The sequence below is a fragment of the Labeo rohita genome, chromosome 12 (assembly GCF_022985175.1).
Source record: "Labeo rohita strain BAU-BD-2019 chromosome 12, IGBB_LRoh.1.0, whole genome shotgun sequence".
NCBI classification, from domain to species: Eukaryota; Metazoa; Chordata; class Actinopteri; order Cypriniformes; family Cyprinidae; genus Labeo; species Labeo rohita.
Genome location: NC_066880.1, coordinates 18,818,943 through 18,963,121, shown reverse-complemented (window position 1 = coordinate 18,963,121; position 144,179 = coordinate 18,818,943). Strand labels below are relative to the sequence as shown.

Below are 144,179 nucleotides of genomic sequence, written 5' to 3'. Positions count from 1 at the left end.
CATGTATGTACTGAAATGATTCATTTAAATGTAAGTACATAGTAGTTATATAGTAGTATTGAAATAATACATGAAAATAAAATCTAAACATTTTAGATCAAAAAGCTTGGCTGACAGAAAAGTTTAGGATTGCCTGGTTTAAACAACCATGATATTTTGTTCTCTTCTGAAATGTTTGAAAATCTGATATCATTATGTGTATATATTATTTGTGAATATTCCCAAACACTCATTGCCTGCACTCTTAGAGAAAAAGCTGTAATTAAGGCTGTACTTTTGGTACTAATGTGTACACCTTAATTACAAATATGCAACTTTAAGGGTACTAATATGCACTCTTCAGGTACAAATGTGACAGCTGACAATATGTTATTGTTGGCATATTTCTAAAAAAAATCTAAATCACATGTCTAAATCACTTCAATGGTGCCCTTGAGTTTAAAGGTCCAAAATCCAGTTTAAATGCAGCTTCTAAGGGGTCTAAATGATCCCAGCTGAGAAATAAGAGTCTTATCTAGCAAAATGATCGGCCATTTTCTAAAAAAAAAAAAACAATTGTATAATACAAGAAAGTATACTTTCTTAACCTCAAATGCTTATCTTGTCTAGCTCTGTGATGCACATGCGTACTCTGTGTAATCCGGGTCAATACAGTTAGGGTATGTCGAAAAACCCCCATCTCATTTTCTCCTCCAACATCAAAATCGCTACATCACTGCAGAAGTACCGACCCAGTGTTTACAAAGGGAAAATGCAAAGAAGGTCAAATGCCTTTTACAAAAAAGTTAAAATAGCTATGTAGGATGATTTTGAAGTTGGAGGAGAAAATGAGATGGGAGTTTTTCGATCTACCCTAACTGTATTGACCCGGATTACACAGAGTACACATGCACATCGCAGAGCTAGACAAGACAAGCATTTGAGATTAAGAAGTATATACCCCTCTTCCTTGGCTGAGATCATTTAGAGCCCTTTGAAGCTGCATTTAAATTGCATTTTGGACATTCAAACTTGCAGGCACTATTGAAGTCCACCATATAGAGTTAATTCCTAAAAATGTTTTCCTCAAAAACCATAATTTCCTTATGACTGAAGAAAAAAGACATGAACATCTTAGATGACAACAGGGTGAGTACATTATCTGTTAATTTTTGTTCTGGAAGTAAACAACTCCTTTAAATTAAATTAAATTAAACAAACAGGTGCCTCCACCATCATATGTATTTTCATATAAAAGCCACAAAATTTTAATTATGTCCAAGGGTAAATCATGCAGAATTTTCCTTTGTTCTTGTAGGTACAGTAGCTACTTCACTATTAGAAGTGAACTGTCTATCTTGACTGTGTTTTTTCATTCCTCCACTGAATACAGCCGTCTACCCTTGTCAATTTTCAGAAGAGACGCTCAGCATCTCAAATGAGCCTTCTCTCTAGTTTTATACAAGGCAATTGGCACCATCACAGTTATTGATTGTATTGACAACGACCTGTCGACGACGATATGACCCGTCTAACTGAATCCCATTCTTATAACTTTAAGTTCTAAAGTTATCCTCACATTTTAATTAAGCAAAATCTAAATAATTATCTAATATCTACAAATTTAATCATTTTAAAGGAGTCATTGGATACAAAGTTCACTTTTACATGTTCTTTGAACATTGATGTGTGTTGGCAGTGTATGTTAGAGGGCTGCATTGGGTTTGGGCTCCCGTGGGACCTGCAAGACCCAACGCAAATCTCGCGGGAGCGGGCGGTTTTACCTTTGCTGTGGGTGGTGAGAAGTTTCGTGGGAGACCCATGGGGAACAGTGGGATTTGGTGTGTAAAGTCTGGGACACACCAAGCCAACTTTAAATAACTAACGACTATGAAAGCCGTCGGTGTTGTCGCCTCGCTTTAGCAGCGTCTGAACAAAAAGCTGTGCTTGAACACAGCACATAGACTACATCTGACTGCAAACTAATGTCATGAAAAGATTTAACTGTCTATATCAGCAGCTCTTAATAGTAGATAATCGTTATTCCAAATGAAAAACCAAAACAAAGATATACGAGATAAACGCAGATATATGAAACGTAAACAAAGCATCCCTTGCTTACCATTTTGAAAATCAGTTATGTTGATCACTTTCTTCATTTTAAGCGCTCATGTTGTTATGATAATATTGACATACTGGAATGCTTGAGTAAGATCGCGTAACATCAAAGTCCTTTTAAGGTTTTAAAGGTATTCTATAGTCTTTGGTAACATTAGAGTAGTCTTCTGTTTGTGTCGCCTTCATTTTCATCACTTTTGCTTTAATTCTCCAGCACTGACTTTTTCGCGAAACTAGGCATCCAATCAGAGTTCTCACTTTCTTTGACTGACTCGACATCGATGCTCTGAAAGAATGTCCACGGGACGGGTGGGAGTGGAGACACACATTGCGGGCGCGGGCGGGAGTGGAACACGCAGGTTGCGGGATTAATCTGTAAAAATAATATCCCCTTTTTCAAATTGAGCCATTCTCAGATGCCTGTCGGTGTGGCGTCACACCAGCAGAGGCCACTCCCACGATAGTTGATTAACATGAGCGTTTTACCTCAGACCCGCCTTACAACAGTCCGACCTCCATTGTTTCGATGCTGGAGCAAAGATGTAAATTAGACAAGAATATCTCAGATTGAGCGATTGAAGTGTTGTGTTGCTGGATGTGATAATAATGAACATAGTAGTCGTCATTTACTCCCGACATCTGAACCACTGAAGATGCAGTGGATTACGTTTGTTTGTGAATGGAATGCGCCTCCCGATCTACATATATCCGTGTTCGTGCGAATCATTCGTGATCCAGCTGCACTTACAGCAGAAGTGAGTATAAGCGTTTTATGAATCTTTGCAATCACCTTTCCTAATAACGAGCTAGTTAGCAAGTTTAACGGCTAAATGCGGCTAAAGTAAACAGGCTCGTCACTCTACAGAGAGAAGAGAGGGGCGGGGCGAGCAGAGCTCATTAACATTTAAAGCAACCTTGACCAGAACAGGATGAATTTCGCAGAGCTGATTTTGGCAAGGTAAAAAAGGTGCTGTTTTACACTACCATTGAGAATTTTTAACCAAAGTATATTGTAGACTTTTCATTAAGACCCTAAAGAATCATATCATGTGGAAAATGGGCATCCGATGACCCCTTTAAATCTTATTAAAGATGCAGTAATTCAACTTTTTTGGCTGGACTATATGTGACCATGGACCACAAAACCAGTCATAAGGGTCAATTTTTCGAAATTGAGATTTATACCTCATCTGAAAGCTGAATATACAAGCTTTCCGTTGATGTGTGGTTTGTTAGGATAGAACAATATTTGGCAGAGATACGACTATTTGTGTATATGGAATCTGAGGGTACAAAAATATTAAAGTATTGAGAAAATCACCTTTAAAGTTGTCCAAATGAATCCTTTATTAATGCATATTACTAATCAAAAATTAAGTTTTGATATATTTACAGTAGAATTTTTACAAAATATCTTCATGAAACATGATCTTTACTTAATTTCCTAGTGATTTGAGGCATAAAAAAAAAATCTATTTAAACCAACTATTTAAAAATCAGGAATCTGAGGGTGCAAAAAAATCTAAATATTGAGAAAATCACGTTTAAAGTTCTTCAAATAATGTTCTTAACAATGTATATGACTAATCAAAAATTAAGTTTTCATACATTTACAGTAGCAATTTTACAAAATATCTTTATGGAACATGATCTTAATTTCCTGTTTTAATTTTTGCCATAAAAAAAATCAATAATTTTGACCCATACAATGTATTTTTGGCTATTGCTACAAATACACCCCAGTGACTTAAGACTGGTTTTGTGGTCCAGGGTCACATATTAGACTCTATTACTGTCTTGGATGTAAACAATGATTTATTATATTTTCCTTCTGATTGCATGTAATAGTTGTAGAAGAGAAAAACATGTTTTCTTGCGTGATCACCTTTGCAATGCTTTGGACTGCTCAGTTGACATGCATTCGTGTGACACATGAGTCACGATTAGCATGAAAGAAGAGTGACTTGTCACTCATGAAGTCGTGATACACTTGAGTGGCTGTTAGAGAAAAGTGACATTTTTTTCTGATGCTATGAGAGCAATAGACAGCAAATTACAAATATCCAGCATACTAATTTCATGCAACACCCACATACTCATATCGATCTTGCCTTTGCGCTGAATCCTCATGACAGACAAGTTATAATAAACATATTTACCGTCAAATGATTATCTCTCTGCTTGAACACACAAACACGCAATTGGATAGATCCAGCAATATATCAAAGAGGGGTCTGGTGATGAAATTTCAGCGTGATGATGAATCTCTCATGGTCGTATATCTGGGGAAATAATACAACCGAATTTAATCTGATGAAGAAGCTTGATACACTCCACAATCTAATGATTTAATAACAAAGGAATTATAATGTGCAAACGCAAGGTGTTTTAAATCTCAGATTCATTTCCTTTCTTTAAAATGCTGGAGGATGCACCATTAAAACAAAGCCACAGCAGGTGACTAATTAATCATGAAGCTTCATTACAACGAATGATAAATTCCACCAAGTGATGTGTTTCTCATGCGAAACATAAAAAGCAAAACACATGAAAGCCTGATCAATGTATGTGTATCAATTTTGTTGAAGCAAAGCAAAATTTAAAGGAGAGTATACCATGTTTCATGTATCATTAAAAACATATGGCTCAGTCCAGTATGTTGCAATTTTCAGTTTATGGAGCTGTAAGATAGATGTGTCACAGCTTTTCAAGTATTGCAGGGTCTGCTCGTCAATACCAATCCAACGTGCCAAAAATGGCTGGATTAGAGAATCTTTCTCTGGTTCTTCAAAGGTATTCAAACAATTTTCAAGACCAGCAACTTTAAAGTCTATAACAATTGATTTGTTTGCCATGGGAGCAGACCCATTTAGACTCTTTGGGGCGTGAAATCTTTGTGAGGAATGGGTGTATCAATCAGAAACATGAAGAGATAGAAAGAAATAGAGTGTGGTTTGAGTTTAATATAGACATTGTTTGATGTACCGAATCTCTGCGGGTATAAAACAAAGAAAAGAAATACTGCAACTCCACAGAGGTAGAAGACTGTCCTTCACCACACTTATAAAGAGGTTTCCTCAGCAGGGCTAATTATCAGAAGCCATTCTGGCACAGAATGCACTTTTACTGCATCTAAAATAAGATTTGGAAATGGTTTCATTAAAGTATGACTTTTTTTAAAATAATAATTTAAAAAAGACATCCCCAGGACACATGTTTTCTATTGTCTAACAAGGTGAAAAAAAATGACACATCAGGTTCAGCCATCCCCATGACCCGAAGCTCTGAATTCTCATTCCATCCATCATGTTAAAGAAGAAACAGAGAGAACAGAGAGCAAACAACTGAAGCTGAAAATATAATTATATTTTATTGTCTTGCTATTTATTACTGCTTTCAATTGTGAAGGTAAAAAACAAAACAATATTTTCATCAACCTTTCCTATAGGGTGTTGTTGATGTGGCACATACAGTATTAGAGATTGCAATGTGAATATGGTCGCTGAGTGAATATATTTTTGCAATATGCTGTCACTCTAATATTTATCAGTGACGGTATCAAATTACCAAATTTAAACAAGTACGTTTATACTTAATACAACAAAAACAGTATTCATTTTTTTCATGTTTTGTTATGTTGCTGCCTTATGTTAAACTGCTTTAAATTACTTTTTTTCCCACATCAATCTACACTCTATACACCATAATGGCAAAGCAAAAACAGAATTGTCACAACTTCGTAAATTTATTATAAATAAAAAACCTGAAATAAGTAAATTGCATAAGTATTCATACCCTTAACTCTGTACTTAGCTGAAGCACCTTTGCAGCCTCAAGTCTTTTTGGGTATGATGAGACAAGCTTTGCACATTAGCATTTGGCAATTATTTGCCATTTTTCTTCTCACCTCTTCACCCCTCAAAGTCTGTCAGCTTGGATAGGGGCATAAGCACATTTTCAGGTTTCTCCAGAAATATTTGATTGGGTACAAGCTCAGGCAGTGGCTGGGCCACTCAAGGACATTCACAGAGTTGTCTATAAGCCACTCTTGAGGTATGAGGCGACAAGCTTTGCACATCAGCATTTGGCAATTATCTGCCATTATCTGTCAGTTTTTAACATCTTTGCAAATTTATATATAAAAAAACTTAAATAATTTCATTGCATAAGTATTCATACTTATGGGACATTTGAAATTTAGCTCAGAAGCATTCATATCGCTTGTAGATGTTACTATACTTCGAGTGAAGTTAACCTGTAACAAATTCAATTAAATGGGTATGGTTTGGAAAGGCCGTCTTAATAAAATGCATATCAGAGCAAAAACCAAACCCTGAGGTCAAAAAACTGCCTGTAGATCTCAGAAACAGCCACAGATCTGGGGAAGAGTTCAGAAAAAACTCTTCTTCACAGAAGCTTGCATTCTCCGTTACCCTTAATGGAAGAGGTTAATGGAACTGAACAATTAATGAAGAAGGGCTTTGGTTAGAGTGGTGAATCAGAGGCTGATGGTCACTCTAGTTGAGCTCCATGATTATACATGGAGACTTACAGAAGGACAAATATCACTGCAACACTCCACTGATATGGCTTTATGGCGGTGTGGCCAGACTCAGTCCTCTCCTCGGTGATGACAGATGAAAACACAATTGAAATTGCAAAAAAAGCACCTAAAGGACCCTCAGACTGAGAGAAACATGATTCTCTGGCCTGATGAACCTCAATTCCAAGCATCATGTTTGAAGAAAACCAGGCACTGCCCATCACCTGCAGAGTACCATACCAAACGTAAAGTGTGCTGGTAGCAGCCTTATGCTGTGGGGCTGTTTTTCTGTGGCAGGGACTGAGAGACTCGTCAGAGTAGAAGAAAAGCTCAGTGCACCAAAATGTTAAAATAGCCTTAATGAAAACCCAGTCCAGAGCATTCAGAACCTCAGACTGGGCAGAAAGTTCACCTTCCAACAGGACAGTGACCCTAAGCACACAGCAAGAGTGGCTTATAGACAACTCTGTGCATGTCCTTGAGTGGCCCAGCCACTGCCTGGGCTTGAACCCAATCAAATATTCCTGGAGAAACCTGAAAATGTGCGTCTGCCCCCATCCAAGCTGACAGAGCTTGAGGGGTGAAGAGCTGAGGAGAAAAATGGCAGATAATTGCCAAATGCTGATGATGCTTGTCGCATCATACCCAAAAAGACTTGAGGCTGTAAAGGTGCTTCAGCTAAGTACGGAGTTAAGGGTATGAATACTTATGCAATGTACTTATTTCAGGTTTTTTATTATAGCTGTGACAATTCTGCTTTTGGTTTGACATTATAGTGTATGGAGTGTAGAGTGATGTGGAAAAAAAGTAATTTAAAGCAGTTTAACATAAGACCACAACGTAAAACATGAAAAATAAATGAAGGGGTATGAATACTTTCACAGTACTTTTCACAACCAAGTCAAATTAAAATCTTGTTGTGAATCTGAGTTTGAACAAACCACGCAGTCTCATGAGCAAAAGTAAATATTATTTTTCAGCAAATTGGTGGGAAATTCACATAAATTTGTATGATTTATTTAAACGTCAGTCTCTAAATCTAAGCTTCAGTGAGGCATAATACAGATTGTTCAAAAACATATGAGGGTGGTTTGCCACGAGAGTCTGTTGGAAAGCATCAATTTATTAGAATTAGACTTTCCAATGAAATCAGATCTTCCAATGCAATAAGAGACAGAGGAAGGACCATTTAGAGTTCAATAAAAACATAATTTGGCATTTGGTCATGATATTGCTAATCGCTCAATGAAGTAGCTTGTTACTGGAAAGGTTGAACTAGCTGAACTGCTCTCATGTTACCAAAAAATGCCAGAGTTATCTGTTTCACAATATAAACCATTAATACAAATAACAATCATCATGCAAGTTAATCAACTACTACATGAACATAGGAATAGAACGGTTGAACAGTATCAGCGCTCGGTGGGTTCTCAGACAAGCCAAATCTCTGAACACTGTAAAATGAGTGTGTGCGGTGGAGGTGGGGGTTGCTAAAGCGATTTGATGAATCACATGTCATCATTTTCCGTCTTGAATTTCAACCCATAAATCTTCTGATCTCTGTCGCCAGTAATTGTTGCTTCATACCAGTGTCCCAAACCTCAGCCCCTGAACTAAAAACCCAATTACTCTTGCATGAAAGCCAGAGTAATTAGCCTTGACTGATAGGTTACCATACCATTATGCTTCTAATTAGGTCCCTATCAGAGCCAATAATATATAATATTGTACTTCAGACTCTACATAATCAACCCGGATGACATAACTCAGTGCATAATCATCTGTCTGCAGGAGAGATAAAGCTGTTAACTGATGCTAATGTACTTTTTAAGCAGCTTGGTGTTGACAGGGATTTCCTGTACTGTAAAAAGGCAACAATTTCCGGATAAATTTGACGTGTGACTGACACGCCAAACCAGCAAATATGAGGAAGATGGTTACACCTGTATTAAAGGGCAAAGAGGACAATGGTGCTAGCAACCAGTTCTGCGCTTGCGAACAGCATTGTGTGCTTTGGGGGCACTTAGCAAAATGAGCCAAGGCTAATGTATCTCAAATGTACCCGTCTGGGACACACAAAGTCACTGTCAGACAGATAGCTTTATTAGCGCAGAATTGCAGAAAGGAGAAAATTGATTTAAATTAGGGTTAATAGAACTTGCAGAGAAATCTAAAGCAGCATCCATTAAGTGTCTTTAATTCTCCTTTCATTTTCTCTCTAATCCACCTCCTGGCCTCCAGCCTCTACCCACTGACATGGAGGATAATGAGTACTGGCAGGCGTTAATTGCTCCGTCCATTTTACAAAAACCTCATCCTCCAGCCTTGACCATTAGCTCCTCTCTATGAGAGTGAGATAAGGCCTGACTGACTGCGTTTGGGGCTGACGACGTGTTGGCCACGGAGAACACAGGATTCTGTCTTTCATGTATCCCTCAGGGTTTCTTTACATGGCAGATTTCAGGCTAATTAATATAATTACTGAGCCACTGACCATAAGTTAGACACAAGACTCCCCTCTGTTAATGAAATGCACACGCTGTGCAAAAGCTGAGGAGTCGGACCCGGGAACCGCGCTGCAGGAAGATGCTGCTGATGTGATTTTCTTTTTCTTTTTTTCCCTACATGGCATAACATTCTGTTTGCCTTGTTCTTAAACGTCACCACCATCTGTTTTCAAAGAAGAAAAACAGTTGAGTTGCAGTTTGTATGCTACTGTTCAAACGTCTGCGGTCAGACAGTGGACGATGTCCACAAAATATTAGGCAGAACTGTTTTCAACATTGATAATAATAAGAAATGTTTCTTGAGCACCAAATCAGGATATTTCTTTGATTTCTGAAGGATCATGTGACACTGAAGACTGCAGTAATGGCTGCTAAAAATAAGATTGGCTTTCACAGGAATAAATTACATTTTATAATATATAAAAATAGAAAACAGTTGTACTAATATTTCACAATCTTAAGTTGATTTTACGTTTTTGGTAAAAAACATATATAACACTTCAATAACACTACAATAATAGTGTCAATAAACAAATAAACAAGCTTTTTTAAAAAATATATGTCTGTCACATTCTTGTAGACAAGAAATTGATGTAGATGACAATAGTTCAATGTAACGTTTAATAATAATCCAAGAAGATAACAATCAATTCAGACACATGGAAACACAAGCAGCTTGTGACAAATATAATAGCCGACAAAGACCAGAACAGAGAGGGAAACTTAAGTAGGGTGACTAATGATGGAAAAACAGGTGAACTGAATGAAGCAATCAAGGGGAGAACGAGAAACTAGGTCATAGACACATGAGGGAGAAACACAACAAACAGCCTAGGGGTGTGACAGTTCACCACCTTCAGGAAGGCGCGACCTCGCGCAGCAGAGACAAAGGGTGGGACCATGGTGGAGCCGACAGACGGAGGAGCCATAGTGGATGAAGGGGTGAGCAAGTGGTGATGGATGCAGAGGCGGTGACGGAGAGCTGACAAGCCAGGGTGACGCTGAGGATCCGGAGGGCCAAGGTGGAGCAGATGGCTCTGGTGACTGAGGCGGAGACAGGGATCCAGAAGGCTGCAGTGGAGCTGGAGTGACAGAGGACCAAGGTGGAGCCAGAGGGAAGGAGGAGTCTGACAGAGCCAGAGGGATGGAGGGACGAGACGCAGCCGGAGGTGTGGAGTCCAGAGGTTGACAACTGACCGAGGTGGGGCCAGAGGGATGAGGGAGCCCGGTGGAGCTGGTGGACTGATGGGCCTCATTGGAGATGAGGGAGCTAGGAGCCATGGTGGAGCTGCTGGGTCATTGGGCCGAGGCAGAGCCCGGGACTCAGAGGCTGGAGGCAGAGACAAAGGATGCCAATGGAGACTGGAAGATCCGCGGCGATCCCACCGCTCAGATGGTGGGCTGAGGGTGAGCTAAGGGGCTGCCAGGAGACAGCGGTGGTGATGGTAAGGACTGGTGCAGAGGTAGTGGGAAAGGGAGGTTGGGTGGGATTTCTTGCCAGTTCAGTAGTTCAGGTGATGACAGAAGAAGGATTGGTAACTTACAATCTAAGTTAATTAAATCTCCAGAGTCCAACATTTGCTCACCCTCAGTGGTGGTGCAGTGGACGGGGTCTTCCTTAGCACCCTCTCTCTCCACTGTACACTCCGGTGGGCTCAAGCAGATGGTCCGTGCAGCTGGGTGGTCGTTGACTTGGCTCTGTGCTGGTGGCCATGACAGGTGATGACTCTGGACTGGACTCCACTTTACCCATGGTGATTGCTGAGCCGACTATCCAGAGAGCGAAGTTGATGTACTTCTCCAGTGTCCAGTCGGGATCAGTTCTCGCATGACAAAACCCACACCAGAATCCCTCCTAAAAAGTCAAGCAGAAGTGCAACACTCAATACAATACTCAATACAACACTCCCCTAGTGTTTTCTGTGGCTAGATAGTTTCTAGATGTGAACAAGGTCAAGTGCTTGGTGGATGGTCAGAGCAAACCACATTATGTGAGTTGTTTGGAGTGGTTTTACAATACACAAATGGACACTTATGCTGGTCAGCTAAACAAATGTATTTAAACACACAAAATGCATCAACGCATTATCCCAAGATTCCTTTGATTCACTATACATTCGTGCTGTATACATTAAATGCACTTATGTGCTGATAGTCAACAAAAGACAGAATTTGATGCAGTTTTACTTACCGCCTGCGGTTCCGACTCACGACTCACTGGGACCGCTCCATCTTTTAATAGCAAATGATGTGCAAATCCAGCGTCAACCTGGGCCTTGTTTATAAAACATTCATCACTGAAATGACAGGAACAAACTTTCCCTCACATCCAAAAACAAACTTCTTTGGAGACATTCTCGAACAAATCCTTTCCGACGACTTCCAGATGAAGCGCGTTGATGGGCGCATTCTTGCTCTCACTCTGGTCGATGTGTGTGTGTGCACGCTTTTCCAGGAGAAATGCCCATATAAGGAGTTCCACCCTCGTCTACGTCATGACAATCAAAAAAACCTACTCAAAAAAATACTCCGTCATACGTCCAAATCGTTTCTTGAAACTTTGTCCATGCTTAGCTTGAGAATCCAACAGTACACTTTTAACAGTGTAAACATCTCTGAATATATAAAACAGCATTGTGCCCCACCTTTAAGGTGAAGTCATTGCAGGTGGCTTAGTAGCAGCCCTGAAGGGCTGTGAAAATTATGCATAGGGGCCACGTTGATCAAGGTGATCTCGATCTTCATCTTGTCTTTGTTTGGTCTGGTATTCGGTCACAGATGTGCAGCGTACAAGGAATGCACGAAGAAGAAGATGAATTCAAACAGTCTTTAATAAATCCACAAGAGAGTAAATCCACAACAGAAGGCAGGAGCACACACACAACAGAACATTACACATTCACAATACCAGACAAAGAAACAGTGAACTGACTACAACTTAAATATGTGGGCAAATGAGGATAACTGACACGACACACCTAAACATAATGTTACAGGTCACAGGCACATGAGAGAGAAAACATAACTAACAGTTCTGGGGTGTGACACTAACCGTATAGTAAGTACGTGTAGAAAATAAATATTACTTAGTACCTAAATGTATAATAACACTGTAACAAGGACACCTTAAAATAAAGTCTAACAGAGATCGCTTTATTTTTCCAGTATGTTTCAAGCAAAAAAATGTTTGCCTGAATCCAATGTGCGGTTCTCTGAGAGCAGATATGATTGTGAAGAGTAATGCGTGGGAACAATAACATGATTCTCTCAAAGGTCTTGAGAAAGCTTTCCACCATCTGCTCCAACCATATGGCTGTACTATATCAAATGAGATGTTGCTTTTGAAACATAAATATCTATACTGTTTCTAAACTAATTCTATTTAGCTTTGCAGCTCAATACCATTACCACAGACTATTCCACAGTGCAAGGCCAGAGCGGCTAATTCCCAGTGGCCTGTGCCTCGCTTGTGCCAATCGAAAGCGAAGGTGATGTAATGTGATAATCACCTATGACAATACAATAAAAACTACTGTCTACAGTATACAATATGTACAATATAAGAAAAGAAAACATTTTTATTTTATAACTATGAGTATTGCCCAAATTCTTATAGAAGACTGTTCAGTTTCACTGAAGAATCCCTTACTTAAATATTTATTGTGATTTACAGAATCGAAACAGGCCAACATTGCTTAGGAATTTGCTTCATGCATTAGAAGGCACATTTATGAAATGCAACTAATATCCCATGCACGTATCAATTTTTTTTGGTCTTTTTATTATGATAGGACAGATCATAGCTGACAGGAAGCAAAGTGGAAGAGAGAGAAGAGGGTGGGATCAGAAAAGGACCTCGAGCTAGGATTCGAACTCGGGACACCCCTAGCTCAACGGTGCTGTATGTTGGCGCTCTGCCCACAAGGCTATCAGCGCCATGTATGTACCAAATTTAAACACTATGTAAAACTATGCTCTAATGCTGGACAGGGCAACTCTCTGGTCACTGGGATCCAACCTTGATCAAACTCATCAGACTGTAGCTTTCTAGTAATTTTAAAGACCCTGATAAGCTTGTTCAGATGAGTTTGATCAGGGTTGAAGCTATATAAACTCTGCAGGAAAGTGCATGGATCTTGGGGGCCGGAGTTATTGAGCCCTGCTTTATTGTTTGAGCTACATGAAAACTGGTGGGGTGTTAAGCCCTGATAGCCCCTGCTGGTAGACACTGTAACTACACTATTAAAATAGCAAAAACATAAATAAATATGTAAATAAAATTACGACCAATGTATAAATTAACATACAAATTGCAAGTGTTTTTATTTTGTTTATTTTTGTCTATATCTATATTTTGGAGGGCTTGTAGAAGTGTAAAATAGGCTAACGTATTTCCCTGTCTACTGCCATTTGTCATGTGATCAGTCACATGACAAATATTCCTGTATTGCAGTACCCATAAGGAAAGATGGCCGCCTCTAGTTTAAGAGAACCCTGTGCCAACCAACTGCCATTGAGATGAATGACAAAGCTTACAGATACGATTACGTTTTCTCCAGATATTATACACCTCCTTGGTAATATTTCACCAGGAATTCATACAATTTCGCATGTCAAAATGACTTAACTTCAAGTGTGATTGGGTACTTGGTAGGTCTAACTTTTTAATACATTTATTGTCTGTGCAATACAATACAATTTAGTAAAAAAAAAAATCCTTTTATGTTTTGGAAATAAAATCACCCTTGGATTTATATAATATCTATATAGTGGACATATAGTCCACTTTAGACATCCTACTAACTACATGTCAACTAACTTTTATTAAAGACTAGACTGTTAGGTTAGGGTTGACATGTAGAACAAGTTAAGATGTTTTGCAAAGTAACATAGTAGAAAAACACCCAAAGTGTATTATCAACATAAAGTGTCATCCTCGGAGGTGTAAACAGGCTTATCAACAGTGATTACTGTTGGCTGGTACATTATGAAAACTCCTAGTACAACACTGCAGCCATGTCACAGATTTAGGGGAACATGAAGTTTGAAAGGAGTCGTTGTGAAATATGTCAGATAAGAATATTTAGCACCTATCAGCAGTGTTGGACATCCTTCAAATGAGGCTTCTTATCACGATGAGCTTTCCACTCAACTTTCTGTCCTCTGCTCAGTCTGTTAGATTGAAATTCAGTTGCTGATGTGGCTCCTTTTGAAGCTCATCTCAATTTGAATTTCATGTCTAAATCTTGCAGTCTTAATCAAAGCTGTGCTTTATGAGACACATCAGTGGTTTGAGAGAGCAGGAATCGGTTGCCGGCAGTTAATGTTCAAGTCTCTTCTGATCCGCTCAAAGGTCAGTCAAAATAACACACCCCAGGCTTTCCAATCTCATAAAAGCAACCTGTTGTATAAGAGATGAGAATATTAAGATGAGAATGAACACTGACATGACTGACAGTGATTTTTAATAACCTCTCAGGGTAAGTGATGGATATTTTGGTTGCAATAATTGGTTGCTTTGTGATTTTTCTCTCCTTTCTTGATCAAGAACTCGTGGATTACTTCTTTATGTTTTCTGGTGTATATCTAATCTCAATCATGGGGTTTTTATGACTAAACTAAGCATAGAAATGACTTCATTAGTCATTTAGGGACCCGAAAGATGATATCAAAACAAACGAGGGACATTTCCTATTACGAGCGCATCAACTTTGACAGTAATCTATCCCCTTTTCCTTGGCTACTAAGAAACCAAGGCCCGCTGTGGCCTCATTGACAGTAGTCTAAATGAGTTATAGATCCATTTCCTCTCTCTACACAAGATCACTGGCAGGTAATTGGGAGGCCAGATCATAAAGAAAGAAAGAAAGAAAAATCATTGGCTCTCGCAAACCGGACAGCTCTGTCCCTTCCCCCCTTGTCTCTGAAAGTAATATAGATATTATTTCAGCCTCTGCCCCATTTTCCTTTCAATGAAATTATGATGTCCTCCACCCAGTGGTACAGTGTAACGGGGAGAATTGGATGCAATATGAAAGCTTTATTGATGTAGACAATTACTGTTTGGGAGCTACTCTAGGTCAGGTGGAGAAAGGCTAGGGAACATCTTCGTGACTCAAAGCAACCTGGGACCAGGAAGGGAAAGATAAATAATGTGCATAATATCTGATGCATACACAACAGGGATATCTTCAAGGCCTTTCTTCAATTATTGGCATTTGTCATGTGTAAACTCTCTCAAAAAACTTACTCTCACTAGTTTATTTTGACAGAATTCTGTCGTTTTTATTCTTTTAAGTAATAAAATTCTCTCCAAAGTATCGTTTCCATCACATCTTATGTGATTAAGACTATATTGAATGATTTGAAATTACATTTCTAACATTTTTGTAATAAAATGGCCAGTGTCTTTTGTCTTGCAACGAATAAATGGATTTTTTTTATGGATCTTAAATATATAATAACATTATTTCCCCACATTTATTTATTTATTTATTTTAGTGCTGTCAAACGATTAATTGCGATTTCGCATCCAAAATAAAAGTTTTTGTTTACATAATATATGTGTGTACTGTTTATATTTATTATGTATATATGAATACACACATGCATGTATATATTTAAGAAATATATCTTATGTTTATATATTTGTCAGGATTCTGGACTTTGTGTTCCGTGTTTTTTCCCCAGCCTTCGTTCCTGTTTCCTTATTTGGTAATTTTCCTTTTCTTGATTAGTTAATTGATTACTCCTCCACCTTTTCCTAATTATCAAGTCTATTTAAGTTCCTGTTTTCTATGAGCTCATCGTTCTGTCTACTTTGTTACTAGGTTGTTCTTGTGTTTGCCTGCTCCTTAGTTTGTTCCCCCGTCGTTTATTTTATTAAAGTCTGTTAAAGTTTATTTTCCTTTGTCTCCCGCGTCCTCCCTACAACACTCCACAATATTAAAAAAATATTTATATACACTGACCAAAATTATAAACGCCTTTGGAGACGGCTTATGGTAGTGAAATGAACATTCAATTCACAGGCAACAGCTCTGGTGGACATTCCTACAGTCAGGATGCCAGTTGCAGGCTCCCTCAAAACTTGACATCTGTGGCATTGTGCAGTGTGATAAAACACATTTTAGAGTGGCCTTTTATTGTGACCAGCCTAAGGCACACCTGTGCAATAATCATGCTGTCTAATCAGCATCTTGATATGCCACACCTGTGAGGTGGATGGATTATCTCGGCAAAGGAGAAGTGCTCACTAACACAGATTTAGACAGATTTGTGAATAATTTTTGAGAGAAACAGGCCTTTTGTGTACATAGAAAAAGTCTTAGATCTTTGAGTTCAGCTCAATATTGCGTTTATAATTTTGTTCAGTGTATAATAATATATGAGTTATATGAGTATAAATATATACATGTAAATTCTAGGGCTGTCAGTCGATTAAAATTGTTAATCTAATTTTTAATCTAATTAATTACATGATGTTTCGATTAATTAATCACACATCAAATATTTTTTTTTTTATGTTCCACAAAAGAAAGGTTTGAAATGACATGAGGGTGAGTAAATTATGACAGAACTGTTTTTTTTTTTTTTTTTTTTTTTTTTTTTGGTGAACTATCCATATTATTATTATTCATTATTTTATTTATTTTTGAATGAAATCATGAATGAAATGATACTCTAAATAAAAAAAACTAAATTTGCCAGCATGTGGCGGTAAATGTCTTCGATTCGTTCGGCTGATTCGTTCAGGAATGGAGTAAATGGCTCTCTTAATAACTGATTCACACAGTTCCTTCAAAACGCGGATTCATTCAGAAACGAAACAGCGCTGTGTTGCTCTGAGATGCGCAACAATTCTGCTATGGCTTCAAAGGTAAAATGTTCTCTGCAAAATTGAGCAAAATCACATAATATTGTGTTTAAAATATAGCACAATACAAACTTCTTAATTACGGAACTGTTGTATAAAATCACATTTAAGTTTGTGATAAACTGGGACAAAATCAGCACTGGTGTCATGGCTTGCTGTCAGTGTGATATCCTGTGATATTTGATATATATAAATATGAGACAAAACACATACAGGGGCATTTTTGCACCAATATCTTTCATTTTAGGGCATAACTGCATTTGTGGAGTTCTTGCCCTGCATCATATTTGTCAGCTGTATGAAATATAAGATGACCTACAGGTCTGAGGGCGGGGCCAGTGCGTTAACTGCATTCAAATATTTGAATCGCGTTAATTTTTCATAATTAATTAATTAAGTTAACGCCCTAAACTGACATATAAATATTTTCAATATACTGTATGTGTGTGTATTTATATATACATAATAAATATACACAGTATAAATAAAAACTTTGATTAATCATGATTAATCATTTGACAGCACTAATTTATTTACATTTTTGACAAACGTTATTGGAAATTATACATATTTTCATTTCATAATATGTCAGTTTAATAACTCATCTCAAGCTCTTCACTGACACTGTTGTGTCCTTGGTAAATCAGTATGAAAAAAACCTTATGAAGAAAAATTATTTGATGTGGTAGAAATGATGCCACAACTGAGTGAAAACTGAATATAAAGCATTTTTATTTAATAAATACTGGAATGGTATGTTTGATTAACTCCTAAGATCATTTTATAATTTAAACGAATTAATTAATATTTTTTTTATTATAGATGTATATATTTTTAAGATTATCTGATTAGATCTATGCATAAAAGGCACTTGAGCAGTAGCAAAAATAAGTCTATTTTAATGTGATTTTCAAAGAACAAAAATAAAAAATAATTTTCTGTTAGATTTAATAAAAATCAATCCTTTGGACACTATTTCAGTGGACATCTTGCGTCTAACTGTAGCAGTTTCATTAGTAAGTTGAAACAAACAGAACATTTAATGATGTCATAACTCAAAACTAGCCCTAAAGTGCACACTAACCTTGAATATGTTTATTAGCTTTTACAAGTGCATTCACATTTCAGGCATTTTATGGAGGTGTGGAAAACGAAAATGTATGCTGGAAGCCATTATTCTGTGTTTTCATCTTACATATATTTCTCTGAAATGAGCTCCATGGCATTTGCCTGTGAACGTGTTGAAGGACCCATGCTGCATTCTCCTGATGGCTGATCTAATATTGTAGAGGGAAAGTGAGCCTGCAGGGCCAGAACTAACAGACAGAGGTTCAGCTCCCACATGTAATGAGAAGAGACCAATGTGTGTATGTGTGTGTGGGTATCTGTTACAACGCTCTAATTGGATGTTTGATATACCCTGACCCCCTGACAAAGCACACCTTTGCAGGTGAAGAGCACAGGAGGTGCTGCAGCAACATGCCTGACTAAAGTTAAAGGTCTTGTTGAACAAAGGTGGAGATGTTGGGACGTTTTTTTCCGGCTGCCACATGAGGTAATGTCCTAATTGGATTTCTCCTGGAAAATTCCGCTCTCAGATTGCTGCCGCAGACGGCGTGACCTTTTTGCTCTTAACAATTTGCATCGTCCTTTCATTGACGAGGAAAGGTGCTCAATTCGCATACACAGGCATGAGGTAAATTGCTCCTTTCCTTTGTTCCATGTTCTCTACAGAAACAGAAGAGTATTGGGTTTCATTAGATGTATAACTTGAAATAAAGAATAGAGGGGTTAACTTCAACACAAAAGGCTGGTTCTTGGTAGCACGTAGTGTGCAATGTTTTTCGGGTTCGCTGTTTAAAGGAGAACTCCACTTACAGAACAACAATTTACAAATAATTTACTCACCCCTTGTCATCCACGATATTCATGTCTTTTCTTTCTTCAGTCGTAAAGAAATTATGTTTTTTGAGGAAAACATTTCACTTTGCAAAGACTGGGTTGGAACTTCTGCAATGATGATTTTGAAATGAGGGAGAAAATGAGGAAGTTTTTCAACTGTCTTGAGCCAGATTACACAGAGTTCATTATATGGGGAAAAATGCTGAATTGTTTTCCTCCAAAAACATGTTTTCTTTACGACTGAAGAAAGAAAGACATGAACATCGTGGATGACAAGGGGGTGAGACAATGCCTGAAAAAAATAATATAAATAAAAAAATAACATACTTCCATTTGGGTTTCGGACTTTGTACTGCGGGACTTTTTTGTAGGTACTGGTGTGTTACATGTGTCTACCGAATTTTGTACATGTATGTGAAACAGTTCAAGGGGCACTTGTTTGAAATTTTATAGGTGCTGCTATCAAGCTGTTTTGCCACACCCACTTCTGAAACCCATATCAGATATACATTTTCACCACTTTCAAAGTTGAATTTTCGAGCATGTTTAGGCCCTCAAAAAAGCAATTCATTTAGAAGAAGAAGAAGAATCTGAGCAATTCAAATAGGGTCATCACACCACCGGTGCTCAGGCCCTAATAAAAAAGGTAATTGTGACTTTTTATCTCACACTTCTTTTCCTTGCAATTGTGAGTTCATGACATCATGTAATTCTAAAAAAAGTCAGAATTGTGAGATAAAAAGTCACAATTATTTTTTATTTGGTGGTGGAAACGGGCTTCAATAGATATCTGTTTGGTTGCTATAGTCAACTGTGTTCTCCTAAGTGGCCAAGGCAAATTTCTCCTCAGGGAGTCAACGAAGGTAGGTCAGTAAGTAAGTAAGTAAATAAATGAATAAGTAAGTAGTCATGCTGTTTTCACTCTTTTGCTCTTGTGATATTGTTGTTGCACAATTTTGTACATGCATGTCAGCTTCAGTCTTTTTTCTGTATAGAGGACATCATTCATCATGTTGTATGCAAACAGTTCAGAACTGAAGGTCAAGATCTCATATTTTAGATGATTAAATAATTACTAAGTCTCCTTAACTAAATAAATATATGAATCATCTTCTGTGTTGACAAGTGTTAATATAAAATCAATACTTAAAAAAATTGAGTATACAGTAGTCAACATTTGAAGTGGATCAAAACCTTTCATCAAAGTTATTCTAAAACCAAAACAATACCCGTTCTTGCCTTAGGACAACTTTGATAAACGTTTTTTGATCCACTTCAAATGTTGACTACTGTGCATTTTGTTCTGACAAATCCTGATCATGTGGTCATTAAAAATCTGGACTGAAAAATCTTCCAAACAGCAGGTCTCTAAAAAATGTTCATGCTTTGTTCTCGAGAAGCCTCTCAATTTTTAAAGGAATTGATTACACGTATGACTTTCTTTCTTCTGTGAAACACAAAAGGACACATTTTTAGGATGGATTCAGTCGTTTTTTGTCTATATTTTATATAATATTAGATGTCACATTTATGTAATATTCTATTCAATATTTACAATAGATCTTTTTTTCTAATACAAATGTGTTTTAATCCTTAAGTCAGCAGCGGCAAAGCAAAAGGACACAAGATGACATTGGGTTCTCGTGACACTTGATAAGGCAACGTGAGGACACAGAATCACAATCGCTCTTCAATAAAGCTTTTGTTCTGTTGGAGACTAGCAATGCTCCTGTTTGCCCTCAGGGAAAGTCCCTCACACTTCAACAGAGAGGTCAGTCTATGTTACACCGAAGGAAAGCTCAACCTTCATGAAATCTAGCTCTGTCTCATCTGTCATGACAGGACCTGCCCATTACAGTAAAGCATATATGTAACATTAATGCATTTATGTACTACTTTCATTGCGCTCTGAATGATTTTCAGACCCTTCACACACTGCCTCTTTGTGAGACTGATAACAGATACGGCACTCACGTTAGACTTCCAGCCCACTCTCAGACCTCACAGGGCCAGAATTAGCTTTTTGTCTTCAGACTTCTACAAGAAACTATTTTTAAGCTGGTAATTGGCAAAGGCACAAAACCACTTAAATATGTGCAAGACTATTAGGATCCCGTTTAGTTCCTCAAAACGTCTACTGTAGCTTCTCTGAAGCAAGATATTTCACACCCATTTAAACAACGCTAATAACAGACTCACTGTGTATAGAGAGCTAAATAAATATACACACAGTCTTTTTTATGAAATGATGAAGTACGTGCTGTGAAATATGTTAAAAATAATGCTAAAGCAAGGAAAAAGGTAATCAAGATCTGCCGAGCACAGCCGTTTTAGCGACGGCAGCTGCACGCTGAGGGTGTGAGAGTTTCAGTGGTTTTCTGTTGCTGGGTCTGCCATACGGTGATGCACTTCATGTAGTGATGTACTAAATAACTCAACTATGAGTTAAGTCACCATGACCCGACAGCTTCCTTGGCCTAACTCAGGCTGAACAGCTCTGCCAGTGCTCTGTAACCTCATGTTTATGCAGGTGTTTGAATCTAGCCTCCTAACAATACACCATGGTGACATTTTGCAGGGAGACAGCCCTGGTAATAAAGGTCTTAGCAAGCACTGCTACCTGCCACAGCCAAGTGTCTAGTAACTTATAACTGCTAGAAGATAACCTGCCGAGTCAGCACTCACATAATTGCCATGTAGGGGAGCTGTGAGTGGTACGATTGTGGAGAGAAGGAAACAGTCAAGACAGCAGAGAGAAAGTTTCTTTTGGAAAGTTTGGGAAAAACTTTGAGTTCATACAGTTAATTATAATGGCTATACATCAATACAGCTGTACATTCAAAGCCTGACAAAATATTAATGAGGGGAGTCAGAAATGAAAGTCAAGTTGTGATTAATATTATACACCACACATTTTAAATGAATTATTTCTCAATAAGTTCGACTTCTAGGAGTTTGGAGATGACAGAAGAATAGACAGACTGACATTAATCCATATGAATTATATGGTATGAATAGAGTACACATTGGTGTCTAATTATATTCTGTGTGTGTATCCGTGTATATATATATATATATACACGGATTTGTATATGTACAAGCATTTTACAATTATTACAAAACAATAACTCAAGGCAATAACAATTCAAACTATATATTTGATATAAGCAATTATATATTGTATTCATGAAATGATGTTCAGCTGTTCTTTTTCATAATAAACATAATAAACCAATTTTCAGATCTTCAGTCATCAAATCCATAAATATTGGTCACAGACACCAAAATGTAGCCTAATTTCAACTAGCTGATTGCTCACTACTTTTTACTTTTTTCATTACTTTTTTATTAGTCTTTCCATTAATGCTGTTATATTGTTCATTCAGACTGATTTGCAAACGTGGATCGTGCACAAAATAAAAGTTTTCACATGATTTATCACAAACGTGATTACGTCATAATCAGTCATATCCAATCATATCGTGACATGACTCACTTGACTTTTCTCCATTTCCCCTAAATTCATCCACAATGTCCTTGGTGATTAATTTAAGCCTTCCTGTATTGTATTCTCAATGAAAATAATAGCTACTTACGATAGTCTTTAGATAAAAGCGAAAAAACTAAAAAATGAAAGAAAGAGGATTAAAACAGTGCAGGTGTCGCTGAAGCTAGTTGTGATCATTGTGATAAAGTTATTTCAACTAGCTAGTTACCAACCTCACAGTTTAAAAAAAAAAAAAAACAAAAAACATTCAAATAGCTGTGGTGCATCTCAAGGACATTTTCGAAAAACTGAATCATATTCAAATAATAAATCGCAATAAGCGCTTTGTTACTTTTAATATAACACAAATCTTGTGTATCTTGTGTAAATATTGTGTAAATCACTGTATTCGCCTCAGTTCAAGCAGCATGTGAATCAATAATCTTTTTCCTCTTTTCGACTAGTTACAGCATGAAATAAACATGAATGAATATTAGAAGACATTTTGAAAAAAATCAAACAACTTAATAAAACGAATGTCTCATGTAATCGATTAATCAGTGTTTTGAAAATCTTCAAGAAAACAGCTTATGAATAATCATAACAGCCATAACATAACATTTACCTCAGAAAGGTCAACAATATAACTTTGCCAAAATTGTTTCATTATTTTTATAAATTTTTTGGAGTAGGTGGAGTAATTGATTAACTTTATTCATGCAATATGGACTTTATTCTAAAAATATTATGGCTAAAACGCTGCCATATTTATTATACTTACAGAAATTGTTAATTTTATTCTTTGTTTAGATCATAATTTTAAACATTCTATAGTTAATTGAAAGTTTGAAGAACAAAGAGTAAAATAATAAAAACTACAGTATGAATAAATGGCATTCGAGAAAACATGAAAGAAAAAAAAATTTAATGTGACACAAATAAATGTCTAAAAATGGGAATAAAATTAAACTCCTGAGAACCCACCATATATATTTTTATATGTGTGCAAGTGTTCTTGGTATTTATGGCCTGATATGAAGTCCATTAAATTGCAGACATTACGTATTTATTTAAAAACAAACAAACAAACAAAAAAAAAAACTGCCTACTTAGACGACTTAATATGATGCCATAAAGAGCCTTTAAAGCAATCTGGAAAGAGTTCTAAATAGAATCTTGGTAAGTTCAAAGCTGAGGTTCAGCAGATGATGTACCTGTTCCGCAGCTTCACATGCAGACCCCCTGTGGTATGTAAAAGCATGTGAAGTTGGTAAAGTGGCCCCCCCTGCCAGGCTATGGCGGGTTGTAGGTGTGCAGGGGGGGCCGTGTAGAGTCGTAAATGACTAGTGTGGTGTAGTGTGTTGTGTGTGGTGGTGGGGGGGTGTGACACAGTGATTGACAACAGAAGGGTGTGGTGGTTATTCTCTATAATCAAATGAGCTTTTAATGGTTTATAGCAACCTCACCCGACCCCACCCTTCAGTAGTAATAGTTGTTAATCACTGATAACACCTGCTATAAACCATATTTATCAGTAGACAGAAATGAAATACATATTCAAAGTAATGAGAAAAATAAATGACCAAAAAGTTCATTAAATGATATTCAATCAAATGCAATAAACTGAGTTGAAACTGAATGATTCTTGTGTTGTCTTGATTTAAACAATTCAAACTCATGGCTCAAATCTAGCAAGATGCGTGCTCAGTAGCCACCTCTTGCACCTGGTCAGACGGGTTAGGCTCTAGCTCTGGGGCAATCCTCAGCTCTGTCGCTCTCTCTGGTGATGGTTGTGGTGGGCTTTGGCTCTCCGTCTGATGGTGGGCTAGACTCTTGGTCGAGCTGTGTCGAGCTATGAATCGGGGCTGGATGCTCTCCGGGCGCTGGATGATCCAATTCAGTCCCGTGGTGTCTGGGAGGTCAACGGGGTGATGGGAATTAGCCCTGATTCGTCGAAGGTGCTGGTGCCCGTGAGACAGCTAAAGTCCCTTGCGAAATCCTCCAGATCCTGACTCCTCTGAGACGGAGTGGTGAATCCCACGGTGCGCTCCATAATAGAAAAAGAAAAACTTTCAAAACAGAAAATAAATCACAGGGAAAACACGTCGTATTACTTTCACTTTTTGGGTCAAGTATTATATGTCAATGTACTACGTGTGTCACTTATCTGCCTGTGGATTTGCCTGTATGCGGATTATTAAAGACTATTTGCCTTCATTATCTTCTTTGTGCGTGATTGCTCTACACCGTAGCATGACAAACACAACTCTATTTTGGTAATGATGACTTTATTAAAAAATATTACGCTGGCACTAAAACGCTACCATATTTACTAAATTACGGCAACACTTTATAATAACTGCACACTATGAATGATTAGTTAAGCATTAGCAAATAGTCAGTTCATCCTTCATAAAGCATTGTCCCAACATTAATAGTCATTAGTAAGTAGTTTATAAATACAGCTATAAATGACTTGTTCTTGATTTATAAGCATATCTCTTACAAAGGAGATTTAAAGGCTCAGTTATCTTCCTAACAGAAAAAAAATAAACAAACACAACAAATATTTATTTCAAGGTTTATTTTTCATTTTTTATCAAGTGTTTGTTTAACTTTTCTCTTTGGGAGATAAATGAGCCTTTAAATCTCCTTTGTAAATACTTAAATAAGTCCTCACTTTAGATGAGCTCACAAAAATAGATGATTGGCAACTATTACATTTTTATAACTACCTGACTTAATCATGAATTACAGCAGGAATATCTGTTTTCTTCACTTTCTAAATGATCTTATGAACCACTGACAACTCCTAAATAACTGGTTTGTAAATAACGTAATAATTTAGAAATGATTAATTGATCATTAATAAAGTATGAAAATACAAGTATTAAACATTATAGGTATGTTCAAGAACAAAACATTCATAGCTGTATTAATGCCTATTAATCTAGCTTGCGCTAACTGCTTTAACAAGGGGCGCAGCAGTACTGAAACACCGTCTACGCTGTTGGCCAATCGCAACGCACTGAATAGCTAACCAATCATAACACATTTCCTTTTTTCGGAAGGCTGGCCTTCATTAAACCTGGAACTAATCAAGCTATTTGTGCCAGCCTGGGAGAAAGGTATTGTAATAATGTAAATTATGTAAAAAAAAAAAAAAAAAAGCGTTTTTCGAAGACTTTGAAAAAGAGCATAATTGGACCCCTCTAATTTAAATATATTTTATAGACAGATTGATTGATTGATAGTCACAAATTAAAAATACCTTCCCTCGTTTAAATTTAAAGGTCCCCCTTGGTGGGCCTCCAGTCAGACCGGGCCCATACGCACATGCATACCCTTCATACCCAGAACCTACGCCCCTATTTATAACTACAGACCAACATTTGGTCCCAAACTAGCAATTGCCCATTGAGTGACAGTTTAATTAAGGCTATAAATTTGCAACCCTGTTACTGTTACTGTAATTACGTCATTTTTCCTTCAGTTTCAGGCCCTCTTTTGTACTCTATTCGTGGAAAGTGCTGGCTGTAGACTCAAGGGAGCAACCTTCTGACCATTGGTGATTACTGACTCATCACAAGGTTAAAATAGCAGGTGGTGGCGGATAAGAAGGTGAGTGGCCCACACGCTGCGGCCACATTCAGACAGGAAATTCTGCACTCTAATCATCTGCACTGGCACATCAAATAATTCCACTGAATAATATGAATCTTTAACAGAATGATTAGCTGAAGGTGAGGCAGATCTTACCAGTCCAACCTAAGCAGACGTGTGCGATCATGTTCGCACAAGTAGGATTTGTTAATTTATGTGCTAATGACAACAACCCCCTTCAAATTACCATGAGATATGCAAATGAATTCTCAGACGCAACAGTAATATTCTTAATCTCGACTGTACAGTCGGAATCATGAGCAAATAAGTCCTACGTTTATTCAAATCATCCAGCTGAGTTCCTTCACTTAGTGATTCTAGTCTATGACAACAATCCAAGATTCTTTGGCTGTCATTTGCAGCTTGAATATATATATAGTACTTGAGCAAAATAACAAACAGTGTGGCACAGATGACTGTTATTTGGACAGGGCAAGGGGGTTGTTACTATAATCAGTGCTGACCAGCCATCCTTAGGGACACACATTAAAACCCACACACTGGAATAAACACAAGCCTAACGAAATCATTTGAGCTAGAAATCTTCACTGTCAAACCTCACACTCATTAAAACCGTCCGCGCAGAGCTAATTATAGTGTTATATGGGGCTTGTAGTGTGCAACTTATTTTTCTGGTTCATCCACTCAAGACATAAACATTGCAGGCTTCGGTTATGTGACCTCTCACTTCTCGACGCTCACTTAAACAAACATATAGACCAAAGAGGTGTAGTTGCAAAATGTTGCTATAAATAAAAAAGGTGAAGACAGAAGAGAAGCAGAGTGGGGGGCAATGTGAGAGTGCAGGGACAGGCACATCTTTCATAATGTTACTGCTCTGGCTTATTTTAGTCTTGTGTGTTACCACATATCTGCTGGCACCAGAGTACAATCTCTTCATGAGTACACTGTTTACCTCTTCTGCTATCATGAAAATCACCGTATTCCTAGCTATCATAAGACTCTGTTTGTTTACTGTGCATATGAATGTTAAGCGAAAATGACCTGTATATTTTTTTTCTTCTTTCTAATTTAACTGGAGTGCTCAGTAAATCAGTGTGAAATCTAAACATACTTAGATTTTACGGTTTATGCTTTTCTATATGTATTTAAGTTGTGCTAACATGCTTGCACAGTTTGTAGTAAAATAAATAAATAACAGAACAGAAAAAAAGAATCACAAATCTCTGCACTTTATAAAATAATGTTTTGAAATATAGTTCTTGTAATTTATTTAGATTACTAAAAACACATAATCCACACATTCCAAGGTGTTTAATTTACAGATGCACTGATGCAAGTTTTAATTAACACCTTAAATCTGTCTTATTCATAACTTTGGGCATAACATATATGAATAACTTGTTTCCCCTTCTTTAAAAGATCCTAAACCATTATATATTATTTTACTTTATTAGTTGTTTTAATTTATTGTTAAAAAATGTATTATTTACTTATTTTTTGGGAACATATAGTATTAGACTTTTTAATTAAAACTGACTTTTTTATTTGAATTCTACATCATTCTGAGTCATTACAACATTGATGGCTTTTTGTTTATGTTTATGTCATGTATTTTTTGTATCAGTTCAGTCCTTGCTACCTTAGCTTCATGGGTTTACTCCTCTAAAAACAAAACGTGACAATGTGCATAAATTACGTTAATTCTATGTGTCTCTTCAACAAAATGCAAAAGTGGCAGAATTACTTAAAATGTACAAAGTACTGTGATCCATCTTACAATTCATTATCAAGTTGTGCTTTTATACATTTAAATATGCCTTTTGGATGTATACAACACAACATGCCTCACAACATGAATAACAAATGAATGCATAAGAAGCAATTATGCTGTTGGAAAGTTTTGTAAGGCCATAAAAAAAGTGAGCACTGAGTGAGCACTTACAGTTACATTAATGTTAATGTACAGATGAAATCAATCCTGTTCCACCTTCTCACTATTCTCTTCTGATCACATAGGTGTCATTTAAAGCATATTGACTACTCCAAATTAATTTCAACTTCCATCAAACCCACGCTCTCACTCTCCATCCGAGCAAATTGTAGCATAAATCTCAAGCTAAATAATGAATAGACATGTCAGCCAATGCTTTCATGCCCTCACCCTATCTGTATCTGTATCTCTATCTTCAGCATAATCCCCTATCTCTGTCCACAGAACTGTATCTAATGGTCCACCCTGATACCTCGCAGAGACATACAGGACTGGTCATAAATCTATTCAGGCTTATTTACAGCCTCTGCTGTAGTCAGCGCTTTGAAAAGAACAAATCCTCGGTGTTGCCTTTGCCATCTGTAGAGCTCTCTAGTCAGTGCCATTCTGCTAGCCTGCCCGACAGCGAGAGATGCGCCCAAGACGGACCTAGTGTTGACAGAGCTGTGCATTCTGGTTTAAATGGCTTGTCTTGTAGTCATTTTTGACACCTAGCTTTAGATACGACACACAGGCGAAGGACACGGGTGAGTTATTGTTACGGTGAGAGTTATGGCTATGTTAGGCCAGACCCCACAGGAAGCTAACTGTTATGGTTCCTAGAACGACAAAAGTTAGAGCTCAGGTTCTTATCAGGGAAAATGCAATAATGTGACTAGAGGAAAAAACAGAACCTTGTTTGAAATCAGTGATCATTAAGTAGCTTTTTCCTCAGACAGGAATCCAAACAACAGACAGTGCTTTGTTTTTGGTGTATTGTCACCACATACCGCAGGGAATTTAAGGAAAACTCCTTCCACAGACAATCAGCCTTTCATTGTCATCTCTGACAGTTCTATTGTCTGAAATGTGACATTTGACCTAAAAACTTATAATTAAGTAATTAGCTCTGTCTGCATTTCTCTGTGATATCCTGAACCTGTCCTTTGTATTAAGAGACACATGTTCATTTCAAATCAGATCAAAGTGATTTTTAATGGCATATTTTATGTCATTATCTGGATTGTTCTGTTCTATATTGTTTTGTTATTATGCCTAGGTTTGTGTCTGCCTTACACATTATTTAAATAGCTAATTGTAGAATTCACTCTCTTTTTTTTGGTCATTTGGACTAAAGAGGTCCCCAGTCATATATGTGGCCCTGGACCACAAAACCAGTCTTAAGTCGCTGGGGTATATTTGTAGCAATAGCCAAAAATACATTGTATGGGTCAAAATGATTGATTTTTCTTTTATGACAAAAATCATTAGGAAATTAAATAAAGATCATGTTCCATGAAGATATTTTGTAAAATTCCTACTGTAAATATATGAAAACTTAATTTTTGATTAGTAATATACATTGTTAAGAACTTTATTTGGACAACTTTAAAGGCAATTTTCTCAATATTTTGATTTGTTTGCACCCTCAGATTCCAGGTTTTAAAATAGTTGTATCTTGACCAAATATTGTCCTATCCTAACAATCCATACCTCAATTGAAAGCTTATTTATTCAGCTTTCAGACGATGTATATATCTCAATTTTGAAAAATTGACCCTTATGACTGGTTTTTATTTTTATACATAATTTATACATCAAAGCCAACTAAATAAGTTTTACATTGACATTGACATGTGGTTTGTTAGGACAATATTTGGCAGAGATACAAGTATTAGAAAATCTGGATTTTGAGGGTGCAAAAAAATTTAAATATTGAGAAAATCACCTTTAAACTTGTCCAAATGAAATTCTTAGCAATCCATAATACTAATCAAAAGTTATGTTTTGATATATTTACGATGGAAATTTATGAAATATCTTCATGGAACATGATCTTAACCTAATATACTAATGATTTTTGGCATAAAAGAAAAATAAAAAATTTGTGGTCCAGGGTCACATATATAAAGTCACAAAAGACTAATAGACTAAAAGACTAGAAAAACTGTGTATAAAGTATAAACACCGGAATCATAGAATAATTGAAATAAAAGGATTTTTAATCCTTTTAATAAACTCTAAATAAAATTTGTGTTAAATGCTTTGTTATTACAGCAGAAGTAACAGATATATCTTTGGAGGCCCTTGAATATTATTTCTGTGAGTTTGACTTGGAGTCAAACCAATGTCACCCAGCCAAAAATAATAATAAAAAAAGTGTCATCAGGATGCACAAACACTGTAAAAGTTTCATAACTTCCACACAACTTATGCAATATATTCCAAGTCTTCTAAAGTTACGCAATCGCTTTGGATTGAAAAAAACAACAACAACTTGACATCAATGAATCCTGTGATTCATTTCACAAGTCCATGTCTGAATAATTTGCTCGTAAATTAGTCATCCGCCTCTTTTGTGTTTCACAGCAGTCATGTGAGTTTAGATTGACACAAGAGTAAACAATAAGACAATTTTCATTCTCAGGTGAACAATCACTTCAATGAGTGATTTTTCTTTCTTAACATGCACTTTTAAAAATAAAGGTAAGGTTCTTTATTGGCATTGAACCTTGAACATACTTGGAATCTTTCAAATGCAGAAAAGGTTCTTTATAGTGGAAAAAGGTTATTAGATTTTTAAAATGTTCTTCAAAATGGTTAATTTAAGAACTGTTTACTAAAAGGCTCTTTGGGGAACCAAAAATAGTTCTTCTATGGCATCAGTGCACAAAAGCCCCTTTGGAGTCTTTATTTTTATGAGTGTGTTTTAGTACAGCATACACAAAGATGAACCCGATGACACTATTTAAGCACAGGCTATAATTTTACCTCATCTTATATGATTTACTCTTGCAGTATGTCTTGTCAGCTGCTCCATGCGACATGGAGAAACAGTCCAAAATTTTCCACCAAAATAGGTGGTAGAGTGGTTAGGGCGTGCGTGTTAAGTACATCTTAAAAAGTCATTTCAGACAATAACGGGTAGTAGTGTGTGTTCAGACGCCCTCTTCTTGCACAATTTGACGCTACAGGAAGAAGCGAGCCTGGGCTGTCTGTCCTGCTGTTTTCAAGCTCAGCCAATCCTCAATGTGCGAGGGGCTTGAGCATCATGATATTTAACACACCCACCCTGAACATCCGACAGAGGTATTTCCTCAAGCGCCTGTCAACGGGCAAGCATCACCTTCGCATGAGCTGGATGTTCAGCAAGAAACGTTGAAACTTTTTTCCAAAGATTGCATTTGTCGACGGAAGGAGGTGCGATGCCACACTTTCTCGAAACCTGCCAGGGCTGCCATGCGTCTCATCGCTTTCAACGACTGAACAGCCTCGATTTGTACCGGATAAGAAGAGCGAATGAACTTGTGCAGCTGTGAAAGCGATCTGGTGCGTTGTACGAATAGCGACAGATGTGAGATGGACCGCGGCATCGCGAACACGCACTTTTGTGGATGATTTATCCGACGAGGCTTGACTTAATAATATTTCGCAAATATTTGCAGCTATTAAATGTTAAAACAGACTATGAGTGACTGTGTCGGAGATTGTTGTCGCGTCCGCACGGGAGGAATTTAATCGCAAGCGCACGTAAATAACTGGATTATTGTTTCGCATGGATGTGGATGAGCGCTTTGCTAAATAAATCCTCCTTTCTGCCCTTAAACTGGCAAATGAAAACGAAAACGTTCCATGTGTTCTTCTCATAAAATTGGGAGCCCGTGTTTTATGTACTGTTGGCGATGTAGTGCGCTTGCTCACTTTTATCCCTGCCATTCCAAACAAGTCTTTTCTCGAACAGGAGACCCTGAAGATGATCCTCTTTAGAAAATTCCGCGTCTTGATTCTGATGGTGTTCCTTATAGCCTGCTCGATGCACATTATGATAGACTTGTTACCGAAGCTGGAGAGACGGAGCAGTAGCGCGTGCTCTTGCTCACACACACCCAGCGAAGAGCCGCAGAACTGGGCTAAGCATCGAGCCAAGCCGGGATCAGAGTCCGGCTGGCCTAATAAACACACACTCAGAATACTTCAAGACTTCAGCAACGAGCCCAACTCAAACCTGTCCTCTCACTCGCTGGAAAAGATCTCCGCTGGGGAGAGAGCCGAGGCTTTGAAAAGATTTGAGCAGTTGACAGGTGACGAGAAGAGGCACGCAACACGGGACTCTACCTTGAAGAACGCAGTTCTCAAGGGTTCGAGGCTCTCCGCGCTATTTGAGCATCCTTTATACACCAGGCCGTTGCCTCCTTTAACTGATGAAGACACTTTATTCAATGTCAACACTGATATAAGATTTGACCCTAAAGCTGCAGAAAACCCAGAGTGGTAGGTTGAGAACGTCAGTTTTTTCTTTCTATCACACTCCTAATTAAGCCTACAAATAATCATGTTTTCCCCAAATAATATTGATTGTGTGTGAAAAGTGTGATAATATTTATTATTATAATTATTACAAGCATTATTATCAGTTTTTTATTCATTATGCATTTGTTCTTGAGAATGTAAATAAAACACCTCATGGGGTTCAGAACAGCATATGAGTCATCTCTGTGATTTGCTTATGAAAAATAGCACAACATTCGTTGCATTTGGGACATGTTGTCTTTCCGTAGGAATGGGGAAGGTAAAGACGGGGATTATGCTCCTACGGGCGAGATGTCCTCAGACTCCTACCCAAACTGGCTTCGCTTCCACATTGGGATCAACCGATATGAGCTTTACTCCAGGCACAACCCGGTCATAGATGCAATGCTGAAGGATCTGGTGTCGCAGAGAATTACCAGTGTCGGTAAGACAATATTTCAGATTACACAATTTAATGTTAAACAGGAGGGTGATTTTAGGATTGCTTGCAGTAATACTGTTGCGTTATTTGAGTGCAGCAGCATCATCTTTTAGTGCTGCTCTTCCTAAAGGATTTAAATAGATTTGCTGAATGAAGTTTCTCCAAGATAATGGCTAGACTCTTCCTGCACTCTGGCTGTGGATGCATCAATAAAATTGGACCGAGATTCACTAGTAGTGGATTCCAGCAGGGTAAATGAATGTGAAGAGCGTGCAATTTAGACTTAATCAAACGCCATGCTGTGGAAAAGTATCTCCTGCCAAGCATGCATATCGTCAAGTAGGCTTGGGCTTGATGGGCTGCATTTATGGGAAGCCCCAAGGTCAATATCTCAGCTTATTACATGACTCTCCTGAATACCTGATTCTGATTGGACAATCGCTGTATTCCGCAGTCTTAATATTTTTGTATAATGACGACTGAACTGTAGTTTCGACCAGTGTCCCTGCCGACTAATCAACCTTAGCTCTCAGATGATGAAATAATTCCTCAAATCAGTATTTAATAATAAGTGAGATGATGTACAGCAACCCAGTCATTATCACAAAATAAACCAATTTAGCATGATCCAAGACCCCTCTGGGTTTGATTTATGCTGACCGGTTGACTGTACATTTATTTCTTCTTAATATACTGTTTAGTGTTTCTAAGGACTCTAGAAGGAAGTTGCATGCTAATCTGCAGTGATAGCGATCTTTAAAAAACTGGTACGGCACAGTAAGCCTCTTAAGTGACTCGAGGCGGTGTCTCCTTGTTTTTCTTCATCTGTTTGTGATTGTCTGCATATTCATTACAACACACTTTTTAAAAAAAGGTCTTATCAGCTTCCCTAAATGGACAGTGTGTCTGTCCACAATAGTTTTTCAACTATTAATAATCACTACAAGACTAGAACCATCTGCAATGACAGGAAAACGAATTTTCCTAATTGGATTTTCCCTTTGTTATTGCTACGTGCATAATGAGTCTTATCTTAAATGGTTCAAAAAGGCTCAAGTTATTTTCCTGATATGAAAAGTTTAGCGTCACTCTTATTCTCTCTGTAGCAATGAAATCTGGAGGCACGCAGCTGAAGCTCATCATGACATTCCAGAACTATGGCCAGGCGCTCTTCAAGCCCATGAAGTAAGTGATACAGTAATAGGAAAATGATGATGCAGTTGTTAATTTTCCCTTGGTTAAATATTACGATTGTGTGAATATCTATAATCTCAACATCAGTGATTTTTACACCTTTATTGGTTACTGCTTCTGTGTTTCAGGTTTAGAATATTGTCTGATTGTCTTATGGGAATTTTTCCTCTTCTGTACAGTTGTCTATACCCTGTTATTAAATCTTCTGACGGACACCATTGTGTGGTGCTTTTAGCTCAGCTGCTCAATTCTATTTGGGTACGTCTGTTATTATAATCGTGTGATAATATGCTCGGATCAGAGCTATTGAAAAAGGATTTATAGTCGTCGGCGTAGTGATCCACAATGGACGGATCATATCCCATTTGAAATGTAGGTTACAAAGGGAGGGAGGTTGTTTTTATGGATTTGACAACCCCTCAGCGCAAATAATAGTTGCCTCCCTGTAATTTTCCGGATCTATAAATGGCAGCAAGTAAATCTTTGGTGTCATTGTCAGATTCAGAGCAGCAGCCCCTCCATCTGCATGCGCCTTAACTATTGGTTTCACAGACACTGCTTATGCTTTCCCTGGCAGATTAGTATTTAATGTCTTAGTGGTCTCATTGAGATTCACTCTGTTTCCTCAATGGTTTTTCATAGCACCGGTTAAAGAGTAATGTATACAGGATGTGGGCCTTGGTGACTGAATCATTACTAATGTGCCGGTCGACCGTATGTCCTGCCAGCTGAGTGCCTTTATTGGCCATGAAGCTGGTGTTCAGACTGCAGACATCCTGTATTCATAAAGACACGGTTTAGCATTGACAGACTTTATTATGAGATGCTCTTCCGTGTGTGAGCATGAAATCGAAGAGATGATCAATACCCTTGAATGAATGTATATCGTCCATGCGTTTTTCTGTATTCTAGTAATGTTTTCAGAATTAAGAAAGCTAATGTATGAGGAGCAGAAATGCGTCCCAGAGGCTCAGAGATGCTCTTGGTTTGTTCTTGGGGAGTATTTAAGCAGAGATGAGAACAATGGGTCTTTGGTGACAAGAAGCTGATAAATGTTATTAGAGAGAGGAGGTCTGAGCCCAGCCTGTTCCTGCTATAATTAGCACAGACCAACAAAGACACACTCATTTCTTCCAGCCACAAGCGAAACACTTCACCCCCATCTTGCTTTTGAGATCATCTTTTCTCTTGTGTTCTCCTTTTTCACTGATAGTTTGAAACCCAGGACTTGCTCGACCTTCTTTGAGGACAACATCTCATATGTTTGCCAGCTAGCACATTGCTAACATAATCAAAGTCACAATGAAACTTCAAACGTCTTTACTTATCTCTGCCTTTGCTTGTAATTACATTTTGTAAATATTGTTTTCCCAAACTGATTTGTCTACGTGCTTTCCATGCCTTCTCGGAGGAGTCAGGCAAGGACGTGTTCTTGCAACATGTGTGGTTTAGCAGAACAAGTTTCTTTCGTTTGATTCATGCCTGCGTGCTCAAATATGCCATACGCTCAGACCTTCCTTTATTACTGTACAGCCTGAGGAAGTTGCCAAATCAGCTTTAAGTCTCTTAATCATATTAGCCGAGAAATAAAAGCCAATTCTATCGTCATTCACTTACCTTCATGTCGTTCCAAGCCTGTATGATTTTCTTTCATCCACTGAACACAAAAGCAGATGTTTAGAAGAATGTTCACACTGCTCTTTTCCACACAATGAAGGTAAATGATGATCAGGGCTATTAAAATGGTGTGTTTTTGGGCTTCACGGCCCATAGTTACCATCTCTATTTTTGATCTAAAGAATAAAGAAAACCATACAGATGCAGAACAACATTCAATGTTTCCTTCACTTATTCAGTTGTACCATGTGTTTTTGGCAGAGGCCCTGGAAACTGGCTAGATTTTTGTTAGATAATTCACTACATATATAAGCACTTTGATTGCTCACAGGTAATTTGGTCTGGAATTCTTATGTGGTTTGTCAGATTAAGCATCTGCTTACGCAGGAGTACTTCGGCTATTTAACAGAATTAATGAAACTCTATGATGAATGGCTGCGTGAGTGGATTAGTGGGTGGACAGATCAGAGGGGATGATAGTTTTTAAGAACTTCCACACTAGGGCTCCTCAAGGTTTAATAAAGAAAAGATACAAGAACTCAATGTAGGAGAGGCGAGCTGTTTTAAATGCATCATTGCTCAAGCACTATTTAAAGATAAAGGAGATTTCAATAGCAAACAGACGTGTCTTAAAGGCTGCTCTGTGAGGCATTAAATGCTCCAAAATGGATCTTCCTCTGTCTCGAGACATAGAGGAAAAGGGACAACAACACAATTGTTCTCATCTGCTTCTGTTGTTTGACATCTACTTTTAAATATCACATGATAAGCATATGTCTAATACAGACTTTGAGCAGTGGTTCTTAACTGGTTTTGGTTGAGGACCCAGAATGTCTACTGAAAATCAAGTGTTATTTCAAGTACCAAAACTGCTACTCGAATATTAAATTATATTAATATTACTATGAGAGGCATAGGTCTAACATTGTGTAATATTCTGAAAAAAACAGTCATTTTAGGTAGAATGTTTGATTTGTGTTTTGACGCTTAAATTATGTTCAACACAAATATAAAAATTAAACTATTCAACACAGTTTGAAACATTTTTTTACTTTTCACTGCCTATTTGGTGTATTTATTTTGTTAGCCTAACTGTGTTTAATTACACGCTTATACTGTTTTATTATAGTTTTTTTTTTTTTCCCAGTTGTCCACACCCACCAGTTGAGAACTACTGAAAAAACATCTCTTACAGCTGCATGACTGTGAGTTTCAGAGAGATTGAATGAAATGAATCAGATGAATGAGTGTTTGCCTGTTATCTCTCACTCATGAAGCCTCCATTAGTGATGATCCACCATGAAGCTGACTGCAGGCCCGCTTCCTCAGAAACACTGACATGCTTCATCCATAATTAGCTCCTCCCTGGTCACACTAGACGGGATTTTTGGACAAACATGCTGTCATTGATTAAACTAATCTGATGAGTCATTCCAGTGCTGCTCGCTTAGCTGTTTGACAGATGAGAGATGCTAATGTAAAATTTATACTAGAGGTATGAATTTCACCACAGACAGTATAAGGAGAAAGAGATTGAACCACTCATGAAAAAATGAAATCTCAATGCTGAATGGAAGTCCCATCGTTTAGTTATAAGAGCTAGCTTTTTGATAGTTGTTCACTCTTGAACATCTGTGTGTTTTATAGCTGAAGAAGTTGTTTTATTACAATATGCTGAAATGGTAAGTTTAATATAGTTAATATAAAACAATGTAATACACTACAGGTCAAAAGTTTTTGAACAGTAAGATTTTTAATGTTTTTAAAGAAGTCTCTTATGTTTACCAAGCCTGCATTTATTTGATCCAAAGCACAGCAAAAACAGCACATTTTGAAATATTTCTGATTTTAAAGCTGGATTTTTAGCATCATTACTCCAGGCACATGATCCTTCAGAAATCATTCTAATATTCTGATTTGCTGTTCAACAAATAATAATAATAATAATATGTTGAAAACGGCTGTGTTTTTGAATAGAAATTAATATTAACATGAATTAATGAATGAATGAATAAAAGTTCAGAAGAACAGCATTTAGATGAAATTGAAATCTTTTGTAACATTATCTTTATCATCACATGTGATCAGTTTAAAACATCCTTGCTAAATAAAAGTATTCATTTCTATAATTTCTCTCTTTCTATAATTTCTAAAAAATACTGACTCCAAGCTTTTGAATAGTATAGTTTATAATGTTACAGAAGCTTTTTTTTTTTGATCTGCTGATCTTTGGATCTTTCTGTTCATCAAAGGATCCTGACAAAAATGTACTTAACTGTTTTGAATATTGATAATAATTAATAATATAAAACATGTTTCTTGAACAGCAAATCAGCATATTAAAATGATTTCTGAAGGATCATGTGACAATGAAGACTGGGGTAATGATGATGAAAATGTAGCTTTGATGACAGGAATAAATTACATTTTTAAATATATTCAAATAGAATACAGTTATTTTAGATAGTACAAATATTTCACAATATTATTGCTGTATTTTGGATCAAATAAATGCAGGCTTGGTGAGCAGAAGCGATTTCTTTAAAAAACATTAAAAATTTTACTGTTCAAAAACTTTTAATTGGTAGTGTATGTATAATATAATCATATAATTACTTGTGACTGACAGTTACTTAATTTAGTTCATTAAAAGGATTTTAATGAATATATGGAAGTAAAGAAAAACATAGGAAACAGTAAAAAAATTCCATATGCTGAAAATGTCACATAGAATTCAATTATATATTACATGAATTACATAAATGACCATTTATTTACAATTCAAAAGCAGAAAATTCCAAATATTCCAAAAAAAAGTTACATTCCAAAAAGTTGTTGCCTACATCACTGTCTATCTTTTAACAAACAGTTGGCCTATATTAAATGTTTAATTGTGTGCATCTTACCTCACATTCTGTCACCAAATTTGTCTTCTGTGCACAGTAAAGCTTACCTTTTTCTAATTTTGATTTGATTGGCCATCTCAATCATTTTGACATTGATGAGCACTGTTAGACCGCTGAAGCAGACAAAAAAAAAACTTTTAAAAGTTAAAGTTAAAAGTTTTTGTCATCCTAACAACAAACAGAGTAGTGCATAATGAAATTCATATGTTACTGGAAAGTGATTTTGACAAACACTTTTTGGAGACTTCATTCTTTTCTATTTCAAGTAGACAGCTGTTGATAGCATACATGTATTATATAAAAAACAGTTATGAAAGGATGTTACCGAGATGGCAGCCGACTTGTCTTAAAGGGAATTTGATTCCACTCAGGGAAAAAAAAATGATAAAGGGCCAGTGGGTATCTGAAGTAAACATCAATCTAAAAGCTTTTATTTCATAATGCATTGCTGGAATAAAGCCAAAAAGTATGAAAATAGCTCCCAGCCAACTACCTCAGAAGTCTTATGTTGTGCAAACTTTGGGAACTTTTTTCCCTAAGTTAAGTGTTTGCTGTAACATTAACTAGGGTTGGACTGGTACTGAAAATAGCCTATCAAACCCAAAGCTAATAATCCTCCACTAAATGTATCACTTATGCATATAATACAAACTACTGTCTGCTGTACTTTCTAGTTTGTATTGATTTTGTACTGTGCGTGAAATGTTTACACTGAAAAGGCAGTGCAATTAAATTACACAATAAATGAAAAAATCTATAAAGCTGAAGTGTGTAATTTTTTTATGTTCAAATGCTTTCTTCTATCCCAGATTTATATAAACATGTAAATTGTAAGCTGACTTCTGGCAAATGTTAACACTGCGGTCGTGAACATCCCAAACACAGCCATGGGTTTAATCAGTGAGTTTGGATGAGAATGTTTGGTTGACCAGTAGCAGACTGGATGGAGTGACTCCCAACTGTCAATCTGGTAAAAACCCGGTGCCATTAAACGTGTCTTTATGCATTTTGTTTATGACGTTTAGTAGCCACAGGATCTTACTGAAGGCATCTTAGTTATTCATGTGGTTTATACTGATGCTAGATTCACAGTCACAGAAGCATGTGCTTCAGGGGTGTCTGTCATAATTTATTACTGTCTGAATGCGCCGAGGTTTTGTGTATCCACAAGGTTAATGATATCTTCCCTCACAGTATAGTTTCCACAGATCTGATCCTATCCAAGATATAACTCTCATGACATAGTATTTAATACTACAGACCAGAGCTAATCGATTTGACCAGTATTGACATCTTATGATACTTTTCTACTAAATTGATAATTGATACTTCAAAGTTGGGTTTGAGCAGGGATGTAAATTAGACAAGAATGTCTACGATTGAGGGATTGAGATGTTGTGTTGCTGGATGTAATAATGAACGTAGTGTTTGTCATTTACTCACGACATCTGAGCTGCTGAAGATGCAGTGGATTAAGTTTGTATGTGAGTGGAATGCGCCTCCCGATCTACATAAATGCATCTATGTTCATGCAAATCATTCATGATCCAGCTTCACGTACAGCAGAAGTGTCCTTTCCTAATAATGTGCTAGTTAGCAAGTTTAGCGGCTAAATGCGGCTAAATGTGGCTAAAGTAAACAGGCTCGTCTCTCCTCAGAGAGAAGAGAGGGGCGGGGCGAGCAGAGCTCATTTGCATTTAAAGCAGCCTCGACCAAAATGAGATGATTTTTTGCAGAACTGTATGAGTAAAAATGTATGATTTTTCTTTAATACCAAAAATCAGTAGGATATTAAGTAAAGATCATGTTCCAAGAAGATATTTTGTAAATTTCCCACTATGAATATATCAAAATTTAATTTTTGATTAGTAATATGCATTGCTAAGAACTTAAACTCAACTTTAAAGATGATTTTCTCAATATTTTGATTTTTCTTGCACCCTCAGATTCCAGTATCTCAACCAAATATTGTCCTATCCTAACAAACCATACTTTCATGGAAAGCTTATTTATTCCCAAATTGACCCTTATGACTGGTTTTGTGATAACTTAATTTTTACAGCCATTCTTTGTCAAGTAAGAAACGTGACATTTTAAACTTAGTATTGAGACATAAAATAAATGGCATAAAATTGTTGTTGTTTTGCAGCCTAAGTGGTCGCAAATGTAATTTTTATTATTTTAATGAGTTATGTCTAATGGCTAAGTGTACATTTTAAAATTATAATACTCATATTAATAACATAACAATACTATTTGTAATGCATGTTCTTTATTTTGTTGTTTTGGTCTAAGGAATGTAACATTTATTATTATAATTAACAATTTATTTTTTCAGTTGCCTTTTTTATATCACTTAATCTCTGTTATTTAGTGTCAAGAGCACAACAGCACAAACGGATCTATTTTGTAACCTGTAGTTACTGTCAGTGAGCACCTCAGGGAATAATTAGCTGATAATGAGGCACAAGGTAAAATACTGTGTTCACAGTTGTTAAAATTTTTGATTGTCACTCTTAATTATAACAGCACAGGAGCTACATGCATGATTTTATCTCTTCTCAGTAGGACAAACTCTCTAATTGGCTCTGAATGTCCCAGAGTATCTGGAACATAACGTTGAATTTAAAAGATAATTGGGGGACAACAGAATGCACACAACTGGGTGACAACTGAGTACACAATGCTAACTCTTCGAAGCTGCATAGTTCACTGCAGTGTGCTGCAGCTTATGAACTCAAGCGAAGCTTTGAGGACATCTGTTCTACAGCTTAGCTTTGAATGAGCGCGACTCGGTTTTCTCTTTGCGACTCTGGGATAGCTTTCTGATCTGTGGAGGATGTGGACCTCTCGGCTGAATGGCCTTGACTTTTCTCTTTACTTTCTTCTCAGTTGTGTTGGAGTAACAGTGAGGGTGGGTAGACAAAATAAATGATGTAACTGGCCTTGGATTCAAATGCCCACAACTAATCTGTGTTAGCAGGCGGACTCCCTCCCTCTTACCATGCCTCTCTCGCTTATTCTCTCACATTCTTTATATTTCTCCTTCTGCCTCTTTCAGGATTACCGCAGATACTTGTTTGTGTTGTGATAAGCGCTTCACTATATCCAGGAAAAGCACAGTGCATTGTACCTCTTAAGCCTCTGCATTGGGAGCTCTCTGCTCCTCTTCATAGACTTTCATAGTGAAAGATCAAGAGGAAAGAGAATAGCTTCGCCAGGTCATTCCTACTCTGCAGTATTTTTATGCCCCCATCATATGTCTTAATATAATGGAACTCACAGTTTGGACTGAAGGACTGAATTTATATTAGTTTGTTTATCACAGTATTATGGTTAAGTGAACATAGGCTCACTTCTATGTCTCTTCTTCTCACGACTATGGCTGGGCGTTTTTTCAAATTTTACTGATTAATTCAAATATATGTTTTGCCACGACTGTATTTTTTAGAAATCATGGAATCACGATTTTGAACAGAAATATTACCAAACGTTAGAATTAGACACTTTGACAATATGACAATGATAACAGTAAAGAAAAAAAAACATGCAACCACATGTCAGTGCACGTGATAACCACTCACGTGTGACGCGCTCATATCGCTAGGTGCAATTCACACAGAATGCGCTTTTGTGTTGACAAAGATGCGAAAAACATGCAAGAAGATGGGAGTTGAAATTCTTTTAACTTGAATAAAAAAACCTTTGAAGAACTATTCAAATATGTCTGATATTTCACGTTTGCATCCTGATGACAAGCTGAAAGATGTTGTTCAGTGTTTTTATTTGTAGTTAATAATAGTCTACTGGTGTCAAGTCATTTTGAATTTAAATTACCACTTTTGAGATTTTTGAAAGCATTTTCCTATTATTATTTCTTAACATATAATATATAAAACAAGTTTGCACATGATGTAGTTGTAGTTCATGCATCTTTTCTGCAAAGATATTTAACAAGTGATTTGTTTAACATTTAAATCATGTTAACTTCATTTGTGGTACACTTGGAATAGAATTTTCTTTAACTACACTGTAAAAAGCAATTTGTTGAGTCAACTTAAAATAATTTGTAACCTGGCTGCCTTAAAATTTTACGTTCAGTCAACTCAAAAAAAGTTTATTCAACTTGAAATGTTAAATTATACTAAGTGACAACTTAGATATTTGAGTTGAGTCAACTTCAAATTTTAAGGCAGCTGGGTTACTTACCCATCTGTTAAGTTTAGCAAACACAAATATCTAAGTTGTTACTTAGTACAACTTAACATTTCAAGTTGAATAAACTTATTTTAGTTGACTGAACTTAAAATTTTAAGGCAGCAGGGTAACAAATTATTTTAAGCTGACTCAAATTGTTTTTTTTTAAACAGTGTAGAGGGTTAATAAAGAAGAAGTTACATAAATCACGTTGTAGTTACATTTTCAAGTTGACTACTAGTTAAAAATATGACAAAAACGAGAATCGATCAAATGTTTTGGAAAAAAAAAAGAGATTTAAATTTTTGGCCACATCGCCCAGCCCTACTACTCAAATGAAAAATGTACGGTGTATTACGACATGTTGATTCAGTTTCTAAAATAAAGAATATTCTATGTAGAGTATTAATTTTATAATGAGACATTTTCTTATGATGATGTTTTTGAAAGAAGTCTCTTCTGGTCACCAAGAAGGCTTATTTGTTTGATCAAAATGCAGTAAAATTAGCAATATTATAAAATACTGTTACAAATACTGTTTAAAATAACAGCTTTCTTTTTAAAATAAATTTTTAATTCTGTGATTTTTGTCGAATAATACTTTTTTTCAAAATTTTTGATGAATAGAAAGAAAAGATCAGAAATTATTTAACGAATTTGTAACAATGTACAAGTTTTTATTTGTAAACAATTTGATGTGTTCTCGCTATTAAAGTATTAATTACTATAACTATTATTTTTCCCTCTCATTTTTTGGAATAACCCTTTAACGAACAAAAACCAGGTCTTTAATCAAATGCCAGGAAGTGACATCATTTCCAGTGGGGAAAACAACAGCACAAACATCAGCATTAGCGATGGATTTTTGGTTTCTCATTCAGTCTTGTTTGATTATATCACACATAATATCAAATTGGTATGATAGTAAACTGTTAAAAACATGTCAAAATGAACTTGACACTGGCTATGTTTCCATCCAATGTTGCGAATTTAACTTATGCGCAAAATTTGAATTTTTCATAAAACATTTAAAAAGATAAACTGATAAACTGGCACTAAATATCACTGAGAAAAGCAGGGGAAGCCACTTAATGTAATAATTTTCATATATAATTACTTGTGCCCCCGAGCGAACAGACGAAACACAATAAATGCGTTCATCGCTTTCGGAGGTAGATGCCTGCTGTTAGAGAACATAATTGTGTAAGTCAGTTCTGGGAGTCAATTATACAGAAATACTTTGATGACAGACTTTGGCTTGATCATAACAACAATTTCAAATGGTGTGCAATGAGATCATTTTGCTGGTTAGTCAAGTTAGGCCGTCCATCGTGCAGAGTCACATGACTTTTTTGAATTTATTCGGGAATTCCATCTCCCATCATTTGCATGAACTCTTTTTCGCACAAGTAAAAAAAGCACCTCAACGAGCGTGAAAACTTTTTTACAAATTAGGTTTTTTTTTTTTTTTGATGGAAACGGCGTTTCCATCGCTTGTTATTGATGCGATACTTCAAAAGACGCGTGAAAACAGGGTGATGAAAACATAGCTACTGTCGTGTAAGCTAAGTCTCATTCCCTTACTGAGCAATGGCTAACTTTAGCTTTTAATTTCCATCCTGTTAGGTCCCATTCTGTTAATTTGATTGCCAGGTCAAAATGAATAAGGTGTAACTGGCTGAGTTTTACCAGAGCATATTTTTTGAAAGTCTACATACCCTTTTATAGAAATACTTCCTTAAATTTAACTTAATTAAGAAGTCAAAGAGTTCAAACTGCACTGCATAACAGCAATGACCTAACAATGAATTAAAACTGAAGGAGTGACAACTGTCTGCGTTTTATCCCAAGGCGTAGTTCTAATGGGCTGTTAGACTGGGAGATGTAGGCTAATGACTGAACAGCAGTAGTACAAAACAGCTTGCAGGAACTCATTGATCTGTTTACTCAGGATTGCAGAAATAGGCAATAGACCTGAGAAAACATGTGACCCATTTGTGGTACAGCATATGCAAATATGAGCTTTGGAATCTAATTTTTGGTTGATGCACGTGGTTTTGTGTCTAATCTCAAATCATGCAAAACAGTGCGCACTCATTATATTTGGGCATTAGAATAATGCTGCCGCTCAGTTCAAGGATTCCGAGAAAATGGCTTTGTCATGCGGAGGAGTATTTACGTTTAGACACACCTTCACAATGGCCAACACCCAAAAAACTCTCGTTGAGAATCTGTCTCAAAGTTCTCCATAATCCCTGTCTCCAAGCAAAGTCCCTTCTAAAGAGCAACCAACACACATTATATAAGCCTAATGAATCATTCCCAGAGTATGAAGTTCTTTGCTGGGTTAGAAAGTCAAAACTCACACTACAAGCTTATATCGCAAACATTTTTCTGTATATACAAAGAGAGGGAGATGCAGGATATTGCTCTATTGTCTACTCTTCCTCTATAATCTATATAGCCTGTAATCTACTCGCTCTTCAGAAAGGCAGTATGCCACGTACTGCACTCAACCAGTGGGACTGCTGAGGATTTCAGAGCTTGCAGCCTAGCAAATGTGTTTTCGTGTTTTTTTTTCTTTCTTCCCCCTGTCTTTTGTGTCTATGCTTAGGGAATTATGAAGGGAACTTCTGCATAGCTGGAAAATATGAACTCTTCAAACCAAGCCAGCTTCAAAAGTGTAGTTAATCCAAGCTTTCTCTCACAAACCTGTTTTTTCCCCGCTCTATAAAGCATCTCAGACTGTTCCTATAAATGTTTAACGATTTCGATTCTGGCACTGCTTTCCGCATTGTGGCTGATATGTTTCCCGTTGTGCTACGGCCAGCTACCGGATTCCATGTTCTCACCACATGGTCAATACCATGTGATTTAAATTGAATTTAATGGTATTTTGACCCTTTATCCAAAGCTATATTTCATTGTGTGAGATCTTAGATCAGAAGACTTTGTCTTTTTTAGTCTGTTTTGATTTGATTACAGTCGTCTGTCTTTCTTCAAAGCTATAAAAGAATCAAATAAACCTGGAATTTTCCATGTTCAGTCAAGTTAAGTTCATTTGTCTATATTTGTGGCATAATGTTGATTACCACAAAAAATGTCCCTCCTTGTCCAACTTGTCTCTCCTTTACTTCAAAACAAGCCAGTCTGTAAATGTTAGAATACTCTCTGTTTACATAAGATGTAAACAATGTGTTAACATGATTTCAGTGTGAAAAAATCACTTTCTTACACCTTACCTTAATTTTTTTATGTCAACGTAGCACCTAAAACACTAAAATGACAGTACAAAATGTACTAGCACAACTCAAATAATACAAAATATTTAATATAAGTGCTTATATATATATAAGCTTCCCATTTCCAATCTTTTTTTAAAATTAGCCACATTCATTTACATTTTAAGTGCCTCGCTTTTTTAGAAAATATGGGGTGAGTCGAATAATATCTTATGTTCAATCAACATTATACCACAAATCCTGTTGAATGTTCTTAACTGGTATTGAATCAGAAATATTTTGTGTCTAAGTAAGGAGTGAAAGCAACGACTGTGAACACCAATGTTTGTTTTACGTTAGACTGTTGTAACCAGGGCTGGGTCTTTTCTTGCCCTTTAATTTATGGAGCTCTGCTTATCAACTCTCGCTTTACTTTTCCACCCACTAATTTACCTAATTTCATGGTGGGATGCTTACCACAGACTCAAGGAGATTTTTTTTCATCTGCTCATTGCTTACGGCTGCATTTTACCTGGGCATGATGTTTGTTATGGGGGCTGGAAGGAATACTAAAATATTACTCTGGATAAAAGAACTGCAGTTGTGAAGTGTTCACTTCTCAAACAGACAGTAATCTAATGTGTGTTTATAGAGACAAGGTTTGCAATAGTCCCAATCAGGTAGTCTGCAGCTGTACTGCAGGGGGTCTGCAAATTATAGTTTAATCTAAAAGTAAGCATTGAGTTAAATGCAGTATTACGTTCAACCACTTTTGCCAATTTAGCCTTTTAACAAGTTAAAATTTAGCTAAAAGTTTAATTGTCCTCCGCACTTTGCAATGTGTCTATCATAACAAATGTGAATTCATTAAAGGAGAAGTTCACTTCCAAAGCAACGAGTCACATATAATTTACTCACCCCCTTGTCATCCAAAATGTTCATGTCTTTCTTTCTTCAGTCGTAAAGAAATTTTGTTTTTGGGGAAAACATTTAAGCATTTTTCTCCATATAATGGACTGTTATGGTGCCCCGATTTTGAACTTCCAAAATGCAGTTTAAATGTGGCTTCAAACTATCCCAGCCGAGGAAGAAAAGTCTTATCTAGCAAAACGATTGGTTGTTTTCATAAAAATAATACAATTTCTATACTTTTTAATGTCAAACGCTTTTCTTGTCTTACTCTGCCTGGACTGTTTTTTTATACCCGGTTCATGACAGTTAGGGTATGTCGAAAAACTCCCATCTTATGTTCTCCCTCAACTTCAAAATTGTCTTATATCGCTGTTTTACCTTTTTTGTTAAGGGTCTTTGATCTTCTTTGCATGTTCACTTTGCAAAGACTGGATTGGTACTTCTGCAGTGATGTAGGATGATTTTGAAATGATTTTTGAAGTTGAGGGAGAAAATAGGATCAGAGTTTTTCAACATACCCTAACTGTCTTGAACCAGAATACACAGAGTTCAGGGAGAGCAATGCAAGATGAACGTTTGAGATTAAAAATCTATTTAAGTTGTATTTTATTAATGAAAATAATCGATTGTAAGACCCTTCTTCCTCGGCTGGGATTGTTTACAACCGCATTTGCGATCGTTTGAAGCTGCATTTAAACTGCATTTTGGAAGTTCAAAATTGGGGCACTATATCAGTTCATTATATGGAGAAAAATGCTGAAGTATTTTCCTCAAAAAACATATTTTCTTTACGACTGAAGAAAGAAAGACATGAACATCTTGGATGACAAGGGGGTGAGTACATTTGAATCTTTGTTTTGGAAGTGGACTTCTCCTTTAATATGGTAGTTTAGGCATTTTATTACAGGCCAGGTTTAAAATCTGAACATAAGTTTATGTAACGGGGTCTCTAGCTATCCACCAAAGGGGGCGTTGGTCTCCAGGTTGAAGACCCCTGGTCTACAGTAAATGATTTAAACATATAGAACAAAGTGATGATGCTTTTGTAATTAAATATGAAAATAAGAAAAGAAGAAAACATGTTGGGCACAAGTCAAGCCTTGCCAGCACTGTTGCCACCAACAGCCAGACCAGACTGCAGCAGTATAATTACTCTAATTGTCTCTGCAATAAATCTAAAGCCAGACATGAAAGAATTCAGGGAACATCTTTAATTATACACAGTAGGAACCAAATAAGCACTTAGCAACTGCAAGATGTTTTATATAGAATTTATCTAGGGAATGTTTGATTTTAAAATATTGGGAGGAACTCTTTAAAAATGGTGTCTCTTCAGTTTGTTGAAGTGCCAAAGCTTAAGCCTCAATTTACTTCAGTCCTGTTAAAACAGTGGCAAATGAGGAGACAGAATTCTTAATCAAAAACAAAGCTGATTGGCTTTGCTTTTGAAGCACTTCCTGTACAATATGTTGTTGTCATCAAGAATTTCAGTGCGCAACAGGTCAAACAGTAATTAAGTCGGGCGTCAAGAAACTGATCTTGAGGGGTTTTTCCCCCTCTGGCAGGACAGAGGAGGCTCTCTGATGCAGGTGCAGCGTGCTGCTGGCTATTGTCTGCCTTCTGATTGCTTCCCCTCAGGGTCTGGGGAATAAGGAGGTGGGGTGGGTCTGAGGAGTGGGTGTTGACTGCCTGCCTATGGGAAATGCACACTGTAGCAGAAAAAGGAGACAGCAGGAGGCAGCAGGGGTGGAGACTGTAGATCAGTGTCAAATCATAGTGAGCTGCCTTGCTGTCTACATACAGGAGGCAGCTGAAATGGAACCTCATAAGTGACTAACTTAGACTGCTTTACTTAAGGTAAGCTGTCACGTTAGTGAATTTTCTGTAAAATTTTGCAGGCAAAAAAATTAGTCTATTGCGATATATGAAGCACAGCTCACACAGAAGACACTTTCAAACCAAACAAATTTCTGTTGGTCAATGCCGCAGATTCGCACAACCAACTTGAACCCATTCTGAAATATGCATGAAATCCATGCAATCAAATATAGATTTCGTACATGAAAATTTCGTTGGTGATATTTTTTTATGTTTTTAAAGATGTCTTTTATGTTACCCAAGACTGTATTATCTGATCACAGCAAACCCTGAAATATTGTGGTATATTATTACAATTTAAAATAACTGTTTTCTATTTTAATATCATTTCAAATGTAATTTATTCCAGTGATGGCACAGCTAAAATATCAGCTGTCATTATTCCTGACACTAATATGCTGATTTGGTGCTTAAGAAATGTCTATTATTCTTATCAATGTTAAAAACAGTTGTGCTGCTTAATATTTTTATGGAAACCGTGAAACTTTTTTCAGGATTCTTTGATGAATAGAAAGTTCAAAAGCATTACAGAAATAGAAATCTTTCTGGAGCATTATAATGAATTTATTTTCACTTTTGATCAGTTTGATGCATCTCTGCTAAATAAAAATATGCATTTCTTAGTATTTAATAGTGCTGTCAATTGATTAAAAAAACAACAACTAATTAATCACATTTTTTTCCTGAAATGAATCACAATTGATCGTGATTAATCCCAACTAACATAAAAGGGTTACTCCTCCCCAAAATGAAAATTTGTCATTCCAAACCTGTAATAGCTTTGTTCGTCTTCGGAAAACAATTTAAGATATTTTGGATGAAAACCGGGAGGCTTGTGACTGTCCCATTGACTGCCAGGTAAATACCACTGTCAGGAAACAGAAAAGTATGAAAGACATCGTCAAAATAGTCCATCTGCCATCAATGGTTCAATCTGTATTTTATAAAGTGGAGAAAATACTTTTTTGTACACAAAGAAAAAAAATAACGATTTTATTCAACAATTTGTCTCCTTCGCATCAGCGTAGCACCATTTTCGAGAGTATCCGCTGGACGCAAACTGTGCACACCAGATACGCTGTTTTCGTTCAAATCAAAGCGTAAATATACATAGAAAATGTGGTGCAGCTGACACAGAACGGCATACGCAGTTTGCAGATACTCTACAAAATGGTACTACGGTGACGCAGATGAGACAAACTGTTGAATAAAATCTTATTTTTCTTTGTGTACAAAAAGTATTTACGGCACTTCTTTAAATTCAGACCTACTGAAGCTTCCTTATTACCTGTACTGTTTTCCGCGCTCATTTGACTAGCGCCAGCAGCTGAGGCGAAGTGGAGTGCACGTCTGAAAAATCTCCTGTTGGATGTGGTCGAACAGACATACTGCGTTTAAATAAACACAATTCTTGTCAAGAAAAAAGAGACAGAAGCAGCAGTTATGAGTGGGGTGGCCAACCCTAGCTCCGCCCCTGCGTTAAATGTTTTTAAACTGGTAAAATTAATTGCTTGCATTAACACAGTAATTTTGACAACATAAGAGTATTCTTAAATCTACATTACTTTTCCTTTGTTTACCATGTTGGATCCTGTTGGGAGCACAGCTATGATGCCTTAAAATGCTGCCTCTGTAGGCAGCTCGCTAGGTTTTGGAGCATAACTAAATATGACATGTAATAGTATGATTATGTTATATTGAGAGCAAAGAACTGAGTTTCCTTGTCATAAACACTGCAGCCAAGGCCCCTTGTATGAGTCTTTCACCGCAGTGACAGTTTTACCGCTGCTGCCGGAGCACCAAGGACAGGAAACAACAGAACACCTTCAGCAGGCAGATGTTTCTTCCATTCTCAGCGTGGCCTCAGTAAATCCCTCTGGGCAGAGTAGCCAAGCTGTTTACAAGGAAAATAGGGACCAGCATCCCAGCAAAAGAGGAAGTGCCTTTTACTCACAGTCGCTCTTCTGAATTATCTCTGCACAGCTGAAACTAAGGTCGACATTGTCCTGACCTGAGCTAAACTCTTGAAATGTCGATAAATGTCAAGTGCTTGAACCGAAGCCCGTTGACAGGGTGTTTCAGAAGGAAAAAGCGTTTAAACATTCTGCTGATTCCCTTTTGTTTTATTGCTGCAGTATTTCTGTATCTACATCTGGACGACAGTCTTGCTGTCCTCAGAGCTGCCTTCATGAAATGCTTTGTATGTAAAGCACTGCGTGACTCACAAACACACTTACTTAATTATTATAATAGATGATGTTTTTGTTAATAGTCTTAGAAGTCTTAGTTAGAATAGCATTGTGTTTGCAGAATATGACATTTTCCAGATGAAATGTTTATGAACTTTAAAGTCCCCCTTAGTGAAAATCAAGTTTTTTATGTTGTTTATTTGTCTGTGTGGTGTTTTAATATGCTTTTAGACAAACCATATGCCAGTCCCTTAATCAACACCATTGCTGAGTATTTTCTCCTTAAAACTGGAGTTTCCCAAATGCATTTGAAACAGCTCATTTTTCAGCTCATCAATCACGTCAATGGATAGATTTCTATCATTAGCATGGAAAATATACCAATAGACCAATTCAGTGTTTGCAAACAGTAATGGCGTTTTTTTGTGGAGTTTATCTAGTTGCAGAAAATTACGGTTTTCAAGTAGAAGTCTATGGAGCCATGAAATAAAAGAATAAAAAAGGTACATTTTATAGTTTATATTTAAAAATTCTGAATCTCACAATTCTGAGAAGAAAAACCAACTTGTCATTCTCTCGTTTCCCCTCGGCTCTAGGCTCTAGGTTTAAATATTATATCATACTGTAATTGTAGGGCTAATATAATGTGTCCTCTATGAACAGCATATGTGAATATTATGTAGACCTGTTATTTAAATCAAATGTATGCTTAAGTAGAGTTGTCATAGCAGTTTTCATGCATAGTCTGTCCATTTAAACGGCTGAGTTTAACTTAAAATTTGACAACGGTATTTTATAGAAATTATTTGCATTCCGATACTGGCATCAAAAGGCTCAACATTTTTTTCTCTTATTCCATGGATTGTCTCTTATTCCATGGATTTTAACGATGTTACAGTATCCACTGTAGTTGTCCGCTAGTAAAAACATAGTTTTATCCATTATTTTGACTACAGGGGCACTGTCACAGAAGTGCATTATAGGCATTATTCGCTTGTTAAGTCTGACGTCACGCGTCACCACTTCCATGTCCAAACGCTTTATCAGATGCCACAAGAAAACAACGGTGGTTATATACACTCACAATGTGATATAATACTACTAAAAAAATTATGATCCTCCCCTTTAACTCCATACCAAAATCCCAGATAGCCAGATATTGAAAATCTACATATAAATAAATAAATATAAAAATAATTTGTGTTTGGGACGCTGTGAGCACGGAGACTGTAGTGTACACTGCAAGTTTGAAAATGTTTAGCTTACTCTAATAAAATGGACAGAATTTGAAATCTGAGACTTTGTTTCATATCAAAAGTAACAAAGCACAAAGCTTATTACGATTATTGAATGGAAGGTGTGCTACAATGTTTTGTTCATTACCTGAAAACAGGCTAGACTAATTGATTCTTAGGATTTAGGAAAAAATATTGTTTTGGAAAAATTGAGAATTGATTAAAATCGAGAAATTGATATTTTTTCCCAGTTGTAGTACAGTAGGTACATTAAAGGAGAAGTCCACTTCCAGAACAACAATTTACAAATAATTTACTCACCCCCTTGTCATCCACGATGTTCATGTCTTTCTTTCTTTAGTCGTAAAGAAATTATGTTTTTTGAGGAAACATTTCAGCATTTTTCTCCATATAATGGACTGATATGGTGCCCGATTTTGGACTTCCAAAATGCAGTTTAAATGTGGCTTCAAATGATCCCAGATGCAGTTGTAAACGATCCCAGCCGAGGAAGAAGAGTCTTATCTAGCAAAATGATCGGTTATTTATATTAAAAAAATACAATTTAAATACTTTTTTAATCTCAAACGCTCGTTTTGTCTTGCGCTTTCCTCCCTCAAGACAGTTAGGATATGTCGTAAACCTCTGACCGTATTTTCTCCCTCAATTTCAAAAATCATTTCAAAATCATCCTACATCACTGCAGAAGTTCCGACCCAGTCTTTGCAAAGTGAACATGCAAAAAAGATCAAGCGATATAGGGCGATTTTGAAGTTGAGGGAGAACATGAGATGGGAGTTTTTCTGTCATGAACAGGAACAAAAACAGTCTAGGCAGAGTAAGACAAGACGAGTGTTTGGCATTAAAAAGTATAGAAATTGTATTATTTTTATGAAAATAATCGATCGTTTTGCTAAATAAGACCCTTCTTCCTCCGCTGGGATCATTTACAACCGCATTTGGGATCGTTTAAAGCTGCATATAAACTGCATTTTGGAAGTTCAAAATCGGGGCACCATATCAGTCCATTATATGGAGAAAAATGCTGAAATGTTTTCCTCAAAAAACATAATTTCTTTACAACTGAAGAAAGAAAGACATGAACATCGTGGATGACAAGGGGGTGAGTACATTATTTGTAAATTGTTGTTCTGGAAGTGGAGTTCTCCTTTAACTTTACAGTCATGAAATTTACTTCAAGCAGTCAAGAATAAACAGCTTTCTGTAACCTAACTTCTCTAATTATTTTGAAAATATTATGAAAGATTAATGATTATTCATTAATTTATTCATTCGTTCATTCTTCTATTCTTCGTTCATCTGGCTTAAGCAGTAGTTTAAGATCCTAACAAAGCAAAGCAAAATAAGTGATTAGGATATAAATAATTCAAAAAGAATATTTGTCACTTGATTTCTTGTCATTGATATTATTGATGCTAAAAACTTGTATTTTGAAAATACAGTGGAAAAAGACTTCCAAGATCAAAGTTCAGAGTTTTTTTTTTTTGGTTTTTGGTTGTTTACTTTTCGTGTAAAAGATTTACTTTGAAAAACAATTGTTATAAATGATTGATTTTATTATTAAAATCAGTCTTTTATGAGAATTTGCCACAAGTGTTATAAACCTTCATTCCTGTAATAAAGTAAAATAATAAAATAAATAAAAAAAGTCAAGTAGCCCTTTATGATTAGTCATAATGTCAAGATTCCACTAATAGTACAGTATGAATAAGTTTGTCTTAGATCCTATTAAAATATGTTGCTAAAAAATCTACACATTTTTGTTGTTGAGCCGCACATCCCAGCGAGAGGTCTGCTGTATGTATTTTCATGCAAACCTGGCTCTTAACAGCATCCCTCTATTCTCCACACCCGTTGTCTCTCTTCCCACCCAGAGGGATATCACTGCCTTCAGAATGACCATCCCCTCCGGAGAGGTTTTTTCTTCTCTTTCTCTCCCGCGTCCCACTCGTCCGTGTCTATCTCGCTGTCTTTCTGCCCTCACGCTGCGTTCTGGCCTCGGATCCTGTCCATTAAGCTGTTTCCAGCAGCTCTGTAATATGAAGGAATGGAGTGCCCTCGGCACCCTGACATTCTGACTGTGTCATCATTAACCTGCCCGTCTGTGTATCTGCCCTCCGCGGGGCTTGCGTTTGCTGCATGGCTGAGGCGAGCGCTGGAATGGCACAAATTATGTGCTTTTTATTAGACGTTGGGGTTATCCTATTAAAGGGAAGGTAGAGTGGGGTGGGATACGATATTCAGCGTAAAGCACTGAAAAGCTCTCTGGATGCCGTCTAGAGATAATCCCTACCTTCAACAACGCAGACATGCGCTTTTCAAAGCCATTTTCCCATGCACTTATACACACATTGATCCAAGAGCACCAAACTGCTTTTTGAATGTACTGTAGATAAGGAATATAATTATTGACATTATATCAGCTAAGCATTGTAGATTTTGTCAGCTTGCATATTTTAATAATAATCTAAGACTTGATATACTGGAGACATGGTAAAAGAAAAAAAGATATTGGTCTGCGTAGGTTATTAAAAATTTTACACAATGGTAAACATGGTAAAAACATCATGAAATGGCCAAATTATTTAAAAAATAGATTTAATTATGGATATATATCCTTTTAGAGCTTTGTGAAGTATACCAGGAGAATGCTAACAATTATGGCAAGAGAATGTGAAAGTTATTAATGGTCTTTGTATTGTTGTATTCATTATCTGATCCTTACATTTGTGTTTTATAAAGCTTTTTTTAATTTTAACTGACAGATTAAATACAGCATGTAATTATTATTAATAAATGTCCTTTTTTGTGTTTTGTCCATTTTACTTTATTTTATTTGAATGTTTATTTAAACACATTTAGTTCTGGGTTATAGTAGATAGTAGTAGTAGTAATAATAATAATAAATGTCCATACAAGTGTTTTATTTTACATTTACTTGTATCTAGTCTCACTATATTGTATTTTTAATTTAATTTAATTTACATTAATTTTATTAGATTTATTTTAGTTATTTTAACATTGATTTAGTATAATATTAATAATAGTAATAATAGTAAATGTCCTTACAAATTCTTTTATTTTACTTTAACTTGTATCTAGGCTCACTTTATTTATTTTATTTTATTTTATTTTGTTTTATTTTATTTTATTTTTTTATTTATTTATTTCAATAAATGTTATTTTAACATTGATTTAGTTCTCATTTATGGTGAATAATAATAATAATAATAATAATAGTAACTATATTAATAATAACAATAATAAATGTCCTTACAAGTATTTTATTTTACTTTAACTTGTATCTAGTCTCACTTTATTGTAAATTTAATTTAATTTGTTATTTTAACATTAATTTAGTTCTCATTTATAGTGAATAATAATAATAATAATAATAATAATCATCATCATCATCATCTTAAATGTCCTATGTATCTAGGCTCACTTTATTGTATTTTTATTTTATTATTTTATGTTATTTATTTTAATAAATGTTTTTTTAACATTGATTTAGTATAATAATAACATTGATTTAGTATAATAATAATAGTAATAATAGTAAATGTCCTTACAAATTCTTTTATTTTACTTTAACTTGTATCTAGGCTCACTTTTTTTTTTTTTTCAATAAATGTAATTTTAACATTGAATTAGTTTTCATTTATAGTGAATAATAATAATAATAATAAATGTCCTTTAAAAAGTTTTTTTATTTTACTTTAACTTGTATCTAGTCTCACTTCATTGTATTTTTTATTTTTATTATTTTATTTTCATATTTTATTTATTTCAATAAATGTTATTTTAACATTAATTTAGTTCTCATGTATATTGAATAAGAAGAAATGTCATTACAAAAAGCTCACTTTATTTTATTTTTTATTTCTTTATTTTATTTCAATAAATGTTATTTTAACATTGATTTAGTTCTCGTTTATAGTGAAGAATAATAATAGTAATAATAATAAATTAGTTAATTAAATAAATAAATACATAAATGTCCTAACAGATGTTTTATTTTACTTTAACTTGTATCTAGGCTCACTTTATTATAGTTTATTTTTCTTTATTTTATTTTATTTTATTTGAACTATTTCTAAGTTCTTTTTTTTATTTTACATATGTTTTATAAGCTTTTTTATCTGACATGCTTCTATACGCTTCTTGACTGTCCTCTGTTGTATTTCCTATTGAAACAAGAGAATGAGGTGGAACTAATGAAGTGCTTAACCTTCTAAAAATAGCCACGATATTTAATTAATAAACACAGTGATGAGGATGTATACATTTTTTTTTCTTTTTTTAAATCAATCTGTCTGCAGATTTTTACAGGAACAGATTTGTGTGGGCCTAGTTATAGTAAAATTTTTAGTTGACTGTAAATAATTGACCTTTAAATGCACACATACACACACATACACACACATGTTTGTTGTTGTGAATTGTGGGGACTTTCCATAGACTTCTATAGATTTTATACTGACCAAACGATATTGTCTATCCCCTCACCCAACCCTAACCCTAAACCTAGCCCTCACAGAAACATGTTTGCATAGTTACACTTTAATAAGATAAACATCATTTACTATTTTTAATCATTTTTTAACATTGTGGGGACTGCAGGCCGGTTCCCACAATGTCAAAAATTTCAGGTTTTACTATCCTTGTGGGGACATTTGGTCCCCACAATGTAGCACAAACAAGTACACACACACACACACACAGACACACAACGGCTTATGACCATTAGCCTACTGGAATGCTAGAAATTCCTGGTAATGCCCCTTAAGAGAGGAGGGGGAATATGGGATATAAATTATGTAAAGCCTTCTCCCGAGATCCCGCTGTTTCACTTCTTACTGTGTTACTGTATACTCTGTGTTGTTTCCTGTCAGACAATAACACCTAATGCTGCAGACCGATATTCGCCTCAGTAAAAGGCTTTTCCCAGAGTTCCCTCCTACTCTAAGTCAAAGGCTGATGTGGTAGCTTGTTTGCAACAATAAAGCAAAGTCCCCTTGTAAAGTGAAGAGTTGTCCGTCCCTGTTCCCCGGGTTAGCATTAGCATTGTTTTCCTGCGGTTAAAGAGCTGCCTTTGTGCTGTCGGCTGCAGGCTTTAGTCTGAGGAGAGACAATTAAAGGTGTGATACGTGCACTGAGAGCCAAATCCAAAATGGAGGACTCAGCCTGACTAATTAGTGGTAATTGCTGTATAGGCAAAGCAATTTGCTTGTTTTCTCTTCAACACTGTAAGTCATACATCTAAAGACATGGCTTTCCTTTCAGAGCTTTGTGAATGATAACACACAAGATTCCTTTAGAGGCAACAGTGATTAATGGGCTTTTGTGTACATTGTCTGATCCTCACATTTGTGTTTTAGAAATATAAAATTTTAGATACAGCATGTAATTGCTTTCTGTTTTCTGTCCTGTGTTGCATTTCCTATTGAAACAAGAAGATTATATACTTGCCCTTTTTTCTTTAAAATAGCGAATACAATGTCACAGCCATAAAAGATGATGTACTTATTTTATTTTATTTCATTTTATTTGAAGATAATTTGCTTTTGTTTTGTTTCATTTCATTTAGTTTTGTGTCATTACATTTTGTTTTGTTTTGTTTTGGCAATTTATTTAAATTTCATAAAAAGTCTTAAAAATAAATAACAGCTGACAGCAGATGTTTGATGTATAAACTTTAACAGATATATTAGCAGTGTGATTCAGAAATTTGATTCTCTTGTTGTCACCTGGTTTTATGACCATTTTTATTTTATTTTATCTTTGAATTATGTTATTGTTTTGTGTCAGTATGTTTCATTTCGTTGCATTGTGCTCGGTTTGGTTTCGTCTCATTAGGTTTTGTTTTGTTATGTTTTGCATTTTATTATATATTTCATTTTATTTTATTCAAAGATCATTTGTGTTTTGTTTTGTGTCATATATGTTTTGTTTTGTTTGGTTTTGTTTTGTGTCATTTAGTTTAGTTTCATTACGTTTTGCATTTTATTTTATTCAAAGATCATTTGTGTTTATTTTTTTGGCTTTGTTTTGTGTCATGTTTCGTTTTGTTAGGTTTTGCATTTTACTTTATTTTCTTTTATTCAATTATTTGTGTTTTGTTTTGTGTTTTTTTTGGGTTTGTGTTGTCATTTATTTTATGTTTTATTTTATTTGATTCAAAGATCATTTGTGTTTTGTTGTGTCATTTTGTTTTGCATTTTATTTTATTTTATTCAAAGATCATTTTTGTTTTGATTTGTTGGTTTTGTTTTGTTTGTGTCATTAAGTTTTGTTTTGTTTTGGTGTGTTCGGTTTCGTTTTGTGTCATTGCGTTTTGTTTTGTTATGTTTTGCATTTTATTTTATTTTTTGTTTTATTTTAATCAAAGATCATTTGTGTTTTGTTTTGTGTTTTTGTTTTTTTAATTTTATTATAAAATTTTGTTTTGTTCTGCTTTGCATTTTATTTTATAAATTTTATTTTATTCAAAGATCATTTGTTTTGTTTAATTTAGTTTTGTTGTGTGTCATTACATTTTGTTTTGTTGTGTTCGGTTTCATTTTGTGTCATTTTTTTTGTTATGTTTTGCATTTTATTTTATTCAAATATCATTTGTGTTTAGTTTTTTGGCTTTGTTTTGTGTCATTATGTTTTGTTTTGTTAGGTTTTGCATTTTATTTTATTTTATTCAGTTATCATTTGTGTTTTGTTGTGGGTTTTGTTTTGTTTTGTTGCTTTCGGTTTCATTTTGTGTCATTACTTATTGTTTTTTTAATGGATTTTATTTTATGTTTTATTTTATTTTATTTTTTGGCGGGGACAGTGGAGATGAGACAGGAAGTGAGTGGGAGAGAGGCGGGGTGGGAACGGGAAAGGTCCATGAGGCGGGACTTGAACTCGGGACACACAAGGTGCAACTGCACCGTATGTCGGCGCACTGTCCACAAGGCTGTCAGCGCCGAAGTTTTATTTTATTTGATTCAAAGATCATTTGTGTTTTGTAATGATTTGAGTCATTACATTTTATTTTTTACATTATGGATTTTATTTGATGTTTTACTTTATTTTATTGATAATATTTTCATTTTGGTTACTGTTTAGGGATCGAGCTGCAATGTAATGTCTGTAATGGATGCCACTACTATACTAAGCGCATGGATTTGTACAAGGTTGTACCAGATAATAAAGTCAACCATTAAAGTGCCTTGAAAATGTTAAGAAGAAAAAAAAAAATGTTTTTATTCAGATCTGTTTGATGGGAATCACAATAACCTCATTATACTTTTCAGTGGAAAACTAAATCTCGGGGGGAAGCATTTAACATTGACCCCGTCAGGGCTTTGTTCTATTTATATAACAAATGAAAAGGACATGTTTGCCTAGAAAAGCATAGCTGAGCACCGGAAATCAATGAAAAATAACGTTCCCATGGGTCAGTTGTAATTATAAATGATAATGGCAGCGGCCTTTTCTTGCATCTGGAGATGGAGCAGTCAATTCCAATTACATGGAGGAGCTTAAAACGCCAGTATTTCACAAACTTGAAACTTGAGTCAGAAATTAACAGGGGCATGGGGCAAAATGGCACTTAAATAAACAAAAAAACAGTATTGCATCACTGTAGTTTTATTTAAATTTCATAAATAGTCTTAAAATAAGTAGCACCTGACATTAAACTTCATTGGTCATGCTGACAGATGTGTTAGCAGTGATTCATAGATTTGATTCTCTTGTTGTCACCTGGTTTTATGACCGTTATTCTTGCTTAACGGTCACTGTCACGTTTGATTTTAGGTCATTACAAATCATGTGCCCCATCTCACCATTTCATCATTAACCCACCCTGAGGTTTTTACGTCCAAGCAGAAAGTGATAAAGCTTGGTAATAGAGACTGACAGGGTCACAGCCTTGATCATGGATACATGGCTCTATTTCACAGTGTACGCTACCAGAATTCAGCCCCTCACATCAAAGGCACCTGAGGGCAGCATTCATGGCCAAACGGCTCATAGACCTGCTCTTAAATGATATACGTTTATGTTTAAATGACCAAAATAAATGAATAAAAGAGTGAGGGTTTTGATTCAGTGAGGTTGGGCCAACCAGTGAGAGAGGCGTTCCCGTCAGTGAGAGAGGAAATGAACAAACCTGCAGGGCAGAGATAGGAGCCATTTGTCTCTGGCTGTTAGGCCTGCGTGGATCATGGAATTGCAGTACGCTGCCTCTCAAGGATGATACTAGACCGTGTATGAAATAGGAAATCGTATTTTTAAGCCCATTTTTGGAATCAAAGACTTTAATTAACTTGGACATCTTAAATTTGAGAAAATTAAATAAGAGGAAAATTAGAGTATCTGAGACCACCAGTAAAACATTTAGTGGTTTCAGAGGTTTGTGATCCAGTTAAGGTCAGTTTATTGCCACAGTACTGCCAGTAGAGCCTTGTGATAAAATAAATAATATATATATATATATATATATAAACTAAGAAAAAAAAACTAAATGAACAGTAGTAATGTATTATCATGAATTATAATAATACACTACTGCTGTGCATTTTTTTTATTTTATATTGTGACATGCATTTAATTCTTGGCTATTGTGAAGTATTAATAATAATAAATGTCCTTGTATCTAGGCTCTCTTAATTTTACTTTTCATTTTATATAATAATATATAATAACAATAATAATAATGTCCTGAGAACGTTTTTTTTTTATTTTATTTTATTTTATTTTATTTTATTTTTTATTTTAAGTTTTCTTTGTTAATTATAGTGAATAAGTAGCTTAATATGAACCATAAAATTGCTTTATTTTATTTTAATGTGGATTTAGTTCTCATTAAAAAAAAAAAAAAAAATGAAATAAAAAAGTACTTAACAGTAGTAATACCATGATTCTAACAATACCCTGCTACTTTTCAAGTTTTATTAATAACAAGATTAATAATAGTAATAATCACGAATGTCCTTACGATATTGTTTTATTTTTAACTTGTATCTAGGCTCTCTTTTTATGTTATTTGAGTCTCTTTTTTGCTTTATTTTATTTTAATGTGGATTTAGTTCTCATTTATAGTGAATAATATTGTTTATAATAATAATAATAATGTCCTGACAATGTTTTTATTTTATTTTATTTTATTTTTATATGCTTTTAAGGTTTCTTTGTTAATTATAGTGAATAAGTAACTTGATATGAACCACTAAATTGTTTTATTTTATTTTAATGTTGATTTAGTTCTCATTTATAGTGAATATTATTATTATTGATAATAATAATAATAATAACAATAACAATGATGTCATGACAACGTTTTTATTTTATTTTATTTTACATGCTTTTAAGTTTTTTTGTTAATTATAGTGAATAAGTAACTTAATATGAACCATAAAATTGTTGTATTTTATTTTAATGTGGATTTGTGGATTTAGTTCTCATTTATGGTGAATATTAATATTATTGATAATAATAATAATAATAATAATAACAATGATGTTCTGACAATGTTTATTTTATTTTATTATTTTATTAAGTTTTCTTTGTTCATTATGGTGAATAAATAATTTACTGTGAACCATAAAGTTTTATTTGAATGTGGATTTAGTTCTCATTTATGGTGAATAATAATAATAATAATAATAATAACAATAATGTCTTGTCTATTTTATTTTACATGCTTTTAAGTTTTCTTTGTTAATTATAATTAATAAGTAACTTAATATGAACCATAAAATCACTTGAATGTGAATTTAGTTCTCATTTATGGTGAATAATAAAACTAATACTACTACTTCTACTACTACTACTACTACTAATAATAATAATAATTTGCCACCTTGGAATTATGAGGTTCTATCTGAACATATATATCTAAAACATATATCACAATGCGTTAATCACTAAATGTATATTTTTAGCACAGGGGGTTTGAGCTGCTGCCCTTTTAATCGCTAATGTTAAAGTGCCCTCCATCCCCCCTGCAAAAGAAAGCCGATTTCAGCTGAGGGGACGCCCATGTCCCTGCTGAGGTTTGAGCACACCACTGGTTGTAACGCAGGCTGTTCCCATTTCTTCACTTAGAGATGTGTGACCACGAGTGACTCCACATCTTCACACCCCAGATGTGTGTAATGGCAACATCTCAACATCTGAAAGCCCAGATCAAACCACAACAAAGATGAGAGCGTACCCTCCACACACTGCACACTTGAACCTGATAGCACAGCCATCACCTCCGCTTGTCAGAGAGAAGATGTGCGGTTGGTTATTTGTATGTGTGTGTGCACGTGGGGGGTGTTATCCCAGACGTGCTATCATACAGGGAAGCCTGTCAGCCTGGGCCAGTAAATCTGTCAGAGATTATGTGCAGATGATGGATTCCTCTTTATGGCCTGTTGATCTGGCTGGAATATTTACACGATGCCATTACAGGGATGATGCGCATGAGAGGCTGATGCTGTGGTCTCGCTTATTTAGGCCTGCCTGTCTGTCAGCTTAGTGTGCGCTGTCTTTTATTCTTCTCTTTTTCTCTCTCACTCTCTTCATCTACCCCCAGCTCTCCCTCTCTGACTCCCTCCGTTTATGTGTGTGCGTGCGTTTCCTGTGAGCGCCTGAGTTTTCTTTGCAGTCAAGATCTGTTAGTCCATTGTCATCTCAGAAGTCTCATGTTCAGTGATTGTGAGAGCACTCAATGCTTATCTCAGAAACACAATACATGTGCAAAAGATCTTTCATTATTTTCAGCCTAGCCAAGTTTCTCATAGCAAATTTTTTGCTCTCTACAAAAAGCAGCCTGTTCCTGAAGGGTATTGTGTTTTTTTTTTCTTGCGAGTTGTAGTCTCGTATTCATGTCAAGCCATTTTTCACATTTGTGCTGGACTTAAAGAAAACAGCTGGCTTACAGAGCTCCGTCTCATACCCTTGAGCACAGCTGTGAAAGTGTGAAAAAAGAGAAAGAGGCGAAATACAAATATTACACTTGATATTAAAGGAGATGTGTAATTTTTTTCAATGTACATTTTTGGATGTTGTTTTTCTTTTAAATTTTTGCTATCTTAGATTAACCCTATAAAACTTGACATGAAATAACTGTCATTTAGCTTTTGAAATGGCATCATATATATATATATATATATTTTTTTTGTTGTTTGGAGGAGGAAAAACATCTTATTCAGAGGCCTACATTGAACAAAGATATGCAATTTCATGCTGTTGCTGATATTTACATGGTCAAAAATTTTGATGAAATTCTTAAATTCTCAGTAATTGTTTGTTTTGATATATAGAGTTGAGGTCAAAAGTTTACATACACCTTGCAGAATCTGCAAAAAGTTAATTATTTTACCAAAATAAGAGGGATCATACAAAATGCATGAAGTTTACAGTCCACAAGAGAAGTTTATTATCCACTTATAAAAACATACACTGGATTCTTAACACTGTTTTACCTGAGTGATCCACAGCTGTGTTTTTTTTTTTTCTTAGTGACAGTTGTTCATGAGTCCCTCGTTTGTCCTAAACAGTTAAACTGCCCTCTGTTCCTCAGAAAAGTCCTTGAGGTCCCACAAATGCTTTGTTTTTTTTGCATTTTTGTGCATTTGAACCCTTTCCAACAATGACTGTATGTTTTTGAGATCCATCTTTTCACACTGAGGACAACTGAGGGACTCATATGCAACTATTACAGAAGGTTCAAACGCTCACTGATGCTTCAGAGGGAAACACAATGCATTAAAAGCATTGTGCTTTTAATAAAAAAAACTTTTGGAATTTGAAGATCAGGGTAAATTTAACTTTAAATTTAATTTTGTTTTCTGGGAAAAATGTAAGTGTCTTCTGTAGCTTCTGAAGGGCAGCACTAAAAATGTACACATCTTCACTCTGTTCAAAAGTTTTCACCCCTGGCTCTTAATGCATCGTTTTTCCTTCTGGAGCATCAGTGAGCATTTGAACCTTCTGTGATAGTTGCATATGAGTCCCTCAGTTGTCCTCAGTGTGCAAAAGATGGATCTCAAAATCATTAAGTCATTGTTGGAAAGGGTTCAAATACACAACAATGCAGAAAAACCAAAGAATTTGTGGGACCTAAGGGATTTTTCTGAAGAACAGCAGGCAGTTTAACTGCTCAGGATAAACAAGGAATTTGTGAACAACTATCACTAAACAAGAAAAAACACAGCTGTGGATGACGTTTTTATAAATTCAACTAGTATTTTCTCCTGTGGGCTATCTGTAAATATCTTTTATGTGAAATATCTTATTCAGGTCAGTACAAAAAAAATAATAACTTGCATTTTGTATGATCTCTCTTATTTTTGTAAAAAAAAAATTGCATTTTGCAGATTCTGTAAACTTTTGACCTCAACTGTATCTAACCATACAAAAAGCTATTATTACTTAATACAAATCATCAAAGATTTCACTGCAAAAATACCTGTGTATCACAACCAGGAGGTTGACCTTATAAAAGTGGAATTTTAATAGGCCTATGACAGTCCTAGTTAGAACACAGAAGGCATGTAGTAGATTGTGTATAACAGGTTTATAGTAAGGTTTTGATAATGTTGGTAATTTAGAGACCTTACAATTTAGCATATTAAATATTACACCATAAGCTTTATAGGGTTCATTTATACTTGATAACAGTATGTATTTGTAGGTTGACGTCATGAGGAGTTTAAACACTGTGACTCTGTCACTATTTAAACATTGCTCTATTTGTTTAGGCCATACCAACACATAGACTTCTGGCTCAAACACTGGAGGAAATTTGGGGGCGAGACTGTCTGTTTGTCCATATAGTGAAGGACAGAGAGCAGAGTTGTGTACCATTCAGAACTAATATCAACATAATGAATACATTTTACAAAAACAAAGTCTGCCAAAGGTTTGAATTCAATCTGCATCAGATATGTCCCTCCATATTGTGACGTGCATCTGAGTGTAGCAACATTTAAAGCAGGGACGTGGTTTTATGGAGTGATTGTTGACTGGATTTTGATGTGAGCATTGCACTTAAAAATGGAAGCGGAAGTACATCAGCTTGCACGTTTTCACTAGAAGATCCAGTTATGACATTTTGTTAAAAAATTACAAGGTCAAATTACAAGATCAAACATATACATAGATAAATTATTCACGGTAAGATTTACACGTATTTAGAAAATTTATAGGGTGAATTTTCATCTCATGCCAACTTTAAAAAGCCTTGTGGTCAGAAAGAATTTTTTGCGGACCCGAATGAAAGAACACTTCATTTCCCACAGTGCATCATTTGTGTTGAATTTCTTTGATTTATAGTTCTAAATTCCTCTTTCTTCATTCCAGTTCGAATTCTCATTCAACCTTCTGAAGGCTGTGGCCAATTCAATTCAAATTCACATACGGTGGAGAGTCAGTTCTTTAGTTTTTCTGAAATTTGCCCGGTCTTGCTGGCACTGATGAATAGATTGCAAAATAATGATCAGATTGGTTTCACAAACACTCCCTGAAACCTCACTCATTATTTTTGCAATCCCATTCATGCCAAAACACATGCTTTATGAAAGAAGACAAGTGTTGGAAATGACATGGGAGTGAGTGAATGATTAAAAAAGATATATTTTTGGGTGAACTGGCCCTGCTCAAGCACTTACAGTCTATATTGCAGACTTATATTTGGAATATAAGTCTATATTCCAAAAATACATGCCTGCCGTGTGCGTAAGCAAATATAGGGCTGTACCTGAACAAGCTTGTCACGGCCTTAAAATAAAACAGAGATGCAAAAGCAGCATCCAGAGACAGAGAAAAAGTGTTTCTCTGTGGAATTTTTACAGCAGGTCTGAATATCCCCTCACATAAAGCAGGCTCAAGGCCGACATCAGTCTCCTCTCTCACTCTCACTGCCCATCAACAACTCTACTGCCGCTGTCAGACGCAACACTAAATACCAGACATCCCCGCTGACCTGCCAGCAGCACTTCTAGCCTAGGGAGGAGGAATGGGTTGGCTTTAGTCCTAACTCAGGAGAGGTCGCCCTTCAGAGATGGAAAAGCATTAACCACTTACATTTTCAAACAAAGAAAAATTACACCAGCGTTTGCTTTGACAAGTTTCTAGAAACAAACTTGGCCCTTTTTGTTTCATGTCACTGGTGCAGAACAATTAGAAAAGAGTGGAAGGGAGTAGAAAGTCAATATTTTTTTGCCTAGCTAAATATATACCAGCATTTCTGCCTATTTAAACTCAAATGTTATGCTGTGCTGTGAGAAATAGCAACTGCTGAAGTTTGTAACGTGAGCCGCCGCTTGACATTACCTGTTACCTGTTATCACAAACAAGCCACAAAATGCAGCTTTATTCTCGTTCCAGTGCCTCGTCCTCTAATATTTGCTCCCAGCGCCATGACATTCGCTCCAAAGGTCATTTCTGCAGGCTTCTGCAGTTTAAACAATGCTCCGTTTGATAATCATTCACAGTCAAAAGTCACAGAGTGGCTCTTGTGAAAAACTGCTTTTGAAGTGACCGAATTTAGCACTTGCTCCAGCAGCTTTTCTTTTAAGTAAAAGTTCACCCAGAAATGATAATTCTGTCATCATTTACTCACCCTCATGTTGTTCCAAACCTGTATGACTTCTTGCTTTTGTGAAACCCAAAAGATGATATTTTGAAGAATGTCCAAGCTGTTCCTTTCCATACAGTAAAGGTGAATGGTGACCATTTACTTTCATTGTACGGAAAAGAGCAGCTTGGACACTCAGCAGGGTTGTAAAGATGTAAATAATGACTAATCATTTTTATTTTTGGATGAAATGTCTCTTTAAGGCTCCAGAAGCATGTTTTAAGTGTCTGCTTGAGCATTGCTTTGTCTCCTTTTGTCATCACAGTGTGGCCAGCACACCTCCGAAGAATGCTGGGATAAGCTTTTACAAGTGCTGCAGCCATCAGGCCTGTGAGATGAATTTGCTTTCGCAGCTTTTGTGTAAGCTTTTTTGGTGTTTGTCCAGTATAAAGCCAACAAAGGGATTTGGCAGAATGTAGTGTCCTAGATACCATATCCTGTTTGATTCATTTGTTTGCTCCTGTGTGTTTTCTTAATAGATCAGGTTTTCTGTGGATGTCTGTACCTTCTGCACTTTGTCCATCAGCAATTTTGTCATCTGCTGCTGTTTTATTGTTTGCAGGGCCAGGTTTTACATGTAGCAGTAGTGAGAGATGGAAATATCTCAACCACAGCTATTTGTTGGCTGACATTTGGCTATTTTATGCCTAATTTGGGCCTATTAAGAGAAGTGCCCAGTATCTGGTTTGTTACTTCATACTTTCACACCTTAACACCGTCCTAGATGTATTTGACTTTCATTTTTTTAGATAACACAGAATACATGTAATGCAATTGGATGGAAAAAGTTGACACTTCAAAAACCACACAAAACAAATGTGACCCTGCACCACAAAACCACCCGGAAGTCGCATGGGTAGAGTTATAGCAATACCCAACAATACATTATATGTGTCAAAATTTTATGCCAAAATCATTGGGATGTCAAGTAAAGATCATGTTCCATGAAGATATTTTGTAAATGTCCAACCGTAAAAATATCAAAACCTAATTTAGTAATATGCATTGATAAGAACTTCATTTGGACAACTTTTCTCAATGTTTAGATTTTTTGCACCCTCAGATTCCAGATTTTCAAATAAATACATCTATAAAAAAAGCTGATGAAAAGATGAATAAATCTTTCAAAAAGTTGACCCCTATGACAGGTGTTGTGGTCCCAAGTGGATGAATGAGTTTGTTCTAAAGCTAAACAGTAAGTTTTACCTGTTGTTTTGTTTCAGAAGACATTGATTAATTTCCTGGGTTTGTATGGGTGACTGTAGTGTTGGCTTTGCATGGTTTTTAAAGCGTCAACTTTGAGGGTCCCGTTCACTTGCATTATATGGACTCACAGAGATGGATTATTATTCTAAAAATCTTAATATGTATTCCACAGAAGAAAAAAGTCATATACATCATGGTTGTCATGAGGGTGAGTAAACAACAAGAGAGTATTTTTTGTTTTGGTTGGATTGCCTCTGCAATGCATAGTCCACATTTCTGTAATCAAATGTCGTTTTTGTAAAACGGACAGTTGAGAGTCAAAATGATGATAGAATGAGATCCATTAGAAACTTTTGACTATAAATTCTATATTAAATGTTCTATATCAAAGATCCTACATTGCTAGACAGCAGCAAACAGCCTAAAATTAATTTAACAAACTGTTAATTAGTTTAGTGTATAATAATAATAATAGTTTTAAATGTGGCTGTTTTATGTTTATATTTACGCTATTATTGAATTTTATTATCAGTCATTTATGATTATTGGCCATAACATATAAAAAAAACCACATAAATTTTAAATTTTAGTGCATCCCTAATAAATATTTTTTTTATTTTTTTATTTTAGTGTTGTCATTTATATATCATTCAAGCACTAGCATATACAAGTGTCTTTGCGAGCTTGTTTGCATGCACCAGTCCATCTGTCGGTCTTGTAGGAGTAAACAGTGTGTTTACCTTGAAGTACAGGGTCATGGAGAGCGCCCTCTCAGCGTATTTTGATCACTAGAGACATCCTGCTCTCAGCAGAGTTGGTTTTAAGATGTCTGCACACATCCCAGAGGCCCATCTTGAGGCTCATTTAAGTGTACGTTAAGAGTGGCGACCGTTCACATGGCATCTTTTATGGTGAACCACATCCACTGAACGCCCGTTTGAAGAAAATAGAATGGAAAAAAAAATCACCTTGAGCTTTCAATCTCCCACACACATTTGTTTTCTTCGTTTTTATATTTAGTGCCTCGTAAACTCGTCTTACTAATACAGAGGGAATTTTTTCGTCCCTCTCCGAGGTGTCGTTTGTGTCGAATGTAGGAAACTAAGCTTTACAGAATTCTTCGGAGGGATTGTTTTGACCCTTTGACAGGCTGGCCTGTGTCTGGTTTCCTTTGTTATAATTTTCTGGTCCAACAGCCAGTTGAGTGTTGTTTTCCTCGTGTCTCTCTGGGGTTTTACGGGAATAAATGAGAGCTCTCAAGCTCCAGCTTAACAAGGTTGTCTGGAGTGCCAGCGTTAGAGGAGGGGGTTTAGAGTTCTCCACCCACAGAACACTCCTCTGAGGGTTTTGCCATCAGCTGCTGTCTCAAAGCCTTTTAAAAAGCCTGTGTGTTTTTTTTTTCCTGGTGGGACCATTTGTGTTATGGAGTTGATGTTAAGCACTGAATTTACCTTGATGGAATCCTCTTTGATGAAAAGCAAACTATAGAATAGAGGCAGATGTGTGTAGATGCTAAGTGCTGTCACTGCAGCGGAGGCCTTGTCTGGGTCAAGTGCTTGGGCACAGTGGTGTTCAATAAGTGCTTAGAGACACAATACTACATTGCAGTACATTAGACAGTGAGCTGTCATAATAGCTGTGATAACAGGCTGATGCAATATCCAGAGTACTGAAATTGTGAGCTAAAGCAATGTTAAATTGTGGTACAAATGCACAGCTGTTTCCTTCAGACACTTTTATGCCCGATCATAATTTTTCTATTAAAACTAGCAGATTTTAGTTTTGTTTTTAGGTCTTCAAGCGCATAGCTCTGAAACCCTATTGTAATTGTTAGAATGGTCACCGATCATCAATCTCCACGTAAAACTGATCGTGCGGACCAAACCGTAAGTCATAGAGACTTAAAACTTGGAGGGATGAAACTGTAGTACTCAGACCGCCTACAATGTGACCAAGGCTCGCCCCAATCGACTTGACGGGGCGCTACAGTGAACAAACATACAGAATCGCTCATAACTCCTAAACCGTCAGTCAGAGGCTCAAGAGTCTTATGTCATTTGAATTCTTGGCTTGCATGCCTTAGATTCGATCGGAAGCCTGCAAAATTTTCGGGTATTTCGCTTTTTTTTTTAAAAAGCTTGCAAACTAGTCCTAGGTTTTACTCCCTATCTGAACCAAACCAGTTCAGAAAGATTATCTTTAGAGTAAATATCAATAAGTATCAAAAAAAAGGTTGAATTTTCGACTTACCGTCACCAAAATGTTGGTGGGGTCACTTTTAGTAAAATGCCTATAACTCCTGAACGAAATGAGATATCTCAGCCAAACACTTATGTAAGAGCTCAATCTGAGGTCACAGGAAGAAAATCGTGGAGCTTTGCAACTTTGTGGCGCTATAAGAGGGAAAAACCATAAAAATGGCTATAACTGCGTGACTATTTGTCCTGTCAACAGTAAAATCGTTGTGCACGGCCTTGGTCCGAAGTGCCACAAGTGTCTATAAGGACATTTGCGCATCTTAAATAATATGGCCGCCATTGTCCGACGAAGTTTACCTGTTAGACAGTGTTAACGGAGGCCGATCGGAATGAAACTGGGTGGACCTGTTCGACTCACAGCCCCAAAGGTCTGGGAGAAATTTGAAAGAAATCGGCCACTGGGGGGCGATATGGCATTTTTTAAGCGTGTATCATATGATAGAATTCCTCATTCTAGACAACTTTGCTTCTAGAACCACTGCTGTCAATCAAATTGTCCTAGGTTTTTCGCTCAATCTGGAAAAAAACACTGAAGTACAATTCTCTGGACTCCCTAGGCCAATAATTATAAAAAAAAAAAATGTTGACATTTACCCTTTGGGAAGCTATAACGGGAACATTTAGAAAAGGGGAAAAATTAGAAATTTACCCCAAATCCTATGCAGCTTAAAGGAAAACTCAAAAGTTCACGAAACCTGCTGAGCACATGCGACAGGTGATTCTAAACAAGCATGCAAAGTTTTTAGGGGATTGAACCACAGCTGGCGCTGTAAGGCATAAATGTTAAAAAACATATTTCTATGGCAAATTACCTTGATTTGCCAAAAATGCTTTTTAAGTTAGTGATTTAGGTGGGTACTTTCTTGCTAAATAATATATAGTGTATTTTTCCTATATGCCCGGTAATCGCTGCTTGCAGCTATATTTGTTTTATTTTTGCAGTATAAATATATAGATATGCACAGCTGTTCAAATGTTTGGTGTCGGAAAGATTTTTGAATGTTTTTTAATGCTCACCAGGGCTGCATTTACAGTAGCTACTCCAGTCTGATTCTTCAGAAATCATTCTAATATGCTGATTTGGCACCCAGTGGAAAATGTTCAATGTTCAAAGGAACAGCATTTTATTTGCAGTAGAAATCTTCTGTAAAATTCTAAATGTCTTTACCATTACTTCTGATTAGTTTAATGCATTTTTGCTAAAAAGTATTAATTTTCTTTCAAAAAAGATCATATGGTAGTGTGTGTTTAATCTTAAAATATGACCTTGAAAATATGACTACCTTTTTAAATAATGAAAACTTTAATATAAACCATATTTGTTGATTGAAAATATTATGAAATGTTGTACAAATTACAACCATAGCCCCGTTGATTGACATCATTTTTATTGCAACCAACGATTTTGCACCTATTAAAGTTCTTTGTCATATTGGTGTACTTGTTTACCAAGGAGACAATAGATTCAGTGAAGAGCTTGAGATGAAATATGAGTCATTGTAATGTGTGAAGAAATATCTCTTGTGAACAGGACATTTTTATTGTGCAATCTCCAGTCGGGCTGTAATTTTGTGAAAATATGTCTGTTTGAATTCTTTAAATAAACATTTAAAATGTTTAGTTGTACATACACTGTCTGTTATTGTTAGTGGACAAATGAAATAAACTAGTGAGTAATATGTGTTTTTGGGGAGTTTATTTTCTTAAAGTCCAGAGGGCCAAAAGTGCCTGTAGCTTAAAAAACACCCGTCCACGCTTCTCTGCCAATTAAACATCTGAGCGTCTAGGGGCAAGGGTCCAATGAGTTCATCACAAGGACGCTTCTGGGTTCGCTGCAGAAGTAGGCCTGTTTCTTCCGGCAAAAACACAAATCCATTTTAATTCTCTTCATGCCTGAAAAGAGGTTCACAGTTGGCGAGTGAAGCGATATTATCCGGGGCTCTGAGGAGCGGACTGCAGAAGAATGTGAAGTTGGAGACTCTCGTTTGGCAGGTCCCATGCTGTGTTATTTAACGATCGGTGAGCGTGTCAGCCTCACAGCTGCGCCTTGAACGGCTGCCGCCAGCTGAGGACGATACTGAATGCCTGATTTTGCCAAGATAAGGATCTGTTTCCATTACAGATCTGGCACTCTTCTTCACGCTAGCTACCTTGTCTTCGGTTCAGACTGGTTGCTTTGCCACAAAGATGCTGGGATGTGACACGATTCGCTTTCCAGAAAAGTTCTTGTTTTGAACCGTCTTCTTAAATGATTAAGACTGTCGACAAAGGAGAGATCCCAGCTGGATTTAATTGTTCTGACATTCGGACAGCATTCAGAGAGAGAGAAAGGAAGGGAAGAGAGGAGAGAGAAATCTCAAGTATGTTTGAAATGGAGTCTGCTGAAAGCATTTCAGCGGGACCATATGAAGTCGGGCTGTTGGTTAAAAATAGTTTCTCTGGCTCTCTTGTCTGTGGAGAAATGTTTGCCTGGAATATGATATGTCCTCCATTGACCTACAAGTATTGATTAAACGATATTGTTTTCGTATTGTTTGGTCTGTTATTAACTGCTCATGTACAATATCATCATTTTGGATGTTCTTAAAGACCTCATAAACATTTTGTGGCTTTAAATCCATGCCAGTCAGCTTTAAAGCCATATGTATGCTAGTGTACTACGAAATGTTTTCCCAGTGAAATGCTGTAGGATAAGAATGTCCCTCTGCCGTAAACCAGCTGTGACTGACTAACAATAGCAGCTAGCAGATCATAGTTCATGGCCAATTGATTTTTTTTTTTTTTAAGGACAAGCTATTTGATATGTTCTGTCCAAACAACCTCTTTCCATGGGAAATACAGCAATACAGGAAGGAAAACTGTGTTTTTCAAGCAATTTCATGGTCTTTAATAGGAAAGTCGTTAGCAAAAAACAATAAAAACCATCGCATCACATGATTTGTAGTGGTTTTACTGGTTATAATTGGAAGTGTAGGATACAACTGGGATAAAAGACGCCTTTGATATGATTTTCCTCTAAACCACTAGATGGCAGAAAAACGTGCAGGTCCAAAACATCCGCTTTTCAAGATACACGTGCAAATTTGCCTGATCTTTGATGCGATCGCGGGCAGCAGCGCAAAGTCAATTCTGTGCTTGCTTGATCTAATATTTTATAAATATATTTTGAGACAAAGGTCTTCTTGATTTTCAGTTTTGTTTAAGATAATTAAAGCAGCATTTTTTAAATAACAAAAGAATAGGTAAAAGTATGGTATTTTGGGGTAAAAAGTGCCCGTTATTGGGGCTAAAAGGCACAATAATTAACATAATAATTAATAGACGGCTGACTTTTCCATTTGTTGACATGACATTGTTAAATTCAGATGGTAAATATCATATATTATGTTGGGTGTCCATCTTAGAAATAATCACCATGTTTAGAATGAAACCATCATATTTAAAAACATGAATTAATCACATTGTATAATAAAATTTCATTTTCTGTTACTACTGTATATCTATATTCAATTACTATGGGATCTCCTTCAGTGCTTTCAGAATCTTTACATATTTGTTTCTGTATTTTAAAATATATGTTTTATATTAACATATTTTAATGACAGTATATTTACTGAAGAAAAATTAGTTTTTTTATTTACCGAAATAAGCAGAAAATAGTACAAACTTTGCTAAAGTGATTGTTTTGAACAAGTATTAACTTAGACATTATTTAAAAAATATTATTTTAGCTAAAGTATCTGTATCTATACTGTGTGCCTTTTACCCCACGCTGTTGAGCCTTTTACCCCGTATGTGGGGTAAAAAGATTTTAAAACAAATTTGTATGGTTTATTTTCACACAAAATCTGTTGCTCCATAAATGTTCAATACAAATGTGTATTTTTCTGCAATCATACACTTTGGGTACAGTGAAAAGCACATTTTTTTAAGGGTGTGCCCCGTTGTACTCTACTGGTTTTAATGTAAACTGTAATAGTATTGGTCTCTACTGGTAACTGGTCACCTTCTATTGGTGGCTTGTTAAAAATGACTAAATCCTAATGAAATATGTTTCAAAACACACTACAGGAAACCATTTTAAATGGTTTAAAGTTGATAGTTTGTAATGTTTGTAATAGTATTTGTAGTATTTGTAAACCATTAGAATATCTGTGATTGTTTCTGCTGTTTTCTTTTATTTTTCACCAGGTTCGTATTGCTTTCTGTGTTTTTATGTATTTTTTTTTTCTTGTTTCCTTCTGTTATTTTTAATTAAGTAAGTAATAAAATAAGGTTTTTAATAAAATACGTTAAGACATTTTCTTCCAGGCATCATTCCAGAAATAATGGCGGGGCGTCTCCTAAAGTTTTCTTGACAGGGTGGCTTTAGTTTCAAGGGCTCAGTCTGCGATTATGGCTTTGTTGATGAAAGGGACTTACAGCAGATTAACCTTTGCCTTGCAGGCAGACACGGGAGCAGGAGACACCCCCGGACTTCTTCTACTTCTCCGATTTCGAGAGGCACAATGCTGAGATCGCAGCATATCATCTAGACAGGTAACGGGCCATAAATGTCAGCCTCTGGCATGAATAGAGTGTGTGTGAGATGTTTGTCTTCCCCTGAATATATATGTGTATGTATACATCCACCACATGCTGCTTATAAAAATGTGTGTATGAAACTGCGGGGCTGCATTTATTTGCACAAGAATGTTTTGTGTGCGTGTGAATGTGTAATGCTCTGCATGTTTGAACTTGTGTTTATATGTACATGTGAAAGTACAGTATGTGAGTGTATCTCAGGGCAGTAAGCAGTCAGAAACCTGTAGTTTAATGCTCATAAACAGCAAATCCACAGAGAACATAATGACTCACTCTAAATGAACTCAAACACATCCATCAGTATCTGATCACCGATCGAGCTCCATCTAACAATGTCTGCTTATAGGTGATTACCCTTCTGATGAATGTCAGTGATTGAGAGGCTTTAATTTGTGTCAGCCACAATAACCCATGTACATCTGTCCTTGTCAGCTCATTTCAGCCGAGTTTATTGGTTGTTTGCTATATGAGTCAGATTTTCCCCCGATTGTGATCTGAGACTCTGGGATTTATTGCCGTTATAGTTTATTTCCATTCTCGGCTCGTTTTCTCCTCATCAGTGTGATCGGACGGGGGTGGACAGCCGGAAATATTGTCCCAGGCCCTGTCAAAGACGAGGACCAATGGACAAAAATCCCAAATTACTTGAGAAAAAAGCATAATATAATATAATATAATATATGGTTACTCTATGAATGAACAATACTTCTACAGCATTTATTAACCTTAGTTAATGTGAACATTGGCTAACAATAAAAACTTAAAATTAAAAAAGATGAATAAATAGTGTAATAAATGTATTGCTTATTGTTCATTTATGTTGGCTCATACTAACATTAACTAATGGAACTTTATTGTAAACATAATAATAACATAACAACATAATAATATAATATAATAATATTTGCTTTGGGTACAATAAATAAATGTTAAAAATATTTATATTTAGTCTTATTAATATACACTATTGTTCAGGGTTGGAGTTTAAGATTTTTTACAATAAATAAATACAGCTTTTATTCAGCAAAGATGCAGTAATGTGATCAAATGTGAAAGTAAAAAAAAAAAAAAATCAATTTCAAATAAATGCTGCATAAAGAATCCTGACAAAAATGTATCCCTGTTTTCACTAAAATATTAAGCTATTAAATATTAAAATATTAAGCTTAACTGTTATTAAAAAAAAAAAAAAAAAATGAAGATGTTTCTTTGGCACAAAAACAGCATATTATGATTTCTGAAGGATCTTGTGACACTGAAGACTGGCGTAATGGCTGCTGAAAGCACAGAAATAAATTATTTAAATTATGTTAAATGTAAAATATAATAAAAAAGAAAACCGTTATTTTAAATTGTAATAATATTTGTTATATTATTTTACTGTTTTTTATCAAATACAATCTTTCAAAAACACATTACAAATCTCACAGACTCCAAACTTTTAAACTGATAATAATAGAATAGAATAGAATAGAATAGAATAGAAAAATAGAATAGAATAATACAATAGAATAATATTTGTTTTGGGTATAATAAATAAATGTTAAAAGTAAATATTTATATTTTGTTTTATTATCTCTAACAATTTTGCTTCTCACATACAGTTTTATGCAAAAGTGTGGGAACCCCTTGCAGAATCTGTAAAAATGTAAATAATCTTAACAAAATAAGAGAGATCATACACAATGCATGTTATTTTTTATTTATTTGGTTATTTTTTTGTTATTATACATGTTATTTTTATTACATTACTGTCCTGAGTAAGATATTTTACATAAAAGATGTTTACATGTAGTCCACAAGACAAAAAAAAAAAAAATAGCTGCAATTATTAAAATAACAACCAGCCAAAACTTTTGAACAGGATAAAGATGACTAAATTGTTCTTATTATAGTGAAATATCTTTTTTTTTTTTTTCATTAAGTACTGCCCTTTGGAAGCAACAGAAGATATCTGAATGTTTCCCGGAAGACAAATTAAGTACAATTTACCTTGATCTTCAAATTCAGAAAGTTTTCACCCCCTGGCTTTTAATGCATCGTGTTTCCTTCAGGAGCATCAGTGAATGTTTGATCCTTTTTTAAATAGTTGTGTTTGAGTCCCTCAGTTGTCCTCAGTGTGAAAAGATGGATCTCAAAAACATACAGTCCTTTCTGGAAAGGGTTTAAATATGCAAAAAATGCTGGAAAACTGAAGAATCTGTAGGATCTGGGGGATTTTTTCTGAAGAACAGTGCTCAGTTTAACTGTTCAGAACAAACAAGGGACTCGTGAACAACCATCACTAAACAAAAAAACAGCCGTAGATCATCCAGGTAACAACACAGTATTAAGAACCAAACTTTTGGAGAAGGGTTATTTTAATAATTTAATTGTTTTTGTCTTGTGGACTATATGTAAACATCTTTTATGTAAAATATCTCACTCAGGACAGTAGTAAATAAAAAAAAAACACGCATTTTGTTAAAACTATTCACATTTTTACAGATTCTGCAATGGGGTTCACAAACTTTTGCATAAAACTGTATTTATGTGATTTAAATATTATTTATAATTTTTTATTTGACTATTTTTAATGTTTGTTTTTCCTGAAAAAGCAGATGTCACCTATTCATTGAGCCAAGGGTGAAAGGCCCAGCCATAACAATTTGTGAATTTTAGTAATGGTTCTTGTTCACACTATGAGGGTCCGTCACTTTATTGTCGTGTCGTGTTGTTTTGTGCTGTTCACTGTGCCTCTGCTCTCCAGCAGTGTGAGTCAGAATGAACCCAGCATGAGTCTTGGGCACAATATAATCATTCAGCAGGCCCGGCCCGGCCCAGACCGGCCTGGTCCGCCTGACTTCCATCTGCACATCTGGCCGGGAGTAAAATCTAGTCGGTACACACAGGCATGTGTGTGGGTAGAAAGCGCAAACCAAGAACATGAAAAAACACCAGCTTTGCTAAATAAAGTTCATCTGGGTTAGACAAAAGTGCAGGTTGTTATTTCTATTTTAAAGCAGCATCACCCAGTGGGCCTCTCTTTCCTCGCAAGCCCACCACGGCTATATCTGACAACGTACCATTAATTATCTGATTTTAGTCGATGGGAAACACTCGTTGTAGCGTGGCTTTGGGGAGGAAGTCAGGATTGAGGGAAAAGAGTGGTTTGAAAAGACGACTTTTCATTTGCCCCACAGTTCCTTCAGAGTTATACATTGGACAGTGAGAGCGGAGGAAAACGCTTCTGCACACAAACTCTCTCTGTCATCTCTGTCAGCATGACTGGGCAATTAGTAGCTTCAAGTGCTTTTATCCCTTAGGCTCCGTCCATTAGTTGTTTTCAGGGTGATTTTTTTCTAAGTTGCCCTGTCAGCAGAGGATCTACACTTGCACGCAGGGTGAATAGGTTTTAAAACATGGATGAGCAAACCATGCTCGCTCATAAGCAGTTCAGTCAGAAAGAAACTCTACACATTTGTCACGTTCAGCAATACATTTTGTGTTCAAGGTCAGTTATGTCAAAAGATGCAATAAATTATTAATACAAATGTATTATTTGCCATGTTATGAAATATGTAGTATGCAATAAGTAAAAGGGTTGCGATTAAAAAAAAAAAAAGGTTTCATCTTTTGACAGGGTACTAATTTATTATTCAAAATGTATGTATTTATGTAGAATAGTTTGAGCGCCCTCTATTGGTAAAAATTTTAAACCACTTTTGCCTACCGTAGGACTTTGCTATATGTGACACTGGACCACAAAACCAGTCATAAGGGTCAATTGACAATTATGCATAATCTGAAAGCTGAATGAATAAGCTTTCCATTGATGTTTGGTTGTTTGGATAGGACAATATCTGGCTGAGATACAACTATTTGAAAATCTGTAACCTAATGATTTTTGGCATGAAAGAAAAATCTATAATTTTGACCCATACAATATATCGTTGGTAAATATATTGCTATAAATATATCCGGGCTACTTATGACTGGTTTTGTGGTCCAGGGTCATATATGAATTTGTAATTTGATTGTAAATTAATTTAGTTAATGAACTAATGTTATATTATACATAATGTTATATGAATATGAATATGTATATAATATAGTATAGTAATATATAAGTATAATGTAGTAGAATAGAGAGATATTTTTAAACAGTTACGCTGATTCTCAAAAAAAAAAAAAAAAGATTATAAAAATTAAATAATTTTGTCTCTTCGATTGATCAACAGGATCCTGGATTTCCGTCGAGTGCCGCCAGTGGCTGGGCGAGTGGTGAATATGACCAAAGAGATACGAGATGTGACCCGTGACAAAAAGCTGTGGAGAACCTTTTTTATTTCACCAGGTACTAAACACCCAGTAGTCATTTTTTTCTCTTCTCATTACTTCTGTTCTATTACTTCTATCAGTCGTGATAGGACAATATTTGGTCAAGATTTTTCTTTTTTATTATCATATTTTTGCATTGTATCTCCTCTGTGCTTTAAACATTTTTATGTATAACCTAATTAGAGGGGACTGTGATGTTCTCACATTATTGTAAGCAACCAGTAGATGGCGCAGTTGGCCAGTTCATTTTCAAATGAGACCTCATTTGACACCAAAATCAGATCCTCCCCTTTATAGGCTGAAGTTGAAAACTATACACTAGCTTTCTAACGATTTTTTTATGTTTTGTAACAGGTCTCTTATGCGTTTATTAGATCAAAAATACAGTAAAAACAGTAATGTTGTGAAATGTTATTACTATTTTAATATATTTTAAAATGTAATTTATTGTGATAGAAAATCAATGTTTCCAGCCGTCATTTAAAGTCAGTATGAAATGCTATTCACAACCAATACTGTGTGATGTGTTTCCAGGTGAAATGGGAAATTCAACAAAAATGTTGTTTGATTGATTTGTGGAAAGTACTTAACGTAACTAAAAACCGTTTATTATTCATCCTTTTGATGACGATTTTCTCAGAAATTGTTTAAAAGTGATTTTTTTGCCTTTTTAATTAGAGGAACCAAACAGTAACTAACTACATATGATATATTATTAACTAAATGCTTAATAATATCTGACAAATTGTCATTTATATGAACCAACATAAAAATACAAAGTAAATAAACAGCAATAGTGAGTTACATATATTTTTTACTAAAACATTTAATTTCATGAAACTGTGCACAGTAAGGCCAGGAATATGCCTTAATTAAGTAAATTAGGTTTTTTTTTATTTCATGTTATTTCAGATTTTAAAAGCATCAAATACATTGAATTGTCTGTGCCATCATTTTAAGGGGTTTGTTTTATTACGCTTTATCATCCCTCCAGCCAATAACATCTGTTTCTACGGTGAATGTTCGTACTACTGCTCCACTGAACATGCTCTGTGTGGGAAGCCTGACCAGATTGAGGGCTCTTTAGCAGCATTTCTGCCCGACCTTGCCTTGGCCAAGCGCAGAACCTGGAGAAACCCCTGGAGGCGATCTTATCACAAACGCAAGAAAGCAGAGTGAGGACCACACCACACACCTTATGTAGAAAAATACAATCCAAGATTATATATATTGTGTTTTTTCATTGTGCATTCCAGTTAATCTCAATCAAAATGCAGTTGGGTTATTTTGATTAAGTAATATATACAGTAGTCAACATTTGAAGGGGATCAAAAATGTTTATCAAAGTTGTCCTAAGACAAGAACGGGTATTGTTTATTTTTTGTTTATAACTTCAAATGTTGACTACTATATATGTATGTGTGTATATACAGTACTGTGCAAAAGTCTTAGGCCACTAGTATTTTCACCAGCTAAAAAATGGTTTAAAGTAAGTTATTTCTATCTTTTGCTGTAGTGTGTCAGTAAAAAATATCGGTTTACATTTCCAAACATTCTGTTTGCCATTAATTGTAATAATCTAGTGAGATTTTTGTTTGCACAAGGAGTCTGACAACAGCCAGTGCTCCACACAGACATCTGATCTCACCATCACCATGAAATACTTTAATCCAGTCTGTCTCTGGAATGACATGAAGAAACAGAAAAACTGAGACAGACTAAAGAACTGTGGCATCTCCAAGATGTGTCAAATAACCTACCTGCAAAGCTACCTGAAAAACTATGCACAAGTGCACATAGGGCAAAAGCTGCTTTAAACGCAAAGGATGGTCACATCAAATGCTTATTTATTTTAGTTAATAGTTCATTGATAAAGAAAATCTATTTATGACATTGTTTTTGACAGCATCCTCATTTTATGGGCCTGTCTAAAAATTTTAACAGTATTGTAGCTTTGTAGGTATAGGTCTCTTAAAGCATCTTGGAGATGTTGCCACAGTTCTTCTGGATTTAGTCTGTCTCCTTTTTTTCTGTTTCTTAAAACAGACTGGATTGAATGATGGAGAGATCAGATCTCTGTTTGCACAAGGAGTCTGACAACAGCCTGTGCTCCATACAAAAATCTCACTGGATTATTATAATTAATGGCAAAATGAATGTTTAGAAATGTAAACTGATATTTCCTACTGACACACTACAGCAAAAGACCGACTTTAACTGATGATGAAAATACTAGTGGCCTAACACTTTTGCACAGTACTGTATGTATGTATATATATATATATATATCAGAGGCTGCGCTAGACTTCCACATTGTCCGTCGTTTCGTAAAAATTCCGTTATAATCTATTATTACCAGTCATTTTAATTTTCATATTTAAATTAGAATAACACATTCAATTGCTTTTATTTTTGTTCACATTTCGTTTTTAATCATGAACCTACAGGACGACAGCGCAGTATTTAAAAAATATGCTAGGGCTGGGTAAAAAACAAAATTCTCGATTTCTCGATTTTAATAGAATCTCATTTTAATGAACCAATATCGATTCTTAAATCACAATCAATCTCTTGGTCTATGCTGTTTTCATTTGATGAATGGACAGTAATCTACATAATGCGTCTTCCTTCCAATAAATAGTAATAGGCTAGGCTTTGTGTTACTTTTTGATATGAAACGAAGTCTCAGATTTTAAATTCTGTCCTTTTCCTTAAGAAATTCAAGCAATAAATACCGTTTTGGCGCTCTTTAATGTGGCGTAATGTGTGTTAAAGATCAGTTGTCTTAACATGAAATACTTTCATTAGAGCAGTGCTGAAGTATTTTTTTTTTCCAGAGGCTCAAATACAGGATATATTCTTTATCAAATCTTGAATAGGAGGGTATTAAACATGCAACATGTTTTATCTGCTCAGTTCTAATTATTCAGTTTCTCCTCAGATTATCATGATAGCCCTCTAGTGTCTCATTACAGTGACCTTCATCATGTTGTGCTGTTTTTCATTGTACAGTGTGTGTGTTAGAGTAAGCTAATGAGGTGTGTGTGTGTTTGTAGGTGGGAGGTGGATCCAGATTACTGTGAAGAGGTGAAGCAGTCGCCACCCTATGACAGCGGTACACGCCTGCTGGACATCATGGACATGACCATCTTTGATTTCCTCATGGGTAAGAGGATTTCTGAGAAGTGCATTTTTTGTTTCTTAACACAAAATTGAATTCAATCAAGCTGTATTTATATAACAAATATTAATGTTTATATATCTTCAAAGGAAATATGGATCGTCATCATTATGAGACATTTGAAAAATTTGGAAATGAAACTTTCATTATACACCTCGATAATGGAAGAGGGTAAGACATTATTTCATTTCCTATTGTCATAATACAGCTTGCTTCTTTAATTTATTATTATGGTAACACTTTACAATAAGGTGTTATTTGCTAACATTAGTCAGTATATTATCTAACATGAACAAACAGTAAACAATACATTTATTACACTATTTATTAATCTTTGTTAATATTAGTTAATAAAAATTCAGTCATTCATTGTTTGTTCGTGCTATCACAGTGCATTTACTAATGTTGACAAACACAACGTGTGATTTTAGTAATGCATCAGTAAATGCTGAAATGAATAATTAAGATTAATAAATGCTGTAGAAGTATTGTTCATTCTTAGTTTATGTTAATTAATGTAGTTAACTAATGTTAAATTAAACTATTAATGTGCTCTCTTTTAATCTTCAGCTTTGGTAAACATTCTCATGATGAGCTCTCCATACTGGTGCCTTTGAGTCAGTGCTGCAGGTTAGTGTTTGCATTATTAATTACTTATTATTCAATATTTGTCTAATCACTGCAAGAAATTCTGAAAGTTGTTTGAATCAAGACTGCTAAATCAAGCCGTATTTAACAGGCATTTTACATAAAAAATGCATATAAAATATTAAACATAAATAAAATGTCATTTGCACAGACATGAATGAAAAGACCGAAAGACTGAGGCAGATCGTGTCTTTAAAAAATAGTATTTAATTATGATTTAAGGCGAGACACTACAGGTGAATAGGGTAAAAAATATAACTAATAGTTATCACCTTACTTACACAGTTGATTGATTACATTGATAATTGCAAACATTTTTATATTACAAGTTTTCTAAAATGTTAGGTTTAAATATGCAAATGAGGCATTATTTAATAAAATATGTGCTAATTTGCATAAATGTCTAGTTCAAAAATCTAAACACTGGATGAAGCCAGTTTCGAATTTTTTGGTTGAATTTGTTTTGACATATTAGAGTCAAAAGTTTTTACAGAGGGAATTCTGGATATCTTTTTTCACTCCTTAATTCAGAAAAAAATTAGAACAGATAGAAAACAACATATTTTTTTTACTGTTTTTTGGAGAATAAAACGTATAAAATCAAGCATATTATATATGAACAAATCCCTCTTTAAAAACCTTCAGCATATAGACAAGAATAAAAATGTAAAGTTCTGTGTGTGTCCTACTGAAGATTTATGGCTCAGTGTAGGAGAAAAAAACTAATTTTGAGAAAACAGCCTTTAAAAAATATGTATTGTAATTGAAATCTGTTAACACAAATAGACAAAGTGCTATAAAACAACACTTAACAGTGTCTTTTGGATGTTTTCTTTCCACTAGTCTGAAAAAACACTTTATGAAAAGCCAAAAAGACCAAAATCTCAAACTTGACAGGTGCATGAAAAAACTGTTTCCCCTTAAGCTTGTTTTATGAATATTATTTAATTATTCTACAGAATGTTAATATTATTAATATGTGATTAATTGCAATAGTCAGGTTCCTGACTTTTAACCTGTTGTGAGCTCTGAAGTTGTTATTCAGTGGTATCTGGTTTTGTTGAAGCTACCTGTTTGCATTATTTTAACTTATTTTTACAATAATCATGTTTACAAGTGGAATTTGTAATACTAAACTAAATTGCCCATAATGCTTCACCAATCAGTCACAGTGAGCAAATTGCCCTCTTCTAGAAAGCACTGATGTAATCAAGTAATCTAGTCAGTCTCTGGATACAATTTAGTGTATACAGTGTGTATACAATTTAGGTCAAAAGTTTACATACACCTTATAAAATCTGCAAAATGTTAATTATTTTATCAAAATAAATGTTAAAAAGTTTACATGCAGTCCGAAAGAGAAAATAATAGTTGAATTTATAAAAATGATCCTGTTCAAAAGTTTACATACACTTGATTCTTAATACTGTGTTGTTACCTGAATGATCCACAGCTGTGTTTTTTTTTGTTTGTTTAGTGATAGTTGTTCATGAGTCCCTTGTTTGTCCTGAACAGTTAAACTGCCTGCTGTTCTTCAGAAAAATCCTTGAGGTCCCACAAATTCTTTGGTTTTTCAGCATTTTTGTGCATTTGAACTCTTTCCAACAATGACTGTATGATTTTGAGATCCATCTTTTCACACTTAGGACAACTGAGGGACTCATATGCAACTATTACAGAAGGTTCAAACGCTCACTGATGCTTCAGAAGGAAAAACAATGCAATAAGAGCCAGGGGTGTAAACTTTTGAACAGAATGAAGATGTGTACATTATTCTTATTTTGCCTAAATATCCTTCATAGTTGCATATGAGTCCCTCAGTTGTCCTCAGTGTGAAAAGATGGATCTCAAAATCAAACAATCATTGTTGGAAAGGGTTCAAATAAACAAAAATGATGAAAAACCAAAGAATTTGTGGGACCTGAAATATTTTTCTGAAGAACAGCGGGCAATTAAACTGTTCAGGACAAACAAAGGACTCATGAACAACTATCACTAAACAAACACACAGCTGTGGAACAGGTAACCGGATTCAGGTAATAACACAGTATTCAAGATATTATAAGAATCAAGTGTATGTAAACTTTTGAATGGGGTCATTTTTATAAATCCAACTATTATTTCTCTTATGGACTATATGTAAACATCTTTTATGTGAAATATCTTATTCAGGTCAGTACTAAATAAAAAAAAATAAAATGCATTTTGTGAGATCCCTCTTATTTTGGCAAAATAATTAACATTTTGCAGATTCTGCAAGGTGTATGTAAACTTTTGACCTCAGCTGTATGTATATTTTGCAATAAACTTCTGCTTTTGTTGATGCATTAGCAACTTTAAATAAAAAGTTTTATACTTAACTGTTATTTTTAATTTAATTATGTAATTTGCAACGCTTCATAGGATTGTTGTTCTCAGCTGTTAAAGCATTTAAAGAGTTAGTTCACCCAAAAATTTAAATTCTATTATTAATTACTCACCCTCATGTCATTCCAAACTCATAAGACATTTGTTCATCTTCAGAACACAAACTAAGATATTTTTGATGAAATCCGAGAGCTTTCTAATGCTGCATAGACAGCAACACAACTAGCACATTCAAGGCCCAGAAAGGTAGTAAGGACATCGTTAATCGGACATCGCCCAATAGTCCATGTGACATCAGTAGTTCAACCTTAATTTTTTGAAGCTATGAGAATACTTTTTGTGTGAACTGAAAAAGTGGGCGAACACTAATAAACTAATTTCCTAATAACTTTATCCTAATTTAATTATGCGTTGTTAAAGGAGAAGTCCACTTCCAGAACAAAAATTTACAGATAACGTACTCACCCCCTTGTCATCCAAGATGTTTAGGTTTTTTGAGGGAAACATTTCAGGATTTTTCTCCATATAATGGACTCCTATGGTGCCCGGATTTTGAACTTCCAAAATGCAGTTTAAATGCGGCTTCAAACGATCCCAAATGCGGTTTTAAATCATCCCAGCCGAGGAAGAAGGGTCTTATCTAGCGAAATGACTGGTTATTTTCATAAAAAAAATACAATTTAAATACTTTTTAATGTCAAACGCTCATCTTGTCTTGCTCTCCCTGAACTCTGTGTATTTTGGTTCAAGACAGTTAGGGTATGTCAAAAAACTCCAATCATATTTTCTTCCTCAACTTCAAAAATCATTTCAAAATCATCCTACACCACTGCAGAAGTACCGACCCAGTCTTTGCAAAGTGAACATGCAAAGAAGATCAAACATCCTTAACAAAAAAGGTAACACAGCGATATAGGACGATTTTGAAGTTAAGGGAGAACATGAAATGAGAATTTTTCGACATACCCTGACTGTCATGAACTGGAAAAAAACAGTTCAAGCAGAGTAAGACAAGATGAGCGTTTGACATTAAAAAGTATTATTTTTATGAAAATAACCAATAACAACCAAATAATAACAAATAACCGAAAATAACCTCTTCCTTGGCTGCATTTGGGATCGTTTGAAACTGCATTTAAAATGCATTTTGGAAGTTCAAACACCATAGAAGTTCACTATATGGAAAAAAATCCTGAAATGTTTTCCTCAAAAAACATAATTTCTTTACGACTAAAGAAAGAAAGACATGAACATCTTGGATGACAAGGGGTGAGTACATTATCTGTGAATTTTTGTTCTGGAAGTGGACTTCTCCTTTAAGTCACTTAAATCAATACATAACTGATTGGAAGTTACTTACAGATTCTGATCTGTTTGATTCAGGGTGAAGAAGTCCACTCATTTACGGATTCAGCTGTTGGCTAAGGAGGAGTACAAACTGAGCGCTCTGATGGAGGAAAGTCTGCAGACCGACACGCTGTCGCCCATCCTCATTAGACCTCATCTGGAGGCCATGGATCGCCGGCTACGCCTGGTGCTCCAGGTACTGGCCGACTGCATTGAGAAGGAGGGCTACAGTAACGTAGTAGAGGACGACCTGGTCACAGAGGGCACAAACACGGGCACAGTCCCACAAAGGTAGTGGGCGCAGACTGATCAGGCGCCCCCAGCGGGTCCTTTGAAGTCCCACCACAGCTCTATAGACCATGAACGTCTTGCAAGAGATGCTCTTGTTGATAAACTTTTCTGAATTCAGTGAATTCCAAAGACTCATTCCACAACTAATGGACCATGTGTTAAAATAAAGACACGCAGACAAAGAAAGGGACGGCGTTCTGCAGTCCTTCATCCAAAATATAAGCTGATCTTCACATGTAACAGCCAGGTGGTTCTCAACTGGTGGATTGTCAGCTTAAAATGACTTGTCTGATGTAGACAGCAAAGAAAAAACAACACTTAAATGCAAATAACAAAATAATTGTAATAGAAAATAATACTATATTAATTACCTTATAAAAATAAAACAGTTTGACAAAAATGTGTTTTTCAAAATGGTAATTTTTCCTATTCAGCCTATGTTATGTGCCTATGCAGTTCTTGGTAGGCCTAATATTAATAATTAAGTAGATTTTTATTTTTAACTTCTGTATGATAAACAACTTTGGTTCTGTATCGTGTTGCCACATATTGTCTCATGTGAGAAGCAATGCAAAACCAGTTGAGAACCACTGTTATAAAGGATCTAACTAAATACATAAAACTCATGTATTTCCATGTTTTTACAGAATATCATTTATCCAGTATTTGCTGAAAACTATTTGAACTTTAGAGCTATAGCAACTATTTTTTTTTAAAGAAATGAACAAAGGATGTGGAGGACAGACCAACGGCTACAGTGGATGTTTGGCTGAAGTTTTTGCAGCTAAAGAAGGCAACATTTCAACTGACTTTTCAGTTCAAGCTTATGAGGAACGACAGCTTCACGAACTCTCTCACCGCTGTATGTGACGTGTGCACCCTTGTCTGAATATATGTGGACTTTCATGTCTTCAAATAAAATTCTTTATACTCTCTCCATACCAAGGAGGAATAAGAGGAACTGTGCTTTCAAATAGCAATGTATTTTTTCTTGACTTTATTTAGGACAGAAAGCTTTGAGTGAAATGTGAGTTTTCTCCCAAAAGTGTCCCGTATGTCATGTTAAGCTGATCAGAGGTTATTTATTGAGTTCCAAAGGTTATTTATTATTCCAAACATGCCAATCATAAATTCTGTTACAAATCAAAGAGATAGATTCAATCTAGTACATTAAACCAGTTGCAGTATTTGTGCTAGTGTGAGTAGATAAGTAACAATGTGCAGTATATGTTTGAAAAAAGTTGATGGTTTACTGGATTTCAGAGAAATTGTATCATTTCCAGCATATCAAGATTTTTTTTCAGTCATATTTAAGGCAATATCAAAAACTGAACGTTCAAACATCAGTAAACAATATTGTCGAGTGTGTCTGCTGCATTTCCACCCACATGTGACCTAAAAATGTAGCCCTTAAATTGCACAAGGATACTGATTAATAATGTCAAATCTATGAATCACTGTAGAATTTTCATGCTATTAAACTACAATTTTGAAAAACTGTTTTGTTGTGCTCAGAGAAGTATGTGAATGATGTTTTTAGGTCTTTTAGTTCTCTATTTCTGAATTAGCATTCTATTGTAAAATAAATATTGATAATTACATTAAATTGGGATTTTTAAATCATCGAAAAACTACAATTGTCATTTTACCCATTTGGAATCGCAGAAAAATGACAAAGCTCTTAAAGAAACAGTATATGACAGTACTAAAGCATTAATACCACTTGTTTATTTTGTAGCCTTACGTCAGTGGCAGAAGCACAGAGGTTATGTTAGTTTTGCTGATTAAGCTATTTTCTTAGTGTAATTTTGTATATATATTATTCTCCAGCGTATGTATAGCATGTAACATTTAGTGTCTTTTTAGTTGAGGGTGGGAAGGATGTTGGTGTTTATGTTGAGCTCTCTACAGCCTTTGTTGTACTACGAAACACGTTTCTACTAACTGCTGAAAAAGTTGTGTAAATATTATGTGAATTCAGTGCCTGTGCAATTAGACAAATACTTGAATACTTGGTTGTGAAGATGACAGAGTAATCAGCCGAATACATGTGGTTTATTATACCAAGGCTACATTGCAGTTTCATACATTTTGTTGTTTTCTTTATATGTACAGGTAGTATTTTCACATTTACAGAGAAATACAGTATGTTTTGCTGTTGCTGTCATATTTTGTCTCTTAATGGGACCTTTTGATTTGCATTTTTACCTTGGTTATGGTGCAATAAACAAAGATTAAGCAAATGGTCTTATACAGATGTTCTTTTTTTAATATATATATATTGACCTGCAAAACATTTTGCTGCAGAGAACAAAATTTTGTTAAAACAATTCAACAAAGGCATCAAAACACTATTAGAGAGAGTTTATTAATACGCATTTGAGTAATTCTGAGAACATATGTTGATGAATAATGAAAGAAAAATCTAATTGGCTCCAAACATTCATGTTCAAAATTATTCAACCCCCTAAAATCAAATTTGATGCAAAATCTTTTATTCTTTAAAACCAATAAAGACTGCTTGGAAGTGCTTAGAAGCTTCTGTCAATTCTCTATTGCAATCTTGGCCCATTCCTCGCCTGAAAAGCTTTCAGATCACTCATAATTTTTAGTTTTCATTGCCACTGTTTTCTCGTTTCCCCTTGGTTTATATACACTCCCCTCCAAAAGTTTGGAAACGCCCTATAAAAGTGGGGCATGATTGGCATGAATCCTTTTTAATTTGTGATAATTTTGCACTGATAAGGGACAACACAAACTACGAAAACATATTTTATTACATAAACAGTTTATACATACAAAAAACTTACATTTTCAAATTATCAAAATATCCACCATTAGCAGCTATTACAGCTCTGCATAATCTGGGCCTAAATTCATTGTATTCTAAACTTAATCGGCAATCAATTGTTGAAGCTATTAAGGTGTGCTAACCCAAAATTCTTTTAAAAACCTGGGCCAAGTTTAAACCAGTAACCAGGCATCACAGCTGGCAAAGGGGCATGTCTGACTTTGATGTGTATATATTGCCATTATTATGTAATCAAAATGAAAATTATTATTGCTGATCTTCAATGATAATGTCAAGTTACTTTAATGTATTTGCACCAAAAAATATTAAGGATTTATGCTGATATCATCCAAAACCACACTGCCAGGGGTGTTTCCAAACTTTTGCACAGTGGCAGTATCGTAGCCTATGAGGTTTATCCGAGGCACGATTATTGCTAATTGAAGTGCACATATATACATTTGCAAAAAGTCTAAATTATTCAGTCCCCTTGACCTGCAAGACATTTTGCTTGGGAGAACATTTTGTGAAAACAATTCAACAAAGCCATCAGTACACTATTACAGAAAGTTTATTAATACACATTTGAGTAATTCTACGAACATAAGGTTTTCACATTGCCACTGTTTTCTTCAAATTCAACCAAATATTTTCAGTGAGAATTAATTTCTGTCATGACAACTCTCGGAGGGATTGGCATGGTAATGTACGTTAATGTATTTGGTCTTGGTGGAATAGATCTGCTACGCTGCTGCTGCGGCAGAGCAAGTCCCGAGACTTTCTACTGCCAATACATCCACAACGTGGTGCTGTGAGCATGTAAGATATATTGCTACTGTACATATAACATATATGAATAACCCTCATAGCATACATGAATCACCTTGTAGCAGAACTGTACAGGTGGAGCTGGGGAAGGTGAAGGGTTTCTGTAGCATTCTGCAAAACTGCTTACAGCTAGCACTAGTCATATATTTGAATGTTGAGCAGTGAGCTCATTGGCTACTGATATAGGAGATAACCAATCAGCTGTGGCATGTGATAATGATGTCATTAAGTCAGATTGAGTTAGGTCTATCGGGATTGCGCCATCTAGAGTTTCATGCCAGAACTCTGTATTTGGAGACGGAACACGCCACTCCAGAACATTCTATGACTGATCCCTGAACCAAGGATAAGTAGATTTGGATGTTTACTTTGAGATCATTGTCCTGCAGGAAAGTCCATTGATCATCAGCTTCCATCTTTGCACCAAAGGCATCACAATCAGGCCAAAATGGTCTGATACTTCAAAGGATTCATGATGTCTTTCATAGAGTCATGATTTCCATTTCCTGATGATGCTTTTTTTTTTGCACCAGACATACTGTTGATCCATGGGTCCACAAAGTTCAAGTTTAGTCAAATCACTCCATAAAACATTCTTCCAGAACTCCACAGGTCTATCCAAATGAATTTTTGCATGTTAAATTCTGGCTCTGTGTTATTTTTGTTCAAAAGTGGTATTCAGCAAATCTTTGGCTGTACATTGCAGGGTTTTCTCAGTTTGTCTGATCAAACATTTTATGATATTGTGCTTTTTTGTTTAACACCCTCAGAAGTTTTCTGGTACAACACAATTTTAAACCAAGGAGCAAGGCTGCCAGCTGTGTCTTTAGGAACTTTTACATTTTTTCAAACTTTTAAAGCTTTTGTGAGAGCTTGGTTGATTTTACAATATTTGCTACTCAATTTTTGCACATGCATGGGCTAACTGTATGTATGTGTAACAGCCCAACCTAATTCTGTTTTTTTTTTTTTTTTTTTTTTATAGAATGTCTCAAGGCTTAATTGTGTCAGTTTTGACAATTTTGTTTCATACCATAAAAATAAGTGACTTTAAGGAGAAGTCCACTTCCAAAACAAAGATTCACGTATAATGTACTCACCCCCTTGTCATCCAAGATGTTCATGTCTTTCTTTCTTCAGTTGTAAAGACATCATGTTTTTTGAGGAAAACATTTCAGCATTTTCTCCATATAATGGACTGATATGGTGCCCTGATTTTGAACTTCCAAAATGCAGTTTAAATGCGGCCCAAAATGCATTCCAATTGCGGTTGTAAGTGATCCCAGCCCAGGAAGAAGGGTTTTTGTCTAGCGAAACGGTTGGTTATTTTCATTAAAAAATACAATTTAAATACTTTTTAATCTCAAACGCTCGTATTGTCTTACTCTCCCTGAACTCTGTGAAGACAGTTATGTATGTCGAAAAACTCCACAAAAATCATTTCAAAATCATCCTACATTGCTGCAGAAGTACTGACCCAGTCTTTGCAAATTGAACATGCAAAGAAGATCAAACACCCTTAACAAAAAAGGTAAAACAGCGATATAGGATGATTTTGAAGCTGAGGGAGAACATGAGATGAGTTTTTCGACATACCCTAACTGTCATGAACCGGGAAAAAAAAAAAAACAGTCCAGGCAGAGTAAGAGAAGACAAGCATTTGACATTAAAAAGTAAATAAATTGTATTATTTTTGTGAGAATAACCTATCGTTATGCTAGATAAGACCCTTCTTTCTCAGCTGGGATCATTTACAACTGCATTTGGGATCGTTTGAGAAGCTGCATTTAAACTGCATTTTGGAAGTTCAAAATCAGGGCACCATAGTAGTCTGTTATTTGGAAAAAAATGCTGAAATGTTTTCCTCAAAAAACAATTTCTTTAGGACTGAAGAAAGAAAGACATGAACATCTTGGATGACAAGGTGGTGAGTACATTATATGTGAATCTTTGTTTTGGAAGTGGATGTCTTTAAAAACAACAGTGTTGATTAGGTTTTGAATAATTATGACACAGCTGTGTTATTAAAAAATCCTAGAACTGAAAATCATTACATTATATATTGACATTATCACTTTTAATATGCCACTAAACTGTTGTAGATGCAAGTCCTGGATCTTCAGAAAAGCTTGTGTTTGTAAAGTACTGCAGTCTCTTGGAAGTTGAATAATTTTGATTACAACTGCATATATCTATAAAGATGCATGTAATGTAATGATACATGTAATGATTAAATTTTGAATACATCCCCAGCATTAAATAACACTGCTGGTGTTTATAATCCACACAGATTTTTTTGTTTGTTTTTTTTTTTTTCCATAAAAAAAATTAGACATCATGATCACCAAAACACATTTACAGAAAATATCTTTGCTTTAATTGCTACAAAATCACATTTAGAGCAATTGTTTGTTCTAAAAGCGATATAATTTAGTTTAAATAGGTTTAAATCATCTAGACCAGCTAATAACAATTAATGACCAAATTGGTCCAGCTAGAGGCCATGCAGAAACAGTTAATGCTATAGTGGTTACAATTAAAGTGATTAGGACATGTCTGCGCTGTTTTATGACATGGTTTATTATACGAAGAGCTCAGATGCAAAACCAGCTAAAAGCCATCTCGGTCAAAAATGAGATAATGATACTGAGTAAATGCTCCTGACACATATTATACGTCCATCAAATACTTTTACTTCAAACTCGCTAAATTCCAGCCTCAGCCCAATCAGAAGTACCAGCACTTACATAGAAACCCATAGCCAGAAAGAAATGCCAATTTTAAAGAAATAAGTCAGACGGATTAAGAGGCTTTTGCATCTGAACTCTTCATATATTAACTCATAATGGTATGATAATTAATGATCATAATCTATCTGAACAATTAAAGCTGTCGTACACCTGAAAGCCACTGTCCCACTTCATTTAATATATTAAGCCAAAATGAGACTGTATTTAAAACAGAATGTCAGAAATAATTAGATATCATTTTCAGTTATCATTAATCAATTATCAATATTTTCAATCATTAATTTTCAATTTATCATTATCATTTTATCATTCAAAAACAATGCAGACATTAATAATGTTTTTTTAAGTAAACGATGACAGTTATTAAAGTGTTACATGTAGATTTTTATTTGGCGAGCATCTAAATATTGAGGTCCCTACACTGTAAAAAAACAATTTGTTGAGTCAACTTAAAATAATTTGTAACCTGGCTGCCTTAAAATTTTAAGTTCAGTCAACTCAAAAAAAGTTTATTCAACTTGAAATGTTAAATTATACTAAGTGACAACTTAGATATTTGAGTTGAACCAACTTAAAATTTTAAGGCAGCTGGGTTACTTACCCATCTGTTAAGTTTAGCAAACACAAATATCTAAGTTGTTACTTAGTACAGCTTAGTTGAATAAACTTATTTTAGTTGACTGAACTTAACATTTTAAGGCAGCAGGGTAACAAATTATTTTAAGCTGACTCAACAAATTGTGTTTTTTATTTTTTACAGTGTACTGACTATACAAGTTAAAAACCTCTACACTACGATTTACAATGAGGTACAGTGAGTAAGAAATATTCTTTTCTTTTCTTTTTTTTAAACTGCCTACTAATAAAAACAAAGTCATAACTAATCACAACAGTTATGACTTGGCATAGGCCTATTATTTGCTTATAAAATCAATATTAATTAAATGGAGAATTATTAAATAATGTACAGTAATATAATATAAAAACATTTACATTCTTGCATTTTAATGTAGTTTTTTGTTTTTGTTTTTTAAATACACTGAAATAATATTTCATATTTCCTACATCTATTGCAGGCATGTAAGCTATTCCTAATGAAATGTTAAATGTTATGTGCCTACAACATTTGGAGTAACTACGGGGTCATTTTGTCGCCCACTTTTTAAATATTTGGGGAAGTTTTGCCTGCAGCACTTGTTAATGTCTGCCTCTGATGCACGGTGTTTTTGTGCTGGTGCTATAATGGAGTGGTCTGGTCTGGAGGGACAGGGACCACTAATCGGACTGCAGCAATCAGAGCAGCCGCAGACGGTCCAGCAGAGGAAACGGCGTCATGGGAACGGACCGGGATTCCGCTGGGGCCGTTATCAGATCGCACTCTCCGTGCACTCAGACAGGAAACGCCACAAGAGCGTAAATATCTGTGTGATCATTACTTGCGTTTGTAAACTTCGCAAAACAACGGGACGTGCATCCTTGTTTAAGTCTCACCTGCTGAGACACCAAGTCAAGTGCATTTTTGACTACGTGTATTAGTTCGAAAGAAAAATGAATGACTTTTGTCCCAGATGTCCGAGCTGCATGTGTCCAAACAAGGAAGCGAGATCGATCTGAGAGGCCACACACAGACATCTCGCGCCGCGGGCTGTTTGCTCGCGTTTCTCAGTCCCTCATATGCCACTTAATGTTCTTTTGAACACACATCCCCTTTTTAGTCACGGAAACACAATTTATGGCTATTATGTCGCATTATAGATTGCATCTACAGAAGCCAAAAGTTGTTGCCGAGAGATATGTGATTCAAGGGGGCCACAACTCAACTCAACACAACACAAACAACCTGAAAGAGTTAAGACTAAAGACACGAGAAACATGTTTGTTAATCTTTCATTCGTCATTCAATTATAGTTAAGACGACGATCAGACTATAAAAAGAAACACGACAAAACAAAACATCCAGTCCCGAGTCGGACCAGACCACCCAGAATCAAAGAGTGAATGAGTGACTAGTTTGTTGATCACGCCCCGGGTTCAGACGTTTACAGTAGTTCCAGTCATGTACGCCCATTATATGAGCATCTGAGCAGCAGCCGGTCACTTCCCCTACACACACTCACAAACACTTCTCATGAGAGCTGCTTCATTTGTCTTGGCCAGCTAGAGCCTTTTTTTATTACTAGAAACCATAAAGGCTTGCCACCCTGGACGTCTGATGATGTTTGACAGCTCGCAATATCCTTATAACTGTTTTAACTATGATGGAGAAGGATACCCCTCATGTGCCACTGATGAAGAAAAGAAAGTGTGTCGACCAGCTTACAGGTATTACATTATTATCATTATTATTATTATTATTATTATTATTTATGTTGTTTATATTAGATTATTTGTAGTTTAGATAAAATAAAAAATATAGTAATAACTTATTTTAGCACTTCACAATAATTTATTTTTTTACAATAATTAAATTAAATACTTTTAAGTTCATGTTATTATTATTATTTGATGTTGTTTTTATATTTTATTATAGATTTTATAAATGATGTAAAAAGAAGTAATAATTTTAACACTTTTACAATAATTTAAATTAAATACTAAATAGTACTAAATATTATTATTATCATTTGATGTTGTTGTTGTTTACATTATATTAAATTACATATTTAAAAAATAATATAAAAAGTAGTAATAATTTACTTTAGCACTCTCACAACAATAAATTAAATACTTTTAAAGTTAATGTTATTTTTGTTATGATGTTTTTATTATTTTATATTTCGAAATGTACATCTAAATTTGGTACATTAATGACGTGTTACACATTACAGAGGATAATAATATTTATGAAAGGTTATGAAAGGTCATAAAATAAATGTGTGTGTGTATATATATATCAAAGATATATACAGATAACTTAAAAATCATGTTTTTGTTGTTTTATTGTGTTAGCTGTATTTTTACAGTTTGATTTAGATTCATTTGAAAGCACAATGAAAAAACATTATTTTTGAAAATTTGTAAAAACTGAGTTATCTGTTTTTGCAAATGAACTCTTCAAATATATATATACACACACATCAATATGTATTATGTTGTAATTATAATTATAGTCATTTTTAATGTAATTATGATAAGTCTCTACTGTCTCGATCAAAGCGCACTTGAGAGTCTCTTACAATATTATCGAGATTAATAAAGAGTTTCAGAACATTTATAGTATATTATATTCATAGAATATTTTATTCATTGTTTGTGCATGCGTATGCGTAATGATAACAAATAAGCTTGTATCTTCTGAATTAGGGGATACAAACCTCTTTGAAGGAACAAATCTTTTTTTACTCTTTCTCTGACATCCGTTTCTCGTCTCTCTCAATTAGTTACATTGCACTAATAGCAATGGCTATACAGCAGAGCCCAGAGAACAAAGTTACCCTATCAGGAATCTACGAGTTCATCATGAAGAGATTTCCTTATTACAGATCCAACCAGAGGGCATGGCAAAACTCAATTCGTCATAACCTTTCTCTAAACAGCTGCTTTATAAAGGTATGGAGACTGGATGCGTATGATAAATTATGGTGTGCATCACAGCAAGTTCTGAAACCTGTGGTCATCTGCAATAAATGTTTAAGAAACAGTAAAGAAAATCCAGAGTTATAATTGCAAGGGCATTATTACAAATGGTTTTCCTAACTTTAGGGGTTTGTTGCAACTGGCTGCTGATTATTTGTTTTCCTCAGGTGCCCCGTACGGAAGGTAACGAGAAAGGAAAAGGTAATTACTGGACATTCGCCACAGGCTGCGAGTCCATGCTGGACCTCTTTGAAAATGGCAACTTCCGTCGCCGCCGCCGCAGACGCAACTTAAAAATGGGCCTGAAGGAGCCAGCCGAACCCTTTGCTGCCATGGACACTCATCAGGGCATTGCAGTAAGACCCACGGATTCAGATTCTTTCTGCCCCGTGAACACTAGTCACAGACCTGCCCAAAACAACCCGCCTCTCAGCAAACCTGAGCCCGAGATCAAATTCAGCATTGACTACATTCTCTCCACGCCGGACCCTCTGCCAGGGTTCAGAGCCCCTAACAGTGCAGCTGGAGCTGTGATCCACCACCTGGAGCCACAACACCTCAATCTACACTTCTGGACCATGTAACCAAAACCACAGGACACAGATCAGTAAATACCCTGATGTTAAAACAGTCAAAAAAACCTTAAAGCTTCTAGCGCGCAAACAGTCTTTCCCATAATGAAATCGGCTTGTCAGTAGGCACATGCAGTTTGTTGTGTGCTAGTGCTCCCGTGAGTAATATGCTGCCGCTCATGTTAGCAAAGCTGTACACATAGTAACTTATAAGTATAGTATTATTTAATGATAATAATAGGAGTTTCAGGATATATATTATAGTATAATGCTTATTTTGAAAACGTCCCTTTGTATCAAACCTGTCAAACACATGTAAGACTTTACAATAAGTCTCCATTTGTTAACATTAATTAACATGAATAGTGATAATACTTTATTAATCTTGGTTAATGTTAATTTTAACATTTACTAATGCACATTTCAAAAGTTCTGTCTGTTCATACAACATTAAAGAAGTTCACTTCCAGAACAAAAATTTACAGATCATTTACTCACCCCCCTTATCATCCAAGATGTTCCTGTCTTTCTTTCTTCAGTCAGTAAGAAATTATGTTTCTTGAGGAAAAAAAAAAAAATCTGGAATTATCTCTATATAATGGACTTCAATGGTGCCCCCAAATTTGAACTTCCAAAATGCAGTTTAAATGAGCTTCAAATGGTTTCAAGGAAGCCGAGGAACCAGCCGAGGAAGAAGGGTCTTATCTAGCAAAATAATTGGTCATTTTCTAAACTAATTGACAATTTATATACCTTTTAATGTCAAACACTCGTCTTAAGTCTGTTTTTTTTTTCTGGTTCAATACAGTTAGGGGATGTTGAAAAACTCCCATCTCGTTTTCTTCTCCAATTTCAAAATCGTCCTACATCGCTGCAGATGTACCGACCCAGTGTTTACAAAGTGAACATGCAAAGAAGATCAAACGCCCTTTACAAAAAAAAGGTAAAACAGTGATGTAGGACGATTTTGACGTTGAAGAAGAAAACGAGACGGGAGTTTTTCGACATACCCTAACTGTATTGCATCGCAAAGATGAGACAAGACGAGCATTTAAGGTTAAAAAGTATATAAATTGTTGTTTGTTTTGAAAGTGACCGATCGTTTCGCTAGATATGACCTTTCTTCCTCGGCTGGAATTGTTTAGAGCCATTTGAAGCTGCATTTAAACTGCATTTTTGGGGGCACCATTGAAGTCCACTATATGGAGAACATTTCTGAAATGTTTTATCGACTGAAGAAAGATATCAACATCTTAGATGACAAGGGGGTGAGTAAATTATCTGTAAATTTTTGTTCTGGAAGTGAACTTCTCCTTTAACTAAGATGAATAAACACTACAACAAATCTATTGCTTAGTGTTAGTAACTGTTAACTGTTAGTGACCCAAACAACTCACGTTTTCATTTCCGCTGTTTAAAGTAAAAACCAAAAGCTGCAAATCTCAAGCTCACCTGAGGTGTGTTGGTGTTGTAGACACGGGTTTGTAGTTAGTGAAGTGTTTGCAAACAAATGCGCTAACATAGCTATGGGGTTGGTGTAATCAGCATTCCCTGCTTACTGCACAACTGCTGAACGACTCTTTTGTTTACATATGTTGTTTATAATGTGTATCATTGGCCCTTGACAGTCTGTGATCCGTATCAATCACTGATAGACTGAGCATATGCTCCCTCGGGGCAAAACCAGAGCTTTCCGTCTCTCTAAAGCCCACCCCGGGGTGTTTTGTGCTTTGGTCGTTTTGTCCGGGAATCTTTGTTTATTTGAAAGCATCTTTAAACTTTGGTCAGTTTATAAAGGGAAAAATAAGATGTGCTATTCTCAGTCCTAACTGTTTGCGATGTATCATAGCCCTTGTTTTGGTTTGGTCATTAGTTGTTAGTCAAAATCAAACAAGCTTAGTGACCAAGTTGTATATGAAACAATAATCATAATATCTGTTAAAACCACAGGTTTTTAAGAGAAAGCAATGCTGGGATCTATGAAATATTGTTTGACTGCCAATATAAGGCAATAAAGCAGTAATCATTGAAAAATATTGCTTTAAGAGTCTTTCTTCGCCTGTCTACCACATTTAGAATTTGAGAAAACATTCTCTATATGTTCTAATTTTCGAAATATTCTATAACAGATTGGATATTCGGACAAAAGCGTGAACCTCGCTGAACAAAATCAGGTTCTAAATAAACTAAAGAATGAAAACAAAAGTGCTTCCTTTTATTTCCTATACATTTCCTATATAAATGTAACTTACCTATTACTTACAGCGTATATAAAGTATTCCATTACACACACACACGTCAAGAAAATTCCTATTAATGATATAGAAATGCTTTGGCATATTTGAATAGACATAACTGAATATTAGCGAACTGTCAGACAAGCGCAGTCTAACCTTCTCCAAATCTCCCTAATCTCTCTGGCTGACCTTTTCCATTTATATAAGGTCTGACTAAATGTGATCCAAACACTCTATTAGAATACATATCACTCATAAAGCTGTGAGTTTCGAGCGGAAGCCTGTTAACATTTATTTTCCTTCTAAGGTGTATCAATCATGGCTTGCTTTGTGCTCAGGAGGGGACATTTTTCAATTTAACCTTTATATTACGGAGTGACTGCATCAGAAAGGTTTCAACACACTTAACATGAGTGGCATTTAATATAGCATTACACTTGCAAGGTTAGCCGGAGATGTGACCTTATTCAAATCCTGCTGCCACTACAACACCTATCCTGATGCAATTATAATTAAACGCCTTATGCCGGCTTGCAAATCCTCTGATCGATCACTGATATTAAGGTAAATATTGCACTGCCCCCAGTGAACATCTAACTCTAAAACTGTTATGGATCAGCAGGTTTCTATTAACAGCGTTGTTGATGTTGTGCGCTCTGGTGTGGATATATTTGGGTAAATTAACTTAGCATAAAGTGCTTCAAGGCTTAAAAAGGCTCGAGATACCCCCTCAAAAATTCAAAGCTCCGACAGTATTGTTTTACCCCGCCATGGCGTTAGGAGTAAAAGCTCATTTTTGTTAAACTGGGAAATCGGTTTATAGTTCATCCATTAACGCGTCTCTTCTGGTTTTGGAATATTTTGACAGTGTTGTTCGCTCGGCTTGTCTGCTGTACAAATCCTAAGATAAATTGGTAGCTTTCCCCCTCATATTTTGTAAATAAACCGTCTTTTTGTGCATATATTTATTGTGTTATACTGAAGCACTGTCAGCGAGGTGAAATGAGAGGCTTAGGGCTAAGTAAACAGCACTGAATGAGGAAATTGGGAAATCAGTGATGTGCAACGATAATAGCACCCATATAATAAACATAAACAGCTAATTTACTCAAAATGTTTAGCTTTCATTGCCTTTCCCCCTGTTTTAAAATTGGATTTTGGCCAGGAAATTATTGTAAAAACAAGATAGCGATAAAGCCTTTAAGAAATGCATGTTAAAAAGAAAAAAGCAATCTAATAATGCAATAATAAGTCCCTGATTAACAATCGTGATTTCCTTAAGGTGTGATTTTTAGTGTTCGCTAAGGATGTAGCTTTCATTGAATAACTCAATTGAATGAATAAGCGGTGGATGTGTATGTATGCTTCTGAATAACCTATCTAAAGAGAGCTCTTTAAATAACTGCGGGTTATGAGGTTTTTAAACATGAATGATGGTGTGATTTGGACTGACACCAGTTATTAGAATTATTCTTAAAATATAATTCAGTATGATCATAGACTATTTACAAACAGTGATCAAAAAGAATTTTGTGGTAATCAACATAATACTTGAAAATTCACAGCAGACCATGAACTGTGTCGTGAAAATGTTGTACAGCTGTTCAAAACAATGTTTTCTATGCAAAAATTATTTGAAGTACAGAGGTTATCAAATTAATTCCAGAGCCCAAAACATAAACACATTAAAGAAATACAGTCAAACCAAAAACTATTCAGACACCAGATATAATTTTTGATATATTTTTTTTTTTACTAGTGGGTACAGTTCATTTATGTAAGTGAGGATAGCAAAATAAATTAAACTGTGGCATACCCAAAAATGATTCATACAGTGGACTACCAATAAAATGTAAGACCAAAAATTTGATTTGACACTGACCTGGATGTTTTGTTGCATACCTTTCTATCAAAGTTATCTGACATTATATAAAGATGAACAGTGTTGGGGGTAACGGATTACAAGTAACGCGAGTTACGTAATAATATTACTTTTTTTTAAGTAACTACTAAAGTAACGCATTACTTTTGAATTTCTAAGAAAATATCTGAGGTACTTTTTCAAGTAAGTAACGCCAGTTACTTTTTTTCCCCATTATTGATTGACAAGTCTCCTGTCAGGAAATTGGGAGTAAATATGATGTTACTGTATTCTAGACCAAATGTGAACACGCATTAATTCATCTCACTCACACAAAAAACAGATTCAGTATTCCTCAAAATGAATAAAAACTGTGAAATGCAAACTCGGAATATGACGCAACCCCGCAATAATATGTTAAATAAAACAAATATCTTTTATGTATTTAATCCCATTTTATTAACCAGTGTCTTTGCTGCTGACTTTCGATTATGCAATTCAACCATACTAATAAGCAAAAATTACTTTAGATAAACTAACATTTGTGCTTCATGTGCATTCAACTTAAGAGTGATCTCCTGCATAAATGTACTTTTCTTTCAGCTTGAGGTTAAAATTGTTTTATATTAAAAACAAAGCAAGCAAGCCCTGCCCAGATTTAAAAAGAAACGCAAAAGTAACGTAACACATTACTTTCCATAAAAAGTAACTAACATAATTAGTTACTTTTTCAGGGAGTAACACAAAATTGTAATGCATTACTTTTAAAAGTAACCTTCCCCAACACTGAAGATGAATTTGTACAGCCACAGTTTAACTCTTGAGTTCTTGTCATAATTTTATTACCATTTTCTAAACTTTAGTGAATGAACTGTGATGATGTGAAAAATGTTGAAGGTGTCTGAATAAATTTAAGTTTGACTAATTCATTTCCATTACGCTCTTGATGAAAGTGATTATGCAATTGTTATAGGTGTTTACTACAGTCTTACTAACATGAGAGGTTTTATTTTTAACCCTTAGGAATGTAGCATGCGAGCCTGATTCTCATTGGTGCTTGCATCATTTCCTCTAAATTGTTGTCAAATTTGTCCACATACACACGTCTTCAAGGGTTTACGAGAAACAACACAACCCCTTTGCAGGCAGACAGTCACGCAATTAAAACTAATGAAATATCTTTGAAATAAAGTGGTTATGATAAGGACACTCACCATTTAGATATTGAGCAGCTCTTCCTGTTCATGTGGCCTTCTGTTTGAGATCATTTCCTGCTAAATGATTTACTTTCATCCAGGCTTTACTTTTTTTAGTAGTCTGAAACAGGTTCTTTTTGATTGTTTTTTCTTCCTTCTCCAGAAATAGCTCCTTCAAACTGATCCTCTGGCTTTTCTTGGCTGCTGTGTTTTGAAGTAAACAACTGTTCAAAAGTTTTGTGGTCAGATTGTTTTTGTTTGTTTTTAAAAGTCTCATATACTCAATAAGGCTGCACATATTTCATCAAAGATATATGAAAACAAAAATATTGTGATATGTGACGAAAATGTAAAACCATTTTTTAAATATATTTCAATATTTCAAAGTGTAATTTATTTCTGTGATGTAAAAGCTGAATTTTCAGTAGCCATTACTCCAGTTTTCAGTGTCACATGATCCTTTAGAAATCATTGTAATATGCTGATGGTGTTTAAGAAACATTTCTTTTTATTAGCAATTGTTTAAACCACTTGTGCTGTTTAATTTGTTTTTTTTTTTTTTTTTTTTTTTGTGGAAAGGATTCTTTGATGAATACAAAATTTATTAAATAAACAGCATTAAATAATCTTTATATAAGTAATAAATGTTTACATAAACAAAAATGTACTGTCAGTTTTGATAAATTCAGTGCATTCTTGCTGGATGAAAGTATTTCATAAAATAAAATGAAATAAAATAATTTTGACTGTTAAAAAAAAAAAAAATGACTGTTAAAAATCCAGAATGACACATCTGGTATGTGACACCTGTGAGATGTACCTGTGATTTTTGGTTTTGGTTAGTAAAAGTATATATATATATATAGTGCCTTGCGAAAGTATTTATGCCCCTTCTTTTTTTTCCACATTTTATGTTGCAGCCATATATTAAACTGCTTAAATTTCTTTTTTCTCACATCAATCTAACACCATGACAAAGCACAAAACAGGTTTGTAATGACTTTGCAAAATTATTATAAATAAAAACTGAACTTAATCAATTGCATAGGCATTCACACCCTTTTCCGGGACGCTTGAAATTTAACTCAGGAGCATTCATATTGCTTGTAATGTTACTATATTTCCGATGGAATTAACCTGTAGTAAATTTATTTAAATGAGTATGATTTGGAAAGGCACACACCTCTCAGTAAAAGGTCTAAACAACTGAAAATGCATAGAGTAAAAACCAAGCCCTGAGGTTTAAAAAAAAAAAAAACAACACTGCCTGCAAAGCCAAGAAACAGGATTGCGGCAACTCAAACATCTGGGGAAGAGTTCACAACAACATCTGCTGAAGGTTCACAGAAGCATGTAGCCTCCGTTACCCTTAATGGAAGAATTCTGAAACAACCAGGACCCTTCCTAAACTAATGGAGTGGGGCTTGGGTTAGAGTGAAGACCAAGAACATGATGGTCACTCTAGTTGAGCTCCATGATCATATATGGACACAGGAGAAACTTGCAGAAGAACAAACATCACTGCAACACTCCACTGATCTGGGCTTTATGGCAGTGTAGCAAAACTCAATTCTCTCCTTAGTGAAGATGCATGAAAAAAAACAAAAAAAAAAAAAAAACCACACACTTGGAATTCGCAAAAAGCACCTAAAGGACCCTCAGACGAGAAACAAGATTGTCTAGTCTGATGAACCTCAATTCCAAGCATCATATATGGAGGAAAGCACAGTAGCTCCCCAACAGTTAAGTGTGGAGCTAGCAGCCTCATGCTGTGGGGCTGTTTTTCAGCGACAGGGATTGAGGGACTCAGAGTAGAAGGAAAGCTCAATGCACCAAAATACTGAGATAGCCTTAATGAAAACCCAGTCCACAGCATTCAGAACCTCAGGCAGAAGGTTCACCTTGCAAAACAGGACAAAGATCCTAAACACACAGCAAGAGTGGCTTATAGACAACTCTGTGAATGTCCTTGAGTGACCCAGCCACAGCCTGGGCTTGAACTCAATCAAACATTTCTGGAGAAACTTGAAATTGTCTGCCAGAACCTATCCAAGGCTGACAGAGCTTGAGAAGTGAGAAGACTGGCAGATAACTGCCAAATGCATTTAAAAGTACTGAGTTAAGGGTATGAATACTTATGCAATGTACTTATTTTAATGTCTTATTTTTAATAAATTTGCAAAGCTGACACAAATCGGTTTTGTGCTTTGTCATTGTCATGTATGGAGTGTAGATTGATGTGGACAAAAAGTAATTTAAAGTACTTTAACATAAAACATGAAAAAAAACCCCAAAGGGGTATGAATACTTTCGCAAGCCATTCATAATTGAGTTTCTGTGCTTTTGAAAAAAAGAAATAAGAGTATCACAGTTAACTACATCTTAACGTCTTACATGCAACGATCTTTCATTTATTTCGAGAAGCGGTGATTATATTCGATATGACAAATCTACAATGGACAGTCCAGTAACAGATTACCATCTTGGTATGTTTTATTGGAGTTCAACACATGCATGAATCAAACATTACAGAGAGCAGCTTGAGGTATAACAACAGGTAAGCACACAGACCAACACCAGTACAATCTGTAAAACCAAGATTGACCACAAAAATGATCAACGGTTAGAGAGTACAGCTTATTCCAGCCCTTCACACTCACACACACATACACACGCACACCGCAGTTTGACTTTTCTTTACAGAGATGTGTCATTTTGGAAAGCTAGATTCTCTACTTCCCGTCTCTTGGTAAATACAGAATAAACACGGTGTCTGCAGCAGACGTCAGGATATCAGGAGCTGTTGTTCACACATATACATAGACACACACACACACAACTCCAAATACATATCAAAGAGAAGAAAAGTGCTGTTCCTATAAAGAAATGCTCTCAATGGTACAAAAGACATTGGCATAACCTGACCATATGCTGGGGATCATTTTTGTCTGATTGCAACAAGTCAGTAAAATATATTCACTCCAACTGCACCGGATAAAAGTGGAAACTCCAAACCTATGATTTCGATCTTTACAGTCCCTTCATTCTAATATACAGTAACCAATACTGACTTTCAAAAAAAAACCTAAATAAATGTTCTGCTTTCTTAAACTGTACATTACTGAGACTAATTTACAGCTAAAACCATTTCGAATGAAACCGTAGTGCAGCATTAAGTGATGAAATAGCACAGTTGCTGAAAAATTGAAGGTAGATGCTGATAAACGGATAAATAACTTCAATTAAATTATGTTTTTATTCAAGATGAAGCATTTCAGCGATAGTGCCTAAAACAATAACAACAGCATTCAGATAGGATGGTTACATCCATGGGAGGTAAAATCTGTTTTTTTTTTTTTTTCATTGAGTTTAGTGTACATTTTAGTAACGTAGTAATATAGATCTCATGACAGAAACTAGTCAATTGTGACCACCAATAGTGTCCCTCAAATCTCCTGTTATCAATAGAAACAGACAGTATAGACAGCAATATTTTAGTATTAATGCTTGTGCATAATCAAGCTGCATCCCTGCTACAGCCATCCTTGAATTTCTTCTTCTCAAAATAACCAAACTAACAGACTACAGTAAATATAATTGTCACCTGATAAAGGACTTCATCTTTTGACAGCTCTACCAAAGTTCTGCGGTAACTGTAAAGTTCACAAACACAGCAATAATGAACTCCCAATAATTCTGCCAAAGGCAGCAATCCTCAAAATCCCACAGTTCTCAAACTGACCTTATGAGTGCAAGAGGGCCAAAGCTTTGTTACTCAAAAGATCAGGGGCATGCCTTTCTTTTCATTTGTAATACATGTTTTGTGTAGTGTTACAAATCATATAAAATAATTAGCCATGCAAAAGTGCACCGTCCCTTTGATTTGTGCTCACCTATGTGAACAAATAAAATCTTACACAAACAACTAAAACACATCTGGACGTTAAAAGCAATATACGTCTCAAGTTAGTTGACTCTACGCTTAAATTATTTGCTAAGGTTAAACATTTGGTCCGTCGAAACAGTATGTACACAACAGCGAGACACAGCACTCGAACTAAGATATTACATCAGCACATTCACCTCACTAAATCAAATCTCTGATGTGCAAACATAAGAGTACCAAACGTTAAGTGGACTACAGCTTAAACTACCCACAACCTGTTCTTTAAGGCAGATCCATTTCATTCCCAATCACAACATTAGGCTCAACACCAATTCTGCTGCAGTTGTGCAACGTAAAATCCAATTTAAACTGCCTCGCAGTCACCATCAGTTCTCTGGAAACTCCATTTGTTTTCGGCCTCTTAATAGACAGCATTGAAACGAACGACAGCTTAAATTTTGTATTTGAACAAAAGCTCTTTTAACACAGCCGAGAGGCGAGTAATTCTTTCAGTGCAAATTAAATCGAAATACATACTTTTTGTTCCTATTAATCCTTTCTAACAGGCAATGGTTTTGCCAAGTAAAATAACAACATTTAAAAGTATCCAGTGAGTAATATCATTTCTCCTCTGATGTGACCTGTGTAGTTAAGAGATGTGGTACACGTCACTTCCGTCACTTTTTAAATATTCATTTAGCAAAATGCGTTTTAATTCCAATAAATTACGACTAAGCTTAAAACCTTTTTCTCTAGTAGTTATGTCTTCAATAACTAGTACTAATTTCTGAATCTTAAATTTGCCAGCTGAACTGCTACCATCAGTTTTGTGTTGTCAGAGGTATTAACTGAAAATTTTATAATAAATAATCCTGTTTAACATCCCTTTAAAGCAAATCTTCAGGTAAATAAAACTGAAAAAATAAGAAAAAAACTATTATCAGCTCCCTTACGAATTATTCTTGAGGAAAGTAGAGGAAAATAGAATTATCCAGCTGTTGCATGCAGGACCACAGTGAACACAAACTTGGACGTGACTGGATCTGGTAGTAGACTTTACAAGAGCGTCCTTGCTTTATACCACAAATATCAATTAAAAAAATAGACATTGACCTCTCGAACCCACAAGGAACGGTATGCTTAGAGGGTGTTATGATTGGATCTTATACAGCATTTTCAATGGAATGAAAACTTGGTTGAGTATGAAAATGTCCATTATGAAAATGTCTAGATAATGAAATAGTTCTGATCACTTCAGCCGTGATTGTGCTGGAGAAGCAGGAAGCAGGAGAGAAAGAGGAGATGCTGATGGGTCTGCAAAGGGCTGACCCATCACTGCCACATTAGCAGTGCTGGGCCGCCCCAGAGGATCTGACACTTATCTACAAGGCAAAGAGGGAGTCCTCGGACCTGCCGGCCTTTTTACTCGCATTTGCAGAAGCGCCGGCGGCAGCAGGAAGCTCGTCGCTCGGGGGTGTCGGCAGCGTGGGCACCATCTCTGCTGCTTTGGCTCTCTCCTCTAGAAACTTGTCAAACTCTGGAAGAAAGTTTTCATGGGGAATTTAAAGTCAAATAATGCATTAAACTGCTGGGACTATGGACAGATAGACACTACTGTTTAAAAGTTTGTGGTCGTTAAGATTTTTGTTATTAGAAAGTCTTGTACACTACCAGTCAAAAGTTTTTGAACAGTAAGATTGTTAATGTTTTTTTAAAGAAATCTCTTCTGCTCACCAATCCTGCATTTATTTGATCCAAACTACAACAAAAACAATAAAATTTTGAAATAGTTTTACTGTTTAAAATAGCTGTTTTCTATTTGAATATTTTAAAATGTAATTTAATCTCTTGATTCCAAAGCTGAATTTTAGCATCATTACTCCAGTCACATGATCCTTCAGAAATCATTCTAATATTTTGATTTGCTGCTCAAAAAACATTTATTATTATCATCATTATTATTATTATTATTATTATGTTGAAAACAGATGAGTAGAAGTTTTTAAGGTTTCTTTGATGAATAGAAAGTTCTGAAGAACAGCATTTATCTGAAATAGAAATCTTTTGTAACATTATAAATGTCTTTATCATCACTTTTGATCAATTTAAAGCATCCTTGCTAAATAAAAGTATTAATTTCTATTATTTCGTCCAAGCTTTTGAATGGTGGAGTGTATAATGTTACAAAAGGTTTTTATTTCAGACAAATGCTGATCTCTGAATCTTTCTATTCATCAAAGAATCCTGAAAAAAATGTTTTAAATAAAATGTTTCTTGAACAGCACATCAACATATTAGAATGATTTCTAAAGGATCATGTGATACTGAAGACTGTAAATGTATGCTGAAAATTTAGCTTTGGTCACAGGAACACATTTTAAAACATATTCAAATAGAAAACAGTTATTTTAAATAGTAAAAATATTTCACAATATTACTGCTTTTGCAGTATTTTGGATCAAATAAATGTAGGTTTGGTGAGCAGAAGAGAATTTAAAATTTAAAATCTTACTGTTCAAAAACTTTTGACTGGTAGTGCACACTCACCAAGGCTGCATTTAGTTCATAAAAAATAAAATAAAATAAAATTAATAAATAAATTTCTAAAAAAAAAAAAAAAAAAACCTTTGACTATTTTAATATATTTTAAAATGTAATTTATGGCAAAGCTGTTTCTCTAGTCTTCAATGTCAATTTATCTTGAAATAAACATTTCATCTCATTTTCACAGTTGAATATATCTTAATGAAATGAAATTAATGAAATTATTTGTGGAAATAAGTGATGAAAACCAACTTTTTCCCAGGATTCTTTGTTGAATAGAAAGTTCAAAATATCAATTTATTTAAAATATAAATGTTTTGTAACAAATAAAAATGAAAATCTTCAACAACAATAAAAAAAAAAAAAAAAAAAAAATATATATATATATATATATATATATATATATATATATATATATATATATATATATAAACTTTTTTTAATAAAATAAATAAATAAATAAAAACCACAAGCTTCTGAATGGAAGTGTAAAATAAAGGGATATTTTACCCAATTCTGTCACTAATTATTCACCCCCCATGTCGTTTTACTCTCAAGAACGCATGTCAAAGACTGACACTGGAAGAGAAGAAATTGCCGAGTTGCTATTTTGGTTTCTTTGCGCATAAAAAGTATTCTCATAGCTTCATAAAAATTAAGGTTGAACCACAGATGTCACATGGACTCTTTTAATTGTGTCCTTACTACCTTTCTGAGCCTTGAATGTGTCAGTTGTATTGCTGTCTATGCAGGGTCGGACAGCCTTTGGATTTCATTAAAAAATATCTTAATTTGTGTTCTGAAGATAAAGGAAGGTCTTACAGGTTTGGAATGACATGAGGGTGATTAATTAATGACAGAATATTCATTTTTGGGTGAACTATCCCTTTAAGTAATTCTTCATACCTTCACTGGTCACACCCTCCTCTCCTTCATCTCCTTTCTGAAAGAAAGTAGAAAAAGGGTAAAAGATTTCAGTGCATGAAGGCTTGTACAAAAGAAACACACCTTTTTGCAACCACATCAAACATGATCATTTTCCCCTTCAAATGACCTATTCTTGTTTTAAACTAAATTATATTACCAAAAAACATCCAAAAGAGCCATTAGTATAGAAAATAAAAGCGTTAAAAGCATATCAAGCAAGAGTCTAATTGCTATGCACTCAGTGCATACTAAAATAAATTAAAAACAACTATGAGAATATCCCAGAGAAGTAAGGAAGCAAAACCATACAAAGAGAGTCGTTAGTGACCCTAAAAAGAGGATAAAAGGTATTCAGCCAAGAAAAAAAAAAAAAAAAAAAAAAAAAAAAAGGCAAACAAAAAGAAATATGCTGTGATAAGGGCATATTTCTTTTCGGAAATATGGGTTATGTCCTGAAGAAGAAAATTAAAAAAAAAATAAAATAAACGAAAGGAAATCTCACCACATCAGTACAGAGCCACTCCTCAATGTCATCCATGACAGAGGACTGGTCAAGAGCTGCCTACGGGCCCAAACCATGGGCCGGAGCAAAGCAAATAATAAATCAAAATAATAAACCCAAGAAAACATGACAAAACAAACAAACAACAAAAAACAAAACAAAAACAATAAGACTTCAACATAAAAGTCTTAATTAAACCAATATTAGCAAAATACCCCCATATGGAGACATGTGGTAATAAATCAAACACATGCACAGAGCGTCACCGCAGAATACAACAATTCAAGACTCTTTTGAGCTGCACTGCACTGAACTCCTGCTTCTAGAAATTGTTTCTTCCAGCTCAAATGTATATGATCCTCAACTAGTGTTATCTTCTGAGCGTGGTTTCAAAGTCACATCCCTCAAACATCCTATTTTGGGGTTTGGTACTCTATGTACAATGGTGTCTACTATATACTTTTGAATCCTCTGAAAATAACAGTAATTCATATGCCTTTCGAACCACTCCAAAATAAGTGTACCAACATCCAGTTATATGATGCCTCTTTGACATAAAAACAATGATTCCATATGCACATACATTATACTGATGGAAAAGGCAAATAAAAAGTCCTAAAATAAAAATACAGAGAAAGTCGAAGAAAACTCACCCCAGTGTGTTGTTGCCTGACATCCAAAGTCGGGGCCACTCCACTTGAAGCCTTTGTGTCTTCGAATGGTGTACTGACAGTTCAAAACCAGCAAAGTTAAAGCTAATACAATACAGTATAATATAAAATAAATTATATCAAATATTAGGCTACGATGCCCCTCACACAGCTTTATGTTATAATAAAGATCTTTGAAAGTATTATTTCAGCTTGAAATACACAAAAAAATAAATAAACAACCCTAATTTGGTATATAACCTAATCGGGGATAAGTTTACCCTTTGCCCCAGAGAGGTGGTCATCTTTTTTTAGTAGTGGGGCAAGATAGACCTTACCTTCTCTTATTTCAAAATGTTGTGTCATTAAGACTACTAGGGCCACAGCCCTGCACAGTTTAGATGCAACCCTAATTAAACACACCTGATCCAACTAATCAAGTCCTTCAGGCTCAATTGAAAACGGCATAGTATGTGTGTTGGAGCAAGGTTGGAACAAAACTCTGCAGGGCTGCGGACCTCCAGGAACTGAGTTTGGCATCCCTGCCTTAAAGAGATAGTTCACCCAAAAATGAAAATTCTGACATTAATTACCGACCCTCATGGACTATTTTTAACAATGTCTTTACTTCCTTTGACTTTGAACGTGTCAGTTGTGTTGCTGTTAGGGGTGTAACAATACATGTATTTGTACTGAACCGTCACAGTATGAGCATCTTGGTTCGGTGGCTTTACAGCGAATACAGGCAATTCACTCCCAATCCAGAAGGTAATGCAACTCTGTTTGATAACCGCCGGCAGAAGAACAGCAAATGCCAGGAGTTGCGCACTTGAAAACAAAGTCCACTAGACAGTGATCATGTGCTGATTCTGAACGCGTCTCTCACTGACAAAGAAGTATAACGTTACTTTAAAGGCTTGTGCACTCTACTGTCTGCGAAATGGAGCTTTGTGCTCTTGTATCCTACCTCTCTCATTTGGCACAAATCTAAATATTCCATAATATTTCCACATTTGCGATGCATCCAAATGCCAAACTATTGTTTATTATGCAAATTATAGACTTTGTACTTCAGTCACGTTCTAACGGTGACACAGTGAGGCGGGCGCACTGATGCTTGGTTTAACTTTACTGTGTTTTATTTTGATAAAGTACCAACTGCGCTGTCAAGTTAGCAATTCTAGAAGCCTGGAACTGATATGTTTTGTGTTTGTGTGCGCCGGCGCGATTACTTAAACTTTCCTCATAACAGCAAAATATGTATATATGTACTGCAGATTTTATAGCCTATATATGGCATTAATTTGATATAATATTTAGTATTTTTACATGTAGGTGGAAAAAAATTTAATTTGTACTACTGTCTATTTAAAAGAAAAGAAAAGAAACCTAGCATAGTAGATTTGTTTTTTTTTTTTCTGTTGTACCGAAACCACATTGAACCGTGACCCTCGAACCGAGGTACGTACCGAACCGTGACATCTTTGTACTGTTACACCCCTAGTTGCTGTCTATGCAGGGTCAGAAAGCTCTTAGATTTAATCAAAAATATCTTAATTTGTGTTCTGAAGATGAACAAAGGTCTTACAGGTTTAAAACAACATGAGGTTGAGACATTAAAGGAGAAGTCTACTTCTAGAACAATAATTTATAGAGCAATTTATATAGTTCAGGCAGAGCAAGACAAAACGAGCGTTTGAGATTAAAAAGTATTTAAATTGTATTATTTTTATGAAAACAACCGATCATTTCGCTAGATAAGACCCTTCTTCCTCAGCTGGGATCATTTACAACCGCATTTGGGAATGTTTGAAGCTGCATTTAAACTGCATTTTGGATGTTCAAACTCAGGGCACCATATCAGTCCATCATATGGAGAAAAATCCTGAAATGTTTTCCTCAAAAAACAGAATTTCTTTACGACTGAAGAAAGAAAGATATGAACATCTTGGAGAACAAGGGGGTGAGTACATTATATGTAAATCTTTGTTCTGGAAGTGGACTTCTCCTTTAATGACAAAATTTTCATTTTTAGTGGAAGTATCCCTTTAATATATAGATTAATGTATCATCATAAAACCATCTTCAGATTGGATCTGGCATGTTATGAAGATGAGGAAATGATCAGAGAACTTTCATTTTTGAGTATCCCTTTTAAGGAGGCTCTACTCTATTCTCTATTCTACATTATAAGCAATTAGTAACATGAAATAGATTTGTTTCATACTTCTTCCTCTCAGGAATGGTGCCAGTCCTGGTCTGGGCGAACATGTCAAAGTCATCTTGGGGTTGACAAGCTGTCAGAGAGCTCAAGGTGCCACTCACACTGTCAGAACCAACATCTGTAAAGCAATGGTATTCTCACATCAGTACAATGAAGTAGGAGAGATTCTCACTAATATCTAAAAATGTAAAAAACCAAGGTATGAGACTCACCCAAACCAGCCAGTCTGGAGGACAGGGTGACTGGAGAGGCAGAGCGAATTGGAGCCACAGAGGGGGGCAAGCTGGACGGAGGAGTAGCACTGATCCTGGGGCTGACCACTGCAGGAGACCCTGGTCCCAGATCAATCAGGTTATCTTCTGTCGCCTCATTCAGGACCTGTGGATACGCAACACCATTTCACATAGACACACATTGATTATGGACACTTTAGGGTGAATGATTAGATATTTCCTATCTTACCTTTACACCATGAACATTTTCGAAATAATTTACATACATTGCTTCTACTTTTTATTCACATACTTAAAAAAAAGACATTGCAGTCAATTATATAAGGTTAAGAGGAGTTAAAACGAATGGTCGGGATGTAGTATATACATTGCTTTCACCATTTTCACCAACCCTTTTGCAGGGGGAAATTTCAAGGAACTGAAGGTACGCTAAGAATTGATGAAAAAGGTGAAGTGGTTAGACTGTACAGGAACATCTACTTTATAGTGGGCACAAGAGGAATGGCTAATGGATATTCTTAGACTAATTGGTATTAAATGTTAAAAAAAGTTGCTATACTCCCTCAGTTGTTCATTATAAATCTCTGTTTGAATCCTCTATGTTACATGTCAAAAGAACATTAAAACATAAGGTCAAGAACTTAATTTGTTAATGTCTCAGGACAGTGACACATGCTCATGACCAGTAATATAGAGACATTCAAATTCTTCATTACAAGCCCATCAGTAATAATAATAATAATAATAAAAAAATTAATTAGACACATGCTGCCAAAAACGTGTTTTATCAGAAGGTATAACAGTGATAATTCATGTGGGTGACCTGGACTACAATATGTCCTTATCCTACTCCACCCTCTTTCAACATAACTTGAAAGAGTGATAAATACTTCCTGTGATAAATACCTCTATAATTGACTTCAGATTCTGTGACAGTGAATTACAGTACACCATATTTAATATGTATTTATTGATGTTGCTTTTCACTGTACATAACACCACAGTTGTAAATCCCAAAATATGTTACCATTCAAAATTTTGGAACCTTTTTTAAACGTTTTTGAAATATGTCTTATTCTCACAAAGGCTGCATTAAGTTAATTAGTACTGTGTTCTATTTTAATATCTTTTAAAAATGTAATTTATTCCTGTGATGACAAAGTCGAATTTTCAGCAGCCATTGCAAGTGGCACATAATCCTTCAGAAATAATTTTAATAGCCTTGATTTATTAATACCGATTATCGACGGTCATGCTGCTTAATATTTTTGCAGAAACCATGCTATGTTTTTTTTTTAGGATTTTTTGATGAATATAAAATTCAAAAGAACATTTAATGCGTCCTTGCTGAATAAAAGCATTAATTTCATTCATAAAAAAATCCTGATCCCAAACTTTAGAATGGTAACATATGTCTCACATGCAGTTCTGGAAATCACCAAAATAACCTAAAAACATAATGCTGTATATGTGCTGTTAAAATCATATAATAATTACACGAAATGCATTGTTACTGCTTTAAATCCCTGTGTAGCCTATTTTGTTTGAAGCAGTGGAGGAACTAATACTAGGGCAAGTAGATGGACAGGGTGGAAGCAAAGATCACAGACTGCGGGACAGGCATTCTACATGCTAATGGAGTTGTCAGGACATGCTGGATGCAACATGGGAAGATGTACGGGCTAATAGTGACATAACATACTGTAGCATTTGCATGTCAAAGTAAAAAATGGGATTACATGACTTTCATACTTGCCTCCCTCAGCTAGCAATACCAAAAAATAAAAATAGGAAAAACAAATCACAAACCAGACCAAACCACACAATAAATAACACCAACATGCAATCACATCAGTTGAAAACCGCACATGATGAAAGTGTTTGCATCTCAAAGCAAACGTTCCACGCATTCTCAAAGCATATTTTAGAGCAAAAAGCAAGCAATGAGAGGAAGAGGAAATTATATGCGTGACTCTGTGCTTTTGGCATGAACAATTTACCTTACATGTGTTTGGGGGAAAATACAACACACCTTGATGATGAAATGATGCTAACACACTGATAAAAGAACAACTGTTTTAAAGAAGACACAACCCACCCCGTTGTTTACGCCTTGAGCTGTTCGGCCAGACCGGAATCTCTCGTATCTTAAAAAAAAAAAAAAAAGCATGAAAGTGAGAAAACAAAATCAATGCAACTTATTAAAACCATACTCTCACTTAAAACAGCCACCTTTATGAGGCATTAAAGGGATAGTTCACCCAAAACTGAAAATTCTGTCATCATTTACTCACCCTGATGGTGGTTAATCTCCAAAACACAGAGCAGATATGTTTAATGAAATCTGAAAGGTTTCTCTTCCTCTATTTAAAGTCAAGGTAACCAAGACTTAGAAGATCCAAAAAGGTCTTAAAGGCAGCATAAATTTAATCCACAAGAATCGAATGACCATGTGAAGAAATAAGACTGGCTTAATATGATATGATTTAATTTAGACTTTTATTCGCATATAAAGATATATACATAGATCACAAATATGAAAGCTGTGCAGACCATGTGACAGACCAAAACCTCATTTAGGGCCCTATGATTGCCGCGATGTGAAAAATGCGAACGCAATCGTAGAATCCAGTCATAAAAATGGAATTTACTGAATAACACGGAATGTCACGGAATTTGTCAAAGTTTGAATGAATTAATCAATAATAAGTAGGTCATTACATTTAAATCAAACCGCAATATGGACTAGTATCTGTAAATATAACGCCGCAAAAATACAATTTAAATGTGAATCCTGCATGTTCTGCGTGTCTCTGTTTTAATGAATGAGCAGACGAGCGGTATTGTTTACTACACACACTGAAGCGCGCGTGACGCTCGCAGTGATTTCAGCATCTGTCGTCTCACTAAATGAGGACATAAATACATGAACAATATCTGCTTAGAGTCAATTCATGAGCATTTGACCATTCCATTTTAGGAAAACTAGCGTTATATCATATACACACAGAAATGTAAAGGTAGACACGGCAACTTGTCAAAATAAAAGTCCGGTTTAACTTGAAGGCATAGTGCCAGATATATATTACTATATATAACTATTACTACTACTACTAAAATGAAACAAACATTATTTTTTAGTGTATAAATCACACAACATTTCTTCCATGTTTTAATTTTAATTAATTAATAGTAAATAACCCTTTGTTTGCCAAAAAAAAAGTTTACTTAGTTTTCAATAATTAAAAGATAAATTAAATTTATGTTTTATGCCTTCATAGGAGAGTAAATTAAGAATAAATTAAGTATGCATTCAAATAATTAGACATGCTAAAACACAGAATTTGATAACAATAAAAATATGGTAAGAAAAAAATAAAACATTTCATAGGGCCCTAAACGTTTTTATTAAACCTTTAGTACACTGATGTGAAACTGTATAAGTTTCATGATTTTAATTAATTAGACATGCTTTTTGATTAATAAAATTTAATTTAATCATTAAAAAGGAGTTGAGAAAAATTTAAATGGGAAAAAAACGGAATTTGGAAAAAAAGAAAACGGAATTTGGGAAAAAATAAAACGGATTCATAGGGCCCTACTCATTGGTTCTCGTGCATCACGGATGCATGTCTGAGCTTCCGAGATTACCATATGCAATGTGTGCTATGTACAATCAAACCAAAAATTATTTAGACACCAGATATAATTTTTGATATTCTCCTACTAGTCAGTGCAGGACACTATAGTTCATATAGTTCAAGTAAGGGTAGCAAAATAAAGTAAACTGTGATTATACCCAAAAATTCTTCATACAGTGGACTACCAGTAAAATTGATAAAAATTTGGGATCAAAAGTTATTCAGACACTTTGACCTGACCATGTTTTGCTTAAGAGTTTTTTTCTTTAATTACTAATGCGACTTTCTTACACCACAGACTGAACAAAATCAAGCATTGCTTTGTAATTGGTCAACAAAGTATTGATAGTTGTGTAAATAATGTCATACTAACAGGTGTCTGAATAATTTTTGGTTGATTGTAATCCATTACACACCTTTCTAATAGGGATGTGTACAACGACTAATTTGATAGTCATTCAAGCGAAAGTTTTGTATCCGATTAGTCGACTAGACCCGCACATCCCTACTTTCTATCAAAGCTGAATTTCATGAATTTGTTCTGACACAGAGTTCTTGTCATATTTTATTACTACTTTCTGAACTATAGCGAATAAACTGTGATAATGTAAGAAATTTTGAAAGTGTTTGAATAAATTTTAGTCTGACTGTATGCGTTGATCATTGTTTAGATGGAAATAAAAGCCTAAATTAAATCTGTTCACACAAGACTTGGTTTAAATTGCTCTATTTACATGGATTCATTTTAAAACATCTTTATAACATTTTTGCAACTTCTTGGAAGTTTTGGGTATCTGGCTTTTCAATGGAAGGACAGAAAGCTCTCAGGTTTCAATAGCAAATGTGCTTTGAAGATTAAGGGATTAGTTCACTCCAGAATTATAATTTCCTATTAATTTAATCACCCCATGTCATCCAAGATGTTTATGCAGTTTTTTTCTTCAGTCGAAAAGAAATTAAGGTTTTTGAGGACAACGTTCCAGGATTTTTCTCCATATAGCATTAGTGGTTAAAAAGTATATACATTTTCTTATTTATTTATTTAAAGAAAACGACTGATCGTTTTGCTAGGTAAGACCCTTATTCTCTGGGTGGAATCGTGTAGAATCCCTTGAAGCTACACTGAAACGGCAATTTGGACATTCAGCCCATTAATCCCCACTGAAGTCCACTATATGGAGAAAAATCCTGGAATGTTTTCCTCAAAACCTTCATTTCTTTTTGACTGAAGAAAGAAAGACTTAAAAATCTTGGATGACATGGGTGTGAGTAAATTATCAGGAAATTTTAATTCAGGAGAGAACTAATCCTTTAATATGAGGGTGAGTAAATATTAAAAAAAAACCTTTTTGGTGAATAAATTCTTTGTGCCTTGGGCCACACCTTTCATATCGTAGGAAGATGTTGTTGAGGTCGTCATTGACGTGCAGGAGCTCCTCTGTGACTTCCTCATTGGATACGCGCGAGATAAGCTCAACAATCCTTTGCTGCATGGCCCTGCATGTTCTGTTTAACTCCTTTAAACAAAGGAAGCAAACCATGTAACACTGAATAATAAAAACAGTCAACAAAATGCTGCACCAACACTCCCTCTAGTGGCCTTCAGTAGCTCTTTCAAGCCAAGTAAACAGAATTCTGGATGAGAAACCTGGAGAAGCTCATGATCGGATGGATCCTCTTGACCTGGAACCATTTCAGTCAACATCTCTGACATCACCTTAGTGTTCCCACGCACAATGTCGAGCTCACTGCGCAGCTTGCAAATCTAAAGAACGATATTAAATTAAATCATTATGCAGTCTATGAAAACAAATAGTTTTTGTTGATCTATCCCATTTAAAAGAACAAAGAAAGGAGGTGCTGCAGTACCTGTTCAGGGGAAGGGTTGATGGGCCCAGGCATGTGCAGATTAGGCATCTGTGGCGAAGTGTGGGCCACAGGGGCAGAAAAGGGAGGAGCGGAGGCAGGGTTAGGCTGTGGCTTAGGCTGGACTGGGGCGTTATATTTCTGCTGGTCCAACTCCGGAGCACTTTGCTGCTATTAAAGACAAGGAACGAAAGTGCAGAGATAAAGAGGGAAGGTAAAGCAATAACCTGCCAGAACCTCTGTGATAAACAAACCATAACATGCACAACACACCTACCCGTTGTGGTGTGTGAATGGGGGACAAGGTCTCCAAGTCAGATCGAGGAAACTCTATTCCCTTCCTTTTCATTTCTTCATAGACGTGGACTACTCCAGTCAAATCTGGACTACTCCTGAAGGCATCTGCCCATGCCTGACGTATAGAGTACATGCAAACTTGTTATATGCTTTAAAATCTTGCCTCTTTAAAGAATAGCTAATAATATATTTGATAACTGCAGCACAACTTTTCAGATCTTCTCCATTTCATCATTAAACACCCTGTTAAAGGGATAGTTCACTCAAAAATGAAAAATCTGTTATATTTTTCCTATTGAGCACAAACGATAATATTTTGAAGAATGTGGGTTTAAAAAAAGTCCCTAATGACTTTCATAGCATGGAAAAAAAATACTACCCACATACCCATATTCTTCAAAATATCTTCTTTTGTATTCAACAGAAAAAATAAATTCATACAGGCTTGGAACAGCATGAGGATGGGTAAGCTACAAGATTTAGGAAAATATGAAGACGTCTTTCACCAGAGCTGCATTTATTTAATCAAAAACTCAGTGAAACAGTAATATTGTGAAATATAACTACATTTAAATTAACTGTTTCTACGCTCATACACCTGCCATTCAAAGGTCTGAGATCAGTAATATTTTAATGCATTTATTTGCATTTAATCAAAAATCCAGGAAAAAAAAAAAAATGTAATATTGTGAAGTATTATTTCAGTGTAAAATAACTGTTTTCTATGTAAATATATTTTAAAATGTAATTTATTCCTGTGATGCAAAGCTGAATTTTCAGCATCATTACTCCAGTCTTCAATGTCATACAATCCTTATATATGCTGATTTATTGTCAATGTTGTAAACAGTTGTTGTGTTTAATATTTTGTTGGAACCTTTGCTACCTTTTTTCAGCATTCTTTAATAAATATAAAGTTAAAAAGAACAGCATTTACTTAAAATAAAAATCCTTCGTAACAATATAAACTACCATTTAAATGTTTGTGGTCAGTAAATTATTGATACTTCTATTCACCATAGATGTGTTAAATTGATAGAATGTGATAGCAATGCCTTATATTGTTAGAAAAGATTTATATTTTAAATAAATTCTTTTTAACTTTTTATACATCAAAGGGTTCAATTACAGGTTCCAAATATTCCAAATATTAATCAGCACAACTGTTTCCAACATTGATAATAAAAGTAATATAACAGCATATTAGCATGATTTCTGACGGACCATGTGACACTGAAGACTGGAGTAATGATCCTGAAAATTCAGCTTTGCATCATAAAATATATTAAAATAGAAAACCATTATTTTAAACTGTAATAATATTTTACAATATTACTGTTTTTCTGTGTTTTGGTCAATTAAATGCAGCCTTGATTCTTAAAAAAAATAAAAATAATAATAAAAATCGTACTGATCCCAAACTTCGAAACGACAGTGTTTATTTTAAAATGTAAATTATTCCTGTGATGGCAAAGCTCTAGTTTTAACAGCCATTACTCCTGTCTTCAGTGTCACATGATCTTTCATATGTATCATTCTAAAACACTGACACATTTTGACTTTTGTAAGGTGGTGTTGGTACTACAATCAGTTGACTGTTTTAAATAATGTTGTTTGAATGTCAAAAAAAATGCAAAGCACAAACTTAACGTGCCTAGTTTCTCTTTGGACAAAGCCATTCCAGACTTTTAATCTTTAAACTTAATCATAAGAAATTTCTAGCATCACATTAAATGCAAGACCAAGCAAACTGAAGTCACCCTTGGTCATCTGAGCCAAACCTAGTAACCTGACCCACTAGGTTGTAATGAGCACAACTTCAGCGCCAATGAATTAGTCCGATCTCCTTGACTACAGCGCATCAGGTAACCAGCCTCATAATGCACCTCCTCTCCCTCTCTATCATGCCCTTATTTTTGAAATGCCATATGTTTCCGTTCCTCATATTGCATTTGAACCACAAACCAATATTAATTCTTTCATTGAACAATTAAAACATCAAATCCATACCTGTATCAAAGCTAGTACTTTGTCCTGCACTATGGCAGGTGGGTTGTTTTTAGGAGATATGATTTTCACCAAAACGCCATCAATGAAGTCCCTGGTGGTGACGAGTGCATGGAACCGGTACCCACAGTTCTTTACACAAGTCTCAAGAACCTAAACACATTATGTAAATCAAAATGAACAGGACAATCTAAAAAAAATTAATTATTAGATGTTAGAAAGACTGCAAAGCTAATTGTTTCCATTGTATGTCTCTCACCGTCAGGGTAAGCATCACCTCCCTGTAGTTTTTATTCCCATTAAGCCTCTTCTTCACAGCTCTTATAGCATCCTTAGGCCTATAAATGAGATAAATAACCAAATAACACATATGTGCTGCTAAAAAGCACCCATTACCACATTACAATGACAAGGTCAAGTGAATGAATCATCTTCTCCAAGCAAGCATTGCTAGCTTCTATAAATAACACATTGTGATGACTATTCAATTTATGTAACGTCCTGGACTTGGAATGGATTTGAATAGCCACAGAATAACTGATGGCATGATCATTCAGCCATAACTAGACATAATTAACATAAAAATAAATATGCAACTGTAATACTGACAGCTTCTGTGACAATGTTTACAGTTTCCTAAGACTGAAGGAATATGTCAGCACGGAGGTTACTGAATTCAATGTCAAATGCTATAAATCCCGCATCTTTGATGTCTTACCCATCTTCTGTTTCATTAATTATGTCACATATTTCCATATTCAACGTCCAGTCTTCACTTTGTAGTGAGCCATCTGTGGCCCTTTCTGGGAAAAGTCAAAAATGCAAACTGATAAGATAATCGGTTACCACCTTTCAGTAATAAGACAATCTGGTTTAACATCGGCACTGATGACATTACACTGAACTGCAAACTGCTACGCAGTATGTGCTTGCAAGCTGGTTATCTTCCAAAGCAAGCTGTCAGTTTCCTCACACAGAGTGTCCATTTATAACAGTTGATCAATAGTATGAATCATTTACACACATTACCTCAAGCTTTTGCTATGAAACTGGGTGTGAGAGATAAACGCAGTGTCAACTGGCTGGCTAGCAGGCTAATACCAGCTGGTAAGTGAAAGTAGCATCCCAGCTTACTTAAACTTAAAGTTAAGCGTTTTGCCTCCCTTTAATCGGTCATTTAAAAAATTACGCAAATTATCATTTTAAGAAGCACATATTGAGAAGTAACTGTAAGTTAGACCAGCTAGCATTATTGAGCATTAGCTGTTAGCCTGCTAACTGACAGGCCATCCATATGTTGAGTTTCTACTCAGCGGCTTAGCTAAATGCGTCGCTTTAGGCGTTAACTTGTTACGACACAATTTTTAATCATCATTTAATTTCTGAAAAACATACCAATGCACTGTCCCACCGGAGTACTGTATGGGTTTCCCAGCAAGAACTCCATCTTGTCAACATACCCTACGACTAACAGTCAACGAGACAGTAAACACTCAAGCCCCACCCATGGACGAATCCCATTGGTTGCGTAATTCAGCCCAAAAAAGCTATTGGCTGAACCTGCAGTCTGTTGTTGAAATAACACGCCAGCCAATTAAAGGGACAGCTGTGATTTTGCTGACATGACTTTGCTTTATACCGCAGGTTTCATACTAATACTAATGGCTATGTAGCAGATTGCTCTTTCAGGCTATGTACTTGCTTCAGTGGATTAAGTGTAGTTAAAATAAAGAGATGACTCAATCAGACATGTGCACATTATTATAATTTATCAGTCTTGTTTTGTGTGTCCAACATTTTAGCTAAACCATTTCACAGCTTTGACATCAAAATACTGGGATTTTGCATTTACAGTCAGCTGTTGAAACTAAAAATACATATCATGACCTTAGACATTCATATTATTCCTCAAAACACAACTAGACAGCAACAGCATTTTACTGGTTAGGTATCTGGTGTCACTGCAGCTTACTGTAAAAGGAAAACAAGGACAGAGATAACAAAAATCACATTTTTTCAGTGCCTTTTTGGCCTTATCAGTCCTGTAAAATTTTTTTCTTGACAGCTGTGCTTTCAGAAGACAGATGCACAAACATTGCACCAGCAGCTGTTCGTGCTCGCAACTCGTACATGTCGTAATCATGGACCCATTCCACATTTCCCCATCGTTGGATCTAAGACAGAACAGAATAGAATGTACAGTAATTATTTACATGGGCAAAATGGTTCTAAGTAATAAATACTAAACAGCTGGAACAAAAGCTACCAAACCTGGTATTCTTCCTCAAGTCTTGACAGGAGAACAGCTTGTTCCACGCTTAGGTGTCTGTCAATCAGCCCAAAAGACAAGATCAGGGATTTCAGCTGAGTGATCACATACTCGAGCCCTGGAGAAAAAAAAAACAGCCCTGTTCAAAAAGGCCTATTCATATAAGATGTAAATTCTTATGTAAAAATGCCAATTTACATTAGATTCAAAAGCACCACAGTATCTTTACCTGTCAGAGACCAAACATTGTAGGAATTAAGGTGTTGACAAAATGTCTCCTTAGTCTCCTCTGGGATTTGAGGGCCCATTATACTGGCGGATGAGCCAATTATTACATTGTACCTAAAAATAACAAGATGTTCATATTTGTTATTTATTTTGTGGCTATATGGGCCATTCTACAGAACTGGTTTAAGGTCAGAGTTGGGAACGTCTTGGAAAAAATGTGTCGTTTTCCACAAATTAGGCCACTAGTATTTTCATCAGCTAAAAAATGGTTTAAAGTCAGTTAAAGTCGGTCTTTTGCTGTAGTGTGTCAGTAGGAAATATCAGATTACATCTCCAAACATTCATTTTGCCATTAATCGTAATAATCCAGTGAGATTTTTGTTTGCACAAGCAGTCTGACAACAGCGAGGGCTCTGCACAGAGATCTGATCTCATCATCATCCAGTCTGTCTGGAATGACATGAAGAAACAGAACAAACTCAGACAGACTAAATCCAGAAGAACTGTGACAAAGTCTCCAGGATGCTTTAAGAAACCTACCTGCAAAGCTGCAGCACTGTTAAAAGTTTTAGGCACTTGTGTAAAAATGCTGTAAAATGAGGATGCTGTCATAAATAGATTTTCTTTATCAATTACCTTCTATTAACTAAATGAAATCAACAGTTGGTGCGACCATTCTTCGCGTTTACAGCAGCTTTTGCCCTAGGTGCACTTGCGCAAAATTTCAGTTTGTTCTGTGTCTTCACGTCATTCCAGGAAGACCGGATGATGATGAGATTAGATCAGTGTGGAGCACTGGCTGTTGTCAGACTCCTTGTGCAAACAAAAATCTCACTAGATTATTACAACTAATGGCAAACAGAATGTTTGGAAATGTAAACCGATTTTTTTTACTGACACACTACAGCAAAAGATAGAAATAACTTACTTTAAATCATTTTTTAGCTGGTGAAAATACTAGTGGCCTAAAACTTTTGCACAGTACTGTACATTGAACCAAACACTATCATAACATCTGATCTTAGTTGATAATTCAGTATAGAGCAGGGGTCACCAAACTTGTTCTTTGTGGCCGGTGTCCTGCAGAGCTTACCTCCAACTTTCCTCAACACACCTGCCTGGAAGTTTCAAGTATACCTAGTAAGACCTTGATTAGCTGGTTCAGGTGTGTCTGATTAGGGTTGGAGCTAAACTCTGCGGGGACACTGGCCCTTCAGGACCAGGTCTGGTGACCTCTGGTATAGAGTATCTCTCACGTTTAGAGAGCGACGCCCTGATGTGGGCAAATTAGGCTACATAACTTATAGCTGTAGGCTATAATAGGTTGTGTAGTTGTCTATAGCTCTGTATCATGCTTGAAAAATTCGGTCTCTATTTGCACTTTGAATATTGAGAGAGTAGTCTACTTTGATTATGGCTGCATTTATTCTTTGCACTTAATACCACTAAGAAAGAAATGTGCTGTTTATTTTTTTTATTTATACTGTAGATTGTTTAAAAATGCAGTGGTTGCCGCTAATTTCAATTGCTCTACATGTAATAGAGAAAATAAACATCTTATTCATGTACTCATATTTTCATTCATTCTTGTCCCTGCTTAAGGCCTAAAATAAATATTGAACAAAGGCTTTCAGAATCAGCCCATTTGCTTGTAAAAACATCGGCAATCAGAAACGGCCATGAAGAATCAAGATCAGGGCATTACTAAAAAGAAATGCCGGGCCGAGTGCTGGCTGTTCTGCTCAATTGGCAGTTGTGGTGCTCCTTAATATTCATTTGCTGCTCCTAACTTTTTGAAGTTGGAAGCACCAGTGCTACCAAGTAAAAAGTTCATTTCGAGCCCTGTTCCATAATCTAGAAAAAATTACCTTTGTTCTATCCAGTTCATTACAGGGTCCCATTCATTTCTCTGAAGTTCCACAAGAGCTGGAGGCTCTTCTACTCTGTAACTACAACAAAGGCATCTGATTATGAAATTATAAAAAGATTACTGTTTACCTGCAATTACATAACACAATAATGTTATACAAATATTGGTTGAATTAATTAAATGCCATTTAAGTGAGCCTCAAAATACCAGATTGTGTCAGTCTCCAAAAACTTTAGAGCTGCTGAGATCATGTGTTCCTTCGTCCTTTGCGTTGGATTATCAAGCGCTGTGTTGCAAAGGGTGGTCTGTATGGACAGGAAAAAAGTCATATTAGCATATGTACAATTTGAGACAAATCATGTCATTTTTATACATTAATCCATGGTGTTAATGTTTATAATATATAACTATTTTCATGCCTTGTTGTCACATTAAGCAGATTAGAGCTGGATGATAATCAGTGTTGGGGATTAACTAGTTACATGTAATGGAATTACGTAATTTAATTACAAAATAAATATGATTGTAATTAGTTACAGTTACTGAGAAAAAATGTGTAATTACATTACAGTTACTTTTGAAAAATGCCAGTAATTACAAAGGGGATTACATCTGAATTTACAGATTTAATTGACTTCTTTCATAAATTGCATCGACTGCTCTAAAATGAGACACCAATGTTTCAGGAGTTTAGGACACAGAGTAGGACACATGCTTATTCGATAACTGTTTTATTTCCTATTTGGGTTTATGCATAAACTTTATTTTTTAAGATTGTTTTTTCCAAGGCACTGTTACATGCTAGTGTTTTCTGTCATAACTATGCAAACATTTGATTTCAAACCCAGTATCATAGCTATTAAACTATTTCTTTTTATGATGTTATTTATGTTATGATTTTGTTATGACATATAGCGCAAGTGCGCTCACGTTGACCCGAGTTCGATTCCCGTCTGGAGGTCCTCTCAAAGCTCTTTCCTGTCAACTCTCTACTGTCCTATCACAATAAAAGGCATAAAAAAATGCTTTAAATTACATTATTACACAGCTCAGGCTCATTCGGGGCAACTTAAGCCAGTGAAATAGCACGCTTGATCATTTTTCTTGGTGGAAGCTTTGCGTTTGGTTAGCTAATAAAATATTAAAGCTTCATTTAATATTATGTGAACAATTTCTTAATTGTGTCATCCTGGTATCATGGACTTGCTCTTGTTTCATACAAACGCAGCTGCTGCCATTTTTTTTTTTTTCTTGTACACTGTAATGGATTATAAGATAACTAACAAACTAGTACTACTACTTAATTATTTATGTGGTAAAATGTTGTGTAAGAAAACTGGTATGACTGCACTGTATCCCTAAAATGTCTAGTTTGAACTTGCTGTTTGCTAGCAACTGATTTTTCATTGAAGCTTTGCGTTGAAATATTTCAACTCAGATCAGTGTTTCGTGTCTAATAATTTTGACACGAAACATCAAAATAATCTATCAAGCATCTGTGTGAGGTAATGTCTGTTCAGCCAGTTGTTATCGCAAAATAAAAATGTATATTATCCCTTACTTATTATAATCTTAATTCAAGTGATAAAGAATTTTGAAAGCCCGACAGTAATCACTGTTGAGTGCTACTGTAAGGTTAACTCTGCCTGGTTTAAATGTTTCAAAATGATTAACAGTTGAAAATATTAGAAAATTAGAAAAGTAATCAAAAAGTAATTAGTTACATTAATAAAGTAATTGAAAAGTTACACTACTTATTACATTTTAAATCAAGTAACTTGTAATCTGTAACCTATTACATTTCCAAAGTAACCTTCCCAACACTGATGATAATATAGTTCACATTTTGTGACTGTATAAGCAATTAAGCAGTTGAGATTTGTTATATAGTATGCTGTATGTATGCAGACAATGTTGAATGCATCTATATCCAAATTTAAAAATGCTGCTGGGAAATAATACAGTTAATGTATACATTGTAAGAACTCTAACTTTAATTAACCATGATGGCCTACTAAGTGCATGGTGTAAAACTTCAGCGTGTCCTTCTGGACGTCCCACTCTGTTGCAACAGCTATGGCAAGGGCTTCATTTGGCACTGTGAACAGCTTTCCACCTGGAGTCTTCAGCTTTCGCTTGTCAAGATTTATTTCAAACAAACCCCCTGTAGACAACACAAAGCACATTTTCAAACAGACATAACCTTTTCTCTTGTCAAATACATGTTTCATTTTTGAAGTTGCAGATGTGTTGCTATATGGACATTAACACTAAACCATGCTCACCTTCACCTTGAGATATTGAGACATTCTCGTAGAATTTTTTTCTTTCTGCAAAACAAGATTTAAAGAACAAAAGATCAAGCATCAATTCATTAGGCAGGTCTTTTATACCTTTCTGTAATGATCTTACCTGTTGTGGCACTGCCATATTTTGCCTGTTGTAGGTGTGTTGATAAACTAGGAACATGCTGCGCTTGAGGAAAAGCAAATGGCCAAATAACCTGTCCAAACTGCCTGTGATACCTACAAATATTCCGTAACATTTTATGTTTTAAACGTTATGTATTTCTATAACCTACGAATACTGCAGCATTTAGTCAAGGTTAGAAAGCTGGATCAGGCGTTATAGCTAACTTGACAAATTATCGTTCATGTTTTAATAAGAACAATAAAACATAGATATTATGTATAATCACGGTTAACTCAATTATTTAGGAGCAAATAAATACTCTGGGAAGAGATGTCACAGCATGCAGCAACGTGAAACCAAAGCGTGAAGCCAATGACTGTGACCTACACAAAGATCCTAAAGGACAATTCATAATAAAAGTCCTTAAACTGTAAGATGAAATTTCGAACGCTTGATTTCAAAAATTCATTTTACACCAACGCCCACTTTGGTACCAATACACATACATGCACATCTAAATATTTTGTCACTATAATCGAATTTAGTAACTTCTTGTGTTCTTTTTATTTATCTTTTCTAAATTGTTTCTTTTTATTTATGCTTAAATATCGACTGAATACTCTTTTTTATAAATTATCTTAGAATTTAATAGATTACATTTTTAAAAGTTACATTTATGAGGTTAGGTTACTCTGAAGCAGTCGAAACGTCACACGCTGATGACGCCTGCTGGTCAAAACTGTAAATGCAACAAAAACTCAAGCTGAACGTGCATAAAACAGCTTTTACAAGCCTACTCCGAATGTTTTATTGAAAGTGTAATATATTAAATGCAATTAACAAATACCATTAAATATGTAGTGTCAGTATAATATGTGTTATTTTATTCATTTCAGAGCTTGTTGTGTTTGTTTTATAAGGGCTAATCTAAACAGGCTAAAAAAAGACTATTAACGACTAGTTTTTTATTTTATTTAAACAAATGTTTCATTAAAATGTCTACAAATTTATAAAACTGATCCGAAGTCATTTCAAAACAGTTGTGACGTAACAAAGCCTCGTTTACTGAAATCACGTGACTTTGGCAGTGGCCACTGGTTGGAATCAAATGATTCGAAAATGTTTGGAAGCTTCACGAAGTAGCACGAAGCACCCATAACTCAAACACACAAATACCAGAATCTGTTCATTTAACTAGGCAAGTGAATCCCACCTCTTCTGCATCAGTTGACCTTTGACTGCAATTTTTAAATCCGTACCTTTCCTGTACATCGGCTGTAAATCTCAGGCAATCAAAACTGTAGGGAAATTCCTTCAATAATGAAGATGTGCTCCAATACACGTAAACAAGCAAGAGTACCTGTAACCATTTACCTGTATACTGTAGTACCTGTATACTGAAACCATTTCTGGTTTTCGTTTTATTGCTTCATTTTTATATAATTACATAGATGAAATCAGGTCAAAGTCAAAGCGATTTCCCTGCTTTTTTATTTTATTTTATTTTTTTAAATTGTTGTTCTTTTGTGTATTTTTGCATATATTTACACATATTTTATTTGTATGTCTTTCAACAGTATTAGCACAAAAATCTTATGTATAAAAAAGCTGTAGAGTTTTTATGAGTTTTTGACTTATTAGGTTAGAATATGTACACTTTAAGTACTAATACCCCTTGTGAAAAAAACAGCATATGCTGGTAGGTATGTTTTGATGCTGGGTAAGTTTTGATGCTGGTCTAAGCTGATCCTTAGCTGGTTTATGCTGGTTTATGCTGGTCCTTAGCGGGTCACGTTGCTGGTCAAGGACCAGCAGAAAAATGTACTGTATTATAGTATTTACAAAAATATTAAGCACCTCTTTTAAGCAGCTCTGCAACCCATGTTTGTTGTGTGTCAGATCAGCATGATATCTGAATGATTGTTTGACCTTTAAGACTAGAGTAATGACTGCTGAAAATTCAGCTTTGGCTGAAAAAATAAATTTTAAAATATATTAAAATAGAAAAATTTTTAAATTGCAAAAATGTTTCATAATACCACTGTTTGTGCAGTATTTTTGATTAAATTCAGTCTTGGTGAGCATAAGTGACTTTAAAAATAAAATGTTTTCTCCAATCAAAACTTTATGAACAGTAGTGTTTATATTTGAAAAATAAAAGAAAGATTTTTATTATATTTTTTATTTTTTTGTGAATTATTTTAAGTGAATTATTATTCTGCTGATCTAAAGCACCAGTCCTATTTCTGCAGTTACCATTGATGACTCCTACTTGCAAATACCTGAGGATCACATTTGACAGAGGTAGGAAACTTCAGTATCACACTGTCATTTAGAAAGTAAAACTTTGTCATGTTAGACAGATTTTTGCCAACACACTCCCTTTACAGGAATATCCGACACTAACCACATTTATCAGTATGGATTACAAAATGCCCTTTTCTGAAAAGAAAATAGGATATTGATGAAGACACTGATGGCACTAGGTAAGGCTTTATTCTTACAATACAATACATCATCTGATAGTAGAAAGAAATCAGGGCATGTTCTCATTTGCAGAGAATACATAAACATTTCAGGAATGTTTTCTTTGTGTGCTATTGTAGGTCTGGATTAAGGTGTGATTTGACAGTATAAGCAGCGTATAACATTTCTGAAGCATGTCAAAATTAGCCCACTTCACAGTTCACATACAAGCAGCTTTCTCACTTTGAAACTGCGCTGCGTAGGAGTGAGGTGCACGGGGAAATAAATCCATCGAATCAGCTGTTACATTCTTGTCCAACACTGTTGTCCTGTTCCTTGAACTATAAATCAATGCTTAATAATAGCCTACATTGTGAATTTATGCTTATGGCATTTATATATGAATTTTCTCACTCAGGTGGGGGCCTTGGAGTCATACCACTCAAAGACATTGGCAGTGCCTGGATTCTACATTTGCCTTCAGAGATCCACAGCATCTGGAAGGAGACTACTATCAAAGACGCTTTGAATTGTATCTGTTAGTTGGGACAAAATGGGAATTCGTATATCCTGAATATGCAATATGTGGAACCCTTGTTAATTATATATACAGTGAAAACTTTTGGAATTTGAAGATTAGGGTAAATTTAACTTATTTTGTCTTCTCGGAAACATGTAAGTATCTTCTGTAGCTTCAAAAAGAAAGAAAAAAAAATTATATATATATATATATATATATATATAAAGTCATCATATATATATGATAAAGTTATCATATATATATATATATATATATTAGGCAAAATAAGAAAAATGTACACATCTTAATTTTATTCAAAAGTTTACACCGCTGGATCTTAATGCATAGTGTTTCTGTCTGGAGCATCAGTGAGTGTTTGAACCTTCTGGAATAGTTGCTTATGCCCTCAGTGGTCCTCGTTGTGAAAAGATGGATCTTAAAATTATACAGTCATTGTTGGAAAGGGTTCAAATACACAAAAATGCTGAAAAACGTCTAGGTTACTCTCGTAACCCTCATTCCCTGAAGGAGGGAACAGAGACGTTACGTCGACTGATGTCTCTGGGGTCACACTTGGGAGCCCAATCACCCCTGACCTTAAGAAGAAAAGGCCAATGAACATTGGCGAGTGGAATTTGCATGCCACTGTAAGGTATATAAGATGACGGCGTGCATCCACTCACTCAGGTTTGTGCTGAGGAGCCGAGACTAATCCCGGCAATTCAGCGCAGTTCAAGATTGTGGTACAGGGGACGTAACGTCTCCTTTCCCTCCTTCAGGGAATGAGGGTTATGAGAGCAAAACGCCACAACCTTGAACTGCGTTATGTAATTGAGGAAAAAATGAGACTCAATATGTAACCATCCCAATGCCCTGAGAGCCAGATAAGGGGCCTACCAGGGGTGTCAGATTTCTGAAGCAACCGTTGGGGGGCGGAGCACAATGGCAGGATGTAAAGTCATGTGGAAAATTTTTTGTATTTTTTTTTAAACTTTGGAAGGGGAACACGGTGGGAAAAAACTGTGGATTAAGGAATGCCCCTGCCAGGACGGTAGAAAACTATTCCACCTAGTTCGGACTGCAGGGCAACGGAGGACCCAGAGTTCACCAAGGGAGAACAACGGGAAGAAAGCGCACAGGACCATAAGGGAATGGTGCTGCAAGCCAAAACTGAGCCATCCTCCCGCAAATTACCTGATGTTACCCAACACACGTCAGGAAACAGGTTCTACGCGGAGGTTCTAGAACCTTGTGAAGGTGTTAGGTGTTGCCCAGCCCACAGCTCTACAGATGTCTGCAAGAGAGGCACCGTGCGCCAACGCCCAGGATGAGGCAACACTCTGGGTGGAGTGAGTAACTCCTAGGGGGCACGGCTCACCTTGGCACTGGTACGCCAAGGTGATGGCATCTACCACCCAATGGGCCAACCTCTGTTTGGAGACAGCATTTCCCTTCTGCTGACCTCCAAAGCAGACAAAGAGCTGCTCAGAGCATCTGAAACTCTGGGTGCATTCTATGTAAATGCGCAAAGCAAAACACAGCAACGCTAAGACTGGCTCTGCCTCCTCCGGGGGCAGCATTTGCAGGTTCACCACCTGATCTCGAAAAGGAGTGGTGGGAACCTTGGACACATAACCTGGCCGGGGTCTCAAGATCATGTGAGAATCAGCTGGACCAAACTCAAGGCATGATTCGTTGACTGAGAATGCATACAGGTCTCTCACCCTCTTGATGGAAGTGAGTGCGATCAGGAGCGATGTCTTAAGCAGCAGGGCTTAAGCATTTTAGCTCAACTGAATCAAGCGGCTCAAAGGGATCTGAAGATGGGACGAGGTGTGGACGAGGCAGATTTAGCCTCCTTGCACCTCTCAGGAACCTGACGATCAGGTGGTGCTTTCCTAAAGGACAGGCCATCCACTGCATCGTGATACGCCGTGATAGCAGCAACGTACACCTTCAAAGTGAAGGGGGACAGCCTCCTAAACTTGTCTTGCAGGAAGAAAAGCATCACTCCGACCAAACATCTCTGGGGGTCTTCTCGATAAGAGGAACACCATTCAACGAATAAACCTCACTTCAGAGCATAGGCCTGCCTCGTGAAGAGAGCCCTAGCCTGAGTGATAGTGTCTATCATGGTCTGGGGAAGGCCAGACAGGTCCCGTCCAGAAGCCAAGCGTGGAGGTTCCACAGATTGGGGCGTGGGTGCCAGATTGTGCCTATCCCCTGAGAAAGAAGGTCCTTCCTCAGGGGAATCTTCCAGGGAGGGGCTGTCACGAGGAGCATGAGGTCAGCGAACCAGGTCCCGGTCACTAAGGAGTGGGCTGCGCTGCTCTGCTACAGCCAGCTCAACATCCCTGTTGAGAGGTAGCCTCCTTCGGTGTTGGTGGCAGCAGAGCAGAGATGGGCAGCCTGGCGGGGACAGAGATGGGCAGTCTGGTGGCCGGCGGCTTGGTGGACTCACGCCAGGGTAAGATGTGTTAAATTGCCTCTGTCTGCTTCTGTACTGCTGAGAACTGCTGGGCAAAGTCCTTGACATTGTCATCGAAGAGGCCGGCCTGGGAGACGGGAGTGCTGAGAAAGTGAACTTTGTTGGCGTCAGCCATTTGCGCCAGGTTCAGCCAGAGATGCCACTCCTGGATTACCATCACAGACATCACCTGACCAAGGGACCATGCCGTGACTTTAGTCGCCCGCAGGGTGAAGTCGGTCGCCGTAAGCAGTTCCTGCATCAACCCTCTGCCCCGTCATCGAGGGTAATAAGGAGGGAAGAGCCCGGACGTGTAGGGATGGTGAAAGGTGCCTTCCACATCTTAGTGAGCTCTTTATGCTCCTCCAGAAAGAATGGCCCTGGGGCAGAACACAGCTGGAAGTTGCGTCCAGAGCCCAGAAACCAATCCTCCAGCGCTTAGGGGATGGCACTTTGGGACGGCACTTTCTGCATCACCAGCCCAATGCTCTTAGCTTCCCGGAGGAGCATGGCATCAACCTCCGACTAGCTGCATCAGGTGTAAGCCCTTCCTCTGATGCAGCAATAGACATCCTGTCTTTCTCTGGAGAGAAACGAGATGAACCGGTGCCATCCTTCAGCATCTCCACAGGACTGCGAGTAGAGGAGTTGGGCTTTCGTATGGTCTGAAACGATGACCTGAGGATTCCGGATCCTCAGGTCACGAACAAGAGGCATGACCTAAACACAGCCATGGACATGCCCTCACAGTGTGGGCATGAACTATCCATGAACGCTGTCTCAGTGTGTTTTCGGCCCAGGTATGTGAGACCGTCATTGGGAGTCAGAAAACTACAGCACTCAGAAGCACACGGTCCAAAAGTCATCTCACAAGACAGACTCTTGACGACCATGCAAGCTGAGGAAAATTTGCTCTTTTAGCTGGTTGCCCAGGGAAGGACTTTAGCACCGCGTGCACCCAAGGGCAGACTTCGCTGAATTGCAAAAGTGCTTGTGAAGTTCTCTCGCAGTCGAGAAACTCCACAGCTTTACAAATGACATTCTTTTTATCTTGCTCAGGCTGACAACAGAAGCGATCGGCTCCGAAGCCGAAATCTGAGTGGATGCACGCCACCATTTTATATACTTGTATGTACAGGGGAGTGGCTTTGCATGCAAATTCCACTCGCCAATGTTCATTGGCCTTTTCTTCTTAAGCTCAGAGGTGATTGGGCTCCCACATGAGACCCCATAGACATCAGTAATCAGTAGATGAACGTCAAACGAAAAAATTGTTTTAAGTTTATTGTAAAATTCAACAATTATGAAAACAGATTTCAGTTCAGTTCAATAACTATGTCAATGTGGCAAGTTTGCCAATTATGAAATTAGTTCATTTCATCTTTTAGAAGCTCCATAAAAGTCATTAATCTCATTATTCACCTTAAGTAAGCTCAATGTTAATTCAGTTTAGTTCAGTAACAGTGTCAGTGTTGTAGAATTAGTTTCATCCAGCTCAATTCAATTGAAATTTTGTTTTCATCTTTTAATGTCAGCACAGTTAAATCAATAATACTACTGAATATTAACTTTTAAACCCAAAACTAAGCAAGTGACAGTAGGTGACAGTACTGGAGAAAAACCTTAGCTCAGTTGTGGGGTCAGTTTTCTAAACATTTATGATTAAAGGATGCATCTCAAGTTAAATGTTATGGACGGTGCCTTTTCCACATCGGACACCAGCAGACTTTTACCTGCAGTCTCTATCACAGACTAAAAACAAACACTTAACATTATTTAGCATGGAGTTTGATTATTAAGTTTATATCTGACCTTCCCCAAATTGTAAAAATGATTATTGTTATTAAAATTATTATTTGATTTTCATTTAATTTTATTTGTTGTTTTGTTTTTTGTAAAGAGCTGTGTGTAGCGTCAGACCGGCTACAACGCCTGCCACGAGGGAAAAAGCTGTGGACAGCAAGTGCGCGAAGAGGAGCTCCGTCCACTGCACCATGACCAAGGGTGAGCTTACTGTGGAGAGCCAACCTTCACCTGAGCCCCTGTCAGTCCAATCCAGTTTTGGAGGCTGTTTGTGAGCTGCCTGCCAGCTCCAAGAGCCCAGAGACTCACAAATGCCCACCCACACTCCTGCTCCTGCCTCCTCCCCTGCTGTTGTCTGGCAGCCCCTCTGCTCACCCTCAGCCCACCATCTGTGCGGTGGGATCACCGTGCTTCTGCCAGTCTCCATCAGCATCATGGCTGGAGGGTCCCCTGTCTCCGGCTCCAGCCTCTGAGTCCAGGACTCCGCCTCGGCTGTCAACCCAGCAGTTCCACCATGGCTCCTAGCTCCTTCCTCTCCGCCATGGCCTGGCAGTCCACTGGCTTTGCTTGGTCCCCCCCTTGCTCTCTGGCTCCGCCTTGGTCTGTCGTCAACCATTGGGACTTCACTCCTTTGGCTTCGCCACGTCCCTCTGTCCCTCTAGCTCTGTCAGGCTCTTCCTTCCCTTTAGCTCCACCTTTGTCCTCTGTCGCTCCAGCTCCACCGCAACCTTCCGGATTCACGCCTCCGCTTTAGTCACCTGAGCCATCTGTTCCACCTTGGCCCTCTGGATTGTCCTCGTCACCCTGGCTCATCAGCTCTCCATCTCTGTTTCAGGCTCCTCCGCCACCTGTCCTGTCTCCATCGGTCAGCCCCTGGAGTCGTCAGTCCTTCCTCCTCCATGGCTCCTCCCTCAGTCGGCTGCACCGTGGGTCACATTTACAGCTGTGGTCTGGGTCCTACCTGGCTCCTCCTGGTCCAAGTCTCTCCTGTCTCTTTCCTGGCTCCTCCCCCCGTCGTCTCCACCATGGACTCTGTCGTCCTCCTCCTGGGTGTGAGTCCTCTGCCGAAGCCTCCTCCCAAGTTCACACCCGTCCTTTCCTTTGGTCTTGCGGCGTGAGGACGCACCTTCCGGTAGGGGGCGATATGTCACACCCTTGTACCTGTTTTGTTGTTTGTTCCGTACCTGTTGTGTTGTTCTGTCCCCATGTGCTCCCTGTGACCTAGTTTCTCCCTTGTTTGATTGAGTTCATTTGGTTCAGGTGTGTCTTGTCAATTTCCCTTGTAAAGTTCAGTATTTAAAGCATTGTCTGTTCCCTGATAACTGTTCCTGTTCCAACAGTCTGATTCCTAATAAAGCAGGGGTGTCAAACAGGGGTGCCGCAGCCCTGCAGAGTTGTGTTCCATCCTTGCTCCAACACACATACTATTCAATTAAGCCTAAAAATGTTTGAGAACCAATACCTAGGTTATTTTATCATCAAAATACAATTACTGTGGCCAGTACTGAACAACCATACAGTCATCAAGATACAGTAATGGTAAATGAAGATTATATTTGCTATTACAAAAGAAATCATATAGAAAAATTAAGCTGGAGTCTGGATGATTACAGTTTTTCTCAGTCGCTTTAGTGCTTTTCTCAGATCAGAAATGAAATTTTCAAAACCTTTTGTTCAACCTCTACATCATCTAGTCACTTGTGCATATCACAATAGCAGTTTCTCATTCTTTCGAACAAGTAGCGATTGCTTTGGTGCATTCATGCAATTGATTATATACATTTGTCTGTGTTTTCCTACATTATCAGTTGCTAATGTCATGTTGCTCAAAATGTATTATGTAGTTCTCTGTGCTATAGTCTTACCAGTTCTCTGAAATTCCTCATACAGTGATGCATGCAAAAGCAAAGTTCTGCCTGAGAGGTGATTCCTGTGTTTGCCTTTCTAATTTTGTATTTGCCTACCCCAGATAGCACATGTGTGTCTGCAAGATGTCTGTTAAAGATGATTTGAAATGGATAAATGCTTAATCTGGAAAGCATCTGCCGTGTACAAATATCTGACAGATGCCTGTAAGATGTCAGTATTACATACACTCATCATACACAATCATAAACATCCTACAGTAAAGACATCTAATAAACGTCTATTTGACACCTGACAAGAAACATCCAATAGATGTATTGCAAGCACTTTAAAAAATATGTCACGCAGATTAAATGCAGTCTAAATGCAGACGTCAAATAGACGTCTCAGTGTTGTACGTGTGCTATCAGGGATATTTATTTTTCTTTTCTATCACAATAACGTTGTAATGTGTGTTTTTTTTTTTTTTTTTTTTTTTTTTTTTTTTGTGAAAGTGTAACTGAATCGTATCCAGTCTCTTTCAATCAGTATCTCACATATGTGTGTGCATTTTTATATTGACAGCATGACTAAGCATTTTGACTGTCTTGTTTGTGAACAGAGACACAAGGACTTTTCATTCTGATGGCACTGACGTGTTCATTGACATAAATACTTACTTTTGATAGATGAACTAAAGATTTTGAGTGTTACCGGCTTTTCCAGGTAATACATTGTGTTGTGCTGTTTGTATGAAAAGTTTTGAGAAATGCACATACTTTTTTGCAAATATTAAGGATGATTCAAGAAATGCACCAAAGTGACTGAGAAAAACTGTAAAAAAAAAAAAAAGTGTCAAATTGAAATAAAAAGAGTTAGAATCTGGGAAACTTGGGATGGCTATGATAGTTCTTGCATCTGCACTGTTTTTTGTTTTGTTTTGTTTTGTTTTTTTTTTGCTATTGTATTTAACATACCTTTGCTTCAATTTTATCTGCAACATTTTAAAGTTGTTTTGAAATCTACAACTTATAACTCAACAGTGTAAATTAATGTCAAGTACAAGGAGAGTTGCTGTTACAATTATAACACAACCAAAAATGGTAAACTAATGTTATCTAAAATTAATTAATTGAAAATGAACAAATGTGATAATTGATGAATTGTTATATAGAAAACATTTAGGTGGAAGGGTTGTGTTAAACAAGAGACCTGAAATAATACTGTAAGTGACTGGAACACTCTTGTTGATTCAGTGAATGTAAAAAGTTTATTATAAATAGGTAATAAAAACTGCATAATCCAATCACTGATTCAAGATAAAAATAACATAAGCATTTGTCTTTGCTACAGTAAATGTAATATAGTTCTAAGGCATACCGAGTTCAATGGTCACTCAGCATAACATCATAACTCAGAATCCCTCAAATACCTCCTCCTCTCATTCACAAGAGTTTATGACTCAAAACAACACTCAAGCGTATGAATTGTGAGGTTGGATTATTTACTGCTGAGAAGTAACCAGGAAGAAGCTTTCCACAGTTGTTTGTCTTATCTGAAGTACTACGTGCAAACTTCCATGCTCCTGGGCAAGCGTCCATCCATCCGGTCTCTCAAAAGTTCTTTTAAGAAGAAACTGAATGTATGAAGTATATAATGAATACAAAGCATGGTAAATATACTGTAACCACTGCACCCAGAAAGTAATTATTTACAGACAGATTTATGGGAAATGGCTCTGTCTGTGCCTGCTGCCAGACAGTCCTGTTCTAACATTTCACTAACAACATTGCCCCTTGGGTGTATCTTTAAAAAAAAAATTTAAAAATAGCAACTTGGATGACTTTGGACAATAGCCTTTTGTGCATATAGGCTAAAAAAATTTCATTAACCCACTTCCTTGGTAGGAAATGTTCAAACACTCTAATGCTTAGTGCCAAGAGCACTTTTCATTCTATTAACAAAATGTCCATGTTCTCTTTTAGAATCCAAATAAAAGACATATCTGTTTGACTTGAAATTGCCATCTTGATTCTACTTGCTTTTTAGTTTATGGCCCTTTAGAGGATGTCAAGACTAAATAAATGTTGACTTGTCAGCTTGATTGATTATTAAGGAAACGGTCTTTTGTCCACTATGTAAATATAAAACAAAAGCCTGGAAAGTTTGCTTTTCTGTTATTTCTTTATGTGATTACAGTAATTGTGACTAGTTCATTGAAAGAAGGCTCCAAATGCACGTTTGAAGGTATGTCACAATTTAAAATAAGATTTTATTGTCTAGCTGTAAAACGTGAGCGATTACTTAAATAAGTAATTGTTCATGTGCACACCATGTGCAATATTTCAAATTAAAAAAACAAACCTGTCTCATGTCTACCATTAGGGTGGGTCTTTGAAAAACAGGCCATAAACACAGTCATTTCTTGGACATAACAAAAGTTCTTCCTGTAACAAGAAATATAATTTACTCTTTTTCCTTGTTTGAGTGCAATAAACTTCCCTTCTCCAGTTACTCACCACTTTCAGAAGCACTTCTTGTCTCCAAAGCATTCGCAAGTTTATTGTACAACAATCATACATCTATGCTTTTTAATTTGTTTTGATTTGTTTGCTTGTGTTTTGCCAATCTTGCATGTGATACGGGATTCTTGCTGCAGTAATTAATTAAGCCACAAAAGTTGTTTTACTGTTCTGATATTGTTTTATTCTTAGATGGAGATTTTACAGTTTAGTATATCAGTCATTGGCACTTTGACTTTATTTTTTGGCATGTGGTGTTTAATTGCTTAAGGTGATCTTAATTATAATATGTGACCCTGGACCACAAAACCAGTCTTAAATCGCTGGGGTATATTTGTAGCAATAGCCAAAAATACATTGTATGGGTCAAAATTATTGATTTTTCTTTTATGCCAAAAATCATTAGGATATTAAGTAAAGATCATGTTACATGAAGATATTTGTAAAATTCCTACTGTAAATATATCAAAACTTAATTTTTGAATAGTAATATGCATTGTTGAAAACTTTTGTTAAAAACATTTGGACAACTTTAAAGGTGATTTTCTCAGTATTTAGATTTTTTTGTACCCTCCGATTTCAGATTTTCAAATAGTTGTATCTCGGCCTGTCCTAATAAACCATACATCAATGGAAATCTTATTTATTCAGCTTTCAGATTATTTATAAATCTCAATTTTGAAAAATTGACACTTATGACTGGTTTTGTGGTCCAAGGTCACATATTAAGTCATATTCCCCAGAATAGTTTACGCCTTTACTGTCAAGTATTGCACCATTTGTTCTGTCAAAATTTCAATCCTAAAGCGGAGGAATATTTTGAACTGTCTTGCTTTTATACAAATCAATTTTGCCGCACAATCTGAAACACTTTTCGCTGTGACTATATTTGTTTTAAAACACGGACTTAATCACCTTATCCCTTTTTTTTTTTTTTAAATGTTATGTGCTTTTAATAAGATTCTTCCTTAATTGGCATCTTTCCAAAAATACAGTGCTGTTGTGCACTAGTATAGTGCACAGGTGTTTGATGTCATAACTGTTACTATATTGTGGACTTTAACATAATGAAAATCCAGGACCGGAGCTTTTTTATAAACAGCATAGTAGTGTATTTTACTTAATACAGAGTTAAGGCACAATCACACCAAGACCAATAACTATAATAATAACCATATAACGTCCATGCTGATAATATTGGTAATATAGGTTGATAATATTCTGTTTCTTGTAGGTGTGGTGTGGTTCTTTAAACTCGGATGGATTCTGACTGACTGTCAATGTTCATTCATTATCTGGAACAAAATGCTCTGAAATTCCTTCGATGTTGCTCCTCTGTCATTATCATTATAGTGTGGTGTGGACTGTGCTACTCTCATAGAATTGGAATGATTATTAAAACTAAATGGTTATAATTATCATTTATTAGTGATAGAAACAGATTTGGAGAAATCTAGCATTAAATCATTTGCTTGCCACTGGGTATTCTGGATTTTTTAAGAGAGAGGACTACATTTTCACAGGGGGAAGCCTTATTATCAGCAAGATTTCTGGCTTCCAGGTGTCTTTTATACAGGTACCAAGCTGAGATTAGGAGCACTCTCTTGCACCTGTACACAGAAGCAATCAATCAGATTCCAAACTCTCCACATGGCCAAAACCAAAAAGCTGTCCAAGGATGTCAGGGACAAGATTGTAGACCTACACAAGGCTGGGCTACAAGACCATCGCCAAGCAGCTTGGTGAAAAGGGTGACAACAGTCTGTGCGATTATTCGCAAATGGAAGAAACACAAAATAACTGTCAATCTCCCTTGGTCTGGGGATCCACGCAAGATCTCACCTCGTGGAGTTTCAATGATAATGAGAACGTTGAGGAATCAGCCCAGAACTATATGGGAGGATCTTGTCAATGATCTCAAGACAGCTGGGACCATAGTCACCAAGAAGACAATTAGTAACACACTACGGCGTGAAAGACTGAAATCCTGCAGCGCCCGCCAAGTCCCCCTGCTCAAGAAAGCACATGTACAGGCCCGTTTGAACTTTGCCAATGAACATCTGAATGATTCAGAGAACTGAGTGAAAGTGTTGTGGTCAGATGAGACCAAAATCAAGCTCTTTGGCATCAACTCAACTTGCCGTGTATGGAGGAGGAGGAATGCTGCCTATGACCAGAAGAACACCATCCCCACCATCAAACATGGAGGTGAAAACATTATGTTTTGGGGCCATATACCGTCAAATCTTGGGTGAGAACCTCCTTCCCTCATTGAAAATGGGTCCCAAAACACATGACCAAAGCAACAAAGGAGTGGCTCAAGAGAAAGCACATTAAGGTCCTGGAGTGGCCTATCCCATAGAAAATCTGTGGAGGGAGCTTAAGGTTCGAGTTGCCAAACGTCAGCCTCTAAACATTAATGACTTGGAGACGCTCTGCAAAGAGGAGTGGGACAAAATCCCTCCTGAGATGTGTGCAAACCTGGTGGCCAACTACAAGAAATGTTTGACCTCTGTGACTGCCAACAAGGGTTTTGCCACCAAGTACTAAGTCATGTTTTGCGAAAGGGGTCAAATACTTATTTCACTCATTAAAATGTAAATCAATTTATTTTTTTAAATGCGATTTTTTGTTTTTATTCTGTCTCTCACTGTGCAAATAAACCTACCATTAAAATTTTAGATCATTTCTTTGTCAGTGGGCAAACATACAAAAAAGTAGGGGATAAAATAATTTTCCCCCCACTGTAATGTTAAATTTCTCCAGATCAGTTCCAATGAAGAAACAAACTCATCTACATCTTAGATGACCTGAGTGTCAGTACATTTTCAGCAAATTTTCACTATTGGGTGAATTATTTCTATTTATATTCTAGTTTTGTTGGTATAAATTAATGTATTAATTGATGTTAAATGAGATTTTTGACTTGATTAAAAAAGAAAAAAAAACTTTTTCTTTTCTGTTTTTAGTTTAAGTTATCAGCAAATTCTTGTGTGAGCAAACTAGCAGAATTACTGTAAGGTCATAATATTGACTGATGTTGTGCTGTAAGGGTTTGACCGAATGAGTTGATATAGCAGTAAGGTACCAAAATTAATGATTAAAGTAAGACATGTTTAATTCCTGGGCATTCTTAAAGCCTTAGTTGCACAGCTATTTTAATCCTCCTGTTGCTAATTATAGAAGGGTTATGCATATCTGTTAGTTTTATTTCCTTGGTTTGTTCAATTTCCTGATAACTGTTACAGGAAACACTGACACTGATACTAAATACAAAGAAATGTTACCTCCCTACCTCTCCTGAACAGAAGACAATTGGCTTTCATCTGTTTTAATTAATTTATTAACTGTTGTAATTCATAATTGTTTAGAAGCAAAATAGCCATGAGCATGGGCTAACCCCCCCAGATGGTTAGTCGTCCCCGTTGTCAGCCACACTGCAATTGGAGCAGTTTGCCATGTTCAGGCCCGGTTGTACGGAGGTACTAGACGGTGCTAAATACCCTCAAACGAAAGCAAAAGCAACTGAATATCTGGCAAAATAGCCAGACTCATTGTGTAGTTTAGAGAGCTTCATTGATTATAAAGTGTTTTGTATGCAATGGCAAAGTGATTATATTTCGTTTTTTTTTATCAAGTTAATTTAAACCTTTAGTAGCATTTTTTTTTTGTTCGTAAAATGTTTTTGTTTTTTAAAGTAACGACAAAGCGGCCAGCGTAAGACTGATCATAGTCTGTTTGATAAATTTTGCCTTCTCAAATCATCACGACTTCCAAGTATAAATCAATGTTAGTTTAAACGTTAAACCTAGATAAATGTGTGCTATTGGCGCATATCCAATCATTTGTGTGGAGAGTGGAAGCTAAAGCCGCTTTGCAGGACATGGAGGCGCCAGCGTGATCACTTGCATTTTTTTCAGTGGAAACCATTTTAAATATTCCGTCATTTTTGCTGATAAAAGTAAAAATAATACATCATTCGGAACTGTAAAGGGTTTACTTTTATTTGTGTGCACTCACAATATCAACAAAACGTTGCAAATGGTGCTTCTAACATAAAGAAAACAAACATGATGCACTGTCTGTGGTCTCAACAGCAGCGCTTCACAAAAATGAACCGAACTCAGCGAATACTTAACTCACAGACATTATACATATATCTATAGAAAGCTTTACATTATAACTTAACGAAATAAAGCAAATCGAAAACAAAAACTATTTCATTATGTAATTTTTAAGGATGCATTTCTCTCTAAAGGCGCATCC

The 144,179-nt window shown here is 35.8% G+C and overlaps 4 protein-coding genes and 1 pseudogene across 6 annotated transcripts; 3 read left to right on the top strand and 2 right to left on the bottom strand.

The window, feature by feature from the left end:
• Window positions 1-31,036: 31,036 nt before the first annotated feature.
• Window positions 31,037-88,423, top strand: fam20cb (FAM20C golgi associated secretory pathway kinase b). The gene is made up of 10 exons (XM_051124848.1): window positions 31,037-32,280; window positions 32,568-32,743; window positions 33,847-33,925; window positions 74,632-74,724; window positions 78,990-79,105; window positions 80,084-80,264; window positions 82,146-82,255; window positions 82,360-82,441; window positions 82,841-82,900; window positions 86,669-88,423. Exons 1-10 carry the CDS (start codon window positions 31,763-31,765, stop codon window positions 86,925-86,927), a joined length of 1,674 nt encoding a protein of 557 aa, XP_050980805.1. The 5' UTR covers window positions 31,037-31,762; the 3' UTR covers window positions 86,928-88,423.
• A 1,670-nt stretch (window positions 88,424-90,093) lies between these two features.
• On the top strand, window positions 90,094-90,243 carry LOC127174631 (uncharacterized; annotated as a pseudogene).
• A 5,142-nt stretch (window positions 90,244-95,385) lies between these two features.
• On the top strand, window positions 95,386-100,377 carry foxl3 (forkhead box L3). Its single transcript, XM_051124856.1, has 3 exons — window positions 95,386-95,614; window positions 96,673-96,841; window positions 97,036-100,377. Exons 1-3 carry the CDS (start codon window positions 95,505-95,507, stop codon window positions 97,450-97,452), a joined length of 696 nt encoding a protein of 231 aa, XP_050980813.1. The 5' UTR covers window positions 95,386-95,504; the 3' UTR covers window positions 97,453-100,377.
• Window positions 100,378-105,202: 4,825 nt separating this feature from the next.
• On the bottom strand, window positions 105,203-123,014 carry tom1l2 (target of myb1 like 2 membrane trafficking protein). Of its 3 annotated transcripts, none has more exons than XM_051124850.1 (15): window positions 122,907-123,014; window positions 122,230-122,314; window positions 121,771-121,849; window positions 121,515-121,664; window positions 119,485-119,619; window positions 119,211-119,378; window positions 118,990-119,106; window positions 118,725-118,858; window positions 115,799-115,847; window positions 113,680-113,845; window positions 113,471-113,585; window positions 111,247-111,319; window positions 110,594-110,653; window positions 110,071-110,107; window positions 105,203-108,157 (listed from the first exon to the last, which is right to left on the bottom strand). In XM_051124850.1, the coding sequence occupies exons 1-15, from the start codon at window positions 122,956-122,958 to the stop codon at window positions 108,003-108,005; spliced, it is 1,575 nt and encodes a 524-aa protein (XP_050980807.1). In that variant the 5' UTR covers window positions 122,959-123,014; the 3' UTR covers window positions 105,203-108,002. The 3 variants fall into 3 exon arrangements, with proteins under 3 accessions (XP_050980807.1, XP_050980808.1, XP_050980809.1); XM_051124851.1 differs by having other exon boundaries at window positions 119,211-119,375; XM_051124852.1 differs by lacking the exon at window positions 110,594-110,653.
• Window positions 123,015-123,265: 251 nt separating this feature from the next.
• Window positions 123,266-128,677, bottom strand: atpaf2 (ATP synthase mitochondrial F1 complex assembly factor 2). Its single transcript, XM_051124854.1, has 8 exons — window positions 128,291-128,677; window positions 128,164-128,208; window positions 127,894-128,042; window positions 126,086-126,183; window positions 125,877-125,957; window positions 124,010-124,122; window positions 123,783-123,898; window positions 123,266-123,685 (listed from the first exon to the last, which is right to left on the bottom strand). The coding sequence occupies exons 1-8, from the start codon at window positions 128,421-128,423 to the stop codon at window positions 123,548-123,550; spliced, it is 873 nt and encodes a 290-aa protein (XP_050980811.1). The 5' UTR covers window positions 128,424-128,677; the 3' UTR covers window positions 123,266-123,547.
• Window positions 128,678-144,179: the final 15,502 nt, after the last annotated feature.

Excerpts from the sequence above, each read along its gene's own strand:
- tom1l2 (XM_051124850.1), bottom strand. The coding sequence starts at position 122,958 with ATGGAGTTCTTGCTGGGAAACCCATACAGTACTCCGGTGGGACAGTGC. Across the intron at positions 113,846-115,798 it reads CTCAAGGCGTAAACAACGGG|GTCCTGAATGAGGCGACAGA; the intron begins GTGGGTTGTGTC and ends GCGTATCCACAG. Across the intron at positions 110,654-111,246 it reads TCAGGCAACAACACACTGGG|GCAGCTCTTGACCAGTCCTC; the intron begins GTGAGTTTTCTT and ends TTGGGCCCGTAG.
- atpaf2 (XM_051124854.1), bottom strand. The coding sequence starts at position 128,423 with ATGTTACGGAATATTTGTAGGTATCACAGGCAGTTTGGACAGGTTATT. Across the intron at positions 128,043-128,163 it reads CTCAATATCTCAAGGTGAAG|GGGGTTTGTTTGAAATAAAT; the intron begins GTGAGCATGGTT and ends TGTTGTCTACAG. Across the intron at positions 126,184-127,893 it reads AGTTTTACACCATGCACTTA|ACCACCCTTTGCAACACAGC; the intron begins GTAGGCCATCAT and ends CTGTCCATACAG.
- foxl3 (XM_051124856.1), top strand. The coding sequence starts at position 95,505 with ATGATGTTTGACAGCTCGCAATATCCTTATAACTGTTTTAACTATGAT. Across the intron at positions 95,615-96,672 it reads GTGTGTCGACCAGCTTACAG|TTACATTGCACTAATAGCAA; the intron begins GTATTACATTAT and ends TCTCTCAATTAG. Across the intron at positions 96,842-97,035 it reads TAAACAGCTGCTTTATAAAG|GTGCCCCGTACGGAAGGTAA; the intron begins GTATGGAGACTG and ends TGTTTTCCTCAG.
- fam20cb (XM_051124848.1), top strand. The coding sequence starts at position 31,763 with ATGATCCTCTTTAGAAAATTCCGCGTCTTGATTCTGATGGTGTTCCTT. Across the intron at positions 32,281-32,567 it reads GCTGCAGAAAACCCAGAGTG|GAATGGGGAAGGTAAAGACG; the intron begins GTAGGTTGAGAA and ends GTCTTTCCGTAG. Across the intron at positions 79,106-80,083 it reads AACCTTTTTTATTTCACCAG|CCAATAACATCTGTTTCTAC; the intron begins GTACTAAACACC and ends TCATCCCTCCAG.